Raw genomic sequence first — 144,179 nt, 5'->3', positions numbered from 1 at the left:
TCCAGTTTTTCTTAACTAGAGCTGGGGTTAACAGAGGTGGGTAGCCAGGGTTTCTTTCTATTCGGAATGCTTTTCATGCACAGTAGTCCAATATTTTGACATAAAACAAGCTGTGGTTTTTTTATAAAGCAGGATCCCATTTTAAGGAGGACTAATTGATTCACCTTTTAATCAGGCTACCTCTGAGCTTTAAAAGAAAATGACCATTTCTGTTCAGCTCCCATAAGATCTTGAAACAGTTTTATATCTCAGAATATTTAATACAATTTTTGGAAGATTGTTTATCAATTCACTACTGAGAACAGTTTTGGCACCTTAATACGTAATATAACTACGTAATAAATCTGCTGAGTAGCTGGGATATGGGGTGGAAAACATTTGTAATTTATCTCACTATGATATTAGCTAGTAGGCATTAGCTAGTCTGTGGGAGAAGAGACTAAAGCTTTGGCCTCACTTTAGCATTAACATACCAATTGCTTTGTTCATTTTAAATGACATACTGATGACCCGTTGTTATACTAGTTCCATTCCAGTGATCAAAATCTATGCAAACTTTCTCAGCTTTTCTGTTAATAAAGTGGTTACAGGAGTTAATTCAGTTACGTTACACTTGGCAGTAATATCCTTGGCTCTTTAAACATAAAAATGAATGCGTAGTCATAACCTCACAAAAATCAAATCTGAATCTGATCCTCTACCCCCACTCTTTACATAGGCATGTCTCTTCGAAATATTCTTTTATTCTTCCATCAACATGCTATTTATTGTATTGCTTTGTAGACATGGTTATTATAGATTTCATACATTTTCCCTCACACACAGGGGTTTGAGCTGTCAGCTAGGAAGTTTGAATAGAAAGTCGGAAATGATGTGGTTAATAACATTAATGCTATGCTGGCATCATAAAAATTGTATTAAATATCCTGAGATATAAAATTTTATCAATATCTTGTGAGCTGAAAAGAAACAGTCATTTTCTTTCAAAGCTATTGTTTTTGTAACTAGAATACCTTTTTATTTAGTGGGTTAATCTCTACTCACTAATTAGTCCTTTTTAAAGGGTGTCTGGTGTTTTCTGGTGTTTAACCCAATGGGGCTTTAATGCTTTCTCCTAAAATTACCAAATGATGTTTAAGACCTAAAGGCAAAATTTTCAACCCCCTGTGCCCAAATTTAGGCACCCAAATAAAAGCTTTTTCAAAGATGTTGAGTACCTCTCGCTGCCACTGAATTCACTGTGATTTGTGGGTGGTCAACACCTCTGAAAAGTCAGACCATTTCTATCTGGTAAGGCAGGATCAGCATGAAAAATACTGTGTTAAGGCAGAAAATGTATCTCAGCTTAATTAGAAAAGGAGACATATTATATCAAAGAAAATATAGTGCTGATCATTATCAGTTCGATATAACAAAACAACAATTTCTGCTTAGCAGAATAACATTAGTTCATCCCCATATTTAATCCATAGTGCATTAATTATATGGATAAGCTTATATATATATGGATGTAGTTGTAGGCACCCAGATTTGAATATTTAGGCGCCCAGGTTTGAAAATTTTGGGCTCAGTGAGAAACCCGAACATCAAGAATGTAGTGGTGGTGTTTTCTGGTGTATGAAAGATGGTGTTATGTTCAGTAATAGCAGAAAGATTTTGCATAGCTTATGCTGTTCTGCTACCCGTGAACACAATACAGACCTAGCCTACATGAGGAATACAATTTCATTCTTAAATGAACTGCTTAGATACCTAACTGACACTAATTTCCTCAGAAATAATGAGGATCATTAATGATTTGAGAGTGGTTAGGTATCCATCTGTCAAGGACTGTCAGAAGGGGACCTCACCCCATCTTTTAGTAAATAAACTATTCTATGCACTCTTCCCCTCCCCCCGCCCCCTCTTTTTTTAAAGACGCTTCAGAAATTGGCGGGCTTTCCTCAGTTACTATATATACGTAAGGAGGAAATTAATACACTATGGATTAAGTATGGGGATGAACTGCTACACAATATTGTTGTTTTGTTATATTGAATTGATGATAATCAGCACCATATTTTCTTTGATATGTTTCTCCTTTTTTCATCAAACTGAGATACATTTTCTGCTATAACATAGCATTTTTCATGCTGATCCTCCCTTAACATAGTGTTTTTCGTGCTGATTCTGCCTTCATTGTAACTTTATTACTATAGAACATACAAACTAAAATAAAAAGTGAAAATTCCATTTTAAAACTATTTGACAGTCAAATAATACTTGTATGTTCTCCTGAAGCATTTATCATGCTGACTGCTCAGTAAACTAATTTGTAGGAAAGATGAACATACTGCTTTACTAACCCTTATTCCCCAAAGGACCTGACAAAAATGTACTAGCAAATAAACATATGATATCGCTTGAAAAAATTACAGTCTTCCCACCTGCTGTGCTTAATTTCAGGATACTGAGATACTGTTTTCAAAATGACTCTTTTGTCCATCCACCATTCTGTGCACACTTTAATCAAAACATTTAGGGGGCATTTGCCCTCATGTGTAAAGAATCTTTGATCTCTGACTTGCTGTTAAATGTATTTTGATGAGCAAGTTTTAAGCATTTTAAAGCTTATTTCCAGTATTCTGGCTACAGACAGCAAATGGAGAAGGAAGAGCAAAGGAGTTTATTGTATACATGCTCAATCAGAATCTGAAACTACATGCAAATATGGTTTCAATAGAGACTCCCCTGCTGTTAAGTCTGTGTCCCGGCTGTATTACTTTAGCCCTGATTGCTGTCAGTATTCAGCATGGCACCAGCATATCCAAACAGACCTCAATGTGGAGGGTCTGCATGTCACCTCTGAACTGTGAGTCACATAGTCTCCGAGTTACACCAGGTGATCTTTGGTGGTTATTGCTTCCTGTCAACAGTGTAATCTCTGAGAGCTGGATGGTCATGGTACTAATTGGTTGGGATATCTGAGTTAATCTGTTAACATATTTTAGCCTGTGAGTATCCTAGTCTCTAAGCATTTTGTGATGGATGTTTTCAGTACCTACTGCAGAGATATGTTTCAGTGGTGTTGAGAGTATGTGGTCTCCTACTGGAGCCTGATGCTTATGCACTTGTCCTATGTTTGTGCCTGACAGCATCTGCTCAGCAATAACAATACTGTGGTTGTTCGCTGCATGCTGCTCAGTTTCCCAGATCCTGCAGAACTCATGTCTGTAAATGATAGGATGATGGAGAAGGAGTTGTCTGAGGAGATTGGTACTGTATACTGAAGCCAGTTTATTCCCCTTTCTTGACTGTATGGGCCAGTGATGGCTTTTATGGATGTATAATAGGACACATGCTTCATGAAGCTGCCCATCTGGACTCATTAGCATGGTATCACGGCCATATTTGCCCATATCAAAAGGATGTGGCTATGAAGAGGAGCAAATCTTGAATGTGAATTCACTGATACGCTGGAAAGTGTGCCGCTTGTGTTCTCCAAGTCAGTCAACGGCAAACAGTACAATTGTTACTCCCAACGAGCACACTGGCACCCATGTCCTGTCCCTGCTGATGTGGTCCCATCTACCATAGGTGCCCTTCTGTTGTCGGTGTGTATTCAGTGTCTGGCCTGAAGTATATTGGTGGCTTTCATTTGGTGCTGAGGTGGACCACACATTCCTCTGAAGTGTTTCCATGGAGTGAATTTGTCTTAACTTAGAGCTGTGCTCACTCAAACATTTGGACGATGTTTTGAGTTTGATAGGGTGCGGTTCCAAGGGTTCCTCGATAATTTCTTTTCCTCTCCTCCTGTTGTGATCATTCCTAGATTGCTATCGTGGATTTCCTATCTGTGTGAAGCTACATGGCTTTCTTGCCAATGGTATGATGCCACATACTGATTGGGCCAGCTGCTACATATTTCTCTTCCCTTTTAAGCATAGTTGGCTACCTTTCCCCTTCATTCCTTTCCATCAATCTCAAGCCAACATTTGGCTTCTGGTTAGCTAGTTGTTCAGGAGCCATCATGAAAAGTACAGCCTAGCAATGCCGCAGGAGTAAAACAGTGACTACTCTGGGAATGTGTCATCTCTGAATGCCACCGGATTTTAAAGCTGTCAGAGCCTTGGTGGATTATGTGCCTCTTTCCTTTGGAGCACCTGCTCTGAGAATGGCTGAAATACAAATTTGAATGTGGATATTAGTGATGTGCAGGTAGCAAAACCATCACTGGTTCCAGTTCTTCCCACAGTGTTATGTTTTGTCTCATGGTATGACACTGTGTTACAGAGCATTGTATTACACCTGGTGCCTTTTTTAATAGGGTTTTTGTGGATAAGCCAGAAACTAAACCCCAGGTAGCTTTCAAATTGAAAAATACATCAAGAACTTGCACACTAGCTGTGTGAAGGTGAGGTGTCTTTTTTTTTTTCAATACAGCATTTGGTTTCCCATCGCACTTAACTTGTCTTAATTAGAAGATTAGCTAATAGTCAGTCATTGCTTGTCCACAGGAGTGAACTAACAGATCTTCACTGTATGCCACTGAAGAGCCTATGGAGTTGGCACAAACATGCTAAGCATTCTTAATTGAGAGCAAGTTTCATATTGCAGTAGTCTTTTGTTATTTTCTTTGCTTATATGAAATGTTTAAAGAGCATAAATATTGTCTGTCTTGGAGGTCAGAACCCATTCATCTTAATCTCTTAAATCTGTTCCTTTCAAATCTCTTCTGATAGCTCAGGGTTCTCAGACATTAGGACACTATCAAAGCAGTAAATTAGTGTTCACAGTTCCATCAGGCTTTTGATCTTTCTTTCCTTCTGGTTCTCATGTGGGTTTCTCTATTACTGTACTGGTGGCATAAATTGCATTGATCACAGCAGACGGCGGATTTACTTGACCACATGGCTTGCAGAAGATGATAGCTCTGGGTTAGCAGGTTTAGCTGACCATGACTAGGCATCAATTTGGATTGTAAGAAAAGGGTTAAGAATGGAAAATGGAACGGTAGGCTGTAATACGGGAGGAATGCTTTCGGAACTATTTTGGGTCAGATTCTCTGCTGCATGCAGCTTCTGCTAGGGTTAGGGCTGTCAGGGTGCCAGTGACAAAGCCTTTGTACCAGGTTGCAGCAGTTGCTCTACACTGTGCTCATCTGGCTGTAGTCCCATAGGGACCATACGCCAGCTCAGGATATCTGAGCCCATTTTGCTCTGGCAACTCTTTTTCCTGCCTCCAACACGCTCTCTGTACCCAGGGCTACAGGGAAGGAGGTCTAGGAGCCAGTAATTCTGGCTTGGTCTTCCAGAAACGCCCTGCCCCCACGACAGGGAGTGGAAAAAGCCCTCATGTGCTAACTGTGCTTCACAGAGAGAGCAAAGCAAGGCCAAGAATCTGACTTTGTATATTTCCCATTGGGTGCAAATCAAAGAGTACTTTAAATTCTGTATCCAAAGCTACTGAGTTTCCTCTGGTGGTCCAACAGGGGTCCAAACTCTGTGGTCCCTCATCCTGCAAAGTTTCCATTGACTTCAATTAAGGACTGCAGAGTTTGGCTCAACAGAACTGTTGGTCTTAAGGACGTAATTCTCAAAACTGCACTTCTTAATCATGAAATAATATGGCAACTGGCCCCACTGAAGCAGTCTCCAAGGAAACACTATTCACCCCTCTGACTCCCACCAGCGTGGCAGCATGTTAGAAATGGCAATGTCACTGAAGACGTAGTTGCTTCAATATATTAATGTTCCCGCCAGGTCTCGACTGAATGTGTGGCTGTGGTAAACGGGTTCGCTGGTATCCAAATGACAGCATCAATGACCATATTTGCCTTGAAAGAAAGGGTGGAGTAGCATAGTGCAATGTAATGGGAAGCTGCATGATTATAACATTCGTGGATACCATCAGGAGTCCAGGAAGAGTTTAAACACTTCTGTGAAAGGAGCAGTTTACCAGGGAGGGTAGAGGGGCATTCATAAGTAATTAAATGTGTGCAGTATACAGGAAATTAAATGTTTTGGTATACAGTGCACATTTGATTTCAAAGTGCCAGTAAAAAGCAGGAGGAAGCAGGGTTTTTACAATTGTAGTAATTGGCAGGAACGTGTTATTATTTACAGTAGACAAACAGCATTTCCAAAATAAACTATATAAACGCCATACATCAAAATAGATATCTGTGCTTTATAACTGAAGGTGTAACTGACATCAGCCTGTCTGCCACAAGCCAGCATAGAGAAAAAGCTGCTGTTGTCAAAAGGATCATGGCTTTCTGGGTTCTCCCAGCTCTGTTTTACAGGTTTTGTTTCTCACCCATTGTTTAACTGTAGATTTGGAAGGGCACCAGCCCACTGACCTCTTCATGAATGCAGAGTAGCACTTTGCCAGGCTTTCTGGAGTGCTCTGCCAGTAGTAAAGAATGGGGGCACATTGAGAGAGACTCCCATTATTTGTTTTTAATCAATATGTATATGTAAAACGGTGTTTGCAGATGAAAATGCTTCAGTCATTCAGTAAAATCTATATCCTGAGTACACTGTCTTCCTTCAGTGTACTGCCACATCCTACAGCAATGGGGAATTTATCTGTGGTCTTCAATGTGTCTTTAAGCTGTTGTCTCAGTCCTAATTATGTCTTCCCTTGATGCTGATTACAAAATGTTAAAAAAGACAATTCGGACTTTGGCTTCCTCCTCGGTGTAAACCACCTCTGAATTCATGATGTATCATTTTAAAGGGGGTTTGTATTCCACAGAAACCCTGTCAACCAAAAGCTGAGGCTTGAGAGTTTTAGGGCAGGTCTACACTTCAAATGCTGCAGCTGCGCCACTGTAGCGCTTCCATGAAGATGCTACTATGCTGCGGGGAGAGCTTCTCCCCCAGGGTAGTTAATCCACCTCTGCATGAGGCGGTAGCTACGTCGATGGGAAAAACCCTTCTGTCGACATAGTGCTGTCTACACTGGCAGGTGGGGTAGGTCGGTATAACTGCATTCCGCAGGGGGGTGGATTTTTCACACCCCGAGCGAGGTTGTTATATCGATGTACGTTTGTAGCGTACACCTGGCCTTGTTCCCATCTACTCTGTGAGGACACTTCACCTGTGTCATGTCAATGTTGGACTCCACCGAAGCAGGGCCTTTGCAGTGCTGTAGCCCCATGGGCCACTTCCTTTAGAAATTCTGAGCCAGAGCCTGAACTCTTTCCCTAGGCAGGGGAATGCTTGGATGGTGTAGAGCCACTGTAGCTCTGGTAAACAGCCCAGTCTCCAGCTGCCCCCATGATCGGGGATCATAAATGTGGATTCAATACATCTTTGCCTGCCCCTTAACACCAAGTCTCCTGCCATGTGCTGGACCAGAAAATCGGGGGCCTGATGTTAGACTCACTGCTAGAGTTGTGTAAACATTTCCAAGTTAATTTTCAAATGCACTGGAAAGTTTAGTTTGCCGTCAGAACCAGGATCGATGGGTTTAGGCCAGGGAATTTGAAAACGTGTGGGTTAGAACGAATGTGCTCATAATTCATTGTGAAACCCATAGGCTTATGCATAGAATTAATTCTACCATTCTAGGTCACTGTCTGCAAGATACCCAGAAGAGAGGCCGCTAAAGTATTTTCTGTAGGGGATGGCTGCGTACATTAGGACTTGAAGAATTTTTGCCTCCAAAAGTACAGGGCGTGAGCTGCAATTACAGCTTTGGTAGCTGCACTTTGTGATAGCCTAGGGAGGAAGGAGATGCACGAGGATACTGTCACTGATCACTGTCATTGCAGATGTGATTTGTGTATGGCCTAGCCCTTCAACTAGTGATTCTAGTGCTAAGGGCTTCTTTCAAGGGGGCTTGTTCCTGTCTACCCAGGTAGCTGTGCTGGAGGGGAGGCTTCAGGACTGTTCTGTAGACCCAGCCCCAGGACTCTAGCATGGCATCTCTTTACAGGTGGTGGCAGTGAGTTCAATCGCCCCTTTAGAGAAGCTGTTCCATTTTTACTGTTTTGCCAAACTTTAAGGGCATCTGTGATCAGGAAATGACACCTTCTTACTCAACACATCTGCTCTGTGGAGTCAGATTTGAACCCAGTGAGAAAAGCAAATACGTGTAACTTTTGCCCTGCAGGGTCAATACAGGTATGGGCAAGTGGGCTGGATTTCATAGTATCTCGTCTGTCATCAAAAGAATCGTTAACTAGGGCTAAAATGTTTAAACTAAGCAGCCTGGCTGTTGTTGTTGTTGTTGTTATTAGTAGTATTTTATTTTATTTAGAAACCCTGAGCACGCACTGGTTTAAAATATAGTAGAAGCTGGTGGTGCTCAGTGCCTGTGGAAAATTAGGCTACTTTTACACAGATGCCAAACTGCGAGCGTAGGCACTTAGCTTTGGGTACCCACTTTGAAAACGTTTGTCTTTTCACTTTTTACTTCTACACATAATGCCAGAGCCAAAAGGAAGGAACCCAGCTTAACTCTCAGATCCACAGCTAAGATTTTTGGTACTCTTTACTAGGAAAATAAGCAAATTTGACATCGCGCTCATGAGAGACAATAACCAAGGAAGCCCATCCTACCACTTAAAAATGGTGTTGCTTTTCAGGTGACTAGAACGACACTTTAACAGAAATTCTTTTTAAAATAGTATTAAGGAGTTATTTGTTTTTTTCAAATTCAGTCTCTCCCATTTCTTGAAATTTCCCAGTAATACAAGCAAAACAAAACCCGATACTAACTAACTTTAGAGCCTTTTGAAACCATAGCCATGGTCTAGGGAACCAGCTTTCTATCCTCTTGGAATGTCTGAAGTGGAAAGACTTCTGGTCTGATGTCAGAATATTGATGCAAGATTGCTTTAGAGATAACCAGCATGAAATGGTGTTATGCAAATGTCAGCCTTTATTGAAATTAAAGCAAAATAATAACTTCCCCGTCTTCCAGTCACTCTACATACAAAGATCAGAATCTGATAAATTATCAAAAGGGCTATTTTAAAAAATGAATCTGAGAGCTTGATCAACCATCCAATAGGATGGCCCCTTGGAAAATCAATCCTCTTCCTTTTTCCTCTGGCCTGGCCCCACTTGCATTTTTCAGACTGAGGTTAAGGAATTTGCTACACCTGTGCCAATGACTGCTGCGGTAGTTGTTGGCTGCCAGGTTTCCAGTGAGGGTCTCAGTCCCGTGTGCCTCACAGATAATATCCCTGTTCCCATGCACATGTTGTCATCCTGTATTTTTGCTACGAAAGCCATGGCTGCAGCCTTTTGTTTCATGCTTCATACTATTCACTTTATATTAAAGACCAAGCTAAGTGTAGTGTAAGGTTGGAAAACCTGATTAATGATCAACTCCTCTGGTAGGGGTGGGTAGCTTATTTATTGGAAACAAAAACCAAGTTGGGCCAGGGCATCTAAGTGTGTCATGAACAGGATTGACTCTTTTCCAGTACTCCAGGGAAAATAGCTTTTGATGGCCAAAGATAACCACTGCCTTTTACACTGTCCTGCATGTTACAGTGCTCACTTTAAGAGGTTAGTTGTACTTGCAATGAACATAAAGCAAGGCAAATACGTACACATGAGATCTGCTGATAAATCAGCTACCTCTGCTGCAGAGTAAATATAGCATCTCTTATGGTTGGAAACAAATATTTACTTTGTACATCAAGCCACATATTAAATGAACATTAACTAGATGTGCAATACATGATAACCCCATATAATGTCCTCTGAGTTTTTAAAGATTCTTGGCTTTCTTGAACAGAAAAAAGCTCCAGAACGTGTGTTTTTTTAAAATCACGCCTCTGTTTAACCTCCATATTTATTTCTTATCTATGTTGGGGAGGGCACCGTGTGGCTGTCTGGCATTGGGCAGGACTGCAGAGGTAAGGAGAAACACAGCTGAAGTGTGATATTCTTCATATAAGACAGGGAGTTGAGTCTGTGTAGAGGGTCTTTATGCAGACCTTACAAAGTGTATCTGCTCTAGGAAAAGATGACAATAAAGGCAGAGTTACTACTTGTCTGACGAGTAAATCTATCTGAGCTTACTGTGAAGCTCTGCTCAACTGAGGCTGATCTCCTCCAGTGTTAAAAGAAAAAAGGTCTAGTGTTTACAAGTTATTTTTCTGCAGGTTATCTTAAAATTCTTCTCTTTCCAACATACTTGTGTAACCTGAGTTTGGACTAACCTTGTCTTCCTCTTCCATTTATGGTGATTTATTTTCCTCCAAAGTATGCAAAGTCTGTAATCCCCACTTGACAAAGCTCTGACAATCAGCACAGCAGTCAAGGAAATTAATCTCACACAACTCATCCCTTCATAGCCCTTTATGGTTACAATCGCTCTGGAGCAGTGTTTGTGAAGGTTTTTTTTATTACATTCACCGAGGGATCAAATCAATAACACTTATAGAAAAATCATGTGTGTGCAACAAAAGACTTCCCCTCCGGAGGTTGCTTTCAATTTTTTGTTTTTATTCCACAATTTTCTGTAATCCTTGCAGAAACAAACTATTTTAGAAAATATTTGTACATCCTGGAAGCCCATCAAAGAAATTCATACAGAGGTTTATTTGAGTCATAACGTCACAGAATTTAAGGCCAGAAGGGGCCACTAGATCATCTAGGCTGACCCCCTGTATACCACAGGCCTCCCAACCCCACCCAGCACCTGCACACTAAACCTACCAACTGAAATTAGAACCAAACATTACAGCCCACAGGAGACCAGACTATTATGTGCCACAGGAAGAGGCATGACCAAGGTGCCCCAGTGCTTGAGGCCCCTGCAATGGCAGGGCAATGATTAAATGAGATCTACCCTGATAATCTTGGCAAGTAACTCGCACCCACACGCTGAAGAGGCCGGCAAACCCCTCCTCCCCCACTATCACTGACTTGGGGGAAAATTCAATCTGAAAAAGCCAATCTGACTTGGGGGAAAATTCCTTCCTGACCCCACAGATGGTGATCAGTTTGACCAGGGGTGGGCAAACTATGGCCCGTGGGCCACATCCAGCCCGCAAGCTGTTTTAAGCTGGCCCGCAAGCTCCCACTGGGGAACTGGGTCGGGGGCCTGCACCACACGGCTTGGCTCCGCTCTGGCGCTCCAGCCGGGTCACCGGGTCGGGAGCCGCACCACGCTGCTCCCGGAAGCCGCGGCATGGCCCCACTCTGACAGTCTTAGGCTGCTCTACGCCTAAGAGCCGCAGAAGGGACATGCCACTGCTTCCAGGAGCCGCTTGAGATAAGCACCACTCGGAGCCTGCACCCGTGAGCTTCTCCCCATGCCCCAACCCCCTGCCCCAGCCCTGATCCCCCTCCTGTTCTCCAAACCCCTCGGTCCCAGCCCATAGCACCCTCCTACACCCCAAACTCCTTATCCCCAGCCCCACCCCAGAGCCCACACCCCCAACCAGAGCCATCACCCGCCTTCTGCATCTCAACCCCAATTTTGAGAGCATTCATGGCCCACCATACAATTTCTATTCCCTGATGTGGCCCTCAGGCCAAAATGTTTGCCTAACCCTGAGTTAGACCTTGAACATGTGAGCAAGAGCCAGCCAATCAAGAACCAAAGAGAGACCGCTCAGTGCCACCTTACAGCCCTGGCCCAGTCTGCCCCGGTGTCCCATGTTTGGCCGTGGCTATCCCTGATGCTTCAGAGGAAGGAGATGTGGGGAGGTATCCTTCCTGCCAGTGACCAGATGAAACCTAGAAGCATGAGCTTTAGGAACATAAGACAAACTGGAAGTGAGCCTCAGAGCTGTTGATCCCCGTCCCCATCCCCACCGCCACCCCTCACAAACAACCCTGTCACACAACTGCACTCAAATTTGTCTATTTCTCTCTTAAACTAATTAAGTTGTTTGCTCCCACAACTACTCCTGGAAGGCTGTTCCAGAATCTCACCCCTCTGATGATTAGAAACCCCCTTCTAATTTTCAGCCTGAATTTGTTCATGGCCAATGAATATCCATTTGTTCTTGTGTCAACATTGTCCATTAGCTTAAATAGCTCTTCACCCTCCCTGGTATTTACCCCCCTTATGTATTTATAGACAGCAATCATATTCCCTCCCAGTCTTCTTTCTGCAAGACTAAACAAGCCAAGCTCTTCCAGTCTCCTCTAATAAGATGGACCCTCCATTCCCCTGATCATCCTAGTAGCTCTTCAGCTGCATCTGTTCCAGTTTAAATTCATCTTTCTTGAACATGGGTTATCAGAATGGGTGATCAGAATTCCCATTTTACTCCTACATGGTATTCCAAAGGAGGGCTTACCAATGTCTTGTACAATGGCATTAATATTTCTCTATTATTATTGGAAATACCTTGCTTAATATATTCTAGGATCACATTTGCCTGTTTCACAGATGCATCACATTGGTGGTGTCACTGCCACAGGGGTTCACCTGGGGAAGGCAGATCAGCACTGCATGTTGCTAATGCTGTTGCAAGCATCGCAAAGCATTTTGGGGAGTGTCAAAGGTATGAGTGGGGAGTGGAATATTCTTTTGCAGGCTGCAAGAGGCCAAAAGGGGAAGGAGAAAGAGAACAGAGAAAGGGTTAACTCAACAGTGCAGCTAGCAAGCTCAGTCCAATGATAAGATGCTGGCCCCAGTCCAAGGTCAAGGTGATAGACGAGAAGTTTTTCTCTCACCCAGCCACAGCCAGCCATGAGAAAACCAGGACTGCAGAGATGGAAAACACAGGCGAGATGATGAGGGGGGGAGCAGAGCTTCGTGTCCCTGGAGTCATTGTGTTTTGGGAAAGCGAAGAAGACCACAGAAAGCCGGTTTGGACTGGCACAAAGAGCACCAGGAACAGAGGTCGTGGAATGGAACACCCCCAAAGGAACCAGGACTTAAAACCCTCCTGAGAGCTGGACTAATTCAGAGATCACAGTGGACCCCGGACAACCTGGGCCCAGGACAGAACTCCCGTCCACCCTTCCCCCTCTTCTGCTTATGATATACCCAGGCTTGGCCAGCCTTGGGTAGAGCATGTGTGAGTATGAAAATGGGTTAGGGCTTGAGGCACTAACGCTTTCTTCCTTCCTCTGAGTGATGTGGGGAGCACCAATCACTCTCCACAGTTATTTTATTATTTTATAAATAAAGCTTTAAAATTCAGACACTTGGTGTGTTTTGTCATCTCCTCCCCAAACGATCCTGCGGCTTCAGCTTGATCACCTGATGCCTCAGGCAGATTGGTAACAGAAATCTGTCACAGTGGCTCATAGTCACCCTGTGATTGACCCACACATCTAGGTCTCTCTCCTCTGTCACTTCCAACTGATGAGCAAAAATGTTTATTATTAGACCCTAATAAACCCTTCCCCTTTGTACTATTGATTTTCATCCCTTTTCTGTCACTCTGATCTTCAAGGTCTTCCAGATCTTCCTGTATAATATTCCGATCCTCCTCTGTACTGATGGTGTCTCCGAACTTTGTATTATTGGCACGTTTCATTAGTCCTCTCCTGCTTTTTGTGCCAAGATCACTAATAAAAATATTGAACAAGATTTGTCCCAAGAGGAACTCTGTTAGTAACCTCCCTCCAGTCTGATAATTCATCTTTTAATTCAACCCATTGCTTTTTCCCCTTTAGCCAGTCCCTTATCCACCTGTAAAATGCTTGTACAGATCCCCATCTTCTCCAATATAACTAACAGTTTCCCATGTGGTACCATGTCAAATGCTTTACTGCAGTCCAGATATATTAGCTCTACTGCACTTCCCTTATCTAAAAAATCAGTTATTTTCTCAAAGAAGGAAGTCCGGTTAGTCTGACATGATCTATCTTTGGTAAACCTGTGTTGCTTTACATCCCCTTTACATTTATCTCTGTGAATTCTTTCACTGTTTACTCTAAAACCATACATACTACTTAGGTCAGACTAACAGGTCTGTAATTTACCAGACTATATTTTTTCCCTTTCTTAAGTATAGGGACATTAGCTATTCTCCAGTCATATGGTACTACCCCTGAAAAGAGATTTATTACAAATCCTTGCTACTTGACATGCATTCTCATGTACCTGTTCTTTCAATATTCTGGAATGTAAATTATCTGATTCCCCTGATTTGAGCGCATTAAGCTCTTTAAATTTTTCTTCCGCCACAGATGTGGTAATTTCCATTTCTAGACATTCATTTACATCAGCTGTACTTTCTTCATGCACATGTTCCATATTAGCATTGTTATTGAAAAATGGAGACAAAGTATTCATTTAGTTTTGGGGCCATACCTAGATTATCTTAATCTCCTTCCCATCCACACTGCATAGTGGGCCAATCTCACCCGTCATTAGTTTCTTTTTATTTGTATAACTAAAACCCCCTTATTTATTTTAATTTCCTTGGAAAGAGCTAATTCAGCTTCACTTTTAGTAATTCTCCCTTTAGTCCTACATTTTCTAACCTCCATGATGTAGTTTTCTTTGCTAATCAACTCCTTTTTCCATTCCCTATAGGCTTTCTGCTTACTCCTAATTACCTTTCATGGAATCATAGAACTGGAAGGGATATCAAGAGATCATCTAGTCCAGTCCCCTGCACTCACGGCAGGACTAAGTATTACCTAGACCAGGGGTCGGCAACCTATGGCACACGTGCCAAGGACGGCACGCGAGCCAATTTTTAATGGCACGCTGCTGTCTGCCGGGGACCCAATAGCAGCATGCCATTAAAAATCCTGCCCAGCCCGGCCTGCTCTTCTCTGCCCCCGCCCACTGATCTCTCCTTGCAGGGCAGGCAAGCTTCCCCCTCCCCCTGTCCCTTCCTCCAGCGTGCTGGGTTCCTGCCCCTCCTTCTCTCCTTCCCTGCAGCCGATCAGCTGACGGCCCTTGCTACAGAGCGGGAGAGGTAAAAGCGGAGCCACAGCGCGCTCTCTGCTCCGAGGACCTTGGGGAAGGGGGTGGAATCAGGGCATATCCCCTCCAGCCCCCTGCCGTGAGCCGCTCAGGGCAGGGGGCTGGGAGCACCTCCATGTCCCCAGCCCACACCCCTAGCCCTCTGCCCTGACCCCTGCACCCCCCTCACACACACCCAGCCCTCTGCCCTCACCCCTGCAACCCCCTCACACACCCAGCCCTCTGCCCTCACCCCTGCACCCCCCAACACCCCAGCCCCATGCCCTGACCCCTGCACCCCCCCACAACCCCATCCCTGACTCCAGCACCCCCCACACATACCCAGCCCCCTGCCCTGATTCCTGCACCCTCCTCACACCCCCCAGCCCTCTGCTGTGACTCCTGCACCCCCACACATACCCAGCCCCCCCTCACACCCTTTGCCCTGACTCTTGCACCCCCCACATCCCCACTCCCACCCTGAGCACCAAACGGGAGCTCCTGCACACACACACCCGCACATTCCCACCTGCACACCTTGCACCAAATGGGAGCTGCCCAGGTAAGTGCTCCATACCCAAACCTCCTGCCCCCACCTTGAGCACCCTCCCTCATTCTAGCTCCTGGCCAGACCCTGCACCCCAACCGCCAGCCTGCTCCTTCACCCCCCAGCCCTGTTCTCAGCACACTCCCACCCTCATCTCAGTGCAGAGAAAGGAAGAGAATGGCTAGAACCAGGGAGAAAGTAGGTACCTACTCTACGTGGACAGGGCCGGTCTGGGGTTCTGGCTGCCGGCCCCTTGCCAGCTGGGGTCCTGGCCGCAGGCCCCACTCAGCCCGCTGCCGGCCTAGGTGAACGGAACCCCAGGCCGGCAGCAGGCTGAGCGGGCCGATGGTGTAAGATCAGCATTTTAATTTAATTTTAAATGAAGCTTCTTAAACATTTGGAAAACCTTGTTTACTTACGACAATAGTTTAGTTATAAGAAAAGGAGTACTAGTGGCACCTTAGAAACTAACCTATTTATTTGAGCATAAGCTTTCATGAGCTACAGCTCACTTCATTGGATGCATTCAGTGGAAAATACAGTGAGGAGATTTATATACACACAGAACATGAAAAAATGGGTGTTACCATACACACTGTAAGGAGAGTGATCACTTAAGATGAGCTATTACCAGCAGGAGAGCGGGGGTGGGGAGTGGGGAGGGGGAGAAAACCTTTTGTAGTGATAATCAAGTATAGACTTACAGAGAGAGACCATCTAAAAACGTTACAATGTATTATTGGCACTCAAAACCTTAAATTAAAGTGAATAAATGAAGACTCGGCACATCACTTCTAAAAGTTGCCAACCCCTGACGTATACCATCCCTGACAGGTGTTTGTCCAACCTGCTCTTAAAAATCCCCAATAATGGAGATTCCACCACTGGAGGGATAGCTCAGTGGTTTGAGCATTGGCCTGCTAAACCCTGGGTTGTGAGTTCAGTCCCTGAGGGAACCATTTAGGGATCTGGGGCAACAATTGGGGATTGGTTCTGCTTTGAGCAGGGGGTTGGACTAGATGACCTCCTGAGGTCCCTTCTAACCCTGATATTCTATGATCCAAATTTATTCCAGTGCTTAACCACCCTGACAGTTAGGAAGTTTTTCCTAATGTCCAACCTAAACCGCCCTTGCTGCAATTTAAGTCCATTGCTTCTTGTCCTGTCCTCAGAGGTTGAGGGGAACAATTTTTATCCCTCTTCCTTGTAAGAATATTTCTGTATTTGAAAATGGTTATCATACCCCCCTCAGTCTTCTCTTCTCCAGACTAAACAAACCAATTTTTTTTTGTCTTCCCTCATAGTTCAAGCTTTCTAGACCTTTAATCACTTTTGTTGATCTTCTCTGGACTTTCTCTAATTTGCCCACATCTTTCCTGAAATGTGGCACCCGGAACTGGACACAATACTCCCGCTGAGGCGTGGCGTAGAGTGAAAGAATCAGCGTGGCGTAGAGTGGAAGAATTACTTCTCGTGTCTTGCTTACAACACTCCTGCTAATATATTCCAGAATGATATTTGCTTTTTTTGGAACAGTGGTACACTATTCATTCGTATTCAGCTTGTGGTCCACTATGACCCCTGGATCCCTTTCCGCAGTACTCCTTCCTAGGCAGTCATTTCCCATTTTGTATGTGTGCAATTGATTGTTCCTTCCTAAGTGGAGTACTTTGAATTTGTCCTTATTGAATTTCATCCTATTTACTTCAGACCATTTCCCCAGTTTGTCATTATCATTTTGAAATTTAATCCTATCCTTCAAAGCACTTGTAACCCCTCCCAGCTTCGTATCATCTGCAAACTTTATAAGTGTATTCTCTATGCCATTATCTAAATAATTCAAGAAGATATAAAATAGAATTGGACCCAGAACTGATCCCTGCTTGACCCTTCTTGATATACCTTTCCAGCTTGACTGTGAACCACTGATTACTCTCTGGGAACAGTTTTCCAACCAGTTATGCACCTACCTTATACTAGCTCCATCTAGGTTGTATTTTTGAGGTGGTTATTCATTCAGGTGAGTCTGGAGCCTTTCTTCAAGATTTTTCCCTTTTTGTGGGATGCAAATTTCAAATAGATTTTGTATAGTTGATTTGAAGACATTCCAAGCCTCCTCTGCTTTTAAATCCATGAGCTTTTCAATCCAGTTGACTTATTTAGCTAATTCTTTTAATTTCCCAAAGTCTGCCCTTTGGAAATAAATAATCATAGCTGATGACCTGGGTTTGATTATCCTTCCATTTAATTTAAACTGACTCAATCCAAGGTTATTTCCTACAACCAGCTCTCCTAGGATGTCCTCACTACTTACTGAAATGAAGTCTAAAATTGCGTCACCTTTTGTTTTTTCAGTGATGATTTAAGGAAGAAAACTGTCATCTATCATGTCCAGGGATAAGTTGGTGCCTACCAGTATTAGTAGCATGTATTCTCCAATCTACATCAGGGAAGTTAAGTCTCCCATGATGACACAATTCCCCCAAAATATTTCTCTCTCTAATAATATTTAAGGGATCACTGTCCATATCTGAGCCTGGCCCTGGGTGGTCTATAGCAGACCCCGAATACTATCCCAACATACGCAAACAGTTTCTGTTGTCCATATTATCATTTCCTATTTCTTTACCGTGTACTGCTTTGTTGATGTACAATGCTACCCCACCACCTTTAACTTTATTCCTCTCTCTCCTAAACACAACATGCCCTTCAATACCTGTCATCAGTGCTATTTCATCATGTTTCTGTAATCCCTATAGTATCTGGTTGGACCTTCTGAACCAGTAGTTCCAGTTCCCCCATTTTAATGCCTAGGCTCCTTGCATTCGTGTATGAGCATTTCAGTTTTTTTCCTCAGACCTCACCCAGTTTTCTTGCTTGTGACATTCCATTATCCCTTACTATACCTTCATTTAGCTGATTTTCCTGTTCCTGTGTATTGAAGTCAGGCATGGAGATTTCATGCGTCGCTTCCAACTTTCTCCTCGTTTAAAGCCCTTCTTATCAGTCATGCCAGCCTTGATCCGAGAAGATTAATACCCCAGGTAATCAAATGGAGTCCATCTACCAGGGTGGGATTTGATGCATTACCTTGAGCTAAGCAAACTCTTTGCTTGAGATTCCAACACTGTTAAACAAACCTTTTAAAGCTTTCCCTACAATGTCTGGCTCTGCATTTCTATTTTCTGATAGGCGTGCGATGGCTCAGCTCCGTTTAGAAGAGGCCATCTGCCTGCATTGTGAAGGACATTTTAGATCAGCTGCACTTCTAGATCTGCTGCAGGAGTGCAGAAAAATAACTGGGTAGCTTTGAGCACTGCTAGGTTTAACAAACTTGCCTGGAATGTATGAAACCACCGTGGGAGAGGGATGGTTTCTCAAAAGCATTAGAATGGCAGTAGAAAGAGGAGGAGGGCATAGTGTGGAGGTTGGATATTGATGAACAAATAGCGTTATGGGCTGTGAATGCTTGAAACAACCTGCCTGGTAAGCAGGGTCTCTTTACAGCTCCCCAGCTGATATCCAAGGAAGGCTTAATTACTGTTACTTTAAAATATATCTGCTCAGGCTTCAACTCTGCCTTGAAGCCCTGTTCAGGAACAGACATTTTTAAAGTGACAGAGCTAAAAAATACTACCCTGCTTTTTGTTCCCCTCCCAGTGGCAGCCTCTTCTCAAACAAGCCACTTTTAACCCACAGTATGCCATTTTCAGCCAGACTGCCCTTGGCTGATGCAAATAGGCGTAGAAGTCAATGGAGCTATGCTATTTACCCCAGCTGAGGCACTGGCTCATTATATGTAACAGAAAAGATCAGATGTCTGCCCTCTTTCCCTCTCCTACTGGAAGAATTGGGTCATAATCACAAACATTTTAACCTAGTTTAAAATTAAAAATCAATACTTAGTTTGGATTCTCCTCTCCAAAAGCTGCAGACTTCTCCTTGGAGACAAGACTAAAAGTATTGTAAATATCGTCTTCCTCTGTCCTGTCTTTCTCTGCTACCAAGTCCTCCTCCATCCCCACTCCGTTGGCCATGTAACAGGAAAATTATATAGGAAATTCCAGGTACTCCTAATGCCTGCCTTTGCAGCAATTATAAGTCATTGCTCCAGGGCAGGACCAGTGCAGAGTGATCTGGGAGGATGCCAGCAGTCTCTGGCCTGGTCCTCACTTAAAAGTTAGGTCAAATCCATGCCCCTAACTGACGTAGGTGTGTCAATCTAACCCCCAGTATAGATGCAGCTATGTTGATGGCAGAATACTTTCATTGACCTAGCTGCCATCATTCGGGGACATGGTGTTCCTACACGGATGGGAAAACCCCTTCAATCATGGTAGGCTATGTCTACACTACAGGGTTATGCTGGCATAGCTGCAGTGACACAGCTATGTCAATATGGTCTCTGTAGTGTAGGCATACCTTTTGTCACCTACCTGGCTGATGCTTTCACAATGAAGCAGCTACACAAGAAGACTATAAGGGTATTGGTTGAACATAAAGGTGCACTCATCTTCCATATGAGCTTACAGGGCATTCTTAACCAGAGCCCAGTTGTTCTGTGAACCAAATTGTTGAAGCTCAAATTGCAGCCAATTTAAAATTGAGCATAGCACTGAAAATCTGCAGGCCTGATCCTCCACTGCCTTGTATCACTTACACTGTGGGCCAGATCCTGAGACCCACAGTATCTCCTTTGTGCTCCCAGCCATGAAGCCAGTTTGATTGGCGTTGGCCTGGGGATTCTCTCAGATATGGTGATTCCCCAGCACAGAGCTGCTCTATACCTCTTCTCCATGCCAAATGTCCACATTCTACATGTGGGCATTCTGGTGTTCGAGCTATTAGAGGGGGAAAATTTGCAAGGATAGTTTTAATAAGGAAAATACTGTTTTATTTTTGTTTTCACTCCCTCCCCCCCGAAATGGCTGAATTATTTTGGCATGAACTTTATCACTTTTAGGCAGACTGGAGGGTGTGAATCACTACCACTTTACTCCATTCCATTGCTGGTGCAATTCCACTGAAATCAGTGGAGTTACAGTCATGAAAAGTTGGCTAACACATTAGCACCTAAATTTTGCACCTTAAAAGTGAAAGTTATGAATGCCTGAAAAATCTAGATTATGAATGGAAATGCTCCTACAAATGTAACTCTAATGACCACTAGTACTTACCATGTGTTCTCTAATGTCTGAAGGCCACTGGAGCTCAATTGTTACCTTTGTGTGAGAACAGAATAGATTACCAATGTGGCCCAGTGGATAGGGTACTCGACTGGGATTCAGACCCAAGTTCTATTTCTGGCTCTGTCACTGACTTGCTCTGTGATCTTGGGGAAGTCACTTCACCTCTGTGCTTTAGTTTCTCTAGCTGTGAAATGGGGATAATGGTACTTGCCTCCTTTGTCAAAGTGCTTTGAAATTTATGGCTGAAAAGGGCTCTATATGTGAGCTAGGTATTGAAAACTCTTAACTTTTTCTCCTCATCATGGGGCTCATATATTTGTCGTTTTAAAAGCCAAGAGATAACTTTCTTTTCTTTCTTTTTGGCTATTTCAGAATATGGATAAACAGAGGGATGAAACCCCCACGCGATCAAACCCTTCCAAGGAGCTGTCAATATACTTGCTTCCTTTCTGGCCTCAATGGAGTTTAAGGGGATGGTAAAACCAAAGGGCCAATTGTAACACACAGTGGTCACACTTTAAAAAGCAAACAAAAAACACTCAACTTTTAGGGCTATAACCAATTCCAGCTCCATCCTTGTGTCAGTAATGGGGAATATCACTCCTTATGGAACAAGCTTTCAAATGGAACAGTCCTTTGAGTATAATCATTGTAGCTGCAACAGTGATCCCTGGAGTTAGTGATACTGACCCCACCATGTGACACCTGACCCCATTGAAGCAATGGGAGTCTTGCCATTGACTTCAGTGGGGCCAGGATTTCCACACAGAGGATTTTGTAACCTTGACCCCTGTCATGGAACTGGGGCCACGAAATAAAGACTGGTCTCTTACCAACATTCCTTGTGTTACAGCTTTATTATAGTAGCTAGGCTTTAACAAATATACCAGAAAGAACGTAAAGGCCCAACGTTACAAAAAGCGATACACTGAAAATGGGAGTCAATCTACACAAAAGGCTGAGAATGTAATGGTCTGTCATCTTATCTAGTCTGCAAGAGTTTAATTGTTGCCTTTAATGCAGTTCACTGCTTTGCTTCTAAACTATAATCTCAGTTTTATGACTTGATTATTAGCAGCATTCCACAACAAGTCATTCTTCAAAGAGCTGTAAGTCTATAGCATGCAAACCGTAGGTCTATCGCACAGGTGTTCCAGAATCAGCTAGCATTAGGTAATCCAGCAAGTAGTCTTAGGGGTTCCAGGTTTTTTGCATTCTATCTTGGTTTATTCCACCGTTCAAGCCATCTGTTTCTCACTGTACCTGCAACACTTTCATGCTTTAATGTGGTCATCTCTTCCGTGATACTGAAAGACAAGTGTTGATAAAAGGTTACAAGAAATTGTAAAGGTTTATTGATTATTAGAATATTTGGTTCCTTTTAATGAATTTTTTTTTATCTTTGTGTCAAAATGATAAATTACATTTAGGAGGAAAATTCTTCTTCTTTTTTTTCATTTCACTCTCCAAGCCAGTTTGAAACCAGATGGTGACATTTTCCTTCATTATACTCCTAATCTTTCCTGGGAATTGAATACTCAAGAAAAAAGTCACACCAATTATGGTGGGTTTTGGGCACAGGTTTTTATCATAAAGGAACATAACCTGCAATTTTTTGATGGCTCTTTTATTATAGAAGAAATATGCATATGAATGAAGAGGTGCTTAGATTTTTAATTGTGTCAACTTAATATTGTTATGACAATGGAACTTCATGTAAAAGAAAGTCTCTTGTTTTTTTAAAAAAGGAAAAAGTTCTAGCTGCATTGCAGCTGTATTGTTTACTAACATAGTTGGCAATATATTAACATGGAGTGCAATTACTAGAGCTGGTTTGCCAGTGCTGCAAATTTATGAAGTCCATCCAAGATTTTAATGTTTGTATGTGCTTTTCATAGTTAGTCTATTGCCCACTAGGTTCATCATAAAGATGGAGGATTGTGATATGGTGTTCACTGCACACTGGAAAGGACCCAGGGATTAAAAGTAGCCTAGGGAAGCTGCACAGGGGGCAGCCAATCAGAGAGAGGTTGAACAGAGCAACCAATCAGAACCTGGTGGGCTCACATAAAAGGGAGCTGCAGGGCAGAGCAGTGTCAGTGACTGTAGGGAGCCCAAGCAGAGAGGGCTATGTTCCTAGTGGGCTGCAGGAAGGTAGCACCTTGGAGAGAGCAGCTGCTGGCAGGGACAGGGGGAATAAGAGGGAGCTCCTGGGTGGCTGCTGGGTTGTGTTGGCTGGAGGCCCTGAGCAGAGGGCAAGGAATGTGCTGAGGCCATAGGGAAGTGGCCCAGGGAATTGAAGCAGCACTTGCGGAGAAGTTAAGGAGAGGCAGCACAAGGCTGCTACCTGCAGGGTCCCTGGGCCAGGACCCGGAGTAGTGGGCTGGCCCAGGTTCCCCCCACCCCCACCACCACGCCCCAGTCACCACTGGGAAAGTGGCTGGATTATTTGGACTGAGTTACTCCCCTCCTCCTGGAAGGGGGAAATGTGGATGTTGTCACAGCCAGAAGGCTGAGTCATGAAGAGGATGCTGTGCTACTTGGACTGAGACAGGTCTGCAGGAGGAGAATGCAGTGGAGAGAGCTAATCCCTGAGACGGTCAGCAGGAGGTGCCGCTCTGTGAGTGAACTCTGTCACAAGATAGAAATGGTCAAAAATTGCACTAGTGAGTTGGCAAGAAAATTTAAATTTTTTTCACCTCCCCGCCCCCTCAAGGATGTGAGTCAACATAACTGCTCAAAGGAATAACAAAGTGTTCCAGTCCACATCACTGCATCATGATTGCAATCAGTAGACAACTTTACTTCCTCATGTGTGAGGTTAGTCCCAGCTGGTCCAACGTTCAGCTATTGGAGGTGAATATGGATTCTAAACTAGGGAAAAAACCAAACTGATACATTTGGATTTGATTCTCAGACATGAACACAATTCAGTTTGTGTCCATGGTTTTGGTTCAGGTTTGTCTCTAAAAGCATCTAACGTACTGAGAGGCTGAGAAGAAGTGGAAGGACTCTACGCACTTTAAAATGATCCCATCTTCCATAAGCGTGTAACAGAAAGAGAGGAAAAGAGGAAGAGGAGCCACCCCCGCCCCCAAACAGCTAATAATACATCACTCTCCTAGCATTTCTCAGCTGTAAATCTTAATGCACTTAACAAACATGGCTAAGAGTTTTTACCGCCATTTTACCTGTGGCGAAAATGAGACATAGAGGTGTAGAGTCTCGCTCAAGGTCACAGAATGAGTCCGTGACAGACCTGGCAGTGGAACGTAGGTCTTTGGGCTCCCACTTCAGTATCTTTTCCACTGGCTGGTAAAGTACAGACATAGTGTCTGAACATCTAGTTTACCTCTTGTTCTTTATTCAGTTATTTTTGTTGTAATGTTCCTTTCCTACACAAACGAAATGTCAGATTTCTTGCATCTGCAGCTCTTTCACTGGAAATACCATCTCATTAACATCCATTGTCACTTCTGTAATGTACAGTTCATTAACTTATGACCAGTTACCACCTATGCATGTCCTCAATGAGGTATTTTCATTTTTGTTTTGTTTCCTTGCACTTCTATCCATGTAATTAGTACACATAGTTGTCACCATGAAAATCTTTATAATTTTACCTTTTGTTTGATTAATGATACCAAGGCTTTTGCAGTATTCCTTATGCTCAGCAAGTTAAGTAGTGGGTGCTCTTTGAGTCATGAAGCCCTAACTTACTTAGAGCAAATGGACTGTAAATTTGAAAAGGTTCTGCATTTCCCTCCTTTGTTGGCTTATGCGGCATCCACTGCAGTAGCATGTTTTCAACCCATTCTAAGCAGACAGACTCTGTGACTAAAATGCCACAGTCTGACTAGGACGCAGAGTGGAGCTGCACTGCTCCCAGAAGAAAGCCAAAGAGATTGTACAAATCCCCGAGGCACAAATCTCTCCCTGTGCTGCTCCCCGCATGTAGGGAGTGCGCATTTTGCACCAGCCATTAGGCTGGTGCTGAATGTTCCCTCTGGCGCACTGGCCCCACGCCATGGGCTGGTGTGAAATGAGGCTGGATGATGGGGCAACAGCTCAGAGTTCTGTCTGCTCCCCCTATCCGTTTCCTGGGCCCAGGGATGCCTGGGGGAAAGAGCAGGAGTGAGCATTAAGGGCCTAATCCAAAATCCATGCCATGTAATGAGTGTCTCTCCACTGACTTCAGCAGTGAGCGTTAGATCAGGCCTGCGTTCTCTCCCCAAGTACAGGGACTGCTACTGCAAGTGGCAGCTGTGCAGCTGTTCTGGGGCTTAATTTCTACCTCCTTTACCGGAGCTGTTTAGTTAGTTTTCAGCTATGTATTTTAACTTCCTTCTATGTCTTTTTGGCCCTGATTCTCCCCAGTGCTACCCCAGTTTTACACCACTGATTCCACTGACACAAATGTGGTGTGGTGAATTGGGCCCATTGTGTGTCAGAACAGTGCAAAATTAAATGCCACATCCATTATGTGTCTTCACTGTACTGTGATTCAGGCAAGTTCAGCCTTCATGGACTTGAAGGCACATTAATAAACTATGTTCATTCAAGGCAGACTTCTTAATCAGAAATTGGATTGCAGACCCTGTTCCAAGGGGCCGCTTTAGTTTTATGTTCAGTCTGGGCATCTGTTAAAGGTTCCAAACTGTATCATAACTACAAGTGCTGAAAAGATATTGGGACAAGGCATTTATGAGAGAAATGTGTGGTACAGCTTGTATGTTCATGCTAGTAGCCACGGCACAAGCCATGTAGCTTGAACATGCTGTGATGTAATACATAAGTGGAATTTTGAGGTAACAATATCTTGGTTTTGCCACTGCTAGAACTGATGGATTTGTATACCACGCTCTTTGTCAGTGCTGAAAATCTGGCCGTGCACCTGGAAATGATTTCATCAACCGTTACTGAAAACACTGATTCAATACCATTGGAAGGTCATTTCTGGCTTCGTCGCTTTCTGGTGGGGATGTTCACAAGGAAGATATCCGATGAAGTGAGCTGTAGCTCACGAAAGCTTATGCTCAAATAAATTGGTTTGTCGCTAAGGTGCCACAAGTCCTCCTTTTCTTTTTAAGGAAGATGTTGCAGTGCTGCAACTCAGCAAGCTTTCTTGTGTATCCAGGAATAGCAGTGGATACAGGCTAATAAAATATTTGCCCATCTTTAATTGTGAAACAATGGAATTATGGTATGTGAGCACTGTAAGTCTAGCAGCATTAGAAAATGCTGTAGAAATGAGGCATGTTTTGAAGAACGGAGGTGCCATCTAGTGGAAATAATACAAGGCTACCACATTTAACTGTAAAAGGAGAAATTGTACTTTCTTTGCATCACACAAGGATGCATCCGATGAATGCATCCAATGAAGTGGGCTGTAGCTCACGAAAGCTTATGCTCAAATAAATTGGTTAGTCTCTAAGGTGCCACAAGTACTCCTTTTCTTTTTACAAGGAGCAAGGTGACCAAAAAGCATCTTTCCACAAATGGTTTCATAGCCAGTGCAGAACAGGCATCGTGCCTTGGGGCTCGGAACATGGGAATGAGAATCGGAATCTTCTGAGCTCTAATACTGGCTCTGATCTGTGTAGTCCTGGCTTTTATATGGACTTGCTGCGTGACCTTGGACAAGTCATGATTAGTTTGAGCCCCAGATGCTCCAGAGGAAGCGTAGAGGTAGCTTCATTCCAGCTTCCCTTCTCTGTGGTTTCTGGGGTGGGGGGGCAGCTTCAGAATGCTCCCAATGCAGGTTGTCAATGTCAGGGTCACTTCAACTTTTGCAGGCAGATAGCAGCTTCCTAGAAGCTGTTCCACTGGGCAAAATTTCAAGAATGCATTGTGCGCTGGCCCTAACTCCTACATTGCTGGGGGTTGGAAGATGTGTCACATGTGGCTTCTATGACAGGGCAATCTTAAGCTGCTGCCTTAACAGAAATTTAAATCCCCTTTAGTTTACCAGGTGCTGAGGATATGCTTCTTAATGTCTGTGGGCCAGATCCTAGCCCTTGCTAAGGCTGCTCTGTGCTGCACTGATGGTTCAAAGCAGCTTTAACGCTGGCTCTACACCATTTCCCCTGCTCTGGGCACAAAATGGTAAGATCAGAATGCTGCTGCACTCCAGCAATCCCCAGCCATAAAGGTCTCTGGGAGCTGTTGTTACTAGTGCAGTTTAGAATAACCCTGGGGCTGCTCTAAGTTGTTCCTTGGAACCAACTCAGTGTCTAGTAGCCTTAAGATCTCAGCACATCTGTGCCAGACATAGCTGGCCCTGAGGCTATGGCCCTCTGTGTATATTTCTCCATCAGTAAAATAGGTTTAATGCTATCTTCCTATCTCATAAGGGTGTTGAGAGGGTTACTGAGTTAGTGTTTATGTGGTGCTGTACTGTGTATGTGGTTAGCATTTACTTTTAGGGATTGTAAATCCATAAATGGATCCTGATGAAATCAAGAGCTACAAAAATGAAGTTCAAGTCGCAGACCCTTGAGGTGGGAATACAGACCTATGTTGGAAAAAAAATGTATATAACACATGAAACCAGTCTCATTTCCCTGTTCCTTCCCTTCCCCTTTGTTGCTCTCCCATTTGTCTTTACATAGTCACTTGAGTCACTTATCCCATAACAGGGATAGAGCCTCTCTTATGAACAGTCTGATAATTGTCTGCCCATGACGTAAATCCACTGACTGCAGGGGAACTAGCATGGTTCTGCTGAGCAGGAAATGGGGGGGGACAAAGTGGCTTCTGCGGCATCTGTGTGCTGTGAGTTGGGGCTCCTTACTGGCCTCTCCAGGAAGCCTACAGAGGGGGGATTAGCTGTCTACATTGATCTACTGACCTAATGCCACCAGTGGGGTTTGCTAGTGAGCTGTTGAAAGCACCACAGTCCTGAGGACACAGTAGTAATAATGGAGGCTGTATCTCATGCTGACCCTGAGCTGAAGATTTACTTGTGAAGGCCTATGATGGGGTGTTCACCCCACACTAGCCTAGAAGGGGGTTAATGAGTCTGAGAAGGGGCCAATTAACATGATAGGCCACAGCTGAGGGGAATTAGATGGCCTAAGTAATCCCCTGAATGATGATGGAACCCAGTTGAGAAGGAACAGGTGGGGATAGTATAAAGTCAGGAAGGGAGCTGCAGTGAAGGAGCCTGTTGCCACTGGGGAAGTGGCACTATCTGGGCAGTGAATGGGAAGGCTGCCTGCAGGGCCGTCCCTAGGTGGGTGCAGGGCCCGGGACAAATCAGCCCCTGCCCTAGGCACTGGAACTAGGGTGCGGGGGGGTGCTGCATCACCCCTGGGCTCCTCTGGCTGCCAGCCCCGCGCTCCCGAGGCTCCTCTGGCTGCCGGTCCCACGCGCCTGGGCTCTTAGGTGCAAGCCAATCTCACTGGCACCAATTCACCATATCCAAGGGACGGCTGTAGCTGCCTGGGATGGTTACTTGATACCCTGGAAGGGGAAGGCTATGGTGACCTGGCCAGGCCAAGCCATGAAGGGATAAGCACCCAGAGTTGCAGGAAAAGAAAGAGAGAGAGAGGTGGCACAATGCACAATAAGCAGCAGAAGGGGGCATTGGAACTGAAAAGAGGTAATCTCCAGAGCGACCAGGAGGAGGTGCCATAGGAGTGAGAGGACCATCTAGCCTCTTGAAGTGTTTTCACCTTCTTAACCTTAATATACACTGCTAAGTGCCCTAGCTGCCCAACACCTCAGAGCCTTGTCTACAGTAAGGATTTTTTCCAAAACATGTCCACTGTTGCTAGCACCAGTTCAGCTCCATTGGTGGTACCAGTGCTGAGATCCTTGTGGCAGACATGCTACCACCTCCCAGTTTCAAACACTGTTTCAAAGTTTAGACCTGTGCTAAGCAGGGTTAGGCGAGGCAGTGCTTCAAATGCTGGTGGCAACCAAGAGCCTGTTTACACGATGGTCTCCTAGCACCCTCAGAGCCAAACTAGTGTTAGCAAAGGTATAGACAAGACTCAAGAGTCCATCTGCATGAGGAAAATTACCTGCTGCTGCCAGAGGTTGTCAGCAATGGGTCGGGTCTCCGCTTGTTCCCCCTCAACTGGCGTTGAAGAGATTTATAAAGGCTAGTGTAAGAAGGGCTGGACACTCATTCTATCAGGCAGCCTTTCAATAACGGTGTTGAAAATGATATTTGTCCCACAGACACTAGCAACTAAATCATTTTTATCACCAGTTGAGAGGAAAATGGTTCGTAAGGGAAAGGGGGAATTCTGTTGCTGACAATGGTTGTCAGCAACAGGTCATTTTCCTAGCATAGACAAACCTTTAAAATGTTTCCAGATCTCATGGAATAACTTTGGTTTGTGCTAAGCCTTCTGGTGTTTGTTTTGCAGCAAACTCTTTCTGTGTAAGAGATGTTATTTATATTTCACTCTTCGGCCGTGCAAGAAGGATTTATTTTGTTGGCCTGCTTTGTTCTTTTTTGCAACAGTGCAGCTCTTCTTTATTCTTTTTGTGGCCATGGTTTATTGTCTGTCTTCCTTCTCCATCGCTGAAAGTGGATGAATCAATGCTTTGCCTGGCCACAGTCCCAACAGTTGCTTTTCAGGTCATGTAGTCAGGAACTGACTGTTACCATTGGGGAGGGGGGGCCAGAGGGAAATTGCATCAAGATGAAATGACTAATTTTGCTTTTTCTTTTCTGGAAGCTTTGGGTGTAAGTATGGAAAAATGGTCTCTGTCACCAATATGATTATTATTTCCAAAATGGCAAATTTAAGCCCAAATTCATGATAAAGATCACAATTTGCTGAACAAGTGCATAACGGAAACATGCTGCAGCCAAAGCCATGTATTGTGATTCCATGAGGTACGAAATACTTACGCAAGGTCAAGATGGATCAGTAACTGAGTGAGAGCCACAATGACTCCATCACTTTGAGATTTTAGGACAAAAGGCATAAAAGCAAATAAAAATTAGACTAAACTTAGAACCATAAAACTGGATCACTCTGGAATGTTCACAAAGCAAAAGCCATTGAGTTCACCAAATAACTCTCAATACCCAGTCCCAGTTTGTGACTGCTGATGAGTTGGCATGTCTAGCTCCCTATAGCCAGTTGTGTAGCAATATCAGGTAGTTGTGCGGCACTCATCTTTAAAGTTCAGAAGTTAGCAAAGTTCTTTTTTCTAGTCAAATAATTTGCTCCAGTAATTTATCATTGAAGCTTTCTCCTACCAAGGAACAATATGCTCTAAGCACTCTGGTTTAATTACTGTTACCGTATTGCTCTTGCTTTGCTGTAAATAACTTTTGTCTATGACAGGAAATATGCTAACCAATTCACTGAAATTCAGATACTGTCAACCCTGGTATTACAAGTAGAATAGCAGCTAGATGGCATACATTGTATTTTCATCCCCAGTCTGCAGAATGCCCATAAATAACTTGGGGAGAAAGCATGATGCTATATAATTTGTTGTCAGATAGAAAAGCAATTTGTAACATAGGGAGGGTGGGGGGAAATGTGAGACTCTTCCTTGAAAACCATTGTGGGATTTGTTTTGCTTGCTGCAGTTTTGTAACTTGTGCTGTCAGAAAATTGGTCTTTGAATGTCTTTGGCTGCTGATTCATTCTAAGCCTTGGTCTTACTTTCCAAACCAAAGAAGTAAAAGTCACTCTTTAAATCAGACATCACCACCTGCAAATGGAAATGTGGGTGTTGGTATGTGCTGATTCCTTAAGCTAAGTTCTGCCCCGAGTTACACCTATGAAGTTTCTGTGGACCCTAGTTTGACTGCCAGGGCCGGCTCCAGCGTTTTTGCCGCCCCAAGTGGCAAAAAAAACAAAGCAAAAAAAACCCTTGCTGCCGAACACGGAGGCGGAGTGATGGAGCAGCCACTGAATTCCTGCCGCTGCCGAGGACGGATCGGTGCCCCAGAGCCCGACCTCCTGCCACCCCTTTACATGTGCCGCTCCAGGCACCTGCTTGGTTTGCCTGGAGCCAGCCCTGGTGACTGCACAGATGTGCCGGAGAGCAGAATTTGGCCTGTAGGAAGACAGAGTAGTGGTTCTTCTTTTGTGCTACTGTAATTTCTCAAGTCTGGTTTTTTCCCCTGTATTAAATGTTCTTAGCCTATGGCTACGCTAGAGAGCTTACAGCAGCACAGCTGTACCGATGCAGCTGTGCCACTGTAAGATCTCTTGTGTAGCTGCTCTATGCTGAAGGGAGAGAACTCTCTTGTTGACATAATTAAACCATCCCCAACAAGCGGTAGTAGCTATGTCAGTGGGAGAAGCTCTCCTGCTGACATAGTACTGTGCACACTGGTGCTTCTTTTGGTGAAAGTTACGTTGCTCAGGTGTGTGTTTTTTCACACCCCTGAGTGACATAAGTTTTGCTGACATAAGTGGTAGTGTAGCCAGAGCCTTAGATTTAACTCTTAAGGGTAGGAAACAAGAGAACATGCTCAGGTCCAGAGATTGCCTGTGAATTAGTGGATGCAGAGACAAAGTTGATGAAGAGGATGCAGTGAAAGAGGATGTTATTTCTGGGTTTTCCGTTCTTTTTTTCTCTCCCCAGAACCTTGTGTTCAGCTATTAATGTCAGATCAGTAGATGCATAACTTTCCACAGATCAAACCATTTACTAAATTGTCTCTTGCCAAAGGCTTCCATTACTTTTGTGATGCTGTATTAAAAAGGAAGGTGGCCGTCTACACCAATGTTGTCACCAATGTTACAGCATTCTGATAAATCATGTACGAAGTATGCCTTGTAAGGTAACATTGGAAAAGTTAAAATCTGCTAAGTATTATTATCCTGTTGAAAAGTGTGTATCGCTATTGTGTATGAAGTTACGAAATTTTGCTGTATGCTTCTTACAAAATATGTTGTGTTCCTGGGTAACACCCCCAAGACAGATTTACATCACGACTAGCCAGCCATGTGTTGATGGACCATTCATTAAGGAGAATCAGCTCTTCCAGTCCGGCCCCACCCTCCGCCAAGGATGCCTCAGACAATGGATGCCCATGACTCAGCAGGGCAGATAGAACATGTGATCCATAACTCCATGTTTGAGCCAGTATTTTTCCATGCAGATGGACTGGGGGTGTAAATTGGAGAGTGTGACATCACCTCAAGGCCGCTTTCCTGCTCCACATTTCTGGACTGTGATTTCTAACAACAGGGAAGCTTTGAGCAATGGACTGAGGACTCCAATATTTTGGATGTACCAGAGAGACTTATTACAGTCTGGCAGATTTAACATAACTGTTATTACCCTGATCTACAGACTCTGCAATCAACTGTAATGTATATGATTCATTTTAACCTTTTAATAACTCTCTTCTCTTTTTTTATATTAATAAACCTTTAGCTTTAGTTTACAAAAGGTTTGGTTTTGGGGTAAGGTCTGGCATATACTTTGACCTGGGATGAGTGGCTGACTCTCTGGAAGAACCTAATGTGATTTCTGTGATAAACTATTATTAAAACCAGAAGTCTGGTTTGTCTGGGTGACACATGAGGGGCTATAGGGCCTGAAGGGAACAGTGTGTGGCTTCATAATAACTAGTGTAGTAGTTTGGAAGCACACATTAGTTACTGTCTTGGTGACATCTCATGATAGAGCATACCACCAGTTGTTTTCTGGCAGTCTGACCTGAGATTGGCACTTTTAGCTATGTCCCATACCAGGCACTGTGACAACTTTCTCTCCTGGTCATAGGGACTGATCCAAAGCTCACTGAAGTCAATGGCAAGACTTCTATTAATGTCAGTGGGCTTTAGAGCAGGCCCATAGTGAAGGGAGAACCATCTCTTTGGGCAGTGCCAGCAGTAAAAGCTGGTAGGTGCTAGATGATATCCACCACAGGGCAAACATCCATAAGGCCCTTAGAGTCTCCAAGTTTCAACTCAAAAATGTTCTTATAAGTAATTCTGGCCTGGAGAGGCACAGTATTCACTCTATGCAATTAAAGGGGACCTTTTCCTCCAACGCTTTTGCCATTTTTCTGCCTTCTGCAGGATTTTATTGATGTCTAGTTTTGTTGTAGAAAGGTGGATGAAAACTGGATTTATGGCTCCCCTGGGTAAAAAGATCCTAACTAGCACTCTGAGGCTAGCAAGGAGGAGATTAGAAACCATATGTGCAGCTTTCACTCGCCTGTCCTTACCTAGCTTTGTGTCATTCCTGGAACCGCTGAACCATGTAATAAGTGGTGGGTTAGCCATTTAAGAATCTGTCGCCAATATGGACATTTTCATGAACTGCAGCCCTACTGCTGCTCAGTCTGAACTTCTCTAAATCTCTCAGAATGGCTGAAATTACTAATAGTCATATAAATTATGTGGATTTTTATGCTGTATTGTATGTCTTTCAGCATGAAAATATGCCACCCGGTTTTCTGTAACAGCCTAAAAGTCTGCCTCTGATAAGAGGAGTAGTAGACTCCCTGGGTTTGTTGTTATAGGGTCTGTTCCAAAGCCCAGTGGAGTCAATGAAAATTTTCCATTGGCTTCAATGGGATTTAGAGCAGAACCATGCTTCTGGTAGCATGGCACGTCCATGGAACTGATTATGCTGTGTATAGTTAGTGGGTTTGTTAGACATTTAAAACAAAATATTCCTATTACAGCGTGAACTGTCAACTAGTCACTTCAGCACATTTAAGAAGAAAAATACATTGGAACCTGCTAATGGTGAGTTAACTGTAGTAAAGCTCTCTTTACAGTGGCTTGGAAGCCTAATTGTTTCAGTTCATTGCAGTGTGTAAATGACAGCTCTGGCTAGAAACATCTTTTTGTGAAAAATAAATTGCTGAAAGAAGATTCCACTGAATATGTAAACTTAACAAAAAAATCCCAAATAATCCAACTGAAATCCAGCTCCGACAGCACAGCCCTTGGGATCTCATCTGTAACATCACATGTAGGGGGTTGTTTTAATTAGATCAGTTTGTGAACCGATACTGGTCACTCAATCTTTTCTTTTTTAAAGTTAACTCATTATGCCTTAAGCCCCCAAATTTGCCATTGCGGCACAGGTTTGTGCCCACATTCCTTCAATTTGTTCAGTCTCCCTGCTCTGACTAGAGCTATGTATCTCTCAATAATTAATAATAAAAACCGCACACTATTGGAATAAACACCTAAACAAAAGGCGATCCCCTCGCTAATCAGAGCGGCATGAGGATGAAAAGATAGTCAGTGGACCAGACTCTCTGCTGTGCAATCATTTACACTAGTGCAATCTGAGTACAAAGTGGGTGTAACATCTACTAAATCAGAATAGTGGCCATTTACACTTCCTTTGCACAGATATCAAGGAGCCCAGTGGGTTTCTCGTAATCAGCATCCCAGGCTTTCCCCGCTACCCCTTCACAAAACACCTTCATGTGGTTGGGGGTTTGGCAGAGAGATTTCAATATTATTTCAGTCACTTCCATCAACCAAACACAAATGGAGTCCTGTCTTAGTCTAAGACCTGGTCTACATCTAAAATGTAGGTTGATCTAGCTACACTGGTCAGGGGCTGTGAAAAATTTTACACCCTTAATGCTGTAGTTAGGTTGACCTAACCTCCGGTGTAGACACGAGTAGGTTCATGGAAGGATTCTTTTGTCAACCTAGCTAATGACTCTCAGGGCTTGTCTTCACTTACTGGGAGATTGACGCGCGGCAATCGATTCACCGGGGGTCGCTTTAGCGGATCTTTAGATCGACCGCTGATTGCTCGTCCATCGACTCTGATACTGCACCATCGACCGCTGATTGCTCGTCCATCGACTCTGATACTTACCAAAACGAGAAGCGTAAGGTAAATCGATGGGAGAGTTTCTCCCGTCTACCCAGCACGGTGTAGACACCACAATAAGTTGACCTAAGGTATGTCGACTCCATCTATGTTATTCATGTAGCTGGAGTTTCATAACATAGGTCAATTTAGCCCCATAGTGTAGACCTGCCCTCAGAGAGGCGGATTATCTACATCAGTGGAAATCCCCCTTCCATCGTTGTAGGAAGCATCTATGCTATGGTGTTACAGCACCATAGCTATGTTGCTGTAGCAGCTGTAATGTAGATGTAGCCTCAATCACTGCTTTTCAGTGCCCCTCTCACATGGACTCTTGTTTTTCTCTGTGCTGGGAGCCAGAAGGAGAATTCATACTAATCTGGGCTGAGCCACCAATTTTAGGGCCCAGTTCAGCAAAGTGCTGAGTGCTTTCATTGACTTCAGTAACTCACAGAAGGTGCTTAGCATCATTCAGGATCGAGCCCCTAACATGGGACCTTGGGTAAGACCCTTGAGTCTCTTGTGCTTCAGGCAGCCAGCTGGTTTGGAACAGACTAATACCTGCAATGCAATGATTAAAAACCTGCTGCTCTCCTTTATAAATACACTTGAACTAGTTGCAGAACTGTTTAACGTAGACTGGATATAAGAAGGGTATCAAGGGGATTATAGCACTTATTTGCAAACCTAGACCAAATCTGTCAGAGCCAACATCCCAAAATCTCCGAGATTAACATCAATTACTTGAGAAATAATGAAAGAACAGCAAAAAAATCTGTCCCATTATCTAGACAGAAGTAATTGGTTAACAATACAAAGTGGATTTAGGAGCAGCATCATAGGTATGTTGGACCAGATCATTAGATTAGAAATGGCTCTTTAGAAAACAATGTAGAAGAGTGAATATTGAATGGTATTGTTTGTGGTTTTTCTTTTTTGGGAAGTTTATGACGTGCTTTGGAGAGAGATATTATCATTACAATTAGAAAAGAGTGGTGGGAAACTGGGTCATGGTTTTCTGAAGGTAGAACAGTTCAGGTGAAACTGGGGACAGAAACATTTAAAATCTGGAATAATCAAAGTAGAATTCCATCAGGATGTGTAATCTGGTTATTGCTATTAAACACAATGATTGATTGGCTGTTATTTCTGTCCCCCGTCTCTTCTACTTGCCACAAAGGAGGCTGGGAATTTTACTTCTCCTGCTCCTTCTGTCTAACACTGTTGCTCTCTCCAAGCCATTCTGCAACTTTAATAACCTTTTTTCACTTTAGAGTCTGATCAGCACTGAAATGTGCTCCTTTTTCCTTTTCCTACCTTACTGCATCTTTCTATTCTTCCCACATTTTAACTAGTCTCTAGGTATACCTCTTTGCATAAGTGTAAGAGGCAGAATGCTGTAGTGGTTATAGGAGACTAGAAATCAGGATTGCTAGATTTGCTACTGCTTCTGCTGGCTCACTGTCTCAACACAGTCAATCCAAAAGACCCACGTTTTCAAAATAGTCGACTAATTCCTGGTGCATCAGTTTTTGGATGCCCAACCTGAGCAGCATGAAATGAGCACGATTTTTAAGAGGTGCTGAGTAGCTGTGGCCCTCATTTTCTCCAGCTGACAATGTTAGGCTCAGCACATTTGAAAATTGGGCATAAAATATTTTTATTTCTGTTTATCTATTTTGGAGGATTTATTCTATTTTTCATTTTATATTATCATATTATATTGGCCTTAGTTTTAGCCATCTGTAAAATATTTTATTTCCGAGGGGAATTTAATGTTTGGGGAGCAGCTTGAGATTCTCGAATGAAAAGTGATGTCAAAAGGGTGTAGTTTCTGTTATTATCGTTACCCTTGTAACTTTCAGCTTTCTATTATTTAGCTTCCTCTCTTTCTGTTATTTTCCCTTTCTTGCCAGAACACAAGTTGCTGTAGCCAACTTTGCAAAGCATTCTCATTGGCATATGTCTTTTCCTTTATTTGTAGGTGGTGTCCTTCATGCAAAAGACATTGCATTAATTATAATAAAATTAGCTGATTTAGGAAGAGATGTGATCTAGCAGGGTTAAAGCAGTGGACTGGGGAATCAGGACTCCTAAAATTTTTACCATGGACTCACAGGACCTTAGGCAAGTTAGTTAGGCAAGTTACAGGACTTTCTGTCCCAGGGGGGCTCCAGCCCTTGCAGAAGGGTTGGAAAGACTAAGGGCCCCATAAGAGAGATGGGTAACCTCTGGTGAGCTTTTAGAATGCATATAGGAATGTCTATTATTTTTATGTTTTCTGTGCAATGCTGTTTACCTGAAGAATAAATATGCTTGCTTCTGTGGTATCTTGAAACTGCTGGCAATACTCTAGTTCACTGACACTCAGACTGAGGCTCGTGAGCCACAAGTGGCTCTTTAATGTGTCTCCTGCAGCTCTTTGCAGCATGTGGTAGTAAAACACTGTGAGATTTAATTATTAACTAATCTAAGTTACTATCCAGTCAGGATGCTTTTGCTATGCTATTAACCTGTTTTAATTGATAAAATAATAATACTTCATTTGTCATTTTGCTGTGAGAATAATGTATATACGTAGAAAAATAGTAAATGAAACAACAAATTCCTACTACTGTGGCTCTTCTGGGTCATGTTGATCACTCTTTTGGCTCCTGAACCACTGAGGTCTGAGTATTACTGCTCTAGTCATAGCCCTCAGAGAGAAAGCAAACCAGGCTGGCTTGCTGGGAAGATTACAGTATAGCTCAGGGAGCTGTGCAGCCTTAAAAGCCCAGGTCAGAAGGGAGTCAGACACTGGTCTCTGCCCAGGAGAGGTGATGACTGGGAGCCAGAAACCTTTAAGTGGGTGCTCTCGAGGGAGGGGGAAATATAAGTTACTCTGAAACTATGGGTGTTTAGATTTGGGCTTTGGCTCAATATAATATAGAGATAAAGACCAGCTGTATAATGTGTATACAGATTCAAATTTGTATTTCCACCCCTCTCAAATTTCATAGCCAAGATTTTGGTTAAGGCATATATCAATGATTTATGTTTATTTCCATATGATTGTGAGGCAGAATAAGGCAATCTTTGAATTCTGGGACCGAAACTTGACAATATTACAAAACTGGAGTGTACGCCCCTAGGGAACAATCACTCTAGAGAGCAAGAGCCAATTTAATGATTCACTGTGGTACAGGTACAGATTGGATAGGAGTATTTTGGTCCTTTTGAGGCCGAGCTCTTGCTGGCTCTGTCATTGATTATGTTAAGAACATTATTTAGCAAGCAGAAGCCTAACAGGTTGATTTGAGATCAAGCAATAGCTGTCATGTTCTTGGATAGTGTTGTTCCTTCACCACCTTTTGTAGGACACATGGGTGAACCCGAAAACACACCCAACAGTTCAGGTTCTCATGGTGCTCATACATACAATCCGAACCTCTGGAGTCTCCAAAAATTGGATGGAAAGCTAGTATCTCAAAGCACTGGGTTTCAGATACTCTCTGCTTCCAGTCAGGCCAGAAATAGTGTAAGAATAAATCTTCTCATGGTATTTCAACACTTCCATTCTTGGCCATAATCTGGAACTGCAGACACACATGAAAATGAGAAATAAGGGATAGAGATGATTGATTTTCTTTTTCATACCAAAAAAGGGGGGGGGAATCAAATACTAAGGTTCCCAGCTGTGAATATGATTGATATTCCCATAAATAACCCAAATATCACTGATCTTCACATGTATTCTGATAATTTAGTACTCTCTGGGCCTGCTGCTGTCAGCAGAGAGGAGAATAAAGATCTCCTCCCCAGCTGGCTCAGCTCCTCACCTCTGGAGGGAAGAAAAGTGGCTATTTCTCCCTGGCTGGTTCAGTTTCTGCCCCCAAGGCCTGAGAGTGAAAGTGAAGACCCTGCTCAGTTCCTTACTGTGGCTCATATTACCAAGGGATGGCAGGGGAGAGGACATGATCTTCTTCTGGGAGCAGCAGAACTTCCAGCAGGAGCTACAAAAAGAGACGAGTGTTCAAATATTGGCAGAATATTCCAGATGGGAGAGGACCACTGTTCTACTGAATGTTAGGCCCCTTACATGTTCTCTCTCTCTCTCAATCTGTGTGTGTGTGTGTGTGCGCGTGTGTCACCTTGTCTACACTACAAAATTTTGTTGGCAAAAGCTGCCTTTTGCCAACAACACAGGAGAGGTCTACACACTACAAAGCTACTTAAAGCTACTTTTGTCAGCAAAATTCAGCTGTTTTGCCGACAAAACAAAACCACCTCAACAAGAGGCATAACGCCTTTTGTGGAAAAGTTAAAGCGACAAAGTGTCAGTGTAGACACTGCTGTTTGTTTTGTCGACATCACTGACTTCCACCAGTATCCCACAATGCCTGCCGTGACCGCTCTGCTCAGTGTAGGCATGCGCCTCTTCTCTTTCAAAGCTCTGGGAAGTATCTGACAGCTCAGTGTGCTGCTCTGTTTGGGAAACAAAGAGCAAATCATTAGCGTGGAATGCTCCTGTTCTGCCCTGCACTGGGAACACAGGGGCAGGCAGGCTGCTGCTGCGGGGAGCCGGGGGACGATGGATGATTGCTGTGCTGCTTTGACATTCCTCAGCATGGAGAGCTCACACAGCTGCTCAGGATGCTGCTCCTGGCAGCTCAGGAGACTGTGGGAGAACTCGGAGGGAATCATAGAACCATAGGCTGGCAGAGTGGGCTGCTTCAGGGGAGACTGCTGTGCTGACTGCCAAGCAGAGTCGGGAGCTGATGTGGGGTGTGGGTCCCCTTCCCCCCTCAGGATAGGTGGTCAGCCTGCTGTCTCGCCTGCCCCAGGCACACCACTCTCCTCTCTCTCCCTCCCACCACATGCTTCAGTTGAAAAAGCAGCTGACAATCTACTAGGATGCTCCTGAAATGATGGGATTGAGAAACCTGCCTTATGTGATGCTGTACCTGCCCCTTGAGGTATTGCAAACCCTTCCCAAAGCATCCTGCGGCCAGTTGCACAGTGGGATAGCTACCACCGTGCACTGTGTGGATGCACTCTGCCGAGACAAGGAGCTAGTTGGACATGCAATAGCGGTTTTTAATAAAGCACTTTAATTAAAGTGGCATAACTTTTTCCAACAAAACTTTGCAGTGTAGACAAGGCCTTTGTGTGTGTGTGAAAAGTTGAATTTGGGGTAGAAGTTCAGGTCAGTTTCTATTTTATCCAAAATACTATGCATATTCTCACTTGTTGGCCCTAAAATACCTACAGAAAAAAAGCTGATAATTAATTATTGTCATAACATAATGGGAAAGAACTGCAGAAAGAGTCATTTTCTTCTAACAAGGAACAGGTTTTCAGATTAAAGCAAGCAGTGTGACACTTAAAGCTATTCCGTCTTTCTTTTGCTTCACTGAAGTGATTCTGGCTCATACCTTTCTTAGTTCCCTGTCTTGCTTCCTACTGCTGATCTAAAGTAATGACATCCACACAGTTATTAAGTGTGAAATGCTGTGTATTCACCAGTGATATTAAAATTCTAGTTTTGAAGAGGAAAACTGAGAATTTTTTAAATTAAGTGCCAAAATTTGAGTAAGAGAAATCCAAGGTTCACATGCATTTACATGTATGTGATAGTGTGTCTGTTGCTGTGACTATGCATACAGCCATTCAGACATCCTAATACAGTGTTTCCCAAACTTGGGACGCCACTTGTGCAGGGAAAGCCCCTGGCGGGCCGAGCTGGTTTGTTTACCTGCCGTGTCCGCAGGTTCGGCTGACTGCAGCTCCCACTCACCGCAGTTCGCTGTGCCCGGCCAATGGGGGCTGTGGAAAGCGGCGCGGGCCGAGGGACCTACCGGCTGCCACTTCCCGCAGCCTCCATTGGCCTGGAGCAGCAAACCGTGGCCACTGGGAGCCGTGATTGGCCAAACCTGTGGATGCGGCAGGTAAACAAACCAGCCCGGCCCGCCAGGGGCTTTCCCTGAACAAGCGGTGTCCCTAGTTTGGGAAACACTGTCCTAATAGTATGTGCAATTTGCATGTGCAAATTCCAATTTGCACCCACCATGACCGGGATTATGTGTGTCATGTAAATATGATTATGTGTGTGTTGAGAAAGTGGACTGGAGGTATCTCTCTGAAAAAAATTATCTGTAAATTAGCTAAATGACTAATTTAACTTGAAATAGATAAAGTTGACATTTTCTTTTTAAAATAATTTAGTATAAATAACATGCATATAACTTCTCCATTGAAGCCTCAGCTTCCACAAATAATTTGTTTTACAATCAGGCCAGTAAAAATATAGAACTGTTCAGAGTAGAAATGGTGGCTGTTCAATACATGCAAAACAATTGCAGGAATTGTCTTTCCAGACATTGTCAATAAATGGATATGTGTATTAATGTAAGGTAATGCAACAATGGTATAGTAGATTTAGAACTCTTTGCTCTTAGTGTGTGTCCTAGATTGAGGTGTTAAATTTATCCAGATTATTACTTTTCTCTCACAACTGAACCAAAAATAATTGTACAAAAATTGAACATAAGTAGCAGCAGGACATGAAATTAACATCAGTGATTTACCTTAATGTCTTTCTGGCAATTGAGAGTTTGATTTTATTTTAATGTTTATTTTTCAAATAAAAAATGCCACTTTTCACAAAAGATTTGCCTATTGGAGTAATTGTAACTTTCATTGTTTATTTCTAAACCCCAGTTACTAGTGGGTTAAACTGAAATCCAGAAAGTATTGTACAAAAGCACCATTTTACACTTCAATCCCTAATGGCCTGTCAATATTTTTTAAAGTGAAACATCCAATTATTTCTTTCAGTTTTCCAATGAATTATTTACATTCCTTTAAGCAATGTAGTGGAGTTGAGAAGAAAACCTGAATGATAAGCAGAGTTCTCTGGCTATGTCTACAGTTAAAATTATTACTCAAATCTTTCAGTATCCAGGCCCTGATTCAAGCCAGGTATTTAAGCATGTGCCTAACTTTAACTACATGGGTAGTCATAGAATTGTAGAACTGTAAGGGACCTTGAAAGGTCTTTTAGTCCAGTCTCCTGCGCTCATTGCAGAACTAAGTGTTATCTAGACCATCCCTGACAGGTGTTTGTCCAACCTGCTCTTAAAAATCCCCAATGATGGAGATTCCACAATCTCCCTAGGCAATTTATTCCAGTGCTTAACAACCTTGACACTTGGGAACTTTTTCCTAATGTCCAACCTAAACCTCCCTTGCTGCAGTTTAAGCCCATTGCTTCTTATCCTATCCGCAGAGTTAAGAGGAACAATTTTTCTCCCTCCTCCTTGTAACAACCTTTTATATACTTGAAAACTGTTATCATGTCCCCTCTCAGTCTTCTCTTCTCCAGACTAAACAAACCCACTTTTTTCACTCTTTCCTCATAGTTCATGTTTTCTAGACCTTTAATAATTTTTGTTGCTCCTCTCTGGATTTTCTCCAATTTGCCCACATCTTTCCTGAAATGTGGTGCCCAGAACTGGACACAATACTCCAGTTGAGGCCTAATCAGCGTGGAATAGAGCAGAAAAATTACTTCTTGTGTCTTGCTTACAATACTCCTGCTAATACATCCCAGAATGATGTTCACTTTTTTTGCAACAGCGTTACACTGTTGACTCATATTTTGCTTGTGATCCACTATGATCCCCAGATCTCTTTCCACAGTACTCCTTCCTAGGCAGTCAGTTCCCATTTTGTATGTGTGCAACTGATTGTTCCTTCCTAAGTGGAGTACTTTGCATTTGTCCATAGAATCATAGAATCATAGAATATCAGGGTTGGAAGGGACCTCAGGAGGCCATCTAGTCCAACCCCCTGCTCAAAGCAGGACCTATCCCCAATTTCAGCTCACTTATCTTCAGTGCAACTGCCTGGAGACCACTGATCAATAATCTGCATTAGAAAACACATTTGGGAAATGGAATTTGTGGCCTAGGGGACTGGCAACAGTATATGGAGCCTCTCTTTTGTAGATCACCATTCTGAATTTGGCCTCGCACAACAGTGACCAAAAGTAGTTACCATTGGACTGCTGTTCTATGGCCTATACAAAGAGTTGATGGTGTCAGCTCACTTCCCAATGAACAGTGTGCACATCACAAAACAAATAAAAACAAACTCACTCACACGTTGTTGGCAGTCTCAGATTGACCAGAGGCTGAATGGCCAATATCACTCCTCTGATTCCCCAAAGGTGATCCTAGAAAATGGCTTCTTGCTGTAATGATTATTAGCAACACGTCCCACCCCAACGATTTTCAACTACTAGTCTGAGAGTTGAGGGGCTCTGAAAATATGCACTGTTGCTCCTATGCTCAATCTATTCTGAGGACAAGTAGAGGACTTCAGGCTTCAGAGCTGTCCACTGTCCATCTTTCAACAAGCACTAAGCAATTTTTATAAATTCCAACAATGGGATGTCTTCCACTGCAGAAGGCTCATAGGAAGGATTGACTCAACTAGAGGCCTCCTCCAACAGGAATTTTACTTGCAATAAATAGTAATCTGATTTAGGATATAAGAAAAGGAAGTGTATAGACACTGTGCTGCCTCTCATCCTTCTACCCAACCTCTTTTATTGCTGCACACCACAGTAGCATCTGAGCACTTCCATACTGAGTGTCTTTAACCCCACAAGATCTTGTGCAGATGAAAATTAGCTTTGATGAAACCATTCCATAACTGAATTACATGGCATGAGCTATCTGTAAGTCTCTGTTAGAATGTTGTAATATGTTTTACTGAGCTCTACTAAAACCAACACATTCTGAGAAACACCATATTGAATTTTATTCTATTTACTTTAGACCATTTCTCCAATTTGTCCAGATCATTTTGAATTTTAATCCTATCCTCCAAAGCACTTGGAACCCCTCCCAGCTTGGTATCATCCACAAACTTTATAACTGTACTCTCTATGTCATTATCTAAATCATTGATGAAAATATGGAACAGAACTGGATCCCAGACCGATTCTTGTGGGACCCCACTTGGTATGCCTTTCCAGCTTGACTGTGAACCATTGATGATTACTCTCTGGGAATGGTTTTACAAACAGTTATATACCCACTTTATAGTAGCTCCAACTAGGTTGTATTTCCCTAATTTCTTTATGACAAGGTCATGAGACACAGTATCAAAAGTCTTACTAAAGTCAAGATATACCACATCTACTATTTCCCCCTACCCACAGGAGCTTGATACACTGTGAAAGAGAGCTATTAGGTTTGTTTGACGTGATTTAGTTCTTGATAAATCCATCGTGACTGTTACTTATCACCTTATTATCTTCTAGGCGTTCGCAAATTGATTGCTTAATTATTTGCGCCATGATCTTTCCAGATACTGAAGTTAAGGTGACTGGTCTGTAATTCCCTGGGTTGTCCTTATTCCCCTTTTTATAGATTGGCACAATATTTGCCCTATTTCCAGCCCTCTGGAATCTCTCTCGTCTTCCATGACCTTTCGAAGATAGTTGCTAATGGCTCCAATATCTCCGCAGTCAGCTCCTTGAGTATTCTAGGATGTATTTCATCAGGCCCTGGTGACTTGAAGACATTTTACTTGTCTAAGTAAATTTTAACTTGTTCTTTCCCTATTTTAGCCTCAGATCCTACCTCATTTTCATTGTTGTTCACTATGTTAGACATCCAATCGCTACTAAACTTTTTGGTGAAAACTGAAACAAAAACGTTGGTTAGCACTTCTGCTGTTTCCATATTTTCTGTTATTGTTCCCCCCCCTCGCCCCTCCCATTGGGTAATGGGCCTACCATGTCTTTGGTCATCTTCTTGCTTCTCATGTATTTGTAGAATTTTTTCTTGTTACCCTTTATGTCTCTAGCTAGTTTAATCTCATTTTGTGCCTTGGCCTTTCTAATTTTATCCCTACTTGCTTGTGTTGTTTGTGTATATTCATCATTTGTAATTTTACCTAGTTTCTACTTTTTGTAGGAGTCTTTCTTGAGTTTCAGATAATTGAAGATCTCCTGGTTAAGTCAGAGTGGTCTCTTTTCTACAAATAGTTTGCTCTTGTGCCCTTAATAATATCTCCTTGAAAAACTGTCAATGCTCTTGAACTGTGTTTCCCTGTAGACTTGCTTCCCATGGGATCTTACCTACCAACTCCCTGAATTTGTTAAAGTCTTCCCTCTTGAAATCCGTTATATTTATTGTGCTGTTTTCCCTCCTACCATTCCTTAGAATTATGAACTCCATCATTTCATGATCAATTTCACCCAAGTTGCCGTCCACTTTCAAATTTTCAACCAGTTCTTCCTGATTTGTCAAAATCAAATCAAGAACATCCTCACCCCTAGTAGCTTTCTCCTCAGATGTAATTGTCTCAAATACATTCCAAGAACTTGTTGGCTAATCTGTGCCCTGCTGTGTTATTTTCCCAACAAATGTCTGGGTAGTTGAAGTCCCCCATCACCACCAAGTCCTGTGCTTTGGATGATTTTGTTAATTGTTTAAAAAAAAGCCTCACCCACTTCTTCTTCCTAGTTAGATGGTCTGTAGTAGACCCCTACCATGACATCACCCTTGTTTATTACCCCTTTTATCCTTACCCAGAGACTTTCAACAAGTCTGTCTCCTATTTCCATCTCAACCTCAGTCCAAGTGTATACATCTTTGATACATAATGCAACCCCGCCTCCCTTTTTTCCCTGCCTGTCCTTTCTGAGCAAGCTGTATCCTTCTATACCAATATTCTAGTCATGTGTATTAACCCACCAAGTCTATGATGACAACTATGTCATAACTATGTTTATTAACTAGAATTTGTAGTTCTTCCTGCTTATTCCCCAGACTTCTTGAATTAATATACAGACATCTAAGATACTGATTTGATTTCCCCTCTGTGTTCTCTCGTCTCTCTCCCTTATCCTTGCTATAATGGCTCATGATCCTCCCAACTTTTGTCCCTTCTCCCAGGTCTCCATGTTTTTGACTTATCTGTGTGCTTTTGTCTTCCTGCCCCCATCAAACCTAGTTTAAAGCCCTCCTCACTAGGTTAGCCAGCCTCTATCCAAAGCTGCTCTTCCTATTCCTTAATAGGTGGACCCCATCTCCGCTCAGCAGGCCTTCTTCCCGGAACAGCAACCCGTGTTCCAGGAAGCCAAAGCCCTCCTGACAACAGCATCTGCACAGACATGCATTCACCTCCAGGATGCATCTGTCTCTGCCTGGGCCCCTACCCTTGACCAGAAGGATCGAAGAGACCACCACCTGCCCCCCAACTCCTTCATCCTTACTCCCAAAGCCCTGTAGTCACTTCTGATCTGCTCAGAGTCATACCTTGCAGTATCACTAGTGCTCACATGGATGAGCAGCTTGGGATAGTATCAGAGGACTGGGTGATCCTTGACGGTCCCTCTGTAACATCTCAAATACCAGTCCCTGGCAGGCAGCATACCTCCCGGGATGCCATGTCAGGGCGAAAGATGGGTGCCTCTGTCCCCCTCAGAAAAGAGTCACCAGCCACCTCCCTATGTTTCCTCCCAGCCTTGGGGATACAGCGCTTCTCCTCCTCCACCTTTGGAGGCAGTTTCTCATCACTTGTTGCCAGGGAAGCATAACGGTTCTTCACCACAATGGTTGGTAGGTTGAGAATAGGGGTGGAGTGCTGCCTGCTACCAGAAGTATCCAATATCCAGTTTCCTCCCTGTAACAGAGCCAGATCCTCCTCAGCCTTGGATGTCTCCCTGTGAATACTCTCTATGAATTCCTTGTGGTCATGATGCTCCTCAGCCTGGCCACCTCCTCCTGTAGCTCTCTCAGCTGCTTCCTGAGAGATTCCCCCAGGTACCTTTCATACAGCGGACGTCCCCCAGCCTGGCTTTTTGTGAGTGGGAAATGCAAGCCACAGTCTCTGCAAATCCACACCAGGATCTGGGTAGATGCATCCATGGTTAGGTTCTCTGCCTGGATACAGGCACAGATGGAGGAGACAGGAGCAGCGTTGGTACTGGTGATGGGGCCGTTCCAAACCATAGCAATTATATTATGACTCCCTCTTACAAACTCTATCTTAAACTCTGCTGTTTGCTGTCCTCCAATTACTAGCTTCCCTTAGTTGCTTAGCTTCTGGCTTTTAAGGCCTTCTCTCCTAGGTCAGCACTCGTTAATCACACAGGGGAAGGGTCATCACAAGGCTGATTGAGGCTGATCAAAGATGATCAAGGAAACAAAAGTCCAAACAGTCCCCAAACACACAATCCCAACTGACCCTGTAACTGTAAATAATCCGAAAGCATAGGCTCCAACTTTTACTTTTCCCCGGGGGTGTTCCACCCTAAGACCCAGCTCCCATGGCCCCACTCTCACCCCACTCTCTCCCCAAGGCGCCGCCCCTGCTCTGCCTCTCCCCCAAGGCCCCGCTCTCACCCCACCCCTTCCCCCAAGGCCTGCTCTCACTCCGCCTCTTCCCACCCCCACGCTGCCCCCTCCCCGAGGCCCCCGCCTGCACACCACTCATTGGTGTCCGCCATCTCCCACGTTCCTCCCTGAGCCACCAAACAGGTATTTGGTGGCATCGTCTATCAGCTGTTTGGCAGCATCCCCAATCAGCTGTTTGGCAGTTCCCCCGACTAGCTGATCAGGGAAGCCGTCAAACAGCTGTAGCTGGTGCGTGCTGAGCACCCACTGTTTTTTTTCCCTGGGTGCTCCAGCCCTGGACTACCCACGGAGTCGGCACCTATGCCCGAAAGAGAGAGAAAACCACAAACAGTCAAAACCCAAACAGCCAAACAAGCTCACTCACCCCAAGATTAGTACTCACACCTTGTTCGTTCAGCAGGGAGATCTTCTTCTCTCCCTCTCAAACTCCCCTGTTTGCTGTTCCCCACTTTGCTAGCTCCCTACTGACTTGCTAGCTCCTCACTTGAAGTCCTACTGAATATGGGCCTCAGACAGGAGTTACGTTTGTAGAATTCTACACAGCAAAGAATTTAAGGCTATTAGAAATCAATATTTTTCTTTTAATACAAGTTCATCTGTGATTGGATGATAACAAAAATGTTGGCAGGAGAGTAATGAAAATAGTAAGAAAAGAAGCTGATTAGAACATTCCTTTATCCCCAAAGGAAATAATAAATGTAGCATCCTTCAGATATAATTGTTTCTAAAATAGCAGATAGAAGGCTTGCTACTGCTCTCATTGAAGTCAATGGCATCAGACCCATAATGGATACAAAAATAAAAGGAGTAAGTATTGAAAAGGCAGCCCATAGCATATACTACTAACTCATGCACTTTACAGCAAAAAAGAGACAATCTTTCAAACTAGAATTCAGGTGTGCCAAACTAGCATTCAACCTACTAGATGAATTAATCTAGCCCTACTGCCAAAGCAGGATTTTGGATTAGATTCAGTAACTGTTTCTTTAGAATAGGAGCAGCCTACTGATGAGCAATGCATAACATTGTCGGAAAATGGCAATTTCTTTTTATAGTGTAAAGATATTTAACAAAGAAAAAATGATTGAGAAAAAACAGAAATAGTTCCGAATTTCATAATGCTTCAAGGGGAAAAATGATTGCAAGCAATTGTAAAATTCATTAAAGAGATCTATGCATTTCCCAAAGGATATAACAGCCATATGTACTGTGGAATAAATACCATTCACTAAGCAACCAGAAGATGGCATAAATGAAGCGAGCCTGATGTGAGGAAGAGTTCAGATGCCACTATACGTTACAAGGATCAGACAGTGAGATTGCATCTAGAATACTGTGTTCATTTCTGACAACCTCACCAACCGACATAGACCCATTCAGAGAAGAGCAACAAAAATGGTTAGAGAGAGATGAATGTGTGATGAAAGATTTAAAAAAGCAAAATCTCTATGGCCAGGTTAAGCAATGATGAAGAGAGAATATAGCTATCGACAGATATTTGAAGGATATAAACAGCAAGAAAGGAGACAGATAATTTGAAAGGGATAGAAGTAATGGAGTTTAGGTTGCATATCAAGAAAAGCATTCTGTCAATGAGATCTATTTATTTTATTTTCTTTAGTGTGTGCATAGTCATCTAGCCAAGTGATGGCATCTCCAGTGGCATGATGCAGTTCTTCTAGGTCACCGCTGAACCTAGTCAGCAGGCATTCATCAACAACGTGCATCATCGTCTGTGTTGCGCCAAGCTGCACAAAGGGCTGTCATGAAGACACGGGTTGGCTGCACAGAGACCTTGCCCAATCCGGAACCTGTTCAACAGGGACCATTGGCGATAGGGCAGGTCAAAACCAGGCAGGCAAATTGTGTGGTCAGTGACGAGGGACTGGTGGGGGATTATAACAGATATCCGTTCCTCTCACCAGAGGTGTGGCGGATGAGACCATAATAGGTGATGTGACGGCAAATGTGCAGCTGGTGGTTTAAAAAGGTCATTGTGCAGCAGCAGGCTTGAGTTGGCATGTACTTTCTCCAGTAATTTGCCAGGGGGCAACTTCTTGTCTGATACAAGGAGGAGCAATATTGCTCAGAACTGGGAGCCATGGGAGGGGAGTCGGTGCAGGGTGCCAGAGATGATACGCATGGCGGCATGTAATTGCGTATCCACCAGTTTGGTGTGTGACAATCGACTCCATACTGGTGTGCAGTACTCCACTACGGAATACAAGGTTGCAAGAGCTGACGTCTGCAGAGTTGGAGCACGAGCACCCCATGATGAACCTGCCAGTTTGCTAAGAAGATTCTTGTGTGTTTTAACTTTAGCTGCTGTCTTCTTCAGGTGGGCATGGTAACTCAGTGTGCGGTCTAAGGTCACACCTAGATAGACCCGTTCTACTTCATGCTTCACCTTCTGATCATTCAGATAAACATTCAGTTCTTGGGTTGTGCTGGCATGATGAAGATGGAACAAATTGGAGACTGTTTTTATGATGCTTGGCTGGAGGTGCCAAATCTTCCAGTAGTCAGCTAACTTTACCCTGTCCCAGTTTAAGGTTGCATCAAGCTCGTGAAACATCTGGATCTGGGTACCGCAACAGATGTCATCTGCATAAATGAACTTTCGTGACAAAGGACAAAACAGTAGAAAATTCAATCCTGCATTGTCAGTGGAAGCGGGAATAATTGACCAGCCAGGTCTTTTGTATCTCTAATCTCTATGATTCTATGAAGAGAGGAAAGAACTGGTACCTGTGGTGGTCAAGAGCTTGTATTCAACAATTTTATGTATTATTTGTATTGTGGTATCTCCAGTCATGGATCAAGACCACATTGTACTAGGTGGTGTACAAACACAGAACAAAAAAAGAGCTTGCCCCCAAAATCTATTATTAGAATATTATGTAGTACAATGGTAGGAACCTGCTCTAGCCTGCTACAGTCTGTTCTGCTTCCCACCCCCAACCTACTTTGATGAAGGAGGATGACCTCTGCAGCTACACACCTTATCCATATACAGTATTAGTGACAAGTTTTGAAGAGTAAATGAAACTAGTGAATTTTGATGTTTCCTGAAAACTGTAAAAGAATATCACTTTCTGCCAATGCAAGGGACTTTTCCCCACCAAAAGGAAATTCAACTTTATCTCAGTGGGAAGTGTGGGGCAGGAGGGAGTTGGAACCTGTAGTTCAATGGGAAAACTGGTGTTTGCTGTAGGGAATTTCATCAGGTGATTCTTTCCTCATGACAAGCAGCACTTACACTTGCAAAGAAAATATTTGGACAGCAAAAGAGTTTGTGCAGGCATGTCAGGAGACAAGCTCTTTGAAAACTTCACTAAAACATTAATTAGTAATGTTACTATAAACCCATGTTCTTGCAAGTTCCCATCCTGTTATTACGTTCTGTTCCTAGAATTTGTGTCTGCATTACCATAGAATTGTTGCTAGCAAAGCTTATCTCACATCATCCCTTATGAAGTGGTCAGGATTACACTCCTGCTTCTTTAGTCCTGGAGCCCCACAACAAATAGCTGAGAATTCTGGGAAGAAAAGGAAGCTGGGGATTCTACCACTAGAAAATGTAGAGTAGAATTATATCTCATAGTATCTTTATGTGTACTTACAGCCACTATCACACTATACATATTATAGCCTGGTCTCTTGGTTTGTATACCAAATTAGAAGATTAATGAGCAGAACTTGTGGTTAAGGTATGGACTAGGGATCAGGAAATCTGGGTTCTGTCCCTGGCTCAAACACCTACCTTTTGTAAGAACACAGACAAATCACTTAATCTTATGCCCCATCTGTAAAATAGGGATAATAATGTGCTCTCGCACGCTTTGTCTTGCCTCTTTAGATTGTAAGCGCTACAGAGCATAGGTTTTCTTTTACCACGTCTGTTGGAGCTGAGCAAAAAAATCCATCCTGTGGGAAATTCCAATATGTTGACATTTTTCATCACAAATTGGGCTGAAAGTCAAAATATTTAAATTTTCCAAGGAATGAAAAGTTCTAAGAAAAATTCCATTCAGAAATGTCAAAACCAAACATGTCACCCTGTGGAACAGAGTGGTAACATTTAGTTATGAGGGAGGTCAACACTAAACTGTATTTCCCTATAGTGCTGCACTGCCTCATAAGAATTATAGTTCTGGGCTCCTCTTGCCCTCTTATCTCCTCTGGGCTGGGCTTTCCGGTTAAACTAAATCTGCCGTGATGCACTGTAGCCATATGACTCCCATGGGTCAGTCAGAGAGGAGAACATGTTGCATGCTATAGGAGCTGTAGTCTAGCCAGGGAATCCATCCCATAGGGGAGAATAGTGGCATGAAGCACCTGGGACTACAACTCCCATTGAAACAATGCAGCACTACAGAGAAATACAGTTCAACAAACCAAAATACTTCAATTCAGGTCAAATGGACCTGAAATGAAATATTTTGCTTGGATTTCCATCAGGAAACTGAAAAATTTCAGCAAGATCAAAATTCTGTAAAAATGCTGATTTGGCAGAAACTACACTTTCTGTCAAAAAAATCATTATAACGGAAAATTCCCAATCAGCTCTAATCTTTACATACAATGCTAAGTACAATGGGACCCCCAATCTTGGTTGAGGTCTTTAGTGCTACTGTGTTAATAAAATAATTCATTTTACCAAAAAACGAAGCATTGTTAGTAATTAGCTTTCAGAATCATAGTCCCGGCAGTCATCTGCTACTGGCTTCGTACTGCAGTTTTTAAGGCTATGTAGCAACAGCATTTGCTAGTTACATTAACCATTGATATTGTAAGGGTGACAACTGTGAATGAAGAATAAAGATTTAATGAATGTTAATGTTGGAAGAGACTCTTCCCATATACAAGAGCTGCAAATACAATGTTTATTTCACAAAGAAAGAAGTAGCTCCCATTTCTTTGTTTAAATTGCATAGGAATGGCAATCCTGTAGATAATCGGGCAGAACTGATAGTAAAGTGTCTCTAAATCTGAGATTACTTTGTGCCTCTTGCGTTTCAGTTGTTTTGGCCAGAAATATTTATGAAGAACTCTTCATCTCCATCTTGATGACATGCCTTATATGTAAATATCAATTACATAGTTTAACATTTAAAAATATAAAAATCAAATTAATCCCGTGGTTTCATCCTAGTTAAAATGTACACAAATGAAACAGCTTATTGAGACCATACAAATTGATAAGTGCATTGCAAAACTTATGAGTGACACATACATCTACAGAAACAGTTGAATATGTTTTCTGTACTCCTAAAAGAAAATAATGTACTTCACTTGTGATAGTCAAAGAAAATTAATTCCCAGTCAGACACCTAGGGCAATTTGAAGTAATTTGATTAAGAATCACGGTTTGAAAGTAAGTGACATTCTCAGTAAAGGAGTACTTGTGGCACCTTAGAGACTAACCAGTTTATTTGAGCATGAGCTTTCGTGAGCTACAGCTCACTTCATCGGATGCATAGCATATCGTGGAAACTGCAGAAGACATTATATACACAGAGACCATGAAACAAAACTTCCTCCCACCCCACTCTCCTGCTGGTAACAGCTTATCTAAAGTGATCATCAAGGAGGGCCATTTCCAGCACAAATCCAGGTTTTCTCACCCTTCCCCCCCCCCCCCGACACACATACAAACTCACTCTCCTGCTGGTAATAGCCCATCCCTCTTTGAAACCTCTCTTTATAATGCGCATGATAATCAAGGTATCATGCGGGATAGTGGGGTGGGAGGAAGTTTTGTTTCATGGTCTCTGTGTATATAATGTCTTCTGCAGTTTCCACGATATGCTATGCATCCGATGAAGTGAGCTGTAGCTCACGAAAGCTTATGCTCAAATAAACTGGTTAGTCTCTAAGGTGCCACAAGTACTCCTTTTCTTTTTTCTTTTTACAAATACAGACTAACACGGCTGTTACTCTGAAACCTGACATTCTCAGTGTAGCTGTACATGCTTGGTGAATAAAGTAATCAGAAGAATAAGCTGAGTCATAAGAAAAAGCAGTCATAAAAGAAAATTAAAAGCTAACTTTTCCCCAGAGCCTCTGAAAGAAGTTATCAAAATCATTTCTAGATGTCAACAAACTCATTTCAGCACTGTAGTTATCATTGTCACCACTAAGCTGTAAAACTGAAAGCTGTAAGTTCTTTTAAAAGATTGGAATACCCAGAATCTACATACCACACAGACTATGCTGACAGCTTGTGCCACACGCTCTCAAAGAAACTGCGGAACCACCTGATCAACATCCTCTACAGCAAACAGGGAAAGATTAAGAATGAGCTCTCAAAAATGGATACTCTCATAAAAAACCAACCTTCCACACAAACTTCCTCGTGGCTGGACTTTACTAAAACTAGACAAGCCATTTACAACACACATTTTGCTTCTCCACAAAAGAAAAAGGACACTAAACTTTCTAAACTACTACATGCCACAAGGGGCCACAGCAATGGTTCCCTCAACCCACCCAGCAATATTGTTAACCTCTCCTACTATACTCTCAGCCCAGCAGAAGCAGCTGTCCTATCTCGGGGCCTCTCCTTCTGCCCCTCCACCCCCACGAACATGATACAGTTCTGTGATGACCTAGAATCCTATTTTCGACCTCTCTGACTCAAGGAATATTTCCAACACACCTCTGAACAACATACTAATCCACAGAGACCTCCCTACCAACACTATAAAAAGAAGGATTCTAGGTGGACTCCTCCTCAAGGTCGAGACAGCAGACTGGACTTCTACATAGAGTGCTTCCACCGACGTGCACGGGCTGAAATTGTGGAAAAGCAGGAATTGTGGAAAAGCAGCATCACTTGTGGAAAAGCAGGAGAGTGGGGTGGGGGGAGAGAAAACCTTTTGTAGTGGTAAACACCCATTTTTTCATGCTTTGTGTGTATAAAAAGATCTTCTACACTTTCCACAGTATGCATCCGATGAAGTGAGCTGTAGCTCACGAAAGCTGATGCTCAAATAAATTGGTTAGTCTCTGAGGTGCCACAAGTACTCCTTTTCTTTTTGCGAATACAGACTAACACGGCTGTTACTCTGAAACAGAAATGAAAGTTCATTAGATTCAAAATAATAGTTGTCTGCTTGATCCAAATTCTGTAAAAGGTATCCCAACCAGCCATCTTATTCTCCTTAAAGAGAGAGGGAGACTTGTCCGGTGGTCTTAGCACAGGACCAAGAGCAAGGAATGCCTCAATTTTAATCCAAACTCTGTCTCAGACTTGCTGTGTTATAAGGAAGGTCACATGAAGTCAGGGGAGTTATATCAGGAGTGAATTTGGCCCACTCTCTTTCAGTATGTTTCTGTTGCCCATCTGTTAAATGTGGATAATATGTACTTAAATACCGAAGGTAGGTATTGGGAGGATGAATTACTTGAAGTTTATAAAGTCCATTATATAGTAAATGATTATTATTATCTAACACATTTATGAATGTGAATATAACTATAGTATCAGAGAAAAGTTTTGTAACCTTTTTCCACTGGTCTTATTCCTGAATACACCAGCAGCTATCCTAAAGCAACAGTATTCTGCTTTCTCTTACGAACATTAACAGAGTACTTAGTTTTGGTTTGCCACTCTCCTGTAGAATGTTCCTATAATTCAAACTTGTGCAGCACTCTTCTTCTACAGTCACTTGTTCCCTGGCATCCCTTCTTTTGGTCATCTTTCCTATTTCCCAACCCTCATAACATTTGGCACCATTATTGAATCTGACCTGAAAGGTGAGCTCTGGTTTATCCTCAGACTTGTTCTCTGAACTATAACCTCATCTGGACCTGAACACAGCCTCCTTGGTGAACCTCTAATTTAAAACATTGACTAGATTTTTCTATGTTACTTTAGAGTTGTACTGTTCCCAGTGGCTTAATCCTGGGTCAGCTGACTGTATTTTAGACTTGGGCAAAATGCAAGAATTTACAGTTTACTACTCAGACATTAAAATAACATTATAGATAATTTATAGGGTACTGCTTGCCAACGTGGTGAACATACTGTCCCTTATAGTTTGCAAGTTCACTGCTGTTCACCCATTAGACTCGTTTATTGTTATAGCTTGGTCAGCTGCCAGTTATTCTCATAATGAAGACTGAACCTAAATAGTAACCAACATTCAGCAGTTTCAAGCACAGGAGTCAGATCAGCAAGGGAACTACACTGGGAGCTTGTTCTCAGGGTATGTGTGTAGCCAAGGCAAGCAGACGGAAACCTCAATAGCTAAGGGGCAATAAAACATACTGTTCTCTTACAGCAGTGGTTGTGGTGGCAAAGGACCTGTCAGAGGGGCTATTCAGAGCAGTGATGTGAATTGATTCAAAAGTCCACTAGCAGAAAGTCCACTAGTAGGTCATATTGATTGATGGTGAGGTAGAGGGAAGAAGGGGGCAGTCAGGCCACAGAGGGAATGTGTGCGGGAGAGAGAGGAGTAGTTTTTACTGAACTTTCCCAAAGGTTTAAAAAAATTAAAAGAAATCGGATTTGATTCAGTTTCAGGGTTGCTCAAAGAATCAGGTTGGTATTTATTCTTAACTAAACCAACTTTTCTATCCATAGTATGCACTCTATGCCCTCCTGATGCAATTCTGAACTTAGGCCCTGTGATGGGGTGTTCACCCCACACAGGACTAGTTTAAGGTGGCCAGGGAGACCTATTAACTCCACAGGTTGCACCTGGAGAGAGAACCAGGGTGCAGGGAATTGATTGCAAGCAGATTCAGCTGTGCAGGAATAGGTGGGGTCTATAAAGCAGGAAGCTGGCAATGACAGGGACTGCTGCTGAGATACAGTAGTCACTCCCTGGGAAGTGGGAGGAGGGTTTGGAGCTAGGACACCCAGAGAAGGAGGGGAATCAGATAAGAAGTAATCCAGGGAAAGAGAAGTGAGGGCTGGGAGAGTAAAACCCAGAACTGCTGGGTTGAGGGTCCCTGGACTGGAACCTGGAGTAGAGGGTGGGCCCAGGTTCCCCTACTAGCCACTGAAGGAGTGGCACCTGAGGTGGTGAATGGGAAGACTGCCTAGGACAGCTGAAGGAAAGACTTTGGTATACCCCAGAAGGGGGGAACACTGAATGACCTGGTTGAAGGGACCAATTCCCATCACAGGCCCCAGTTCAGGAAAACCCATAAGCACATGCTTAACATTAAACATGTATTTGCTATGTTGCTTTGACTTCAATGGGACTTGAGCATGCGCTTAAAGTTCAGATGTTTAAGTTCACATCCTTATGTTTTCCTGAATTAGGACTTCTCTAGAAACAAAGAGCTCAGTCCTGCCAGATTGACTTCAGTGGGTCCTGACTGGACTCAGCAGTGCCCATCAAAAGCTCTCAGTATCTTGCAGGATCAAAGCCAGAAAGAGAAAAATTCCACAGTTGTGGGTGTGCAGCGATGGGGTGGAGGAAGTGTGAGTTAGTCCAAAGGGGAAGCCTTTTATTTCTTAAACAGCCCTGGGAATAGACAGGTTAGGAACATTCTGTGATGCTGACCCCTCTAGTTTTCTTATACTTTGAATAAGTAATTCTGGAGCTTTTTTAGAGCAGCATGTTAAAAGCACAATAGGATCTACTTCACAGTCTCTCTTTTGAAGCAATACATTATTCAGCCTTAGATTACAAAGAGTTGCACTCTCAGAACAGTCAGTGGCCTGGAGGTTTTTGGAACAGGCACCACAGGCAAGGTCACTGCTTTCACATCTTTACAACAAAGTTAGTTCTCAAATATCAGCCACCTTCTGTTGAAATCTTTTATTTTCCTTAACTAGAACTAGGAGACGTGTATCATGGATGCTCATAGAGTTCTCCTAAACTATCACACATTCCTCTGTAAAGTTTGATTCTTTTTTTTCAGACTGTGTTTGTATCCATCTCTGTTCACCAAAGCATTGGAGTATATGGTTAAATGATATTGACCTTAATGAGAGTTAAGCATGCGCTTAAGATTTTGCTGAACAGGGAAGGACTTAAGCGCATGTTGACAATCAAGATCATGCTCAAGTATTTTGCTGAAGCAAGATCTTAGTCAATTGAACAAGACATATAACTCAGTTGTGCAGCCTTTTCTCATTTTACAGAGCACTTACTCACCTCATAAGTCCCCAAGTGAAGAAAGCTTGCACAATTGGGCTTATTGTGATCAGACAATATAAATATTCATCATATTTCTCTCTGTTGCCATATGGCAACTCAGAAGTCAGGAGGCCAGATTTTGCTCTGTTAAGCAAGTAAAAATCCAGAGTAACTCCGTTTAAAATCAGGCGAGTTATAACCTGAATTTACATTAGGGTAAATTGTTACTGAATCTGGTCCAAGCTCAGTGTTTTTGGGTAAGGAAACAACAAATGAAAAGCAAAGGAGAGAGGACTGTGAACATAAGCTGTAGACCACAAAGACAGGAAGAGAACTCATGGGGGATTTTAACCATCGAGAGAGCCACTGGGTAGGAAATACAGGTAAACAGGCATAATCAGAGAGTTCTAAATTGCATAGAGTAGAGACAACTTCTTTTCCAGAAATTAGAGACTTCAGCCAGAGGAGAAGCCATCCTAGATCCACTTCCTCCTGTCAGGGAGGCATTGATAGAGGCTAAGAGGTGATCTTGGAATCAATGACCTCAAACTACTTGAATTCAACATAGTAAGGAATGGGAATCATAGAATGGAGAAGCACAAGGACATTCAGTTTCAGAAAAGTAAATTTGGGGGAATTAAGTCAGCTACGGATTAAGATGCAATGGGAGTAAAAATTAAAATCTACTAGTGTGGAGGAAGGATTGAGAATTTTGAAAGGCATATGGCACAATATTTCAATAGTGCCACAAGTATATGTAGCATTGGACAGGTATAGGTCAATGCCAAACAGACAGGTGCCTGCCCTGAAAGGCATTGTTTCAACTGGATAATATTTTTCACTTCTTGGATTAACCTGTTGTGTAGTGTTGCACTATAAGGTTAAAAAGTCAGTGTGTTTCATCCTGCACATGGTGTTATTTTAGTGGGTGGTGAAACACTTTGGAATCCTTCTGGAGGAAAAATGCAGTCTAAATCTGTAATAAGTTATTATGAAAGTCTGTCAGCTGCTATGCTCGGAAAAATGAGTTTTGACATGGCATAAGTAGAGAATTAGGAAAGAGATGCTGTACACACATGCACGCTTGCTGAGAGTACATATCACTAACTTTGAGGAGAAGAAAAAAAAGTTAGGAATGTTGCAATTATCAAAGAGCATTAGAAACCCATTAAACCAGAATCAAAGTTCAAAGGATCCCAAACCTGTGAGAGTATGAAAATGCCCTTTTAAGGCATCCAGACAACCTTAACTTTACCCCAGTAGTGGTGCCCTGAGCAAAGAAACCAAAATCCGAGACAACCTTATCCACCCGTTACAAAGACGTTCATCCCACCAGTGACATCAGACTCTGTATAATGACCTTTGTAAAGCATTCCAGAATGTGTGGTCATATTCTTCGAAGGCTTTCTGACACCTGCTCTCAACCTTAACTCCTGCATTATCTAAGGTGGGGGCGGCGGGGTAGTTTGTTTTGTTTTTTGTCTGGAAACTTCCTTGTTTTTGTTTTGTTTTTTAATATCATGTTACCAGGGCCCTGGCAGGGAGAGTGAGAAGGGCAGAGACCTGCTGCATGGGTGCCAGAGAGCATCAGGATATAGCAGGATAGGTGGTGTAGAAGTGCTTTGTTGTCCAACATTTCCTGCCTGAGGCAGGGGAGTATCATGATGAGGAGAGGGGAAATGGTTCTTCACTCCTCAGAGCCCCTCCTCCTTCTTTCAACACAAGGGGCCTTTCCTGGCAGTTCAGCCACTCAGCAAGCCTAACTGGCATCTCAGCCACAACAAACATAGGTTCTCCTTTCTAGCCCACCCTTTACATTCCACACCCCATGCTTCCCGCTCTGGTCTCCACCTTCTCTCACACCCCTCCAGGTTCCTCTCTCTCCATTTTCCACTTTCTCCCCACCAACCTCTTGGGATTCCATCTCTTTTTCTCCAGAATTGTAGACAATTCTAGCAAACAGGTGAGACACTTCCTGGGACAGTGAAACTAGTTTGTATACCATGATGCCTTCCTGTTCGATGTGGCTTCTGTCCATAAGGATCAAGAGTCAAAAATACTCCTTTCCTTGGAAAAAATGCCCCACGATTTAAAACTGCCCTAAATAGTCATATTAGACTATAACATTTGAGGTTCTGAAAACCTACCATTGACGAGCATATCCTCGAGGCCCCACCAAAAGCATAACACTAGAGAAGAATTTAAAACACAGGCAGTTTGTGATGAAACAGCAAAAAAAAACCCAACAAAAACCCCACCTTTAATCAAGTTCATTCCAAATGTTCGGGGGGATAAAAAAAACGCGTTGTGCTTTATTTTTAAGTGTCCCCATGTGGAAACAAATCAACTTTTGCCTAAAGTAATGAAGGGGGGGGCTTGAAAATATAGGGCTTATAATGGGTGTCTAGACTCAACTTTAACTAAGGAATTACTCCCAACACCTGTGTATTGCTTGCTGCCCATGTCCAGAAACAAGATGGCCATACCCAGCTCCATTCAGCAGCACATTCCACCACGTTTTCTGTTATTTGTTTTACTGCACCCAAAAGTGTGTGAGGCATATTACAGACATATAATTAGACAGTTCTCTGCCCTTGTATGTGTTTTATTGTGAGGTGTCTCAAAAGAGCTAGGACTGAGGCATGGCTTTTATAGAAGAAAACACTGACCACAAAGAGTAAATTAAAGTAATAGTTTTAAAAATGAACTGCTAATTCAACCACATCTTCAATGGAAAATTCATATTACAGCAAAAACACAGCATATTTCTCTCTCTTTTGTGAGTTTAACTTGGAACACCACACAGCTTTTATTTTGGACTGAAAGCAGAGAGTTCTGGAGTGAGGCTTTCTAGCATCTGCTTTGCTGTGGCAGCTGTACAGTGAAAAAATGGCATTTTTGTTAAAAGTTCATCAGTTAGCTCAGATGTTTGGCTTGAATTTTCTGATCCTTGATCTTCATGTTGCAGCTGAAAAAATCTGAAAAAATCTGATCAAAACTGACAGTTTTTTTTTCTTGGAGCAATAATTACATTTACACTTTGTTTACTGTAATACTTGAAAGGTGTTTCCAGGGCTCTATTATTTTTAGGTCTTTCCTCTTGCAAAAGATTACAAGATGTACTGTTTGAAATGTGATGAATTAAATAAAAAAGCACATCACAATTTAATACAGCAACCACTTTCTTTTTTCCTACCTCCCAAGCATAATCCTCACACACTGCAAACTAAGGGCCTGATCCAGCAACCATTGCAGTCAATGGGAGCCTTACCAGTGGCCTCCATGGCCACTGCATCAGCCACCATAAGAATGGGCAGATTTCTAGTTGCTTGTCTCATGTGAGTACTCCCATTGGCTTTAATGGGACTGTTCTGGTGAGCGGGATTTGTCCCTATGACTATATTACACATTGGCTAGACCCTCAGTTATTCTCTAGACTTTTAACCACTTGACTGAGGGGTTAGTACAACTAACTGAGCTAAAAGTTCACACTGATCATTTAACAACTTGCCTTGACATGCATTGTCAGAATTATGCACATCAAGAGCAGTTAAAAAACAGCTAGGACATTGTTAATAAGTAAAAGTAGCCATAATGACAGGTTAAATATTAAAGAGGATGAAGGTGAATATTAAAGTTAAAATATTAAATATTAAGTTAAATATTAAATATTCTTCAGTGAAGGTGCTAATATCTGTTGTTTCCTTTCTGTAGTTCCAGGTAGAGGATTGTTCTCTGAACTCAAGTGTGTTTGAAGAACAAGGGTGAAATCCTGGATCCACTGATGTCAATGGGAGATTAGCCATCAACTGGAATAGAACCAAGATACATTATAGCTACATTTACTTTTCACCCTTATTTTTTATTGTTGGCACAACCCCTCCCAAATAACATTTAATACAGTATTTTTGTTACATACAGAATTAACACATCTTTATCAATAAAAGTACTGGAGAACTTCAGTAGATTACTTAAAACTTCTGATTTGTGACTTTCAGAGCTAACTGTGTCATGCTGGGGGTTAAGTTACAATAGCCAGTACAATTACTTTGTTAACTTGCATTCATTCTATAGCAGCAGTCTTATTAATTTCAGTTTTAGCTGAAGCCAGTTTTTCAGCCACTACAAGGAGGATGCTAGTAAATAAAGGCCTCAGTGGACAAATAAGTGGAATAGGTCATCAAGTTCACAGCTTAACATATCCATGTGAAAAATGGAGCATGTTGTAATGAAAATAGAGAGTGATGTGCTGCTTCACTCTTGTGATTTGCATTGTGAGCCCCTTTGGGTAGGGAGCTGGTCTGCATACTTTGTCAGAAGTGCCCAGCAAGAAGGGAGCTAGCTCCTTGTTAAGACCTCACACAGATGGTCAGGAGGAAGTGATGAGATAGGGATGAGGCAGTAAGTTCCATTTGGATTCTTAGGTTTTCTTAACAGCTATAAAAGCCCTGTGTGGCACAGAGTCTCAGCTGATCAAGGCCTGGGCAGTGGGATTAAAAAGAGTGGTGTAGATGTTCAGGCTCAGGCTGGAGCCTGGGTTCTGAGACCCTCCCCCGTCATGTGGTCTCAGGTTCCACCCCGAGCCCAAATGTCTACACTTCAGTTTTATAAACCCCCCCCCAGCCCCGTGAGCCCAAGTCAGCTGACCTGGGCCAGTCACAGCTATGCCACAGGTCTTTCATCACAGTGTGAGACATATCCTTGGGCATGGGATACAGGGAACTTTATAAGAACAGCTACTTGTGAGACATAATAGAAAGATGTGCTGGAAACTGTGGGAACTCTGCACACTTGTATTGAACATCTGGCATGGTAACCTTGGCTGGGGATGTTTCTCTCTCTTATTTCTAGTTATATATGATTGTTTTATTCCCCTCTCTTCTTATAACAAATACACTCTTAAACCCTCAAGAATAAAACCTTGACGGAGAAAATTCCCCCGAATCACTTTATAAAAATGTCTAAGACACCTAATCCACACCAACAGCATAGAGATGTTGGCACGCTTTTGCTGCTATATACAATTATAACGCTCAGTGCTGAGGAGGAAACATTTGAAATTAATCAACAAACTTTCATGCGCCACACACAGGGCAGAGCCACTGGAAAGCTGGTTTTAGGTCTAATATCCATGATCAATAACAACTACTCTAACAAAACGTGTTTTTGAAATGGACACAGTACAGATAATTCACTGGGGTTCAGCAACAATCTCCAGTGTGCTGGAGTCTTCCAGTGGCTCCACAACCAGTTCCTACTTAGCATCAGTTGGTGTCTAGGGCTCTGGCAATCTCAACACCCAATCTTAGTCCTGGTTAGTAGGAAACCAAGTCTGGAACAGATTCCTGTGCATTGCTACAGCCTCTCTTACACTTCATGAATATGAGATTGTGACTTTAGTGACCAGGTATAAATCCCATCAAGAAGTTATACTTATGTTCTCAGTGGTAGCTGATGACAGAACAAGGAGTAATGGTCTCAAGTTGCAGTGGGGGAGGTCTAGGTTGGATATTAGGAAAAACTTTTTCACTACGAGGGTTGTGAAACACTGGCATGCATTACCTAGGGAGGTGGTGGAATCTCCTTCCTTAGATATTTTTAAGGTCAGGCTTGACAAAGCCCTGGCTGGGATGATTTCGTTGGGGATTGGTCCTGCTTTGAGCAGGGGGTTGGACTAGATGACCTCCTGAGGTCCCTTCCAACCCTGAGATTCTATGATTCTATGACGATGACCTGTCCATTTGTAGACATGTTCAAGTTTTGTATATGTCCCTGAGGGCTCGTGATCTGTTCACGGTGGGAACAAGTAGCTACAGAAATCACAAATCCAGCCAAAGGTTAAGGCTTTATATTCTCTTCTGTTGCTTTATACCCTGTGATATATCACAGAGTGTGCAGGAGAGTGATGTAAGGACCTCATCCAAACCCACTGAAGTCAATAGCAAGTGTTGCATCAGCATTTTGGCTGTAAATAGAAAAACAGATGACTAAAAATGGTCAAGTAAGGAAGAGTGCTTCAAACATGAAGATCCCCTTTTGAAATCATCTGTAAAGGAAAATTATATGGGGTAAGTTCTGCCTTGTCTTGCACTAGGAAGAAGAGAGTTTGGGAGACTCTTCTCTGCTTACCTGTTGCCCAACAGTTAATTTTGCATTGCACAGGAAGCAGGTAGAATGGTGACTTAGTGTTCTGAGAACTATGCTGGTGATCTAACTAATATGCCAGGGATGGTCATTTTCCCTAAGTGTTTGTTGACTGGCGTCTTGAGGTGTGGCCAAGACCCTAGCACTCTGAGACTCTGCTGGCACCATAAAGCAAGTGCTTGGAGTAGTGGACTCCTCTCTTTTCTGGACTGGCTGTAGAAAGGACTATTTGAAACCAAGTTAATTGATTGCATGTTTCCAAGGGAGAAATCACAAGTCTCAAGGGAGATAGAGAATGATGGGAGTGTATATGACTATGGTCTGAGTACATAATGGTATCTTTTGTGCTTATTTTAACCTTTAGTTCTCCTTGTGTTCCTCTGCAACCTCTCCATTTTCCTTACTCACTCTTGAAGGTGACTGTATATTCAAAATATCATTGCTATCTTTTTAATTTTCATTGTGTATCATAGATAAACTTCATCACACCTTGGCGTACGTACTGTATATGCATTCATAAACACATTCTACTAAATTCTACTTAAGGGAAAAAACCTAAAGCTTTACTAAATTCCAAATCTGTCTGCTTCTGAAATACTCTACTACTCATCAATCCTAAATGAAATTGTGAATTAACAGGAATAGAAGAAATTACATTCAACAGAATACTTTTGTCTCCATTTAATTCAACTTCTGAAATGCACCAATATTTTTCATGTGAGATTTCAAGGTTATAGTGCTCAGTACATTCTTTTATTTCCTTAGAACTGTAAACACTGATTAAATGTTTCCACCCCCCAAAAAATCAGTGTTATCTAATATATTGTAAGATCAGCTCGGGACATTGCATTAAAACAAAGGAAAGCAAGCAAGCATATCTAAGTGATAAAGTGTTTTTCTTTGTTCTACTGCTAAGATAGAATATACACCAAGATATTTATTGTAGAGCCAATGCAATCTGAGAAGTAGGTGCTGGAGTCAACTTGTTCCAGCACACTAGGTGGAACAGCTCTCTTTCTCTCTCTCTCATATATATATATATATATAATACAAGCTATAAAGTCGATTGAAGAAATGTAAATTGAAGAAAAATCTGGAATGTTCTGTATGTTCCACTCTAATAAACTGAATGCTGATTTCTCCCTAATTTTTAATGATAAATTAACAGTAACTAACTACTGTGTTCATAACAAATACCAGTGGGACATTTCCCATAATCTAAAATGTTATGCCATACTTGGGATTTAAATATCAGTATATTAAGGGTGAAAACACTACAACATTACCAGAGAATCAAAATGGTACATAACAATCCTTTATTTGTGTAGCTGATTTATCTAGTTAGTGCAGAGGTAGCATGTGTTTTGAGTGAATTGCTGCTTTTTTCCCCCTCATGCAGCAACTGGGATAAATGAAGTCAAAGTCAAAGTCTGAACGAAGGTTCCTAGGGCAACAATTAAACTAAAAGAGGGCATGGAGAGGAGGCATAGTGACAGTGGCTGCAGGCATTTTACCTGAAGCGGTCAGGAGCAGATATACTAGCTCAATCTACTATGTACATCAAGCTCTACTAGTCCTTGTTGCACATTTGGAAAAAATATAGCCTGCTTCTTCCACGCCAGCTGGTTTCTTTGTCCTCTTCCCTCTCTTGTTGCGGCTCAGCAGATTAGGGAAGAAGAGTGCAGGGCATTTTAACAAGAGGAACCTGTAGGCCCACAGCACATCACTGGCATTGACAATTAAGAATTATGGGTTATCATGTTGGATAGGAGGAATAGACCTGTCAAACACTTGAGTTTGGCTGGAGCTTTCTGGCCTCAGGTCCAGTTCCTAGGCCTCTCCCCTGGGTTCTGCTGTTTTTTGGCTGTCTTACAGGGTAGGCATGACCAACAGTAGAGATTCCATCCCTTCTTCCCCTGCCAGCCATCCAGCTCACTGTGCTCAGCACCTCCACCTTGTCCAGTGAGAGAGAGAGAGAGAGAGAGAGAGAGAGGAAGTTGGGGGAATGGCTGAGCAGAGGAGGAGGAGTGGGAGAAATTGGCAGGAGAACTGAGGGAGGGAGGATGGGAGTCTCAGTCATTAACCCAGCAGAATCAAGAGCAAGCTGCTCAGCCTGAATATCTGCAGAGGTGCTGCTGAAAAGAAGAGCCCTGGATATTGAGGATGGCAAGAAGAATGTGTGGGGGTTGGAATTGATAGATTTTAGGGGAATAGTGTCGTAAGGTCTTGACCACTTAACCTGTGGTAATTAAAGGTGCCACAATATTTCTTCATCAGAATAAGGATGCATTAACCTTGACGTCCTGGCTGCACAGCAGCTTACTTAACCACCCTGTGCAAACATAAATTCTTCTTCTCCATCCCTCCCCTGCAGCCTCAGTTAGAGTAAGCTCCCTTTGTGCTGCCAGAGAGATGCGAAGAGACCTTAGTGTACATGAGAATAAGGCTCTGAGCATTCTTCGGTTTGTGTTTTGGAACTGCAGTGCAGTGTTGCTGAGCACTTCCTGTGGTTTTTCGCCTCAGTGGGCTACACTTTAGAAATGGCAAATTAACTGGAAGCATGTGGGACAGGGTGGCCAACTTTCTAATGTCTGAAAACTGGACTCCCTTGCCCCTGTCCCGTCTCTTCTCCCAGACCCCCGTCCCTGCCCCAACCTCACCTCTTCCCTCAAGGCCCTGCCCCCACACTCACTCCTCTTCTCCACCCCCCTCACCTCGCTGTCGCTCTCTGCTCTGCCCCCTCGACTCCAGCGTGAGCAGCTCCAGGGGACTTGAAAACCCCAGCTCCAGCAGGTCACCTAGCAGTGCACGTCAGAGGAGTGCTGTGGCCGTACGGGAGCAGTCAGGCAGCCCTGCTGGTGCACTAAGATGTGGCCTTCCTGCTTGGCAGCTCCCCCCCCCCCCGCCGCCTCCCTCTTCACTGCTTGCCCAGCAGCCCCCTTCCCACGCACTCAAGCCCTCCCCACCCTGGAGCTGCATGAGAGCATGGCCAGGGGAAGCGCTGGCTGGTGGGGCAGCTCGCGTTCCTTCCCTCCTGGGGAACGTTCCATGCCCACTGGGACCACTTACCTCACTCATCATGGGCCCCCACGCTCTGTCCTCCGCTGCAGGCCTGCAAACCATGCTCCTCAAAGGAGCTGCCCACAGCCCAAGCCGGTGCATGCGTCCTGCCGTGGGAGCCGCTGCTTCAGGGCTGGGCACCAGGCTACCACTCCCTCCTTGGCCCCCTATCTGTGGTAAGTGGACTTTTAGTGTCCAGTGAGTAGATCTGACTGGACACTGCCAGTTCCCTTTTTGACCGTACTTTCCAGTCGAAAACCGAACTCCTGGCAACCCTAAAGTGGGATGGCACAAGTGGGCTCAGGCTCTGCCCCTCCCCCCACTTACTAGCACTCTGTACCACACATGGTGTGAGCTGGTCCCTAAAGGGTACAATCTAGTCCATAGTTAGTAGCTCAGTGTGCAAAGTGCTTTAGGGTCCTTTGAGATGAGAAGCACTATATCAATGTAAAGTGATACTACTATTATTATGCACCGCCTTGTATTTAGGCATTGCAGGGGTCTTAGGCAAGTGAGAGACAATATATGCAGTATTATTTTGGCACAACAAGGCCTCTTAATGATGAATTGGCAGTTAATTCAAAAGAGCTTCAGATTTAATTTAGCTTTCTCCCCCTCTCTTTGAAGGAAATGAGAGGTGACACAACAGGATTAGATACACATTTTAGGTTTTTTAAAAACCAGGATATTTATCTAAAAGATTGTAATGGGTCCAAGCTGATAAATACCCCATATTGTGCTTGGCTTGGACATCAATTTAGAAAATAAATATTATTTACCAGCTATTTTGTAGATGCTCCTCTGGAATCTTCACAAGCTGCTATGGTTTTTGTAGCACTGTGTGAAAAAGCAAATTGTACTGATGCTTCTTAAAGGGTTTGTTGTATGTCTATATCTATACCTATATAGGGGCTGTCAAACAATTTTTTAAAATTGCAATTAATCACAAGATTAAAAAATAGTCACAATTAATTGCAATTTTAATTGCACTATTAAACAATAATAGAATACCAATTTTAATTTATTATAAATATTTTTGGATGTTTTTCTACGTTTTCAAATATACTAATTTCAATTACAATACAGAATCCAAAGTGTACAGTACTCACTTTGTACTATGCCAGTGCCATGCAAACTCCTGTTCTCACTTTCAGGAAACATTGTAAATAAGAAGCGGGCAGCATTATCTCCTGTAAATGTAAACAAATTTGTTTGTCTGAGCGATTGGCTGAACAAGAAGTAGGACTGAGTGGATGTGAAGGCGCTAAAGTTTTACATTGGTTTGTGTTTGAGTGCAGTTAGGTAAAAAAAAAAGTCTACATTTGCAAGTTGCACTTTCACAACAGAGAGTGCACTACAGTACTTGCCTGAGGTGAACTGAAAAATACTTCTTTTGTTTATCTTTTTACAGTGCAAATATTTCTAATACAAATAATAATATAAAGTGAGCACTGTGCACTTCGTATTCTGAGGTTGTAATTGAAACAAACATATTTGAAACTGTAGAGAAACATCCAAAAATATTTATAACAAATGTAAATTGGTATTCTAACATTGTTTAACAGGGCAATTAAACTTGTGCTTAGGAAATAGCGAGCCTGTAGGTGTGTCCAGGCACCCTCTGAAGGCTTAATGATTCACTCTTAGTCTGCATATATATAGTATCATACTTGATTATCTTGATTACTTTATTACTTTGTTTTTTGGCTTCAGAAACTGCTGGTAGAGAGTGCAATAGCCCTGCAGTCCTTACCAGCTTCCTAACACTCAGCTGGTCTCTGCTTGGCTAGAGCTGTGTGAAATGTTTTGTTCACAGGGCAAATGAAAGGCCATGCAAACTGCCTTAGAGAGTGAACCCAAAACCAGAGACAGCAAGGTACCTTGTGAATCGTTTTTGAGACTGCAAACTTCTTGCCAGAATTAGAAGTGCAATGCCTTGCTCTGCCTGGAGTAATGTGGATTTCTAGCTGTTAAGTTTAAGGGGTTCATTTCAGGTTGATTGCAGAAGATCCCCGGGTGTAAATTATGTAGCAGGTTCTCTGGAACTCTGGCGGAACGACCTGAACTTCATATATTCGAAGGGGCCACCGTATTGCCGGCTGTGGTTGTATGTTCATAAAGGGTAAAATTCATCCTTGTGCAGAGGGCTGGCACCATGGCACATAACTAGACTGTAAGTGGGATTTGACTGGTGCTTGCCTTCTGCAAATAGGCAAATTACACCCAAAGAGAAATTGGTTCACTGAGCTTTGCATACCTTTTCCCAGGAGTAAAGCAACTGCATATATTGCAGCTTTTAAAATAACCTCTCACACATACAATCACTGTCTTGGTATCATCAATTAGCCAGGGAGGAATGGACACAATATAATTTTTTGCATTTGTAATAATGTATTTTTTATCGTGTAGCTCTGATTTTCTGTTCAGGGACCAGACTCGTGTAAACTTAGACCTAAGCTACTTTCCTTTCTTTGTCCAGCCAATAGTTCTAGCTGAAAGGATATGTGTGCACTGCAGTCAGGAGGTGTGATTGCTGCATGTGTAGACATACATGCACTAGCTTTGATCCAGGTAGCACAAGCTAGCCTTGTGTAAGGGAACTGTTGCCCCCTTACTAACATTCAGTGGGGGTGTTTTGGTTGGCCAGCTCCCAGTACTAAAAGGGGGAAGGGTCGATGGGGAATCAGGACCCTGAGACTGACAGCCCCCAGGAACAATGGGGAGAGGCCAATGCTCCTGGTCAGCCTGAATGACAGGGCGAGCAGGCTAACCAGGGAGTCAGGAGGCCAGGGAGGTCCCGTCCTCCGTATGAGCTGGATTTGCCTGGGTCAGACAGAGTGGGGTCGAGCTAAGGAGAAAGCAGGGGCCCAAGTTAAGCTGGGGAGCAGAGCTGGGCCAGATCCAGAAGAACCAGAAAAGCAGCCCAGAGAGCGCAGACCCTGTCCTGGGAGCAGAGCTGCAGCCCCAAAGCCAGAGGCACAGCCCAGAGAGAGCAGACTTGCCCTGGGAGCAGAGCTGCAGCAACCAGAGCCAGAGGGGCCAGAAAAGCAGCCCCGGAAGCAGGTCAGTGCTGGGAGCAGAGTCACAGAAGCAGCCTGCAGAGCAGACCTGTCCTGGGAGCAGAGCTGTAGCAGCCAGAGCCAGAGGGGCCAGAAAAGCAGCCCAGGGGGCTGGAGGCAGAGCAACAGCAGTGCAGAGACAGAGCGATGGAGCTGGGGCTGGAGCAGTCCAGAGCTGGGTGTGGTGAGCAGCTGGGGAGAGCGAGGGGGACCCTGGGCAGCAGGCCCAGCACAGGGAGACGCCTCAGCCAAGAGGCTCTGCAGGCCAGGCTTGGATCGTAACCCTGACAGGGCGGGGGCGACACTGGGAAGAAGGGTCCTACCACCTAGAGTCTGAGAGCATGTGGCCACCACCAGAGCAAGTGTCCGACCCACAGCATCCCTGCAGCACAGCCAGGGCCTGAGATGAAGGCCTGGGACTTACAAGGAACAGACTGTGACCAGCCCTGACATTCCAGAGACGCTGTTTGTGATGTTCCCTGCCACAGAGCGGGGTGATGTGTTTCCTTTAACCTTTCCCATTTTTCCTTATTCTTTTTAAAATTAATTGTTGATTAAATAACGTGCCTTTGCTTTAACTTGTATGTAATGGTCAGTGGGTCAGAGAAGTGCCCAGTGCAGAGAGAGTACCCCGGAGTGGGGACACCCTAGCCCCTGTCCTAGGTGACCACAGCAGGGTTGGGGGTCGAGCCCCTTAGGAATCCTGGGCCCAGCCTTGTTGGGGTTACGAGGACTCTGCCAGACAGGAGAGTGGAAGGGGAGTCCTCAAGGGCAGGGAGGCCACTGGGTAAAGGAAGTGGGAGTGAGGACTCAGATCCTTTCGCTAGCCCACTTCACCGGGGTAGTGCAGAAGCCAGGAAAGTTCCGCACAAGAGCGGGACTATTCCCCTGCTTACACTTGCTCACCCAGGACCCTCGAGACATACATGAGCAGCCAACCCATGCTGCCTCAGCTTTGCTGAGATTATTACTCAAGCTGTCTTTGATCTTGCTCAGATATCATGAGCTGCAGTTTCACCTTCTGACTGCAGTGTAGACATATCCTAAGTGTCTTATAAGTATATTTTGCAGGCCCACATTCCCTGTTTGTTAGACCAAGATAAATATTTGTTTCATACCAACTGCAAAGAGAAAATGAAGATGGTCAGCAGTAGCAGTGCCAGAGCAGAAAAAGCCAGTGAAGCAACAGGCAGGAATCATAGAATCATAGAATATCAGGGTTGGAAGGGACCTCAGGAGGTCATCTAGTCCAACCCCCTGCTCAAAGCAGGACCAATCCCCAACTAAATTATCCCAGCCAGGGCTTTGTCAAGCCTGACCTTAAAAACCTCAAAGGAAGGAGATTCCACCACCTCCCTAGGTAACCCATTCCAGTGCTTCACCACCCTCCTCGTGAAAAAGTTTTTCCTAATATCCAACCTAGACCTCCCCCACAGCAACTTGAGACCATTACTCCTTGAGGCAGCTTTTTCAAGGGGCTGTAGTTGGGCTTTGGGTGATGGCAGTGCTGGGGCCAGGGTGGCATAACTTGATCGTGATCAAAGTAGATCATTTAGTTTTACCTCAGAATGTCAGGTGCATTAAAATCTAAGAGGAAGTAGAAATCCCTGCAGGTACTCTGCCGTTGGAGCAGAGCTGGGTGAGAAATCGTTTTCCAGTCCTGGGAGTTTCTGCAAGAATTCCAAATTTTTTCCTTTCTCAAATCAAGAGGCAAATTTGAAATCTCAAAAATATTTGTAAACTGACAAACCAAAACCTTGTTTGTTTTGAGTTAATGGAAACATTTTATTTTTCTTTTGATCTTTTTTTCATTTTTTCACTCTAATTAGCTGATGTTTTGAAACAATGTCATTTTGAAACTGAAAACCAGAATTTTTTGTTTTGACATTGCCAAAATGAAACATTTTAATAATTTTACATTTTTTTCATGGCCTTTTTTTGAGTAAGGAAATTTGTTGAACATGCCCCTGTTTTGTGATAAGTTTTGGTTGAGACAAAAATGGCATTTTTTGACAAAAATGAGATTGGTCAAAAGTTCCCAACCAACTTTACATTGGAGATGCGGCATTAGCCAAATGGTAATGAACTAATGCCAACTTTCATCTGCTGCAACTTGGCATTGAATAACATGCAATATGCGTGAGATGAATCATCACAAATTAGTCCTAACGAAACAAATGTATTTGCAAACCGAGAAATCTTTGGACAGCTCTAGTTTTTGCTGTTGCCTCTAGGGAGATTTGTTTTTCCTGTCTGTACAGTGTCTTTCCAACATGTCTTATGTTGATGACACGTTCAGGAGCGTGGGCACATGAGGCTGCAGAGTCCCTGGAGCGTTGTAGTTTAATGCTGTATCTTACTTTTGCTTTGGGTGTTGCTGCTCTTCTGGTTCCTTACTCATTCTTTAATCCATGATTGCTACAGCACTGGATTATGAACATTGATACATATTCTATAAGGCCAACATTTGCAAACTTGGGTATCTGAAGTTAGGCACTGAAATTTTTATTTAGAGTCCTAAATAAGTGGCCTGATTTCTCTGAGGTGCAAAGCACCCGCAGTTCCCATTGACATCAGTATAGGCTGTGAGCACAGCATGTCTGAAAATCAGGTCACTTACTTAGGCATCTACTGGATGCAGGTGCCTAACTAAGGGTGAAATCCTGGCCCCACTGAAGTCAATGACAAAACTCCCATTGACTTGAACAGGGTAAGAATTTCACACAATGACTTTGTCTCCTCCTGTGTAAAAGACTACCTGTAGCTCCCCTGTCCCAGGAGCTTTGAGACTCACAGTTCCTTCACCAGTTCCCTCTTGCTCCAGAGAGGAACTAATCTGCTACTGGCTTATAACAGTAGCAGATTGCTTCCTACTCTGTGCCAACTTAGGTGTTGCTGGGGTGGGAGCCAAAACTTCATCCATTCTCTGCTCACGTCTGTCCAGTCCCTTCTTGTCTGTGTGTAAGTGTCAGGGGGATAGAGGAATGACCCCGTGGAGCCTGTTCTCCCCAGCAATGCACAAAGACCATACAGAGGAGAAAGGCACTGCCTTACTCCTTGCTAAGCTGCATAGAGAAAGTTTGTGACATATTTTTCCTTTTTAGGCATCAAGTTTGAAAAACTGATCCTTGTTTTCTGTAGACACCCACTAACCTGGCTGATTCCCCCTGGTTGCCATCACCTTAAACAGAGAAAATCCTTTCCCCCTGCTTTACTCATACCTTTCAGCATGTTTCAAATATCAGCGATCAGCACCATCAGACCAAGAGTTTGAGAGGAATATACTCTGCTAATATGAATTCTCTATATAGTCTGCATTAAAGGAGACGCATATTGGGTGGGGGAGGGGAAAAAGGGACAATCATCCTTAAAATAACTTTTCCAGTTAATTATTCCCCCTTTCTACCCCTAAGCACCTGAAAACTTAAAAAATTCCTTGCAGACCTTAAAATTCTGAAGTCCCTGATTATTTTTCATGCCTGTAATTTTCAGCTGCAGATGGTTTATGGCAGGTTTGACTTTACCTCAGAGAAACAAAACACTGTACAAAGAACAGGAGTACTTGTGGCACTTAGAGACTAATTTCAGAGTAGCAGCCATGTTAGTCTGTATCCACAAAAAGAACAGGAATACTTGTGGCACCTTAGAGACTAACAGATTTATTTGAGCATAAGCTTTCGTGGGCTACAGCTCACTTCATAGGATACATGCAGTGGAAAATACAGTAGGACGATTTTATATACACAGAGAACATGAAACAATGGGTGTTAACATACACACTGTAACGAGCGTGATCAGTTAAGGTGAGCTATTACCAGCAGGAGAGAAAAAAAAACTTTTTGTAGTGGTAATCAAGATGGGCCATTTCCAGAGGTTGTCAAGAACATGTGAGGAACAGTAGGAGGGAAAATAAACATGGGGAAATAGTTTTACTTTGTGTAATAACACATCCACTCCCAGTCTTTATTCAAGTCTAATTTAATGGTGTCCAGTTTGCAAATTAATTCCAATTCAGCAGTATCTCGTTGGAGTCTGTTTTTGAAGTTTTTTGGTTGTAATATTGTGACTTTTAGGTCTGTAATCGAGTGACCAAAGAGATTGAAGTGTTCACCAACTGGTTTTTGAATGTTGTAATTCTTGATATCTGATTTGTGTCCATTTATTCTTTTACATAGAGACTGTCCGGTTTGACCAATGTACATGGCAGAGGGGCATTGCTGGCACATGATGGCATATATCACATTGGTAGATGTGCAGGTGAACGAGCCTCTGATAGTGTGGGCGGTATGATTAGGCCCTATGATGGTGTCCCCTGAATAGATATGTGGACACAGTTGGCAATGGGCTTTGTTGCAAAGATAGGTTCCTGGGTTAGTGTTTTTGTTGTGTGGTGTGTGGTTGCTGGTGAGTATTTGCTTCAGGTTGGGGGGCTGTTTGTAAGCAAAGACTGGCCTATCTCCCAAGATCTGTGAGAGTGATGGGTCGTCCTTCAGGATAGGTTGTAGATCCTTGATGATGCGTTGGAGAGGTTTTAGTTGGGGGCTGAAGGTGACGGCTAGTGGCGTTCTGTTACTTTCTTTGTTGGGCCTGTCCTGTAGTAGGTGACTTTTGGGTACTCTTCTGGCTCTATCAATCTGTTTCTTCACTTCAGCAGGTGGGTATTGTAGTTGTAAGAATGCTTGATAGAGATCTTGTAGGTGTTTGTCTCTGTCTGAGGGGTTGGAGCAAATGCGGTTGTATCGCAGAGCTTGGCTGTAGACAATGGATCGTGTGGTGTGGTCTGGATGAAAGCTGGAGGCATGTAGGTAGGAATAGCTGTCAGTAGGTTTCCGGTATAGGGTGGTGTTTATGTGACCATTGCTAATTAGCACTGTAGTGTCCAGGAAGTGGATAATCAAGATGGCCCATTTAGACAGTTGACAAGAACCTCTCTGGCCACTCAGTAAAAGATTTAAGGGTGGCAATTTTGCAACAGAAAAGCTTCAAAAACAGACTCCAGCGAGAAACTGCTGAGCTTGAATTAATATGCAAACTAGATACCATTAACTTGGGTTTGAATAGAGACTGGGAGTGGCTGGGTCATTACACATATTGAATCTATTTCCCTAAGTTAAGTATCCTCACATCTTCTTGTCAACTGTCTAAATGGGCCATCTTGATTATCACTACAAAAGTTTTTTTCTCCTGCTGATAATAGCTCATCTTAACTAATTAGCCTCATGAAAGCTTATGCTCAAATAAATTTGTTAGTCTCTAAGGTGCCACAAGTACTCCTTTTCTTTTTGCGGATACAGACTAACACGACTGCTACTCTGAAACAGTTTGTATGGCAACTTCCAACTTATCTGTATGTGTGTGTGTATATATATATCTTCTTACTATATGTTCCATTCTATGCATCCGATGAAGTGGGCTGTAGCCCACGAAAGCTTATGCTCTAATACATTTGTTAGTCTCTAAGGTGCCACAAATACTCCTGTTCTTTTTGCGGATACAGACTAACATGGCTGCTACTCTGAAACTTACTGTACAATCTTCCTCAGGCAAATTGTCCCAGCGACTGCCTGAAAACAATAGCCTCTGTCTCTGAAAGGATTTTGTTCAAACTTTCTAAAAGAATTCACCTTCAGGATAGAGAGCAACTATGGAAAAATGAAGCCCCAAAGGTCAACGTTTTGCAATGTTTGAGCATGTGAAAACAGAGGGTTATAATGGAAACTATTTTGCAACTATAGTGATAATAGGTGTGGCCAGGAACTACTATCACATCTTCTTGTGAAGAAAAGCACTGTCTCTCAGTGTTTGCAGTGTTTTTTTAGCCCTGTGGGTCCCAGGATATTAGAGAGACAAGGTGGGCAAGGTACTGTCTTTTATTGGACCAACTTAATTAGAAGGAAGAATTTTTTTAGCCCTTCTCAACCCTGAATTTAGCAGGATAAAGGAGAATAGTTCTCTTTTCTATAGATTATTTCTTAAGCTTGAGTAATTTTAGCTACATCTGTAAATAAATGTATTCTGTGACCTTCCAAGGGCATTTCTTAACTTTTTCCATGGTAGAAATAAAAAGATCTCTCTGAGATAGATAATCATTGTACCGGATTTGAGGTGCAGGATATGTGTAGTCTTCTCTTTATTACCATCACTTCTTGGACTTTTAATAAAATTTCATAGGCACTATCAACCTCAGTAGTTTTCTCAAGGCTCAGTTCTGAAGCCTTTCTTAGTAACATATTTGCAAAAACACAGATTTCATTTCCTTTGATTACAGTCAGATGATGAAGAATTCTCAAATGTTTATTCAAGATGCTGTTTTCCAGGAATACACATTTGGAATGCAATGAGGCACTGGTTTGGTTTGGGTTTTTTTAGTTCTATTTACAGAGAATCAATCTAATCTCTGGGCATTTGAAACTGATTGTACTAATTCCATGGTTTGATGCTCAAATCCCCATGGGCCTGACACAACTCTATTGAATTCAATGGGAGAATTTCCACTGGTTTCAGTGGATGTTGGGTCAGGTCCCATATTGCTGGTCCATGGAAACCATTTTCTAATTAAATTAATCCATTGTTTGCACTAATTTTCCAAAGCAGGGCTCCTTTGAACATCCTTGGATTGCAAAAGTGATAAAGGTATTTCTCAGTGTTTAGGATCATCAATCTGAAGCGATTTCCTTGATTGAGAGGTAGATATCATGACCTCGTGGGGAAGAAACCTCAATAGAGGTTTTTCATTTTCAGCCCCATTGCGCAAAGCATTTGTGTAGTATAGACACAGCCTGAGAGACCTGGATGAATCATTTGGATCCTTCTGTTCCTGATCTAAGAGGAAGGAAAGAAGGGGTGTACATGAAGCATCTGTGTAGGTTAGTATGTTACAAGCAGGTGGGCAATCTGTTCCCCTGAAGCAATATTGCGTGTGTAATCAGCGAAAGCTCACTTTGTCCTCCCACCTCAAAATACAGCAGATGGACCAGTCAGCCACTAACTAGAAGAGTCTTGAGATGGGAAAAGGACATGTTTGAGTTTCAGGCAAGTGAGGTGAATTTTGGCTGCTTTGAAGTTGCATGAACATATCAGGCCGAAAAAAAATACTTTCTTGAATCTGAGCCTTTTAAAATTTCCAATTTGGGGCTTGAAGGCTGTTTGTATTTGAATTCCTGCATGTAAATCTAGCCCTTCAGTCTTGGTTCTGGGTCACAATCAAAACTAGAAGGGTTTAATTTAACTTATTTAATTAAACTGAAGCCACAAATTCATAGGAACTGCTGTCATCATGAGATTACAGCCATCCTGCGAAATCTTTTGAGATTCCTGACATCATGAGCTGAAATATATGAATATTTCTGTCATTTGGGACCAAAACTTCAGGATGTAGAAACCTAACTTTCAATGTCCATTTTGAAAAGCTTGTCCTAAATCCAGTTTTTAAACTGGGTTTACAATGGAAGTTTTCACGTAACTAACAAGATATCACTTCTGTTGCTGCTCTGATAACATGACCAATCAGGTGGAAAAACAAACAAATTCCTTACCATGCACTGATAAGAACCATCTCAGCAATACTCACTTGGTAAAATAAAATTACTTGATAAAAAGGAAGGAATTTTCAAAGGCATTGGTTGGTAACTCTCCTCCTACTAAGGTCAATGGAAAATTTACAATCTACTTCAATAGGAGCAGTTAAGCCAGTGGTGGATGCTTTTGAAAATCCCACCGAAATCTTTCAGTGTGTGAAGCTCTTCAAGTGGAAAAGAAGCCCATTCTAATTATGTACTCTTATAGGCATGTCATTGTCAACTGTCAACTGTCAACCAACACCTGAGTCTCCCATCCCCATTCACCCTAAGAGACAGGCGAAGGAGGGCTTGTCTACATACACAAAGTGTAACTATACCATGGTACAATCCCCCTGGTGTGGACTTCTGTGACATCTTCAAAGAGATGACAAAAGCAAGATGAAGACACAGAAGTGGAGAGCAGTGACGACCATGATGATACCTAAATGGGAGGGAGTGACACTGAAGAGGATGTTGTCTTGTTCAATACCTGATCCTGTACTATTGAATTCCATGGCAGCTTTACCACTGATTTCAATGGAGCAGAAGTGGGGCCTCATTTCCTTTCATGGTCACATTGCTCACAACTGCCCTAGAAACAGTGTATTCAGTTGAAACATATATCCCCGCTACCTCTTCATCTAACTTTATCAACAGTTCAGTCATTAAGAAACAGATTTGCCAGTTTGATTCAAAATTAGATATAGTTACAAATAGAATCTCTAATCTCAGGAAAAGTATGCAAACAATACAAGGTTATTTAAAAATAATGAAAGAAAATATACTAAGGAGAGAGTACACAGTTGTCAATGGGGTTTTTTAAAAAGGGTAACTGACTTTTGTAGTGGAAAAAGCAGTTCTGACAAATTTCTACTGATCTTTTGTAATCAAGCTTTATAGTTTGGAAAGCAATACATGAGTATTTGCAGAATAGAATGTCAGTAGGGATCTGGGTTTGTAGACTTTTCTAATTAGCCCAGGAATCTAAAAAGAAGTTTCAAGTTAGCATCTTTGTTTTTGTTTTTTTAATTAAAATATCATTTATAGAGTGCAGTGTGTATTTTCTTACCATTTTTTAAATGGGAATGGAAATTGGCTTTTTATGTAGATTTTACATATTAAATAATCAGATCTCATTTAATTAGAGTGATTGATAAAAATGCATTTTGAGCTTAGTTCTTTGTGTGTGTGAAAAGTTGTTATGCTGAAAGGAATAGTTTTGGTTGTATTGGCTATACATAGCTAGGATTTTTCCTCTAAGGTGCTCAGTAGTATCCCAAGAACTGTCCTCTTCAGCACAAGCAACTTTCAGGAGAGTGAACCATACTGTGAGGTTAGCCTGACCAACCGGTCTCTGCCTACTTAGGTGGGTGTCTTAGGCGATATGTACGGGCTAAGTCAATGGTTTCAGTGTACCAGCTCACCAAAAATAGCTCCAGCATTTCCAAAAGAACATCTTGTCCCTTGGAAACAATGCCTTCCGCTGCTCCAAGCTTTTGAGATGCACCATACATTTGTTTTTTCTTCTCCCCAAATTCTTCAATAATAATTAGATGTGGACCTCACTCAAACTTGTTGATTCAAATACCTCTGCAGGACATTTTGATCAGGATCCGAGCAGTGCATAGTTGCTCCTATTTCTGTAATGAGCTGGGCCAAAATCTTAGATCTAAATTCCCCCAAACTTTGGGAGAGTTTTGAATCCAGATTCAAATATAATTTCAGGTCTGAACTTCATGGCTCAAGCACATCTATCCTCTTTAGGTGGAAGTAGCCTCTTTCTTCCATTGCTTAACCCACCCAGTGACCCTGAAACTTCTAATTAATGCACGTAATTAAAGATTTAAGAATTTTTTTTATTTGTTAGGAAATAGAACTTAGAGATGCATTTTGGTCAAGATGTGTTTCTGCACTTGTTTATGCTCATAAATTGTAACACAACTTTTGCTAATTCCTATATATATTTACCTAGAAGAAATTGTGCAATGAAATGTGTATCTTTATTTTTATTTCAGAGAGACAGTAAAACATTTTTCTGACATATCTGTGATAGGGAAAAGCTAAAATTCAAATGTTCATTATGACTTTTATTCCCCCTTTGGGATGCATGCAGACACATGTTGAACTGAACCTTGACTAAAACTTTTTTGCAAGTCTGAATCATTTTCTGCCTGAAATTTTTGTTTTCTTCTGTCTCTTCCCTACTTGACTCTCTCCAAAAACAGTGTAAGAGTTGGAAATACCACAAGAAAGTAAATTATTATCATTAGATTTCCTGCCCAAATTTATAGATCCAAAAACTACAGATAAACCACTGAACTTCTGGGATGTTATACTCTTCCCTATCATTGTTCTAAATGTGAGCCATAGCACTGGGGTACAGTAAAAGACATTACATGCAGTGTAAGTGCTTTAAGACAGGGATCTTGTATTGACAATTCTCTGTAAAGGGTCTTGCATGCCGTGGGCACTGTGTATAATAAATTACGCAGAAAAAGCTACATTAAGGGAAAGGCATTTGAGTTGCAAAGTCAAGCATGCAAAAGTTGGGAAATGTCAGATTTATATTTACCTGTGGACCCTTAATTCTACCACTTTGTGCACTGAATGAGGCAGTCATCCTGTGGGAAAAATAGTAGTAGCTCATGTAATTAAAGACTGTATCATAGCACATATGTACAAAGGGTCTGAATAAATATTCACAGGCAACTGTACAACAGGCATTTCCTAATTTTCAAGTGCTTAACTTTGCAACCTTAACATAACTTTTTGCAAGTAATTTTCTAGGTTTTTATAAGAAGGGAAAAGATAGATATCTATCATCATGCATCATTAACAGGGTGTGAACTCTGAACCTTCAGCACTGCAGTACAGACTACTGCACTTGAGATACGAGGCTAACTGCATCAGTTAACAGCAGGAGAAGGCTCTTACCTCAGAGGAAATCTGTTGCTGGTGCATGTTCTGGGTCCAAGGTGTGATTGGTGGGGAAGCTCAGCCACCTCTTTCTCTCTCCTCACCGTCTGGGAGTTGGAGGAACTGCTGCCCCATTTGATATCCACAGAGGGAGGCTAGGATGCTGAAACCATGTGCAAGGGCTGATGAGGGCCCAGTCTGCCTCTCTTTCCACCCCCACTCCACCCCACCCACCATTATACTGGCTTTGGCAGCTACCAGGCTTTCCCAGTGCAGCGTGTGCGGCGTTGGTGGCAGTGTGGGCCTGACACTTTAGAATATTCACATTGTTATTATGTTGGCAAGCTGCCACCATTTTCCTGAGGAACACAAGTCAGAGCCGGGAAATAGCAATTTTAATCATTCATAGCTCAGCTAACCCTGAATGGAATTTCTCTAGCTCAAGGGCTTTATCCCTGCCCAGTTCCAAAGGCCTGCTGCAAACAAAGGTAAAGTTACAGCATCTCAAAAAAAAGGTCACTGGACTCTTTTTACAATGCAAGGCACTAGACAACCTAAATACAGGGGTAGCTACCAGCTCCGTCTCTCATAATAATTAATAAAGGGACACTCAGTGCCACAGGTCTAAGAATTGGGAGAGGAGTGTATGTGTGAGTGGCGTGAAGTTTGTTTGTCTTTGACAAAGAGATAAAATCACATCTTACTTATGTCCTTCTAAATTTAAAACAGCTGCTGCCTGCTGGAACTGCCTAAATGCCTACATACTTAACCACATGAAGGCAGAATTCCAGGCCTCTAGTTTCCTATGGTTGCATATCGATGACAAAATTGTTTGTTTACCAACGCCACTGTGGAAAAAAGAGCTTTCACTTCTGTTAGTGTGTTTTCTTTGAAGTGAGATGGTTGTGATTTTGTTAGTAAAAACCCATACTTAAAACACCTCTCGCACCTCAACACTAAAGGGGGCAAGATCAATCTAGCATCAAGTGCTCCCTCAGAAGTCTCTATGGTTGCTTGTCTCTATGATCTGTTGCATTGGACTGGCTTGCTGTGACATAATTCTGTGAAGCCATGCATCTGGGAGGATGTATGTCAGAGAACAATATCCCAGAGCCAGCAGATCAGTATTTCCAGTGCTGTAATGTCTTCCCTTGCATTTCTGCTTTTGGGATTTACTTCTGGGAATCCCATCAAACAAGAAAGTAGCACCTAAGGCACTTCAGAAGGGTTATGTATGGCAAAACACCTACACCACTCACTCTTCACATTCAGAGGCACCCAATTTTCCCCAAATCAAATCTGTATCACCTTGCTTTATTTTCTGCATCTGGTAAATAACAGAAGAAATGGCACACAGGAAAGCTCAGAATAAGTCATCAAAAAGAAATATTGTCGTGGCTAACCAGCTTGGAAACATTAGTGTTCAGGGATTTCAGCTATGACCATGATTGTTATGGTTCAGTGTGCTAAAATAGTCCTGGTATAAATTCATTTCAGATGGGTTTCAGTCTCCTTTTTGCCAGAAGGAAGGGGATCATCAATAATGTTGACTTTTTTTTTTTGAGTCTCTCTTTTTTTTTTTTTTTTCACATGTGCAAAGCTTATTTGTTTCGGCAAGAAGGCCTTTGAGGGACTTTGCTCAGTGTGGCTAAAGTTTCTTCAAAGATTAACTGACATTCTTTAAAAGTACATCAGTTTCCTTTTAAGCAGGTATTTGCTTACCACGTAACTGGGTTGTTGAGTGCTATTGTAGTTATAAAGTTTGCTGGGCTCAACTCTAGATTTCCTTAAGACATACTGCTGACATCACCGAATCTCCTCTCAGATTCCTTTCCCTCTCTCTCCGGTTTCCTCCTTCAGGTAATTCCAACTCAGACTCTTACCAACTTGTTTTTGACTGACAGTGAATTAAGGAAGACTTTTTAGGGGAATAGAGGAGGAGTATTTAAAACATACATATGTGCTGTACCTAAAGGAGACTCATTCTTTTATAAAGAGTTGTTTGACCTGTCATGACAATAACATCTAGTAAGGAATCTGAACATTGATCTTTCACAGGTAAGAAGTCGTCATCGGTTTAAAAAAAAAATGCATATGTGCTTAAGAGAGGTTTGAAAACGTTGTGTTTCAAGTAAAGCTTAATGAGTCCATTCTTGTCCTATTTTAACTATTTTAATAATGTATTGTTCCAGAAACTATCTGCAAGAGAAAATCTGCTTATTAGATCATGTCTGCATGTGAAAAATAGAACTACAAAGCAGTTTAGTGATGGTGCAGCAAAAGCTGTTATGTTTTATTCTTCCTATTGATGCAATATTCCAAACATTATGTTTACAGTGGGGGGGTGGGGGGGAGGGCAGTATTTTGGTCTGTTAGGGGATAATATAAGAGTTATCTTTGGAAGACTTTTCCTGTTATGGTGTTTTGCTGAAGACATTTTTAATGATTTTTGTTCTGTTAAAAATCTGCTTTTGTTAATTTTCAGTCAGTTATTTCTCCTTTTCCAGTGTGGAAATCAGTTTTTGTTTCCACAGTGGGAAACTAGACCAAAACATTTAAAAACCTTTGGTGCATATCTGAATAAGGGTTTGTAAGTGTTCTGTGGTAGGTATAAGGAATGTAAACAATTCTGACTTGGAGAGCACGATGCACTTTCCCCCAGCTCCTGGATGGTGTCTTTATAGTTCTTCCTTAAGTGTGTAACGAGTATGACTTACTGTCAACAATCAGAATCTCCCATCTGAGTTGCAAATTCCCCATTACTTCTGTTTAGCTTACTTGTACCTTCCCACTATTATTTTTCCTGTAGAATTTCTGCTTTGAACATATTTGTAGTTAAATTACTTTTCCCATGTTATGTAGGGTGTGAAAATGCAACAAAACTAGCTTTTCTACATGAACAATGGAGAGTTATATGATCTTTATAACTAACATTGTTTCTCCACTTCACTTTGCTTATATGTATAGGCATTTCTAGAGGCCTCTTCATCTTAGTGTCCGAGTGCCCACCTTAAACCTCAACTTTTTTTGTTTTTTAATTCTGATTTCATATCATCACTCACAATTTCTTCTTTCAAAGCAGGGAGGCAGCAGGGGCATTTTCAAAACAGAGAGCTGCTACAGAAATGGCTTTATTTTTCTCTGTTGTAAAATGTTGCTCTGGGCTCTCTGCACTCTCTGGTAACCAGCTTATGTGGGGAAGAAAGGCTCAAAATATAACTTAGTGCAGTTGGTCGTACATTACAAACTGGCATCACTTTTGCAAACTGGAGCACTGAGGAGACCAAAACTTCCAAAAGAATTCCATGTGGGTAAATTAGGCATGGACTAGAGACAAAAAATGCAGCAGATGACTTGGGCTTCACTCTTTTAACATTTCAGTCCCGTTACTTTTGATAGCCTTTCAAGTAAAAACAAATAGTGCTTTTTACCCCTGTTGCTCATGCAAAGGAAAAAACAACCACGTCATCCGCTCGCAATACTGATTGGAGCTGAAATTCGGGTTTGCACAGATTTTACAAAAAGTGCTCTGACCCCTATTTTCTTTCCTGACACACACAAGTAGCAGAGACCAGCTGTATTCTTTGGGTACAGGTAGAGACCAAAAAACCAAACTTAATCGTTTTGCACACTGAACCTCAGGACATTTTGAAATAAACTTGGATTCTTTTAGCTTGTAGAAAAACTGGAGTGAATTGTGGGTTGATGGGTTTGTATTTATTTTGTCGGGAGGTCGCGGTCAGGCAATCTTTATCTTATTGCCTGTAAAAATATACATGTAATTAGGGACTGGACCCTCAAACAGTTAAATTCAAAATCTCTAATCTGAGTTGAATCCATTAAATGTCAAGTATTTGAAAGCTGCCTTCCTGCTGTGATGTCCCTAACTCACTGGCGTGAAAGAGCATTCATGAGTTACTTGAATGAGTTACTACAGACTCCAGGATCACCTCAGCACTCTGTAGATCTGTGCTACTAATATGTTAAAAGGCTGGGAACTAAGACAAGAGTGTGCCCTATCGGAGTAAATGGCACAGTTGAAAAAGACAGCACTCTTATAACTGTTGCATATGAGTTTAAAGTGAAAGGCCAAATCATTCTCTCGGTATCTAGACATGCATGGGATTCAATGCAACACATACCAGCCCAAACCAGCTGATAAATTCTTCATATGGGAGGGGGAAGGAATATCAGCAGCATTGTTCCTTGCCCAGGAACATGTGAAAGTCCATTGCATGGACAGCACATATTTTGAGGCTCACTAAGTTGGAAGACATAACCAGGTGGAAAGGGAGCAAAACTAGAAAGGGTGGCTCTGTGTATCATAATTCCCCTAGTGGCCAATGGAAACTCTTGTGCAATTGCAGGGTCAGAGTTAGTTTCTGAAAAACTCAGCTCCGCTCATATTTGCCCACCTCAGGGAGTGTAGTTATGGTCCAGGGTGAAATCCTGACTCCAGGAAATCAATGGCAAAACTCCCACTGATTTCAGTGGGACCATGATTACACCTCAGGTATAGAGTGGAGCAATGCTGGGGCCAGGGAGTACCATGAAGGGGCAGGTGCTCCGTTCGGATTTACTGAGTTCTGCAAGATGATCACCTGAGATGTTCCAGGGTCTACTAGGCTGAGTGATGAGGTAAAGCCCATCCTCCCGCCTGCGTGAAACTATGGAAATTCTGTGATTGTAAAGTCACCAAGCTCTGGTCTACACTACGGGGTTAGGTCAAATTTAGCCATGTTAGGTCGATTTTAAAATGAATGCGTCTACACAACCAACCCCGTTCCATCAACCTAAAGGGCTCTTAAAATCGACTTCTATACTCCTCCCCAGCGAGGGGAGGAGCACTAAAATAGACCTTGCTGGGTCTAATTTGGGGTAATGCAGACCCAGTTCGATGGTATTGGTCTCCGGGAGCTATCGCACAGTGTTCCAGTGTGACCGCTCTGGACAACACTTTCAGCTCCGATGCACTAGCCAGGTACACAGGAAAAGCCCCAGGAAATTTTGAATTTCATTTCCTGTTTGGTCAGCGTGATGAGCTCAGCAGCACAGGTGACCATGCAGTCCCCCCAGAATCGCAAACGAGCTCCAGAATGGACCAAAAGGGAGACACTGGATCTGATTGCTGTATGGGGAGAAGAATATGTGCAGGCCAAACTCCAATCAAAAAGAAGAAATGCTAATATACAGGCCAAAATCGCACAGGGCATGGTGGAGAGAGGCTACAACAGGGACACACAGCAGTGTCGCATGAAAGTTAAGGAGCTCAGGCAAGCCTTCCAAAAGACAAAGGAGGCAAGTGGTCGCTCCAGGTCAGAGCCCCATACATGCCGCTTCTATGATCAGCTGCATGGCATTCTAGGGGGGACCCTACCACTACCCCACCACTGTCTGTGGACACCTGAAAGGGGGGAATCTCACGCAACACGCAGGAGGATTTTGTGGATGAGGACAAGGAGGAAGAGGAGGAGAACGTGCAGCAGGCAAGTGGTGAATCCGTTCTCCCCGACAGCCAGGACCTTTTCATCACCCCGGAGCCAATACCCTCCCAAGGCGGGATCCCCGACCTTGAAGCTGGAGAAGGCAGCTCTGGTGAGTGCACATTTGTAACTACAGTACAGGGTTTAAAAGCAATAGTATTTAATGTTAAATTTGCTCTGAAGAATTGGGACGCATTCGCTGCCAGTACAGCTACTGGGAAAGTCCGTTAACGTGTCTGGGGATGGAGTAGGAATCCTCCAGGGACGTCTCCATGAAGCTCTCCTGGAGGTACTCTGAAAGCCTTTGCAGAAGGTTTCTGGAGAGGGCTGCCTTATTTCGTCCTCCATGGTAGGACACTTTACCACGCCAAGCCAGTAGCAAGTAGTCTGGAATCACTGCAGCACAAAGCATGGCAGCGAATGGTTCTGAGTTTTGGCTGCATTCAAGCAACATTTGGTCTTTATCTTTCTGTGTCAGGCTCAGGAGAGTGATATCATTCATGGTCACCTGGTTGAAATAGGGGAATTTTTGTAAGGGAACAGTAAAAGGACCCGGTTCATGCTGGGCTGTTTGCGCTTGGCTAAAAGGGATCATCCCGGAGAATAGCCACATGGTGGGGGGAAGGATGCACTGCACATCCACTCCAAAACTGCAGCCCCTCCTTTTAAACGGCAAATCCAGCCAGTATTGCTTGCTATGGGAAAGGAGGGCGCTGCAGTTTGAAACCATTCCCACATGTTATGAAGGTGTAAGAAGCCAACCCTGTGTACCCTTTGGCTTACCATGGCTGCCTGGAAACCGAATTCTGTTGCCCAGCCGTTTGTGATGCATCACCATACTGGCAGGTGCTAAATATAAAAGGGAAAATGTGACCTTGTACCTAAAGCACATGTGCTGTCTGCTGCAAATTGCTTAATTCGCTATGAAAGAGTCTCCCTTTTGTTCTCAGAAATGTATCATCTTACATTTTACTCTCCCTTTTTATCTCCACCCAGGTGCAAATGTTTCTATGCTCCCCCATCATCTCTGTCCCTGAGGTTATCACCGATTAGAAAGTGAAAAAAACGCACTCGCAATGACATATTTTCCGAACTCATGCAGTCCGCCCGCACTGATAGGGCGCAGCTGAATGCATGGAGGCATTCAGTGGCAGAGGCCGTAAAAGCATTAAGTCAGTGCGAAGAGCAGAGGCAGGAGGCGATGGTGAGGCCAATGGGGGAGCAAACGGGATATGATGAAGCATCTGTTGGAGCTGCAGGAAAGCCAACAAGAGCACAGACCCCCACTGCATCCATTGTATAACCACCTGCCCTCCTCCCCAAGTTCCATATACTCCTCACCCAGATGCCCAAGAACGCAGGGGGAGGGAGGCTCCGGGCACCCAGCCACTCCACTCCAGAGGATGCCCAAGCAACAGAAGGCTGTCATTCAAACAGTTTTGATTTGTAGTGTGGCTACAATAAGCAATGTGGCTTTGTTCTTCCCTCCTCCCACACCCCACCCCACCTGGGCTACCTTGTCAGTTATCTCACTTTTTTTTTAATTAATAAAGAAAGAATGCTTGGTTTTAAAACAATAGTTACTTTATTTCCTTTGCCAGCTGTGATTGAAGGGGGAAGGGTGGTTGGCTTACAGGAAATTAAAATCAACGAAGGGGGTGGGTTTGCAGCAAGGAGAAACACACACAACTGTCACACCGTAGCCTGGCCAGTCATGAAACTGGTTTTCAAAGCCTCTCTGATGCGCAGCGTGCCTAGCTATGCTCTTCTAATTGCCCTGGTGTCTGGCTGCTCAAAATGGGCCACCAGGTGATTTGCCTCAACCTCCCACCCTGCCATAAACGTCTCCCCCTTTCTCTCACAGATGTTATGGAGCACACAGCAAGCAGCAATAACAATGGAAATGTTGATAGCGCTGAGGTCTGACCTAGTCAGCAAACAGTGCCAGCAAGCTTTTAAACGTCCAAAGGCACATTCTGCCACCATTCTGCACTTGCTCAGCCTATAGTTGAACTGCTCCTTACTACTGTCCAGGCTGCCTGTGTACGGCTTCATGAGCCATGGGAGCTAGGAGTAGGCTGGGTCCCCAAGGATAACTATTGGCATTTCAACATCGCCAACGGTAATTGTCTGGTCTGGGAAGTAAATCCCTTCTTGCAACTGCTCGAACAGCCTGGAGTTCCTAAAGATGCGAGCATCATACACCTTTCCTGGACATCCCATGTTGATGTCGGTGAAACGTCCCTTGTGATCCGCCAGTGCTTGCAGAACCATTGAGAAGTAGCCCTAGCAGTTTACATACTGGTTGGCAAGGTGGTCTGGTGCCAAGATAGGGATGTGAGTTCCATCTATTGCTCCACCACAGTTAGGGAAACCCATTGCAGCAAAGCCATCCACTATGACCTGCACATTTCCCAGAGTCACTACCCGTCATAACAGAACGCCAGTGATTGCACTGGAGAAACACACATTGGATCACAGCAGTCCCCACAGTAGATTTGCCCACTCCAAATTGATTCCCGACTGACCGGTAGCAGTCAGGCATTGCAAGCTCCCACAGGGCTATCACCACTTGCTTCTCAACTGTCAGGGCAGCTGTCATCTGGGTATTCCTGTCCTTCAGGGTGGAGGAAAGCAACTCACTAAGTTCAAGGAAAGTGGCCTTACACATGCGGAAGTTTCGCAGCCACTGTGAATCATCCCATACCTCCAATATTATGCGGTCCCACCAGTCTGTGCTTGTTTGCAGGGCCCAGAATTGGTGTTCCACTGTATCAACCAGCCCCACTGCCGCCATGATGTCCCAATTGCCACATCCTGTGCTTTCAGGAACATCTGTGTCCATGTCCTCATCACAATTGTCCTCGTGCTGGCGTCTCTTAGCCCGGTTCTGCACATACTCCAGGATAATGAACAAGGTGTTTACAATGCTCACAACAGCAGCGGTGAGCTAAGCAGGCTCCATGCTTGCCGTGGTATGGCGTCTGCACAGGTAATCCAGGGGAAAAGGTGCGAAATGATTGTCTGCCATTGCTTTCATGGAGGGAGGGAGAGGCGACTGACAATATGTACCCAAAATCACCCGCGACAATCTTTTTGCCCCATCAGGCATTGGGAGCTTAACCCAGAATTCCAATGGGCAGCAGAGACTGCAGGAACTATGGGATAGCTACCCACAGTGCACTGCTCCGTAAGTCGATGCTAGCCATGGTATTGAGGATGTACTCCGCCGACTTAATGCGCTTAATGGGGACGTACACAATCGACTATAAAATCAATTTCTAAAAATCAACTTCTATAAAATCGACCTAATTTTGTAGTGTAGACATACCCTAAGTCTTAAGAATATCTTTTTCCTCCCTGTGCATTTCACCATGGGATGCCATATTACACTGGTCCTCTGGGAACTACACTGGCATCCTTTGGATTTCTTTGTGGAACTGAAGATGTTAATTTTGGCCTATGCAGCTGTAAATGGCTTAGGAGATGCCTACTTGAGAGATTCCTCCCGCCTCCTTAGCCTGTCCCACAGATGCTGCAGCTGAAACCTGCAGAGGTGCTCAAGCTGGAGCAAAGGAGTTGCGGGTGTGTTACTTTCCTGGAGGGTCCCTTAGGAATTTGCTCCCCACTTGGTTCAAAAGAGCCCAATTTGTTGACCTTCAGGACATGCTACAAAGTTCTTTTCTCCCTCTGGCTTTTAGGGAGGGATGGGGACACCTGAGGATTAGCAGCTGAGAAGGGTGAGATATTTTCACCTGTTTTTTATTTTGTTTTTTTAAAAGCTTGGCTGGTTTACTTTTGTTATGTAGTGAGGATTGGCAGCTGGACTTGCTGTATGCCTGGTGTTTTTAAATAAGCGTAAAAGGTAGACAGAGCTTTTAAACTTCCTTTATAAATTGAAAGTGATAAGGTGTTGATCAGCAATGGCACACTAGTATGACCTGGTTAGATTCAATTCGTTTCCACAGCTTCAACTCAGGTGCTTCATACCAGATTAAATCACAGCTTGTTCCTCTTCACTAGTTTCATAGATTCCAAGGCCAGAAGGGACCACTGTGATCATCTAGTCTGACCTCCTATATGGCACAGGCCATAGAAATTCCCCGAAATAATTCCTAGAGCAGAGCTTTTACAAAACATCCAGTTTCTCAAGTCTTATTGTCATCTACACTTTTTTTATCTGAACTTAACACTTTTTTTATTAAGGATATTTAATAATAAGGATTATCTGTTGAAACAATGAGTGTAATTTGTAATGGACCAATGTACAACACAGCACATTTAATTCAACGCATGTCGTTAAAAATGCGGTATGTGTTGCTTTTCTGACTTAAAAGTGGATTAGAGTGAGCTGGTGGAAAAAACATGGAAAAACATCATAAATATTTCATCAAACTTGCTCCCCTTTTTCCATCACAAAATTGGACAATCTCATAAAAAATAATTTTTTGAATCTTTCCACCAGCTCTGTTGTTTTTAGATAACTTTGTGGACAATAGGCACAATTCATCACATCAAGAATAATTGCTCCTGGGAGATAAAGGCAAATTTAGTCACGGCAGAGCCATGGAAATTGTACCTACGTTTGGCTGAACATTTTTCATCAAAACTGTTTTCTTGTCCAAACTGGTTGGGTTTTCTGTTTCTTTTAGGGAGGGGGGTCAATAAGGCGACATTTTCTGTGGAAAATTTCAATGAAAACGAATTTTTTTTTGTTTTTGTTGACATTTTCCATGAACCCTCCCCTCAATTGTCTGACAAGCTCTGATTATAATGCACCATGGCTGGTCCCACTCCCAGCATCTTCGCTCTTCCTCTCAGCTGGTGAATCCACTGTCATTCTCTAGCCTCAGCAAACAGTCCTTACTTCCCTGCGGCCTTAGCCACCTGCAGCCATCCACAAAAGCATCTGCCCTAACTTCCTAGATGCTAAATCTATTAACAATACGCCTCCTTCCCCCTAAAAAGACAAGACACAAAACTGCAAAAGCAGCCAGTGTAGGAAAAAAATATGAGAAATAATGGAAGAAAAGCCAATGTGATTTCTGTGATTTTCGTGGAAATGTGAGTCAGATTGTCCCTCATATAAATAAGGCCTTGGCCCTGGTGTATATGTGGTGATGCTTAGATGTTCTAGCACATGTGTAATTGTCATTCATTTTTTTAGGAAGAAATTAACTGAGGCACCATATGCATAACATTTCACTGAGTGAATACAGGGGACTGGGTGATTCAAGAAATAAGTATTTAATCAGGAAACTTTTGATTTCCATCTGGCCACTCTTTAGTGGCCCATCTGAAACATGCCCTTGGCCTCAGCGCCGTTCCTGGTGTACTGATGTTACATCATAAAAACCACTGCCACCACACTGGTCCTCTTTGGCAGTCTCACAAGAGAGTCAAAGACTGAAATGGCACAGCATGTGAAGTGCTGCTTCACCAGTAAAAGTGGAAGAACATAGAGCAGGCAAAAACAAAAGGAGGACTTGTGGCACCTTAGAGACTAACAAATTTATTTGAGCATCAGCTTTCATGAGCTACAGCTCACTTCATCGGATGCATTCAGTGGAAAATACAGTGTGGAGATTTATATACACAGAGAACATGAAACAATGGGTGTTACCATACACACTGTAACCAGAGTGATCACTTAAGGTGAGATATTACCAGCAGGAGAGCCGGGGGCGGGAGGGGGGAACTTTTGTAGTGATAATCAAGGTGGGCCATTTCCAGCAGTTGACAAGAACGTCTGAGGAACAGTGGGGGGTGGGGGGTGGAATAAACATGGGGAAATAGTTTTACTTTGTGTAATGACCCATCCACTCCCAGTCTCTATTCAAGCCTAAGTTAATTGTATCCAGTTTACAAATTAATTCCAATTCAGCAGTCTCTCGTTGGAGTCTGTTTTTGAAGTTTTTTTGTTGAGAAATTGCAACTTTTAGGTCTGTAATCGAGTGACCAAAGAGATTGAAGTGTTCTCCAACTGGTTTTTGAATGTTATAATTCTTGATGTCCGATTTGTGTCCATTTATTCTTTTACGTAGAGACTGTCCGGTTTGACCAATGTACATGGCAGAGGGGCATTGCTGGCACATGATGGCATATATCACATTGGTAGATGTGCAGGTGAACGAGCCTCTGATAGTGTGGGCGGTATGATTAGGCCCTATGATGGTGTCCCCTGAATAGATATGTGGACACAGTTGGCAATGGGCTTTGTTGCAAGGATAGGTTCTTGGGTTAGTGGTTCTGTTGTGTGGTATGTGGTTGCTGGTGAGTATTTGCTTCAGGTTGGGGGGCTGTTTGTAAGCAAGGACTGGCCTGTCTCCCAAGATCTGTGAGAGTGATGGGTCGTCCTTCAGGATAGGTTGTAGATCCTTGATGATGTGTTGGAGAGGTTTTAGTTGGAGGCTGAAGGTGACGGCTAGTGGTGTTCTGTTATTTTCTTTGTTGGGCCTGTCCTGTAGTAGGTGACTTCTGGGTACTCTTCTGGCTCTGTCAATCTGTTTCTTCACTTCAGCAGGTGGGTATTGTAGTTGTAAGAATGCTTGATAGAGATCTTGTAGGTGTTTGTCTCTGTCTGAGGGGTTGGAGCAAATGTGGTTGTATCGTAGAGCTTAGCTGTAGACAATGGATCGTGTGGTGTGGTCTGGATGAAAGCAGGAGGCATGTAGGTAGGAATAGCTGTCAGTAGGTTTCCGGTATAGGGTGGTGTTTATGTGACCATCACTTATTAGCACAATAGTGTCCAGGAAGTGGATCTCTTGTGTGGACTGGTCCAGGCTGAGGTTGATGGTGGGATGGAAATTGTTGAAACCATGGAAATCAAATCAAATCAAATCATGTTGAATTCCTCGAGGGCTTCTTTTCCATGGGTCCAGATGATGAAGATCTCATCAATGTAGCGCAAGTAGAGTAGGGGCATTAGGGGACGAGAGCTGAGGAAGCGTTGTTCTAAGTCAGCCATAAAAATGTTGGTATACTGTGGGGCCATGCGGGTACCCATAGCAGTGCCAGTGATTTGAAGGTATACATTGTCCCCAAATGTGAAGTAGTTATGGGTGTGGACAAAGTCACAAAGTTCAGCCACCAGGTTTGCCGTGACATTATCGGGGATACTGTTCCTGATGGCTTGTAGTCCATCTTTGTGTGGAATGTTGGTGTAGAGGGCTTCTACATCCATAGTGGCCAGGATGGTGTTTTCAGGAAGATCACCGATGGATTGTAGTTTCCTCAGGAAGTCAGTGGTGTCTCGAAGATAGCTGGGAATGCTGGTAGCGTAGGGCCTGACGAGCAAGTCTACATAGCCAGACAATCCTGCTGTCAGGGTGCCAATGCCTGAGATGATGGGGCATCCAGGATTCCAGATTTATGGATCTTGGGTAGCAGATAGAATACCCCAGGTTGGAGTTCCAGGGGTGTGTCTGTGCGGATTTGTTCTTGTGCTTTTTCAGGGAGTTTCTTGAGCAAATGGTGTAGTTTCTTTTGGTGACCCTCAGTGGGATCAAAGGGTAATGGCGTGTAGAAAGTGATGTTGGAGAGCTGCCTAGCAGCCTCTTGTTCATATTCCGACCTATTCATGATGACAGCACCTCCTTTGTCAGCCTTGTTGATTATGATGTCAGAGTTGTTTCTGAGGCTGTGGATGGCATTGTGTTCTGCACAGCTGAGGTTATGGGGCAAGTGATACTGCTTTTCCACAATTTCAGCCCGTGCACATCGGCGGAAGCACTCTATGTAGAAGTCCAGTCTGTTGTTTCGACCTTCAGGAGGAGTCCACCCAGAATCCTTCTTTTTGCAGTCTTGGTAGGAAGGTCTCTGTGGGTTAGTATGTTGTTCAGAGGTGTGTTGGAAATATTCCTTGAGTCGGAGACGTCGAAAATAGGATTCTAGGTCACCACAGAACTGTATCATGTTCGTGGGGGTGGAGGGGCAGAAGGAGAGGCCCCGAGATAGGACAGATTCTTCTGCTGGGCTAAGAGTATTGTTTGATAGATTAACAATATTGCATTGTTATCAGTACACTATGGATAAACAATTTTCTTTAGCCTGTTCTTTTTCATCCCCACTAAGGTCCCTTTACACTGCCAGAGTGGTGTAAAGAGCTCTTGGTGCAAGTGAGAATCAGGCCTTTGCCTCCAGTGAGATCAGTCGGCTAGCATTCATGAGCACTAAACTCAACTTCAAATAAATTAAAAGGCAAACACAATAGTGCAGTTGTGCTTACTATGCTTACTTTCCTCCCAACAGTTTCTTATTTTTCTTCATATCCTTGCTCTTCTTGAACTAACTCTACCAACAGACTTAAAGCTACATACTTCTCTTCCCTTGTGCATCTCCCGTACACAACAGTGTGAGTGTGACTACAGGATTTGAGGGTATGTGGCCCTTTGAATTCATCCCTCTTCAGGAGTGTTGTTGCAATTGAAGAATGTACTGCACAGTAAATTTGGATTTTCTGAAACAGAAAATTTGCCCTTTGGTCTTGATTTATTTCTTTCCAATATAAATAGACAAATTGCAACTTGAGTTTCAAGGCTTCAAAATAATGTTTGCATCAATTTTGCAACATCATATTCAGTGCTCCTGTGTGGTGGAGAACTTGAAAATACTACCCTGATGCCGTTTGTCCTTTAGTGGAGTGCAGAAACCAGTTCAATGGAGCAGTCCCAATGATATATCTTCCTACAGTATCCGGTAAAGGAGTTTTGTTTTTGCTGAGTGTAGTCATGATTTTGTAGACTTACATTTCCAAGAGTGGTTCTCTCTAGATTTTGTAGAACCCGTTTCTCTTGGAAAGCTTCTGAATAATAGCTAGAAAACAAAAACAAAACAAACCATTTACTTCTAGATACTTTAGACAGTCTTATGAAACTAGTTAATCAGTTTAAGCTGTTACAGTAACTTTCACTGTTCAAGGGTGAAAGTGCCACAGAGGGCAATAACCTCTGAAAACATCAGTTAAAGTACATTGCTTAAAAACACAGGCTGTAGGAGCTGAAAGGTTAACATGGGAATCTATAAAAAAGGCCTGAACAACAGACAGACTATTGTTTCTCAGCCTTAGAAAACGATGGACCTGATTTTCAGAATCTGCTGAGCATCCAGACCTCAGGTTGAAATCAGTGGAATTTGTGGGTGATCAGTAACTTTGAAAATGTTAAGACGAAAGACAAAGACAGACAATGCAGAGCAGCATCTGTCAGAGGCTTGTGGTGACAGTGCATGGCTCTAATTTTGTCTCTTTTTCTATTGGTTATTGGCTAATTCTCAGGGAATGCAAGTGTCACTAAGAAACAATGGTAGAATTAAGAAACATATACAATTTTGGAAGATCAAAGTGATGTTACAAAAGATGTAGGGTTGACAGTGGACAGGGAATTGGATGCGTTTACAATGAAATGTGCTACTAAAAACAGCCAGTACCATTTTTGGAGTTGCATACATGTAGAATCATAGAAATGAGAGCTGGAAGGAACCTTGAGAAGTCATTAAGTCCACCTGCTCTGTGCAGAAGGAGGGCAAAGTAAACCTAGGCCATCCCTGACAGGTATTTGTCCAACCTTTCTTTAAAAAACTCCATTGATGGGGATTCCACAATCTACCTTGGAAGCCTCTTCCAGAGCATAACTATCCTCATACTGAGAAAGTTTTTCCTAATACCTAACCTAAATCTCCCTTGTTGAAGATTAAGCCCATTGCTTCATGTCCTATCTTCAGTGGCCACAGAGAAAAAATTGATCACAGTCCTTTTCTAACAGCTCTTAACATATTTAAAGACTATCAGCTCCCACCCTTCTTTTCTCAAGCTAAAATGTGTCCAGTTTTTTTAACCCTTCCTCATAATCAGGTTTTTTAAAAGTTTTATCATTTTAGTTGCTCTTCCCTGGACTCTCTCCAATTTGTCCACATCTTTCCTAAAGTGTGGTGCCTAGAATTGGACACAGTAGTCCAGCTGAGGCCTCACCAGTGCAAGGAGAGCCTGTGTCTTACATACAACCCACCTGTTAATACACCCCAGAATATTAGCCTTTTTTGCAACTGCATCATATTGTTGACTCAGATTCAATTTGTGATCCAGTCTAACTTCCAGATCTTTTACAGCAGTATTACCACCTACCCCATTATTCCCAATTATTGTAGTGGTGCACTTGATTTTTCCCTCCTAAGTGCAATACTTTACACTTGTCTTTATTGAATGTCATTTTGTTGATTTCAGACCAATTCTCCAGTTTATCAAGGTCACTTTGAGTTCTAATTCCATCCTCCAAAGTGCTTGCAACGCCTCCCAGCTTGGTGTCATCTGCAGATATTGTAAGCCTACTCTGCACTCCATTATCCAAGTCATTAATGAAAATATTGAGTAGTATTAGACCCAAGACTCTCTCCTGCTGGACCTCACTAGATACACTTTCCCAGTTTGACAGCAAACCATTGATTACAACTCTTTGAGTATAGTCTTTCAACAGCTGTGCACTCACCTTAAAAGTAAATTCATCTAGGGGCATGGGTACACTTGCAGATGTAGAGCCCTGGGAGTTAAACCAGCCTTCGGAGAGCGCAGCAGGGAAAGCGCTGCTGTGTGTTTACACTGTCAGATTCAAGCGCACTGGCATGGCCACATTAGCAGCTCTTGCAACGCGGCAGAGAGCAGTGCACTGTGGTAGCTATCCCAGCATGCAAGTGGTTGCAGTGTGCTTTTCAAATGGGGGAGAGGGGTAGAGTGTGACAGGGAGTGTGTTGTGTGTATGTGGGGGGAGAGACAGTGTGTTTTGAGGTGCTGAGAGTGTGTCAGCAGACCCCCCTGCCTCTCTTTCTCACAGCAGCAGCATTCCACATTAATGGTTGCTTTGTCCCGGTGCAGATAAGCACGCTGGCTGTCAGAAACAGAGCTTTGAAAGGGGATATCCGCATTCCTACAGCTGATTCCAAAACAATGACAAGAGTGGCCACTTGACTTCAGGGGATTATGGTACGTTTCTGGAGGCCAATCACAGTGCAGTAATGCAACACCTCGTTCACACTGACACCCAGGCGTTTCAGCCAGGATGCAGCAAGCGTTATGCTTCTCGTGGAGGTGGATTACCAGGAGTGCTCCAGCTGCAGAGTCCGGGCGCTCTACGTGCCTTGCCAGTGTGGACGCACCGGGAGTTAGGGCGCCAGGGGCTGCTTTAATGCACTCTTAACTTGCAAGTGTAGCCAAGCCCTAGATCTCATCATGGATTAGGGAGCTGCGAGTCCTATACAGCGTTAGATTGGTGAGACTACACTTTGGTAGGGGATGGAGCTAGATGGTTTAACAGGTCTTTTTTATCCCTTATTTCTATGACTCTTTGGTCCTGAAAGTCCATCTGAATTATTCAGGCAGGTCTTGCTGTCTGTTACTCTGTCTTAATGCCAACACTGGTTTGCTTTTTTTGCATTCTTCCCAGTGATGTAAGTTATGCATCAGTAAGTCAGTACAAGAGAGTCTAAGGTGGTACAGTTTACATGAAGAGGAGATGGAAGAGGGGGTGAACTGGGGCAGGAAAAGCATCAAAAGGATAAGATACATCCCCACACCTTATCTTATAGTTTCAGTTAGTTGTTTTCCTTGCCCCTCTCTTCTGCCTCCTTTGTGTATAACTTACACCTACTTACAGATATATAACTTAAACTCACAGATGTGAAGGTCAGAAGAAACTTTTAGCTCATGTAGGCTGAAGTCCTATAGGAGCCCTATCTCCATCCACCTGATGGGGCTTCTGTGGAATTTGAAGGTAGGTCCTTTGTCTTCACGAGCAATACACATACCTCCAAGCTACTAAGCCACTTGTAATCTACATTAGCTCTAAATGTGGTCCATAATTGGAATGTATTATTTGTACGGTGCTGCTGTCAAAGACCAGAATCCCTGCCCTGAAGAACTGCAGATCTAACAGCACAAGTGGAGCATGATACAGCACAAACAACAGATACGGGTACTCTATAGGCAAACATAGGGTGGCATGTAGCTCCTAGAGCTGGAATACTTCATCAAACCAGATGTGTTTTGAGAAGTTGTTCTGAAAGCAGCCAGAGATGGGACTTTATATATGTTAATTGGGAGGCTGTTCCAGGCACATGAAGTGGTAGGAGAAAAATCTCAAGGTGATATATCAGCAAAGGAGACAAAAGGAGCAGTCAGAAGTGAATCGGAAGAAGTGGAAGGCTAGGTAGGAGTGGATGAAGGCAGAATTATGGTAAACTTTGAAGGTGAGCTATGCTTTTGTGCAGTAATGGAAGGGAAGGCTGTGCAAGTACTGAGGAAAGAGGAAGTCGTGGTCAGACTAATGGGAGAGAAAAATGATCTTTGCAGCAGCACGTTGGATGGCTAGGCCATAAGGTAGAGGAGAAGGGCTAAGAACACGCTGTTGCAGTAGGCAAATTAGAAAACAGCTAGCTAATGAACCAGAGTTGGCAGTGGGTTCACAGAGGAAAGGACGGATTTTGGCTATATTGTAGTGTCTAGCTGCCAACAGAAAGGGAGGAGTTTTACTCATTTAACGAATGAAGCAAGGGATGCTATATCCCACAGAAAATGTTCCTTTTGTAAATTATGGGTTTTCCAGGGGTGCCACTTTGTTAACATGGGGACAAATGAATTGGATTGATGTTATATTTGCGTCAAGATGAAAGAATGTTGTATCATTTGCATAATCCATAATGGAAACACAGTGGTCTGTGCCCTTTTGGAGTGTGAGGACTGGATCTGTCTTTAATCCATCACTGTGGTTACAAACAGATTCCACTGAAATATACTACTGCAAATTAATGCTCATGGGTCTTTTTTTTTTATTATCTATCACCAAGAGTAGGTGACTCATAGTGTGCTATGTAGTAGAAACAAGAAACGATTTCCTTACGTTTATTGATTTGTAATAGTATGTAGTATTTTAGCCTACAGTACCTTTCAACTCAAGCTTCAGAACTCCCTGTTAGATTCACTTCTCTTTAACAACTGATGATAGAATAAGAGCTATCTTTATATAGGATTATCACTCAATGAGACTACATATGGCTGTTTACTAGGGCTGATCAAAAAAAATTGGGATTTCAATTAAACAAAATCTTTCATTAAAAGTGTCTGATTTTGATGGAAATTTTACATTTTTCATCCAAAAACAGACACCTGAAAACCAGAATGTTTTCAGTTGAAATCTGAAACAATTTGATTCAGGAAATGCTGCTGTGTGTCTCATGGTGGGGATGTTGTTTGGTTTTCTCATGACCCCATTCTTCTCTATGGACCAGGACTCCTATGATGCACTACTTCCCCTCCCCAAGAAGGGAGACCAAAGAGCCTAGCCTGTACAAGAGAACAGAAACATGAGACATTCAAACTACAGCTCCTCTTAGTCACTGCAGTAGCATTTCTGACTAGAAATATTTTGGTTTAGTTTTCAATTTTTATCTGAAAAGTTATAATTTGTTTTCACTGAAAATTTCAGCAGAAAAAAACCCCACTTTCCAACCAGCTCTCATGTTTAAATTTAAATGTTTCTCTGTTTTCTTCTGTGATATACATTATGAAGCCATTAAAAGCCTGATAAGTTATTCAACCAAACACCTAGTAGTGACATAATAAGGTAGTTGGGGAAGGGTCATATTTGCTATTCTGGTAAAGCAGATGACTTGGAAAACATCAAAGTGACTTCTGACCTTTTTGGCACCTGGAAAAGTTAAGACAAAAATAATTTAATATAGTTACTCAAGTTGTTGAATTTTGTAGAGTTTTAAGAATAAATTTGGGGAGCTCTGAAAAAAGAACAAACCTATTTCTCAACAGAACATGAAAGTAATATCCAGTTTAATTCTTCAGTGATCAAAGCTAGACTTTCTCAAGTTCCCTAGTGTGTAAGATCACTGAACTTTTGAGCTGAGACAGGATCATAAAGAAACAATAATAAAGATAAGATGGAGTGTAAATAAACAAGCAATACAACCTCCCTTCAGTAAAGTTATATATATGTTGACTTTGAAAAACAGGTTGGTATTTATCTTGTTGGGAATGTACCATTGTTCTCTGAAGTATGTTGCAGGGCAGCATAGCCACAGGTTTTACAAGGGTTTCCTAAGGAGCCATAAAGTGAAGAGAAAATAAATTAGGATGGAATACCACAAAGTTATCCCCCCAAATAAAGACCTTAGGCATGGATTCTGCTCCCTTTACCTAGGATGAGTAGTAACTTGTTCCACAAATAGTTCCATTGGCTCAGAGAGTGCCCTTGAGATGACCCATGCAGAAGGGGTGCTCACAGTCCCTTTCCCTATCTGCACTTACCCACAGTACACTTTCCCTTTCTGGAATCCATGATGATCTCTCTGAGGGTCTGGGGAGGAGGGGCGTCTCTGCTGCGGGATGGGGCAGAGACTGCAGTGGGAAAGTGGGTAAAGGACCAAGGGGACATACACATTCCCTTCCATTCCCCTGGAGTTTACCTGGAAAACAAGAAGCCTGGGGATGTATTATTTTCCACAGAGCACCGCACCATATGGGATCCCAGTGGCCACAGCAGCCCAGTCCAATGAAGCCATACTGCCCAGGAGCTCTGGGTGGATGGCCCTGACCTCCAGCAGATAGCCTGGGAATTATCAGGGCCAGGTTGGAGGGAAGCTGATAAAAACCCCTCCCACCCCCATGAGGAAATGCCCTCAGAGCCTGTCCTGAGGGCCTTACCACCATGGGGATGAGCTGGGGCACTGGCTTCAGTGGAGCCACTTGTGGAGTAAGCTACTATGCAGTGTGAGTAAAGGTAACAGAATCAGGCCTTTCAGAACACTGCAGACATTCCAGTTAGCTTTGGAGATAGTGTGGGGCTCGAAGAAGCATGCAGCCAGTGGACCCCTTCAGCACTAAAAGTGGTTCCCTCTAAAGCAGCAACGGGGGCAGTGTGGGGAAGCCCAAAGTGCTGCAGCCTTTCTCCTCTCTGCACTGTGGATAAGGAGAGGACTGCAATGCTGTCAGTCCAGCACCTTTCACAAAGCCTCTCCAATCCCCTGCCATATTGGAGTAAAGAGAGTCTCTGAGGTTACAGCTGCAAGCTACCATTTCCTTATAAAGCTCCCTAATATTTCTCCCCATGGAGCTTTGATTTTTGTTTGCCCTCCCTCATAAAACAACAATGCATTCAAGAGTGTTATTGGAATACTTTGTATAAACAGACAGGGAGCCGCACAATCTAGTAGTTTATATTATTTTCACTTTATAATTATTTTTCTAAAAAGTCTCTGTAGCACTCTATATTTATGGCTTGAAAACACAATCAAATAGTTTGGGATTCCAACACCAGAAACTTCCTTCCACAGGCAGCACTAGAATGTTCTCATTAACAGTGGCACTCTCATGTTTCTGCTCTGAAACAGCAGGTATAACCAAATTCCTCTGGAGGCCTTTCCTTCCTCTCCCCAGAAATGTGCAGAAATGGGGGGAAAAGGCATTTTTTCCATTCATTGCATGGAGAGTATGAAAACTTGGCACACAAGTGAGTTATGTACTGGAATTTGGGTGGGTCTAGGAAAAAGCACAGACTTCAGTGGAAAACATATATGGGCGTGTATGAGAGAAAGCCTTTTAAACCATAAATTGATCACATGCATGGACTGGTGAGGAAAGAAACAGAAATTTGCCCTGAAATAATACACTCACTGAAAACAAGCACTACTGCCCCAATTTGAAAGTGCCATTGGCACTTTAAATATCATTCCATTAGTTTCATAGTGGCAGGTGAAAGACTCCCCTTTTGCCCAAGCATTTTCATTGCTTACATGAACCATGTAACTATTTTAGTGCTCATTATAAGTTCAGACTGTAGCTTTAAGCCATTATCCACGTGGGTGATGGCGAGGGCTCAGTGGCATATGCACCAGCAGCTGCTGCCGGAGTAAAGCAGTAGGCCTAGATCCTCAAAGGTGTTTAGACGTGGAACTCCTATTGGGAGTTAGGTGCCTCAGGACCTTTGACAGTCTGGGCTTAGGGCCCAATTCTCCGTTCTGCTATAGCGCTTTTGCACGGCTCAGTTAGCAGCCAGTCATAGGTTAGAGGGGCCTCTTTGAGGACATGAACTGCATGTTTGTATGGCCCGTTGGCAAAACTCAGTGGGCATTTTGATGAAGAACTTCAAGATTTAGCTCAAAGAGACTACTCTGAGCCCTGTATTTGTTGGACATTAGTGAGCTGGCTAAGGCATCACAAAGGGTCAGTTCAGAAGTTCCATTTGTGTCACGATCTAAAGACTTTTCCTCATTGAACCTAGCAATTCTGTAGGCAAGAAGTGCAAAGGAATGTGTATTCAAAATCAGATGTTTCCAAACTGAGCCTAGATCCAGCAATACCTCACAAATTAACACTTGGTTAATAGGCAAACCTGCTCATACTTGCAACTGCTCGTTCTCAATCCACTACTCCACAAAGATGCAGCAAATGAGTGTTGCACTGATAGATCATGTTACCAATGACATGTCTACATGGTGGGTAATGCACATTACAGGGATGTACTTTCTAAAGCACACTACCGTGCTGCACATTAATAGGTCGGTGTAGACCCTGCTGCTGCACCAAAAGTTTCTTTTACAAAATATACTACTGGTCATTTAAGAGAGTACTATCCTCTGAAGTGCCATTATACATAGTGAAAGCTAACCTAAGGTGGTCAGAATAAATGAACGAAGTATAGGTACTGATGAATCAGCTGTAAGGTGACTCCATGTCCTGATTTTCCCAGACAGTACCAGTTTTTCATTTCATCAGTTCACAAGTTTGGACTAAGAGCTACAGAGTGTTTGTTCAAGCCTGAGTGGAATTTGCTCTGTGTTTACCAGAAACAAACAGTCCAAGGGAATAAGTGGTTGTGTGCTTTACAACATTTGGCGTTTCAAGCGAAAACTCAAATGAGAGTGGCCATTCTAGAAGCTGTTCTTTGACTCTGAGTGAGTGTTCAACATGCTTATTCAGTAATACATGACGAGCTCATTCAAAACCCGAAGTAGCTGCAAGAAAATCCTCCACTCTGAGTAACATGCATGTGTCACTGCTGTTTCAGAAGCTGGCAGTATGACACCAGCACACATTTTCAATATAAAGGGGGCCAGGATTTCACCCTTTAGGACAGTGGGAGTTTTGCCATTGACTTCAGCGCATTTTTACCCACCGTGTACTTCTATCTTTTGAATGGCTATGTCGCAGCCCTAAAAAGAATGTCTACACAAGTGACCCAGTTTTTCATTTTGAAAATATAAATAGTTTTAGTTTTTCATCCTGGCTGTTTACTGATTAACAAAGGATGGAATTCGCGCTTGTGCAAAGGATCAGCGTGAAGTCTAAGGCACCATTTACTTCCCACTTTTGCCTCTGTAGCTTAAGTGGCACACAGCCCTTGTACTGGCCAGCTGTACAGGAGTGAATTTCACCCAGACTGTAGTAAGCTGTCGTGTGTTTCCTAGCTGCTCGTGCAAATTAGTGAAGTTCTGCTGTAACTGGGTTTTTTAGTTGCTGAGCTTAGAGCAGAATGCTGTCATGTGGTATGTGAGGGCAGGTCTACACCACAAACAGTGGGGTGCTCCACTGTAGCGCTTCTGATGAAGACGCTCTAAGCCAATAGAAGAGAGCTCTCCTGTTGGCCTAGTAATTCCACCTTTGTGAGAGGTGGTAGTTAGGTCAGCAGAAGCAGCTCTGCCACCGATAGAGCACTGTCTACATGGGGAAGGGAGGGAGTTAGGTCGGTATATCTACCTCGCTCAGGCGTGTGATTGTTCCACATTCCTGAGTAAGGTAGTTATACCAAAGCAAGTATGTAGAATAGACCTGGCCTGAGTTAGTGTTTAGCAGCATGAAATTAAAGCTTTGCTTTAAAAACTAATAGACTTAGATGGGGGAAAAAGATGCTTTGTCTTATCATCTGCCCTTCCACAGCATGAACTTGTTCACACAGGCAATGGAATTCTTCTGCGTAGCACAAGCACTTCCTGAGAAAACCAGCATAGAACAAGTTTTTGTAACACTTTGTAATATTGTAAAATCATCAGACCAGATTCACTGGTACGCTCTGGTCATGCAAATCTGATTCAACTAGCAGGTTATGTTAGATCTATTGCTACTTTGCATAGCAGCTGAAGTGTACAGGTGAATCTGGCCCATAGCTCTCACAGATGGAAAACTCTAGCAGTGTGATTGGGTCTCTCCCATTTCTGGGAACGAATATGCTGTATTCCCCCAGCTAGATTAGAGTCTATCTGCATTAGATCTGAGCTGACCAAAAGACCCAACAATATACTGACCTTTTAATACAGGACTTTGTACTCCTTGCCCCTTTTCTTCCCTTATGAAGCTGTAGTGTGGTTTTAAATAGCATGCTGTGCTTCCTGTATACCAGAAGAATTTTATTTTACGAAGATGTTTTCAGGTTGATGCAAAGCTTTTATTTCATCATAAATGTTCTACTAAGCCCTTTTCAGAGTTATGCTTGGTATTTTCGTTACAGTGTGTCAAATAAAATTATTTTGGAGCGCGAGAGAGTGTTCGGGGAGTATGGGGGGGGGAAGGTTCTCTGATTATTACTCCTACCCACCCTTTGTTCATTGTGCTGTAGGCCTTCTAGGTGCTGAATAAAGGAGTGAGTTTGTTACAAAATCTGCCGTAGCAAAATTTTGACACCCTCCAGTGAGCCACACCTTGCTGCCATACCTACCCTCTGCTATGAAAGCAACAGTGTATTGAGACTAATTAAAAAACAAACTCCAACTTGACTGTAATAGGGCGCATGCAGGCAGCAGTGAAATGAATTAGCAAATAGTTTACTGCAACTACCTAAAAGAAAGAGCTCTTCAGCGCATGTATGAATGACGCAATATATGGAAGCATAGCAAACCCTCCTACAGCATGGCAATATGTAACTGCTCTACTGTGTTAGTTCCTAAGGGTAGATTGTGCCTGGTCAAGCCATGCATTACTCCTCCCGCCTCCTTCCCCAAGCACATGGAGAGCAAACTCAGGAGTGAATTAACCCTGTGGGGAGTAAAGCCCAGCCCAGGCTGTGGAATCCTCTTTAAGGAGGGTTTAAAGGGCAGTGCATGGTCCCGACTTCCACTGACGCCCTAAGATCCTTGGTTGTGGGGACCAAGCCCCTCTTTCCTCAATGTTGGGGGGACTCCCTGACCAACTGACAGGAGGATCCGTGAGGGGAACTTTGTGTAGGCCCCAGCGCCCTTGTGGGATTTTCCATGGAGGGTTATGATCTGGGCCGCGTATAGTAACCTCCACTGGAGAGCAAGTAACCTTGAGCGATGTAGCAGCAAGAAGGTCTGGTCTGTTAAAAGAGAGAAAGAAAAACTGAAATCGGTGACAGAGGGGACACGGCAGCCTTCCCTGGGCAAAATCATGCAATGAAAGATCAATTATTCTGGGACCTAAACAAATTATCAGCCAGATGCTCAGCTGTTATAAACTGTCCAAGTTCTAGTGAAGTAAATGGACCTACCCCAATTTACACCAGCTAGGTTCCAGTCTTATATAGTTCCTAGAAAGCCAAACAGATGGTAACACATTGGTCACTACTAGTGCATGTGGGCCAGTATTGAACCTATGACCTAGCAAAGCTTGGTACGAATTCTCTGAGTCATCCAGGTTGTTGTTTATTCCTAATTTATTTACAATGAAGAAACCTTGCCCATTTAAAAGCGATACCTATAGGTGCGACTGTACTCTCCATTTCACTAAGTATCGCTGGTGCCTAAGACAAACTCTGGTCTGCTTCCTCATCTACTTGCTGAACTCCTGACTAGGAAAAGCCCAGAGTAAGTTAATACTGTTGTGAGTTACCGAGTTGTCAATTTTGTCAACAATTATGCTCCCAGCAGAGAGCGGAACACTTTAAAATATATTTTCTCCACTCTGCAACAGTGCTGCATTGGGAAAGCTGGTTTGGGTTGAAATCATTGAGAAGTTAAATGGAAACATGTGAAAAACTAGTGTAATCTAGTTAATTTTAGATGCATTGTTAGCCAGTGACTTGAACACTCATCTGCAAGCCAGAAGACCTGGTTTCTCTTTCTGACTATGCCATGACCTGCTCTGGGACTTTGGGCCAGTCACTTTTTACCTTGCTGTGCCTCTGTTTTTCTTCTCAATCTTTATCTGCCTTGTCTATTTGGCTTCTGAGGAGTTTGGAGCAGGGAGTGTCTCTTACTATGTGGTTGTGCGGAGCGGGAATGGTGCTAAGTAGAAAATGGCTGAAGTAAACATCAAAGAGCCTATTCCTATTAACATTAATAAATCGGTTTGGGGAGAAGAAAGATGGTCCAGTGGTTAGGGTGCTGGCTTGAGAGCCCTGGGTTCTGTCACAGACTCCCTGTCTGACTTTGAACAAGTCATTTAGTCTCTCTCTCTCTGCCTCAGTTTCCCCATCTGTAAAGGGGGGATAATAGCACTGGCCTACCTCACCGAGGTGTTGTTAATAAATACAGTACTCAGATAATATGGTAATGGGGGCAGTGTAGATATGGCAGATGGATAGAGGTGGGGGTACAACCAGAATTTTCCTAAGGAGGGGCCCAGGACTCTCCGTCCCCAGCCCTGCACCTCGCCCCCAAGCTCTCTCCTTCTGCACCTAGACCTGTGCTTGTCCCCCTGCACCCAGCTCCACATGCACTCCCTTCTTGTGACCCCAGGCTCACTCAGCCCCATGCGCTCTGCACCCAGGCCCGCAGTCTCTCTGCCCCCACTCCCAGCTCCATGCTCTTACCCAGTGAGGCAGTCAGGCTGAAGAGTACCATCCTCACTTGGGTCTAGGCAGCTCTGGGAGCCCCAGATCCCTTCTGCATCTCCACTTCCCCAGAAAGCACAGAAAGCCCTCCCACCATGCTGGGAATTCCAGGTACCTCCTGCTCCACTTCTCCCCAGGAGCTGGGAAGCCCCTATGCCCATGGGCACCAGAAGGACTACAAAAGTTGGGGGGGCTAAGCAGGCACATGGGGTTGCAATGCTATTCCAATGTGGCCCTGCTGTCCAGGGAGTGGAGTTGCAACCTGGTGCATGGGGGCGCAATGCCACTCAAATTTCCTGCTCTGGTCAGGGGCCAAAGGGGTAGGAAGGCCATTGATGCATCCCCAGAATACAGGACATCCGGCTTGGTTGCATGAACTTCTGGAATGGTGTGGGCCCACCCCTGCTGTCATGACCCCGCTGCTGCTCAGTCATACCACACAGAGGATGCCATTTTGCAGAGCTTGCTGCCCTGCCCCCAGCAGCGTGACCTCACATGCACAGTCACGCCACAGGGTGATCCTGACTTGCTGTTTGTTAAGTGCTGGTGAACAATTTTGCTAAATGGATGACGATGTTAAATTCTGGAGCTCAGTGACCGTGTCATACATAACATGGTATAAACCAAATGGAAATATCACTGATAAAAGTCTCCATCCAGGGGCGCAATGGTGAGGCCATGCTGGCAGCATGCCCTGTAAAATGACGTTCTCCGTGCATCCACGTCGCAATGATGCTGGACAAAACCATGCCTGGTTTTATATCAGTCCTGGACAGGGAGACAAGCTTTACAAAGACAGGAGTGTCCAGCCAACAACTGGATGAATGATCTGCCTGCAGATGGAGGCCGCTGTCTCACTCCCCTTCGCCCCCAAGGTTGCTGAGCCCCTGGATAGAGGTTTTGACCAGTGATAGTTCTGCTTCCACAGAGGCTGAGATCCAGAATTAACCATCCTGATCAATTTTGCAAAATTGAGCATCAGCATTTAACAAAAATCAAGCCTGACTTACCAGCTGCCCCAGTTTGCCTGGGAGAGTCCTGATTTGCCCCATTTCTGGTTCCTAGGCAACTGAGACTGAGGGCTCGTCTACACTGCCGCTTCAGTCGATATAAGTTACATCTCTCAGGGGTGTGAAAGAACCACCCCCCACGACCAACGTAAATTACATCGACTTAAAGCGCTATCTACCCTGCGCTGCGTTAGTGGGAGATGCTTTCCTGCCAACAGAGCTTCTGCCTCTCATTTAGGTGAAGTAATTAAGTCACCAGGAGAACACTTGATGCAGTGGCACCGAATTAGCGTGGCAGTGAAGACAAGCCCTGCGTGAGGTTTTAGTGCTGCTGCTCCCCAGGTGCCAGCAGCGGGTCCCTTTGTGCAGGAGCTGTCTAAGAAGCAACTGTTGCCTTGCTTTCTGCTTCATCATCTGTCTGGCTATTTGTACTGTATGCCTCCACCTCCCATTGGGACTGTTCCTCTTCTAGTGTTGTCTCTGATTCTGCAGCACACAGCAGGGGAGGCAGGTACCAGTTCTAGTCCTCATCGGTAGCAACAGTGTGAGTGTCTCTTAAGGTATATACATAGGTAATCCTTCTGCCAGGAAGTTAACAGCAGCAATAAGGGCCAGGTTCAATACAAGTAGGGTCCCTCTCGCCAAATAACTAAACTGATGTCTCGAGCCCCCTCCCAGTAACCTGGGAAAGTTAAATGCATCCTAGCCATTCACAGTCAGACTGAACTTCCTTGTGCACAAGCTCTCTGCGACTGCGTATACAGAAGAAAATCTTTAGTAGGGGAAAGAGAACCCAGTGCTAAAGTTGGGAAAACACAGCACTAGAATGTATATGCAAATAAACCCAACCCATTTCAGTAATTTTGGCGGTCGTCTGCCTGCCTAACTTCCATGCCCCCTGGTATGGGCGTCCCCTGACTGTACTGCCTCACCCATCCACCAAGACCCACTCATTGTTGGAATCAGTAGTCCAAGTGTCCCTTTGCAGGTCTTCTCCAGTCCCAAAGGAGCAGCTTGCCTGGTCCTGCCTGGAGGTACCACCACTTAACCCATTTTGATAATTCAGGTTTACTAAGGGGAGTCCATTCAATGAACTGTTGTCCCCTTCACTGTCCCGCACCATAAAGTCCTCTGCATTGTCTGTTGCAGCAAAGTCCTTGGTATGCATCGTTTCTCACAGTGAAGTGAGCTAAGAGTGCTAAGCACCTTGAGTATAGAATCATAGACTTTAAGGTCAGAAGGGACCATTTTGATCGTCTAGTCTGACCTCCTGCACAACACAGGCCATAGAATCTCACCCACTCTTGTAACAAACCCCTAACCCTTCTCTTAGCTATTGAAGTCCTCAAATTGTAGTTTAAAGACTTCAAGGTGCAGAGAATCCTCCAGCAAGTGACCCGTGCCCCACGCTGCGGAGGAAGGCAAAAAAACCCCAGGGCCTCTGCCAATCTGCCTTGGAGGAAAATTCCTTCCCGAACCCAAATATGGCGATCAGCTGAACCCTGAGCATGTGGGCAAGTCTCACCAGCCAGACACCCAGGAAAGAACTGTAGTAACTCAGATCCCACCCCATCTAACATCCCATCACAGGCCACTGGGCACATTTACCACTAATAGTCTAAGATCAATTAATTGCTGCTGGCTGCCTAGAAATTAGCTCTTTGTTAGCGATGGCCTAAACTGAGAATTTCTAGTTCACAAGAAATTTTGACATTTTAAAATTTTTCATTCTGACTTGGATCAAAACCATTTTTTACATTTTTCTGTGAACCTGAAACTCCAGAAATGGTTAGTTTTGAAAATGCTGACTCAGAGTGTTTCTGAAATGAAAAAGGCTCCCCTAGGCTGCATGAAATTAATAGGATTCTTGTCTTGACAGGAATCTTGATAGGATTCAGGAGTGAGCAGCAGTAAATCTGACAAAAATCCTGTCAATTTCATCACAAGCTGCCAGGGAAGGGTTTACAGGATTTGTGGCTAGGCGTGGCCCTGCTGCATGGACTACCTGAGCTGGGGATGGCAGGACTTCCAGACAGAAGGCTCCCAAGGAGCCAGCTGGCCTGGGAGTCTGGAAGCCCTGGGTTCCACATCCCAGGACAGTCTGTAGGATGGGGCTGCCCAGGAGCTGCATTTGGGAAATCCATCCTAGGACTTCCTGGCTCCATGGCAGGGAGCCGGGAAGTCCTGAGAACCCCACAGAGTTTCCAGGTTATGGCTCCGCAGCTTGAGCCTAGAAGCCCTGGGAAAACCTCAAGGTTTCCAGGCTCCTTGCTATGGAGACTGGAGCCAAGCCATAATTAGAGTAGGGGATCCCAGAGTTTCCAGGCTCCTGGCTCCGTGCCAGAGAGGAGGTGCCCTGGAACCATGGACCCTGGAAGCCTTGAGGTCTCTATCCCCAAAGCCAGCCACACAACGGGGCTGCCCCAGAACTGTGGACACTTGACACTACATAAAACAACATACTTTTCCCTAGCCTCATTCTTGGAAACGGTTGAACCATTTTGGCGGAAACTCCCATAAATAATTCACCCTGCAGCAGACACAGAGCATGGAAAATTTGAGCCCAAATGGTTAAAGTTTGGCAGTTATAACTGAAAACAGGGTGTGATAATGGGAAGTGTCGGACCACCTTCACTGTAGGTGGTGCTATCAGTCTTGCCTAACATACGATATTTGTAAAGCAATAAATAAAACTTGTAGGAGACCAAGATACTGTGGTGGTGAATGTGGTAACACACATGTAAATAGGTAGAGTCCCTTTAATTCAAAGAGCTAAGGAGGGCAGGACAGGAAGGGGATACCTCCCAGGACCAGGGAAAACAGGACACCAAGGAATACCTCACAGGGAAAAGACACACCCCAGAGGGAAGGGGGAGAGGACATGGGAATGGAGGACCCCAGAAGGGCACACTAACAAGGTAAGGAGAAAAGAAATGGGGAACCTCATACAGCAATGCCTACTGGACAAGACTATGGGTAGTCTCTAGGATCTCCAGAGTTCTAATCCTGGCTCGGTTACTGTCTTGTTATGCAGCTTTGGATAAGACATTGGCCTCTCTCTCTGCTCCTTTCTGCCTACATAAAGTGGGCTAGGGATGCTTGCCTGCTTCACAGCAGTGTTGTGAGCATTAAATAGTGTTTGTACAGCACTTTGAAGCTGTAAGTGATACAGTGGGGAAGTGCTAAGTATTATTATGATAAGCATGTTCAGCTGAGAATGGCTCTTTGTAACCTGCAGTTTAATTCTAGCACTCCGAGCCTCAGAAATGGAAAGTGTGACTTCATAATGAACTAGTGTCTGTTTAGACTTGCCCTCCTAAAGAGACAGGTAAGGTTTGCACAGAATGAACTGGAGAAGGGTGATGGGAGGGCAGAGCACCACTCAGGAATTGGGAGTCAGAATGCCTGGCTATGCTAATAAAGAGTAAAGATGAAAGCACTTTGAACTTAAGGAATTTGAAAAAATAATACCCCAGCAAGAGCCACATAAAAAAGTACTGAACATTTTGTTACTGAGGAAAAGTCATTCATAAAAAAGTTTGAACATAACAGGTTTCTGGTGATGCTTCACATAAATGTTTGTCTTTGTTCCAGCAGCATTTTATAACTTGTTTCATACAACAGAAAAACAAACTTTAGTAACAGTTCAGTTTGTTTTAAAAAATGGTGCTCATGAAGGATTCCAGATTGATAGCTCTGTGGACAGCAAAACCCTCTGTTTATCTTCTGAACATGGGCAGTGGCAGTGAAAGCTTCTCCATACTGCAGGGACTATGTTCCTCAAACCTGTTTGGGGATCTGATCTAAAGCCCACTGAAAACAACAGAATCTCTCCACTGACTTGGATGGATTTTCTCTTTCTTTCTTGCTTTCTTTTTCTTCTGCCCGTCATTGTGGTACCTGAGCATCTTACACATAAAATCAATAGCAATGGCCCTGATCAGGCCCTTGGAGAGATATGAATCTCCGCTGGACACAGTGGAACACCCAGACTTCTTTGGTTTGACCTCATCCTTGACTGATCAAATGTCAGTCAGGCAGAGAAAAACGTATGAAGACCTATGACTGGATTTGGATGTTTTACTCCCTTTGCTGAGAGATGCATGTCTAAGATCAGTCAGATAGAGCCATTCGTATCATCCACTGGACTCTGTTTTATGTGCCTTAGTATCAACTTGTGGTTGGGGAGAGGCAAATGGATGGGCTAGCTTTAGGAACTGATCTATCAGCCACAGGCAGATATATTTTTAGGCATGAGAGTCCAGCCCTTTTACAAATAAAAGGCAATTTATTTAAAAAACATATTGGCACTGTTGATCAGATGGACTACCAGCCTGTCCTTCCCTTCTCCCAGCTGTAGAGAAGACTGTTACTCCAGCCTGGAGCCTAGCCAGGAGCCTAGAAGTAACAGTCGCTGGAAGAGTCCAGGGTTTCAGGTGACAAGACTCTATTACTGGATGCTGCAGCCTGGGGAAGATGAGGAGCTCATTTTCAGGTACTGCCCACCTTTCTGATTCCATGTGTTGGAACATGGAGGAGGGTCTAGCTGGTTGACTGTCACAGAGCAGAACCTGCCACCGTCCAGCACTTGTATAGCCCAGAGGGATGGTGGACAAAGTTGTGAGAATTTCTGAGACATGTTTACAACCCTCTGAACCTTGTGTGACTAGGGCTACCAACTTTCTAATCACACAAAACCGAGCACCCTTGCCCTGCCCCCACCCTCAATTCTCTGAGGCCTTGCCCATGCCCCACCCCTTCTCCAAGGCCCTGCCTCCGCTCGCTCCATCCCCCCTCCCTCCCTTGCTTGCTCTCCCCCACCCTCATTCACTTTCACCAGGCTGGGACAGGGGGTTGGGGTGCGGAAGGGAGTATGGGCTCTGGGCTGGGAGTGCAGGCTTTTGAGTGGGGCTGGGGATGAGGGGTTTGGGGTGAAGGAAGGGGCTCCAGGATGGGGCCAAGAGGTTTGGAGTTTGGGAGGGGGCATGGGCTCCAGCTGGGGGGTGTAGGCTCTGGGGTGGGGCCGGGGATGAGGGGTTTGGGGTGTGGGAGGGGACTCCGGGCTGGGGCAGAGGGTTGGGGTATGTGTGGGGGGGTGAGGGCTCTGGCTGAGGGTGGGGCCAGGGATGAGGAGTTTGGGTGCAGAAGGGGGCACCAGGGTCTGGGGTGGGGCTGGGGATGAGGGGTTTCGGGTGTGGGCGGGGCTGCGGGGTCCCGGCGTCACTTACCTTGGCTCCGAGGAAGCGGCCGCCAGATCCCTGCGGCCTCTAGGCGCACGGGTGGCCAGACAGGTGTGCACGGTGCCTTTGTGCCTGCAGGTGCTGCCCGCTCCCAGCTCAAATTGGTTGCAGTTCCCAGCCAACTGGAGCTGCGGAGTCAGCAATTGGGGCAGGGGCAGCACATGGAGCCTCCCAGTCACTGTCTGACCCAGTGCCTAGGGGCTGCAGGGACCTGACAGCCACTTCCAGGAGCAATGAGGATCCAGAGCAGATAGGGAGCCTGCCTTAGCCCCAGGCCCCCACTGCGCCGCCGAACAGATTTTTAATGGCTCAGTTGGCAGTGCCAACCAGAGTTGCCAGGGTCCCTTTTCGACCGGGCATTCCAGTCAAAAACCGGATGCCAGGCAACCCTATGTGTGACCTGCCAAAGATCTCAAGATGAAAAAGGTTTGTTTTCTTTTTTTCAGATGCTGGTAGCTTACAATGGCTAAAAGATCAATGTAAGTTTTAGCCATTTATATTCAAGAGGAGGGTGGGGGAGGCTCCATTGGCAAAGCATATCTGATGGATAAGAAGGGAGGCATTTCAGGCCATTTGATCAAATAATGCTTTTGTACTTCTTTAATCGATTTGTGTAGGCCCAAGCAGATCCTAAACAAGCATATCTAGTTGCAAGGTGGGGACATTTTTGTGTGTATGCAGGTGGGTCTCAGCTCTTTGATAATGTGGCCCTTGGCGTCAGTGTTAACATCAAGATACTGATTGTCAGTGGTTTGGTACATAACTCTAAGTCCTGGTCTACACTACGGGGTTAGGTTGAATGTAGCCGCGTTAGGTCAATTTTATAATGAATGCGTCTACACGAGCAACCCCGTTCCATCAACCTAAAGGGCTCTTAAAATCGACTTTGGTATGCCTCCCCGGCGAGAGGAGTAGGTGTCCCGTGGACACCTGCAAGGGGGGAGTCTCACGCAACACGGAGGAGGATTTTGTGGATGAGGAGGAGGAGAAGGAGGAGAATGTGCAGCAGGCAAGCGGTGAATCTGTTCTCCCCAGGAGCCAGGACCTTTTCATCACCCTGGAGCCAAAACCCTCCCAAGGCGGGATCCCCGACCCTGAAGCCAGAGAAGGCAGCTCTGGTGAGTACACATGTGTAACTACAGTACAGGGTATAGAAACAATAGTGTTTAATGTTTGATTTGCCCTGAAGAATTGGGACGCATTCGCAGCCAGTACAGCTACTGGGAAAGTCTGTTAACGTGTCTGGGGATGGAGTGGGAATCCTCCAGGGACGTCTCCATGAAGCTCTCCTTGAGGTACTCTGAAAGCCTTTGCAGAAGGTTTCTGGGGAGGGCTGCCTTATTTCGTCCTCCACGGTAGGACACTTTACCACGCCAAGCCAGTAGCAAGTAGTCTGGAATCACTGCAGCACAAAGCATGGCAGCGAATGGTTCTGGGTTTTGGTTGCATTCAAGCAACATTTGATCTTTATCTTTCTGTGTCAGGCTCAGGAGAGTGATATCATTCATAGTCATCTGGTTGAAATAGTGGAATTTTTGTAAGGGAACAGTAAAAGGACCCCGTTCATGCTGGGTTGTTTGCGCTTGGCTAAGAGGGATCATCCTGGAGAATAGCCATGTGGTGGGGGGAGGGGTGAAGGGATTATCCCAGAGAACAGCCACGTGGTGGGGGGAGGTGTGTGCTGCACATCCACCCGAAAACTGCAGCCCCTCCTTTTAAATGTGAAATCCAGCCAGCATTGCTTGCTATGGGAAAGGAGGGTGCTGCAGTTTGAAACCATTCCCACATGTTATGAAGGCATAAGAAGCCAACCCTGCGTGCCCTTTAGCTTACCATGGCTGCCTGGAAACCGAATTCTGTTGCCCAACCATGTGCGATGTGTCACCATACCGGCAGGTGCTCAATATAAAAGACAAAATGCGACCTTGTACCTAAAGCACATGTGCTGTCTGCTGCAGATTGCTTGATTCGCTGTGAAAGAGTCTCCCTTTTGTTCCCAGAAATGTATCATCTTACATTTTACTCTCCCTTTTTATCTCCACCCAGGTGCAAATGTTTCTATGCTCCCCCATCATCTCCGTCCCTGAGGTTATCACCGATTAGAAGGCGAAAAAAACGCACTCGCAATGACATATTTTCCGAGCTCATGCAGTCCTCCCGCACTGATAGGGTGCAGCTGAATGCATGGAGGCATTCAGTGGCAGAGGCCGTAAAAGCATTAAGTCAGTGCGAAGAGCAGAGGCAGGAGGCGATGGTGAGGCCAATGGGGGAGCAAACGGGATATGATGAAGCATCTGTTGGAGCTGCAGGAAAGCCAACAAGAGCACAGACCCCCACTGCATCCATTGTATAACCACCTGCCCTCCTCCCCAAGTTCCATATACTCCTCACCCAGATGCCCAAGAACGCAGGGGGAGGGAGGCTCCGGGCACCCAGCCACTCCACTCCAGAGGATGCCCAAGCAACAGAAGGCTGTCATTCAAACAGTTTTGATTTGTAGTGTGGCTACAATAAGCAATGTGGCTTTGTTCTTCCCTCCTCGCACCCCACCCCACCTGGGCTACCTTGTCAGTTATCTCACCTTTTTTTAATTAATAAAGAAAGAATGCTTGGTTTCAAAACAATAGTTACTTTATTTCCTTTGCCAGCTGTGATCGAAGGGGGGAGGGTGGTTGGCTTACAGGGAATTAAAATCAACAGCTGTCACACTGAAGCCTGGCCAGTCATGAAACTGGTTTTCAAAGCCTCTCTGATGTGCAGCACACCTAGCTATGCTCTTCTAATCGCCCTGGTGTCTGGCTGCTCAAAATGGGCCACCAGGCGATTTGCCTCAACCTCCCACTCCGCCATAAATGTTTTCCCCTTATTCTCACAGATATTATGGAGCACACAGCAAGCATCAATAACCATGGGAATATTGGTTGCGCTGAGGTCTGACCTAGTCAGCAAACAGCGCCAGTGAGCTTTTAAACGTCCAAAGGCACATTCTACCACCATTCTGCACGTGCTCAGCCTACAGTTGTACTGCTCCTTACTACTGTCCAGGCTGCCTGTGTATGGCTTCATGAGCCATGGGAGCTAGGGGTAAGCTGGGTCCCAAAGGATAACTATTGGCATTTCAACATCGCCAACGGTAATTGTCTGGTCTGGGAAGTAAATCCCTTCTTGCAACTGCTCGAACAGCCTGGAGCTCCTAAAGATGCGAGCATCATACACCTTTCCTGGACATCCCATGTTGATGTTGGTGAAATGTCCCTTGTGATCTACCAGTGCTTGCAGCACCATTGAGAAGCAGCCCTAGCGGTTTATGTACTGGTTGGCAAGGTGGTCTGGTGCCAAGATAGGGATGTGCGTTCCGTCTATTGCCCCACCACAGTTAGGGAAACCCATTGCAGCAAAGCCATCCACTATGACGTGCATATTCCCCAGAGTCACTACCCTTGATAGCAGAAAGTCATTGATTGCATTGGCTACTTGGATCACAGCAGTCCCCACAGGAGACTTGCCCACTCCAAATTGATTCCCAACTGACCGGTAGCAGTCAGGTGTTGCAAGCTTCCACAGGGCTATCGCCACTCGCTTCTCAAGTTTCAGGGCTGCTCTCATCTTCGTATTCCTGCGCTTCAGGGCAGGGAAAAGCAACTCACAAAGTTCAAGGGCAGGGAAAAGCAACTCACAAAGTTCAAGGAAAGAGGACTTACACATGTGAAAGTTTCGCAGCCACTGTGAATCATCCCATACTTGCCGCACTATGTGGTCCCACCAGTCTGTGCTTGTTTGCCGGGCCCAGAATCAGCGTTCCACTGTATCAACCAGCCCCACTGCCGCCATGATGTCCCAATTGCCACATCCCATGCTTTCAGGAACGTCTGTGTCCATGTCCTCCTCACAATTGTCCTCATGCTGGCGTCTCTTAGCCCAGTTCTGCACATACTGCAGGATAATGCGTGAGGTGTTTACAATGCTCACAACAGCAGCGGTGAGCTGAGCGGGCTCCATGCCTGTTGTGCTATGGCGTCTGCACAGGTAACCCAGGAAAAAAGGCGCGAAATGATTGTCTGCTGTTGCTTTCACAGAGGGAGGGGCGACTGACGACATACACCCAAAACCGCCTGCGACAATGTTTTTGCCCCATCAGGCATTGGGAGCTTAACCCAGAATTCCAATGGGCAGCAGAGACTGAGGGAACTGTGGGATAGCTAGCCACGGTATTGAGGACACAGTCCTCCGACTTAATGTGCTTAGTGGGGACACACATAATCGACTGTATAAAATCGATTTCTAAAAATCAACTTCTATAAAATCGACCTAATTTCGTAGTGTAGACATACCCTAAGCTTTCTTGATCTTGTGTGTACTAAAGTCCTTTACCCAGTACACAGTCTGGTGGGGAATCTCTCTTTTGGTGGTTACAAAGTTCTGACCAGAAATCTGGAGGGGCTAACTGTTGGGCATTACAGTACAAAATAAATCTGAGACTACTCCTTCCCTGCCCTTATTATGCTACTGTTTCTTTAAGCTATCAATTAATTCAATGGTTAGAGTTGGGGCGGATTTGGTTTCTTTTTTAACAAGGTATTTTGGCTAAGTAACCTGATAGTTTTCACTTCAGTATAAATCAACTAGTTTGCTCCCTTACAACTAGCAAATGTCATTGTTATTGGGAATGTTTGAAAAATGTAAATTTGTTGTTTTAGGAATGTTTGCTGATTCAGGAAAAAATTAAAAGGAAAAGAAGTAGAATAAAAGCTGGGCAGGGAATGAAGACAGAACTAAAAACTTCCAGATGTAAGGAAGTCCCCCTGTAGAAATATTTTAAGGTGCCTGTATATAAAATGCATACAGAATGAGATGGAGAATATTAAGGAAAATATTATAATGACATTGTATAACTCAATGACTTGCCCTCATATGGGATACTGTACAGGTTACCCCATCTCAGAAAGGCTATTTCCGAATTAGAGGAGGTTCAGAGACCAGTGATGAAAACTATTAAGGGCATGGAAAAGCTCTCATATGAAGAGAGATTGAAAAGATTGGGATTGTTAACCTTAGAGAGGAACTGACTAAGAGGGGATCAGATAAAAGTATATGAAATAATGAATGATTTAGGGAAGGTTGATTGGCATCTTCTGTTCAGTCTTTCTCTCTAATCTCCACAAGAACAAGGGGACATTCAATGACATTGGAAAGTGGCAAATACAAAAAGGAAATGCTTATCCAGACAGCTCACTGTGAGCCTGTGGAACTCATTGCCACAAGATATCATAGAGGCCAAGAGTTTAGCAGGTTCAAAAAGGGATTAGATATTTATGTGAGTAACAAGACTATCCTGTTCAAATAGAAAACATTTTTAAAACCAGGAGCTTTGGAAGGGATAAAACCCCTCAAGCTTCAGGGTATAAGCCAATCTCTAACTATTTGGGTTTGGAGAAAATTTACCTTGGGTGCAGGTTATCCCATAACTAGTTACTAAAGGGTTCATTCCTCTGAAGCATCTGACACTGGATTAGATGGGCTGCTGGTCTTGTACAGTATTGCAATGCCTCTGTCATGCAGCAAGGATGACACCAAGCAAAGTACTTTTACAGTAAGAAAAAACCAACACGAATTTCCCATGAGAGGAATAAATATAATAAAGGAATTCAAACTTGTGCAGGAATAGATGATGTAACAGGGAAAATGCAGGAAGTCAGAAAAAAGTCCAGGATCAGATGGGATCCATTCCAGAATACCAAAGGAAGTGTCTGAAGAGCTGAGAGCCTTGAGATAATATAGAAATAAAAATCAAGAGAGGAGCCTAGCAAAGACCAGAATGAAGCTATTATCATGCGTATATAAGCTAAGGGAGATCCAGCGACCTACAGATCAGTAAGTCCCCACCACAGAAATGGAGAAAAGGCTGGGGATGTCAGGGACAGAGCGTCAGGTCGCTTGAGTGAGGGGGTGAATGGGAGGTTACTTGGAACATTCTGTAGGTCACTTACAGCTAAACTGAAATCTGGTGTCTTCGGAAGAGGCAGCACAAGTTGTAACTGTTCCCTGCTCCGAGCAACCCGGAGAAAGAATCACGCCTTAGAATCACAGTTCCCTGGCTCCTCCCTGCTGTCTTGGAGAAGACTGTTTTGCTATAGCCCTTTAGGGTATGTTTACACTGGGCTCCCGGGGCTTAGGCAAAGGGGCTGTTTAATTGCAGTGTAGATGCCCGAGCTCTGGGACCTTCCCACCTCACAGGCCCATCATTCGCCATCCCGCCACAGCTCAACTCCACTGACTGGTGCACTGAGGGGAGAGGGCAGGTCCTTGGCTCTCTCCACCCACGCCTCACACAGCTGCACAACTGGGAGGAGGTAGCAGCTCTGGGGAGCCTGCTCTGCCCCCTGCACACAAAGCAGCAATGCTGGTAGGCTGCACAGGGGAATGGGGCTGGCCCTTACTCCGCTCCATGGCCTCAAAGTCCAGGTACAATTTGGCCTTTAGAAGATTAAAGCTACTTGTGGCAGAGAACTGATTGTAACCCATCACTTCTCATGAATGGAAGCAGAGACTACGGAGAAGTGAGCTTTAGAGGAGATAGGATTGATATCAGGACAGATTTAGGCACTTTTTATATCAATATCTTATCATGGTTATGCTTGATGAGGGCAATGGAGCTTCTTGACTGTATGGCATGCATTTTTTCCTCATGAGTTTTGCATTGCATGTTGCATATACTTACATAAGCTGTATTTTCTCTGGCAGCACCATTTGAGTTCTGGGCTTGTCTAAATAGCAGTTGCTCATATGCTGCTGTGTTTTGTTTTGCTTTTTCTGCTTCCTCCTGTAGTTCTTTTTAAGATCACTTGGTCTTTTTTTTTCCTTCTTTTTTTCTGTTTATCTGGACATGCTGCCCAGTCTGTGTGGTGGTTTGATTGTCCCATAAAAGGTCTCCTGCTGGGATCATCATCATTTAGAACTGAGCCTAAAATGAGCTTTAACGATTAATACAAAATCTGAATGAATTACAGTGTGACAGTACAAATAAAATTGCAATTACTTTCCCCCTGAAAAACCCGTAATGTGGTTATCAGTGTATTTAGTAAACAAAACTCTCTTTTATTGACATAACAGGAAAGTTACAACACTGAACAATCATGTTGTTGTCCGGCGCAGGCACCCCTCCCCCCCCACAAATAGGTCTTGAGTTTCCTGCAAGTTTCTTTTAAGTAGTTACAAGGGAGAACGTTTTTTTCCTGTGGTTCGTAAAAAAGAAACACTTATTAAAGCTTCTTTTTAAGCAAAACAATGGAAGAAACCGATGTTTGTTGTATGAACTGCCAAAAGCACAAAGGATGCATGGGGGCTTTTTTTAGAGCAGGAAGTTTTGTTATTGGAAACTACTACTGTAACATCCCCTGTCCTTGCACTACGCAACCACTGTCTTGTCCTGGAAGCAGTGTTTCTTTATTTGCCTCATCAAACTGGCACAGGCAACCTTCTCCTGCACTTTGTGGGCTTTGTTCCGTCCTGAATGTACTCCCACTTAATCTCCATCTGCACTGAACTTGGTTCACAGTAAACAAACTTTTTGAGTCTTGTGCTCCATTGAGTCCGGTGTTTACACAGGTCAGGGCCTAATGCTAGAATGCTGAATTTGTGAATTGCCTCCTGTTTTCCACTGACTGTTTGAAATTGGAGTGTTATATGTTACAAAGAGCCTTGAAGAGTTTTCAGGTGCAAATATTTCTTTCCAAAACTCTCCTTTATGTGTTCACAGGACTATGCTGTTTCCCTGTAGCTTAGTTCTATGTTTAAGGAAGAGCTAGAAATGATTGATTAAATCACTCATGGAAGTTAATTAGCCATGAACAAAATTTGTTTTGCTTATTTTGACTGTGTTGTTTTGCGAGACAAAGGTAGTCCGGCATTCTAAATCAAGCATCAAAATGTGTTTAATTTTAATGAAATCCCTCTCCTGAGTGCATGAGTGGGAATAAATGTAGTAGTCAAAACAAGTCTCTCCTGCTTTCTCGACAATATATGAGAAGAATTTTACCTCATGCCTTTTTAAAAAATACAGTCCTAACATAGGATTTTAGCTTGGTCAAATTTCTTTTCCAAGCTACCATAAGATAGTCCATTTCTCCTTATATGGCAGTCACTACAGTCATAGTGTAAAAGTCAACTAGCTTTAATATCAGACACTATATGATGGTAGCTTTTTGTTCCAGGGACATTCCTTTACTATACATCTGTAATGCGGTCATGATTGTGTACCTTCTGTCCTTCTGTGTTTTTCACATGATTTTTAAGGCTCGTGTACTTTGACTTTGTTAAATAACTAAATTCTTTTTTTCTCTTCTTAGAACTGAGGAACTGAAAATGGGCACCACTCAAATCAATACATCGAGTGCCCCACTCATTAACAGTATCATCAGTGCTGACCTCAAGACACACAGACCCCGGGTGATGTCCAAAAGTGGTCACAGCAATGTGAGAATTGACAAAGTAGATGGTATATACCTGCTTTACCTTCAAGATTTGTGGACAACGGTTATAGACATGAAGTGGAGATACAAACTTACCCTGTTTGCTGCTACTTTTGTGATGACCTGGTTCCTCTTTGGAGTTATCTATTATGCCATTGCATTTCTTCATGGAGATTTAGAAAGGGATCCTTTCCCCCCCAAACATATGCCTTGTGTCAAGGAAGTAAACTCACTAACTGGGGCATTTCTCTTTTCTTTGGAGTCACAGACAACTATTGGTTATGGCTTCCGTTTCATCACAGAGGAGTGCCCTCATGCCATATTCCTCCTGGTTGCTCAGCTGGTCATCACAACTTTGATTGAGATCTTTATCACTGGTACCTTCTTGGCCAAAATTGCAAGACCCAAAAAACGGGCTGAGACTATTAAGTTCAGTCATTGTGCTGTAATTACCAAACACAATGGAGAGCTTTGCCTTGTGATCAGAGTGGCAAATATGAGGAAGAGCCTTCTGATTCAGTGTCAGCTGTCTGGGAAGCTTCTTCAAACCTATGAAACCAAAGAAGGGGAGAGGATCCTGCTCAACCAAGCCAGTGTCAAATTCCATGTTGACTCCTCTTCAGAAAGTCCTTTTCTCATTTTACCTTTAACCTTTTATCATATATTGGATGAAAGTAGCCCTTTAAGAGATCTCACACCCCAAAACCTAAAAGAAAAGGATTTTGAACTGGTTGTCCTCTTGAATGCCACAGTAGAATCCACTAGTGCCGTCTGCCAAAGCAGAACGTCTTATATCCCAGAGGAGATCCACTGGGGTTATGAGTTTGTACCTGTGGTTTCTCTCTCTCAAAATGGTAAATATGTTGCTGATTTTAGTCAGTTTGAGCAAATCAGAAGAAGTGTAGACACTACTTTTTATAGCATGGACTCTGAAAAACAGAAACTAGAAGAGAGATACAGACAGGAAGATGAAAGAGAGAGAGGACTGAGAACAATGTTGTTACAGCAAAGCAATGTTTGATTGTATGAGCAAACTTTAACATTAGTAATGCCTTATTTACAAACTGAAACAAAAGCATACATTATATACTGTATGGCTCTTAAGAAAATGCATCAGAGACCTCTTAAGCAAGTGCCTTGGTATAGAGTAAACCTGTCCTTTTGTCAAGTCAAGTTGTTAATCGAGTATTTGTTTTAATTAGGTGGGATTTCTTTGTTTATCATAATGATTTAACAGAGTTGGATTTATTTTGAGAATCTGCCTTGTACCGGCTGTCAGATCAGACATACTACTTTCCATTTGGTAAGTGGCCTTTGATACCATGAGAAGATTTCTTCACATAGATATTTGCCATGGTTTAATTATAACAGTGGGATCTCAAAGTTAGCACACAAGTGCTTCCAGAAGGAAACAGGCTCCTTTAAAATGTTTATTTTCAAACCAGTGCTTTATTTTCTTTAAGTGGTCTTAACTAAGTTAATGTGAGCGAAGTGTGGTTCAATCAATGCAGACATACTATAGCTGGTAAAAAGAAAAGGAGGACTTGTGGCACCTTAGAGACTAACAAATTTATTTGAGCATAAGCTTTCCTGAGCTACAGCTCACTTCATCGGATGTATGCAGTGGAAAGTACAGTGGGGAGATTTTGAACTGGTTGTCCTCTTGAATGCCACAGTAGAATCCACTAGTGCCGTCTGCTAAAGCAGAACTTCTTATATCCCAGAGGAGATCCGATGAAGTGGGCTGTCGCTCACGAAAGCTTATGCTCAAATAAATTGGTTAGTCTCTAAGGTGCCACAAGTCCTCCTGTTGTTTTTGCGGATACAGACTAACACGGCTGCTACTCTGAAACCTATAGCTGGTAAACACATTCTTTTATCCTGAGAGAGAGAAAATGACTTGTACACTAATAGCCCCGCTGGGCTTTGTTAAAAGGGTGTTCTCAGCTCCATTAGGGACCATTAGTTTCTTGAACACTCATTTGTTTTTTTACCATGTTAATGGCAGGCTTGTATATAATATCTAGGGAGAGAGCTGAGGGCAGTTAACACTGAATCAAAACAGTAATTAACTGAGTTAAAGCTGGCTTTGCCAAGACTTTTGTTTTCATAAAGTGTAAATCATTTCTACTAGCAGCCTAACAATACATTTCTGAAGGTTGCTTGTTTTGCCATGGGCCATATTTAATTTTTGTTAAATGAAATCTTGATGACATCTGTAGCCAATATTTACTGTTTCTGCCCACTTTAATGGACAAACATTCCTTTGATCCATTTCAGTTTCGGTCTATTAAACCACTCTATTAATAAAGGAATGTAATTTGAACAATTGCTGATTTCTTTGTGGTGCAGTCAGAGGGTGTGGTAGTTAGGATATGCTTGGCATATTCATTTACATATAGCAAAAGCAAAGCTTACAGATTGACTCACTTTAACTAGACAGGGAATTGGGAGAAACCAGTGGTGAACTGGAAACATACTTCTGCACGAAGAACAGCTGTCCGATACAATTTAGAAATGAGTTTCCTTTCAGCCCCAGGTGTGCTTTTGCCAGTGGCAGTAGTGAGCTCCAGAGGCCCTGATCTGGCAAACCTGGTACATAGAAAAGTGCCTGTTTACCTGAGTGTGAGCTTTGGGTGTGTCACGTATGCAGGCTGGGCCTAGGTCTGGGAAGCACTGGGTCCTGCCATTAAGGTAAATCATTTTCGAGTTCCCTTCCAGCCCTACATTTCTATGATTTTATGCCAAGAAAAATGTTAGCTCACTTGCACTTGACCAGAATTAGAGCTGTGCAAACCCTAAAGGATATGCTCTAGCTGAACTACAAGTCACTAGGCTAGATGCAGATATCACTGGGTGCAATGCTGTGGCCTGTATTACACAGGAGGTCAGACTAGATGATTATAATAGTCCAGTCTGTCCTTAAACTCTGTGAATCTACTTGTACCAAATAATAGTAGAAAGTTAGCCCTCTTTTCTCCTGCTCATTAATTAGCTTTGAGTAGACTTTGATTTTGAAAATGTGTTAAGGATTTGAAACTGTACAACCCATGAACAAATATGAAGAAATTTCAGCTTATGGTTTGTTTATGAACTATTTGCTTCATCAATGTCTTCAGCTCCTCATTACTAGTTTTTCATGATGTTAAGTGACTCAAGTCACATGGGCTACCTTCCGCTACTTCCCTGGGTATCTTAGAGACAGGAAAAAAGAAATTAAAGAGATTTTGAGATGGCCTCGAACACTTATAGTGGGATCCAAAAGGTACTTAAGTGCCTAAACCCCGGACTTAGGCACCTAAGTCTCAGGGTTAGGTGCCAAAATCCCAGTTTTTGCTCCATTCTGATCCACAAAACTCCTGCCAAGCCCTGAAGGTGCTAAACTTGCTTGGCACCAAAGCTTTCAGGGTAGAAGTTCCTTAGGTGCCTATGTTACTGCCTCTGAGCACAAGCACCATTGCCTCACCTTAGGTGTCTGGAATCTGGATGTCTATTCCTCACCTAAGCCCCAGAGTGAATCACAAACTGGGAGAGGATAGGCATTCAGTTGCCTATCTCATGTGCAGGGCCCAATCTGACAGGCAGCCTCAGAGCATGTCTACTGGATTGGGTTCCATTGGTCTCTCTAGCCCAATAACTATTTAATGATTTATCTACAGTGAAAAAGTCCTTGGGCTAGAGAGAAAGAACAACTCCATAGCCTGGTGGTTAGGGCACGCTTCTGGGATGTGGGAGAACGGGGAGTCAGTCCCCCTGCTCTGATCACTCTTTCATTATTTATCTCAGTGGAACAGCTTCAACAGCAGAAGCCCCACGTCAGAATATCCCATATCTCATGCTTAGAGCACCCTCCTAAGAGGTGGGAGATCCCTGTTCAAATTGTTTCCCCCCTCTGGAAGAGAGGGAGGAATTAAACCTAGGTCTCCCACATCCCAGGTGAGTGCTCTGACCACTGGGTTAAAGGTTATAAGGTGGGTGGCACCACCACTACCTCCTCCTCCAGCCATTTTGTGTGGAGGCAGGTACCTAACTCATTCCTGCAAGAAATGCCTTAGCCACCTAAGCTGCCTGACCCCAAAGGGTGGGTTCCTGTTTGTGAATTGCTGAGTAGAGTTAGATGCCTGTCTCTGAGAGAGGAGACGTGCTTAGCACACACTCCTCTGATCGGTGTCTCCCATTGCCCAGCTTAGGCGGCTCCCTGCCTAGCACTGGTGGCTTTTGTGGATTCCATTGTAAAGTGCCTGTCTCTCTCCATTCATTGTATAGGGAGCCTAAGCACCTAACTCAGCTTCGTTGTTCCTGTGATTTTTCTAAGCATCTAAAAGTTAGGCACCATGATGCTCAGTTTTACAAAGCCTAAGTCCCTTCGTGGATCCCACCCTTAGTGTATAGCACTGTGCAAATGCATTTGCACAAGTATTTGTGAGTAGAGTTAAGTGAATAATTGATTTTTTGGTTCAGTCTCTAAACCGAAAAATCTGGAAAAAAAAGTTGATTAGTTTCAAACTGAAAGTGAATGCTCACTGAATCAAAACAAAACAGAAAACATTGTGTTTGGATTGAACAAAATACTTAGACTGTCATTTCATTCTGCAAATGTTGTTTTGAAACAAAATGTCAAAAGGGTTAGTTTAAAAAAAATGAATATTTTTTCAGGGTCCTTTCAGCCAAACCTATTCATCAAATTCAACCAAGTAATTTTGCATTTGTGAATAGTTTCAGTGCCCCTCAACACGCATTTTGGGGCAAATTTACTATTCACTGAAATTCCCCCCCCCCCCCCCGTTCTACTTGGGAGGCCTTTGCTTTCTAAACAAATGCAAAACTTCTTTCAAAAATGGCTCTCATATTTGTGTAGACAAATAAAACGGGTCGTGAGCACTGAAGTGAATTCATGATTTTATATTCGAACAAATCTCCACCGTTACATTTGGTAGTATTTGCCCAGCTCCAGTGAGAACACTTCCTGTGACAGCCTGCTCTCAATTCAAAACAGGTATGATGACTATGCATCGATTGTGCCTGATCCATAATGTAAAGCAGCACAAAAGAAGGCATTGTGTAGACTGTAGCACTTGCATATTTGATATTAAAATTCTGCCTGGCTGGAATATAACTATTTATCTGTCACACTTATGTATGTTATTACATGAATAATGGAACGTTATGCTCTTACTAGGCTAGTCAGCCATCAGCCTATTCTATGAAAATATTAGATTACCAGTTCTGGGTCTTCTTAATGGAGAAGATTCTGCTGAACATCCTGTACCCACCTGGCTTGGAAAAACTTTTGAAACATTTCCAGTGCTTTATATAGTCTGTCAGGGGAAGCTACTCAGAATTGTCCTGTTCTGAGTCACCACATAATAAACAGAAACCAAACAATGTAATCCACAAGTAGTACAGCAACTGTATTTTGTATATATTGTATATATATTTTTAATAATAAACTTTTTGATGATTATTGCACATCTCAACAGATTGCATGAGCTGTATTAAATTAATTCAATTTTACCTTCTTTGATTATCAGCCTGAACAAGATGTGATATGTGTCTGACATCATTAGAATTGATAGGAGCTAAGTGCTGTATATAGACGTAAGTATCTGCTAGAAGTTTGGAGCAGACACACCAACCTCCGATGAATATTTTCATAAACAAAATACTATGGGCCTGATTCTGTATTCCATTAAATCTAGTGTCCTGTAGAGGAGACTTAGACCGGGAGCTTTAAAGGACCGTGTATATTTTCAATATTTGTGCATAGCTTTTCTACTACAAAGTGTTAGCCTCCCGTCGTTCCATTCCAAAGTCTCTCCTCCTGTACTGTACATGTTAAGGATCGAATTGTTTGATTTCAGATAGGGTCACAACTCACTTACTTTCCTCTGCTAAGATGATATACCCTTAAATCACTGAGAAGAGTAAGATTTCACTTAACAGCTGTGGTCAAACAATAATTTTCAAGTTAGGCGATTGTTGCTTATCCTTTAATCCAATAAACTTGTAAAATTGTGTGTGAAAATGTACCCGTTGCAGTGCTCCAGATTAAGAAATGACTCAGAATAAATATAAAAATCCACAAACTGGAATAAAGTATGCAATGCCTGCTAAACTGCTAACCTTGCTATTTATGGCAAGAAAAGGGAGGGCTATTTTCACAGAGATCACTAAAAAGTCTCTGGGAATGTTGCATTAAGTAGGAGAGGTCTTTAAGTATAGGTCTTTATGTTATCCTACACTAGTGCAAATCTTGGAAGGAATAATACATATTATAGCAATGGTTTCACCTAACCTGTGAAGGATGCCTGTTGTGTGCCATGAAGCTATTGTCATTGAGCATGAGTCTGTAGACGACTGCCTTCCTCTTGAGAAAACTAAAATGAACAAGTTTCAGAGGGGTAGCCGTGTTAGTCTGTATCAGCAAAACAACAAGGAGTCCTTGTGGCACCTTAGAGACTAACAAATTTATTTGGGCATAAGCTTTCGTGGGCTAAAATGCACTTCATCAGATGCATGGGGTGAAAAATACAGTAAGCAGAATATATATTACAGCACATGAAAAGATTGGAGTTGCCTTACCAAGTGGGGGGGGGGGTCAGTGCTAACAAGCCAATTCAATTAAGGTGGAAGTAGTACAGACAGCTTACAGACAGCCCCCGAACCTGAAGCAAATACCAGCAACCACACACCACACAACAAAAACACTAACCCAGGAACCAATCTCTGCAACAAAGCCCGTTGCCAACTGTGTCCACATATCTATTTGAGGAACACCATCATAGGATCTAACCACATCAGCCACACCATCAGGGGCTCGTTCACCTGCACATCTACCAATGTGATATATGTCATCATGTGCCAGCAATGCCCCTCTGCCATGTACGTTGGCCAGACCAGACAGTCTCTACGCAAAAGAATAAATGGACACAAATCAGACATCAAGAATTGTAACATTCAAAAAGCAGTAGGAGAACACTTCAATCTCCCTGAAAAAAGAACAGGAGTACTTGTGGCACCTTAGAGACTAACAAATTTATTTGAGCATAAGCTTTCATGAGCTACAGCTCACTTCATTGGATGCATGCAGTGGAAAATACAGAAGGATGATTTTCTATACACAGAGAACATGAAAAAATGGGTGTTACCATACACACTATAACTAGAGTGATCAGTTAAGGTGAGCTATTACCCCAGCAGGAGAGAAAAAAAAATTTTTTGTAGTGGTAATCAAGATGGGCCATTTCCAGCAGTTGACAAGAACATGTGAGGAACAGTAGGGGGGAAAATAAACATGGGGAAATAGTTTTACTTTGTATAATGACACATCCACTCCCAGTCTTTATTCAAGCCTAATTTAACGGTGTCCAGTTTGCAAATTAATTCCAATTCAGCAGTCTCTCATTGGAGTCTTTTTTTGAAGTTTTTTGGTTGTAATATTGCAACCAGTCGGAGAACACTTCAATCTCTCTGGTCACGCAATTACAGACCTAAAAGTCGCAATATTACAATCAAAAAACTTCAAAAACAGACTCCAACGAGAAACTGCTGAACAGGAATTAATTTGCAAACTGGACACCATCAAATTAGGCCTGAATAAAGACTGGGGGTGGATGGGTCACTACAAAAAGTAATTTTCCCTCTGCTGATACTCACACCTTCTTGTCAACTGTCAGAAATGGGCCACCCTGATTGCATCGGCCTCGTTAGCGTTACAAAAGTAATTTTCCCTCCCTTCGTATTCACCCCTTCTTGTCAACTGTTGAGAATAGGCCACTTCCACCTTAATTGAATCGGCTCATTAGCACTGACCCCCCACCCCACTTGGTAAGGCAACTCCCATCTTTTCATGTGCTATGATATAAGTGCAGTGGAGCCCTCGCAGCCAAACCCCAAGAAAGGATTTGCAGTTGAGAATCCCAAGCAGAGGAAGGCACCTCCCTGGAGCCTGGATTTAGGACCCTAATTCCCTGAGAGAGGGTCGGGTTTAGGACACGTCCCCTGCCTCGGCATCTCCCATTGGCTAGTTTATCCAGGGAGCCACTTAATGTGCTGATTTTTGTGATTCCTGTTCTGAGGTGCCTATCTCTTTTCATTCAGTCTCTATGACCTGAGGCACCTATACCAGACTTTGTGAATCCCAGTGACTTTCTAGGCACCTAAATGTTGAGTGTGGTGATGCTCAGCATCACCAGACCTAAATTCCTTTGTAAATCTAGCCCTTCAAGCTCAGGAACCTATTGGCTTGATTTCCCTCTACAAATAAATCATAGAGAGACACTAAGTTGATATTTCCTCCTCTCCACAGCACTTGAGAGACAAAAGCAGAGGCACAAAATTTGGCCGGAGCAATAAAATATTTACGAACAACAGCCCAGCCAAAAAATAACTGAATCTGCTGGCTGGTGATTTTAAAAAAGGCTCTGATCTCCAAAATGGCTCTCTTCTGAAGCGTTGATTTCTCTGTTCACTTACAGTACTGAACCCACTGACCTGGACAAATGAGCTAAATTTGGGGAGGAACCAAACAGAACTTGCTTCCAGTGTGATTTCCCAATTCCCCCAGTTTTTGATAACACTTGAGTTCCCCAGGCTTTTTCAGATTGTTGGTAATGGTTGTAGTTCCATTTATTGAAATGTTCCCTCACAGGAAAGATGCACTATTACTACATGATATTGTGAACAATGGTCCCTTATCCCCTGCCTGTGAGGATCAATTAAATTGACATATGCTCAACATACCAAGTCAAATTTCCTGGGTGTAATGCCACTGAAGTCAATAGGCCAGATTCTTGAGCTCACAATGATCCTTTTGCACTGCTCTGGTGGTGCAAAGGTGTAAAGCTGTCGTAACAGTCCAGCTGAGAATTTCCCTTGCATAGATCAAAATAGCATGAAGACTATTCTGGGTCCACTGAAAAATGGGCCTCATTTTGATTTAAAAAATATATGCCTCAATTAAATCCTATGCAAAAAATGAGTCCACAATTGAGATCATAACTAAATATGAAATACACATCAGATAGTTTTGAATTTAATAACAAATATTTTGCCTAACTCTAATTCTTTCCTGTGATGATAAATTGATCACAGATAAAGGTTTATCTAAATTCTCTCTCTTATGCCTTAAATGTAGATGTTTAGCTGGTATTTGAATTCAGATCTTTTCAGTGCTAATATTTAGCAGATGAGTAAACAAGAGTTGCTGTAGTCTGATAGTAGCCAGAAATGAAATGCAAGTGATATTTTCAAACCTGACCATCTGCTATCAGCATCCAGTTGTCCAAGTACCATTGTGAGCCCAAGAAGCTTGTCCAAGTACCCAGCTGATACCTGAATGCAGTTGCTATTTAATAACAATGCCTATTTCTTACATATCACTTTTCATCAGTAGATCTCAAAGCATTTATTAATGGGGTCAATATCATCATCCCCACTTTTACAGAAGGGGAAACTGAGGCACAGAGAGACGTGACTTGTCCAAGGTCACCTAACAGGCTGGTGGCAGAACTATGATTAGAACCCACGTCCCTAGCTCCCAGTTCAGTGCTCTATCAATTAGGCCATGGTAGGTATGTGACATTGTTGCTACTGTCTGTACTGCACACCACTGGAATCTGCTCTATCAGTAGATCTGGATGTTTCTATTCCAGTCCCTGTAAGCAGGGATATGTCTCTATTAAATACTTATTTTGTTTTGCATCATTTCTAACATCACTGCCAACCAGCATAGCCTCTCTCTTTTGCCATTCTTCTTCCACATGTTCCTGGTCAGCTCCGGTCCCTGAGCTCCCTTCCCCACACACTAAGCTGCACACAGGCAGGCAGGAGAAGAGACACTCTCGCCCTCCTCCTGCAAACACTGCAGGGCTAAGGGAGCCGTTGTGGCTTGCTGTGAAATTCTTCAGCTAACAGACTGACTGGGGAGGTGGCTTGCTGACATTCTCTAGCAGAGCTATTCTGAACCCATATGTGATTCCCATAATGTGATTTTGGGATCCATTCCAAAGCATCTTAACGTACAGTTTTTGTAAAGCTTCACGTTGCACTGGGTCTGGCTGCATTTCTTTATCAGCTACAATTAGAGTAACTGCTTTAGTCACACAAGCTAGTGGCTGTAAACGTCTAACAATATTTTATAACAATGAGATCTACAAATAAAAGGTGTTAACTGGTAGTTAAAAATACATTTTCTCTCTCTCTCTCTCTATTTTCTCTCTCTCAGTTTCTTTTCACACCTAGCTTCTACCTAAGAACTTGTTTTGGGAAATTATTTTCATGGATAGGGTTAAAGAATAGAGAGCTGGTGCAGTGCAAGAATGCATTGGTCCATAATCATATCTTTTCCAATGAAGCGTGATTCAAAATAGCCTTAATTTTTGTGTGGCTGCTGGCGAGCAATGTGTTAGGTGATGGGACAACACTCTGGCAGTAACTATAATGCAAGCAAATGGATGGTCTAATTATTAAATGGAATTACTCTAAATGTGCATTGACCTGACCCTGAGATACAGAAATAGAACCACTAACTACTGGGTACTCCATTCCCACTCCTGCACTGGTCTGGGCTGCAGTACTATGTCTGGTCAACATGATGGTCTAGAGCAGTGGTTCCCAAACTTGTTCCGCCGCTTGTACAGGGGAAAGCCCCTGGCGGGCCCGGCCAGTTTGTTTACCTGCCACGTCTGCAGCTTCGGCCGATCGCGACTCCCACTGGCCGCGGTTCACTGCTCCAGGCCAATGGGGGCTGCGGGAAGTGGAGGCCAGTACGTCCCTCGGCCCTCGCCGCTTCCAGCAGCTCCCATTGGCCTGGAGCAGCGAACCGCGGCCAGTGGGAGCCGCGATCGGCCGAACCTGAGGACACGGCAGGTGAAACAAACCATTCCGGCCCTCCGGGGGCTTTCCCTGCACAAGCGGCAGAACAAGTTTGGGAACCACTGTTCTGTAGGAATGGGAGGCTGCATCATTCATTTCAATAGCTGATGCGGTAATTACATTTTCATGCCCATCAGCACATAGACTACATTCTGTGCCCAATTACACTGTGAAGAAGGTTTTGCTTTTTCCCTCAATTATTTTTAAATGTGTTCTTGTGTTTCAGTGCATTGCTGAAACATTAACCATTTGCAAGTATACTTTTTATTCTTTTCCTTACATTTGTGAATCACGGTAGCCCCCTCTCTGTTAAACACTGGCAAAGAATAGCGTTGATTACATGATTATGATTTTCATGGTTTTCATTTAGTGGACTTTTAATAGAGGAAACATGAAATCATGTGGCTTGTAAAAGTTCTGCTTGGATATAATATGGGACTTTAGTAGACGTAGCAGAAATGTAGAGTTGTCTAAATACTGACCTTTCCAGAACAAGAGTCTTCATTCTGTGCATATATTAGAGGCACTGGTTTAGATTCACAAAAGGACTTACCGAATTGCTACACGAACTATTGGTATGCACAAAACCCCCACGCGGCTGCTGCTGAACCCTGTAGGCACCGAAACTCCCTTGGCACCTACATTTTTGCAGTAAACGATCCCTAGGCACCTGTGTTTCTGCTTCGAGCATGTGCACTGCTGCCTCGCTCGAGGCACCTGAATTTATATCTCCTGGCTGAGCCCCAGTGTGCTCACAAACCTGTGCAAGATAGATAGGAGCTCCTCCACCTATCTTGCCTGGGAGGTGCAATCCAGTAGGCAGGCTCAAAGCATGCCTAACCTCCCCCCCGCCCCCCTGACAAAACCAGTCAGCCTAACTTCCATACCTGGAAAGATACAGGAACAAAATAGTAAACTATCTGTTTGTAGGCATCTAGATCAGTGGTGGGTAACCTGCAGCCTGCAGGCCCCTCGCAGCCCGTCAGGGTAATCCGCTGGCGGGCCGCAAGACAGTTTGTTCACATTGACCGTCTGCAGCTCCCAGTGGCTGTGGTTCGCCGTTCCCGGCCAATGGGAGCTGCGGTGAACTACAGCCACTGGGAGCTGTGGGCAGCCGTGCCTGCAGATGGTTAATGTAAAGAAACTATCTTGCGGCCCGCCAGCGAATTACCCTGATGGGCCGTGTGCGGTCCACGGGCCGCAGGTTGCTCACCACTGATCTAGAGGATGGTGAATTGGTTTGAAATCAACAAGATAATATTCAATAAAGACTAATGCAAAGTTCTCCACTAAGGAAGGAAAAATGCACAACTACAAAATGGGGGGAAACTGTCTAGGTGGTAGTGCTGCCGCTGAAGAGGCTTTGGAGGGTTACAGTGGATCACAAGTTGCATATAAGCCCACGATGTGATGCAGTTGCAAAAAAAAAAAAAGACTAATATCATTCTGGGAGGAATTAACAGGAGTGTCATATGTAAGACACAGAGATAGTTGTTCTGCTCTACTCAGCACTGGTGAAGCCTCAGTAGGAGTATTTTTGGGCATCACACTTTAAGAAAGATGTGAACAAACTGGCAAATGTCCAGAGGAGAGCAACAAAAATGATAAAAGGGTTAGAAAATCAGACAGATGAGGAAAGGTTAAAAGAACTGGGCATGTTAAAGGCTGATGTAAAAGGATGGTGATCAATTGTTCACCATGTGCACTAAAGGTAGGACAAGAAGTAATGAGCTTAATCTGCAGCAAGGGTTACTTAGAAAGGTTTTTCTAATATCTAACCTAACTACTTAATGAGCTTGGCCCCTTTAAAGCCTTACCCTGAGGCAGAGGAAGTGCTGGTTGTTTCAGAGGAGTGGAAAGAGGGAGGGTGATAGGGTGGGTGTGTGTCTGGAGCTCCAGACAAGAGGGCTGCAGCAAGCAGGGCCTTCACAAAGTGAAGAAGCCGAGAACCAGCCTGAAGCCTGGGATGAAGAGGGCCAGGGCCAGGAGGAGCATTGTCCCAGGGAGGAATCACCCAAGAAGACCAAACCAGAGCTGGACCCAGTATCACTGCTGCCCAGAGCTGTATGGGGCCATGAGTACTGGGGCTTGTGACTTTGCACTGGGAATAAAGAGGGAGGCTTGGTGTCTGCCCTTTCATATTGTGGTACCACTGGGTCTGTGGGGCTCATTTTGGATATAACCCTGTTTTACCGCTCCCCTTATCTCCCCCCACCCCCTGTTGTTTTTCTCCATTCAGCCCTCTGTAAATAAATATTTCCTTTTCCTATATTCAGTGTACTAGTCCAGTGTGTGTGTTCTCTCGGGGGGAGGGGATTGGAACTGATGCCCCTGGGGTGGAAGAGAGTTTCCCTGCTGCGTTCCTGCGTGTACACCGTCTCTTGGCCAGAGCTGCCTACAGAGCAGACTCCATCTTGGCCACAAGGGCGCTATAGTTACACTATTGAGATAGTTAAGTACTGGAAGAGGTTGCCAAGGAAGGCTGTGGAGATTTTAAGAACAGGTTATACAAACACCTCTGCAGGGGTGGTCTAGATTTACCTGGTCCTGTGCCAGCACAGGGGGATGAAATAGTAGATCCCTCGAGGTCCCTTCCAACCCTATGAGTCTAATTGTTAATTTTGTAAACCGTGTGTGATATTTACTCATGTGCAGAGAGTTTGCCCAAGACCCATCCAACATTAGACGCTACTTCAGCAAAGCAGTTAAGCACATGCTAACGCTGAACCTGTGAGTGGTTCCAGTGAAGTCAACAAGACTTATGTGCTTAACGTTAAACATTTGTTGAAGATGTTTTCTTGGAGCCAGGCTTTAAATCCCACTTAATCTCTCAAAATAGGGTTTAAGTGAGACTGAAGTCGAGCATTGTCCTGGTGCTGATCCTCTGCACTGGGATGAATTCAGTCCTAGTACATAGTCTGACATTCACAACAATTCACAACATTCAGATCAGTAATGCCAAATGCTTCCTAGTAATGTTCTTCATTTCACAATCCCGTGCTGTCATTAAAAAAAAATCCTGTTTGTTCCTTCATCTGTTCAACCATGCCTCCATTTTTCATTAGCTATACTATTTTGTTGTAAGGGAAAGTCTCAGATCATATTGCCATCCAGACCAGGGTCCGGTCTCTAATTTTTCTGAGAAAAGCCTTGGCCTAGCAAACACTCTTGCCACTATTGCTTGGAATTGTGCTTAGCTGAATAGAGTTCATAATGTGTTTTCTTGCTCTTTTTCTGAATCAACTGTTGGTGCTTAGGAGAGGCTGGTCTAAATCCCAAACTCTAAAATGCATCCTGCTAGCTCAGCAGATGAATATTTTCCATTACTCTTCAGACTTACAAAGCCATGGACTGAAACATTCCTTCTCCATGCTCCCTTGCTGCAAAACATGGGGGCAGATCAGCCCTAAATAACTAGCTAATAGGCTCATCTGCCATTTCCTTTGTCTGCAGTTTTCTTCCCTCCCCTGTTCTCTATCCAGTATTGACTTGGTATGGTGCAATCTTAACATGTAGCTTGGATTGCTAGCAAATTACCTGTAAACTAGCTGATAGAGGAAAAATCACTCCCAGGGAGATATAGCCTAATCCAGCTCCCATTGAAGTCAAAGCAAGGTCTCCCATTGACTTCCATGGGCGTTTGACTAGGCCCCTAGAAAACAGGCAAGGACTTTTTATGCAAATTGTGTTTGCTAAATGAAGTCCCCCACTGACATAGTAGCTGAGCAAAAGTGCACCTGGTGCATACAATTTCCGCAGTACATTTCCTGCAGGTTCCTGCATTTTTGCTAAATGTTGTGGAAGCATGAGGTAGGTTTTAGGTAGCTCACATTTCATTGGGTGAAATACATCTCTGACCAACAAACCACCTGCAAGAGGCCCATCCACCTTTTAAGCCCTGAAAATAGAGTTAAATGGGACTCTTAAACAGTGACAAAGCCTTTGTGCAGTCCCTCTGCACAGAGGTGAATTTCAACCTATTTTGAATATTTTGCACTGTTCTACCAGACACTGTGAGGGCAAATTCTTCCTGTGGGGAGCAACTCAGCATTGGAATCTCAGATGGAAATAGCTGATACTCTCGCTCTTTCCCCAGGTTTAACGTTTCAGGTTTTGAGTAAACATTTTCTGCTCTGACCTGGCAACTGCCTGCAGAGAGCTCCATGTTTGCAGGTATTCTGAACTCTCTGACTCCAGGGTCAGGTAGCTACAGGCAATAAATTAAAGGCCAGATTCTGCCACTCTTACTCACAATGAGTAGGTCCATTGACTTCGGTGGTATTGCTCAGAGAGTAAACTACTACTCAGTGTGAGTAAAGGCATCAAAATCTGGGCCTCAGTAACCAAATACTACTACATGCTTGTTTTACCCACAGGCTGTTCCATGGTGATTTTAATGTACCACGGAGAATTCCAAAATTCAGCTTTAGAATTCTTTGGTGTTATGAATGGGTGAAGAAGCATGCTTGAATCCAGTTGGGGTTTAGGCGGGCATTGTGGTTCAAGGCTGACTGAGGGTAAAGTGCAGATCCATAGTTGAGGGAACAGCAATCGTATATGTTCATCTGATGAGATTCCTTACCAGGAAGCAGTCCTCGTGAGATTTCAGTCCCCGAGGAAGCAGGGTCATGATCCTACAGGGTCCTGAGTACTTCCAGTGTAATGCTGCATACCCTCAACATCCATGAATTTCAATGCTATGACTCCAGCACTTTGCCAAGTCAGCCCCTGGAGCTGCAATACAGGACCCTTGTGTTTCTAAACCAAGTCCAGAACTAGAACCATAGAAGCAGATTTGGATTTGAGAACTGAATGTGAAGTCCCTGGAAATTCAAGAGAGATTCTGGTTTCAGGCCCATGTCTTGTTATGCCCAGCCACGTAAATATGCATTATTACTTATTTAGAGCTTGATTCTGCAAGGTGCTGAACAACACCAGGAGGTGCTGGGATCTCTTAACTCCCATTGACTTCAGTCTCAGTCGAGGATGCTCAGCACATCCTGGGGTTGCTCAGTTGCTTACAGGTTCAGGCCCTTCTTGGGCAACTTTTCCTCAATATCCTGGGATAGTTTAATTCAAAAGTAGATTCTGTCCTTAAAAGTGCCTACCTTGGCCCCCTCTTATCTTATACAGTAAATGTACATTTTGGCAGGAACAACAATTCCTGCATGCAGACAAGCAAGTTCATTTGAAATACATACTAGACCTTCCCACCTGATATGCTTCATATCACAAGCTGATGCTGCCATTAACAATGGCTGATGCTGCCGTTGGTTTGCACTTTTATCTTTGCAGTGCATAGCACCAATTTTCCATTACTTTCACTACCTTTTGCCTTTAAAATGGTTATATTGAGTTTGCATATTCCATGCCCAGGGCACAAATATGGCTGGAGCATCTTACAGTTGTTTAAGATCTTAAGTGAAGTTTTGCTAGGACCCAACATGTACATTCAAAAACCAGGAGTCATGCCACCAAAAATCAGAAGATTGGCTTAAAAGTCATGAGACATTTACAAATACTAAGTGTTTTTGTGCCCTTCCCATGTCAGTATTGGTGCACAGGGCGGAAACCAGTCACTTCCTTTCCTCTCGGTCATTGACTGCTGCTGTTTCCTCTTGCTCTAAACATACACACCCAAGAGTTTACAGTCCGAACGGACAAGACCACCAAAGGGATGACAAAAGGAAGGATTATCAGTCCCAATTTTCAGATGAGGACCTGGCGCACAGAGACTTGCCCAAGGTCACACAGGAAGTCGGTGGCAGAATGGGAACTGAACCCAGATACTGAGGATGTGTTAACACTGCAATCCAAGGTGTGACCGCATCATGTATAGACATACCTGAACTAGCTTTACAATCTCCTTCTATCCATAAGCCAAACAAACCATAGTGATTAACCAACCAACAGCAACCTCAACCTTGTCACAGTATAGCTTCTCTACACATAGGGCCTGGTATAAAAATGGTGTAAATAAAGTAGGCTTGCAAATCTTCGAGGCTGGCCAGCACAGCCCCTGTATGGGGCTGAATTACATTCTATACAAGCCTCAAGTGAGCCTCAGCACAGCATTTGGCTCTATACCCATAGTTACATGCCTGAAGAGAACGGGTATGAAGACCTATGGAGCAATTTCATCTGTGCGTGCAAAATATTGTCCACAGGAGAAGCTGTTGTTGAGATCAATTGGTGAGGGCCTCCCGCAGCCTGGTACAGCCTCCCACAGGTGGTCGAATGAAATACCTGTATCAGTCTCTAGTTCAATCAGAGGCAAGGTGACTCAGCACCTCACAGGAGGCACTTGCAGCATCTTGCAGGCTCAGGCCCAAGTTGGGGACTGCTGTCTGGAGTCGCTTTCCTTGGTTGTAACATTTGAGGAGATGCCGTGTTACACTGAGAGAAAACTTCACATTCTCACAAACATCAGTGTATGCTATACCAAATGGAGACTTTCGGGATTCTGTTTCAATTGACATTCAAGGAAAAGCTAATGAATGAAGTGGTCTAGATGAAAGTGTCTGCACTATAGCCTTCGCAAGTGATCAGAAAGTTGAAAGGGTCTGTGATGGAGGTATTCACCCTACAACATTCCTGAAGGGGTGAAGGTAGGCTAGACAGGCCAATTAACCAGCTAGGCTGAACTTGGAGGGGAACCAGGGATCAATAACGTTTTATTAAGGATGAAGCTCACCTGGGCAGGAACAGGTAGAGCTTCTATAAAGCGAAGAAGCTGAGACCAGAAGGATGCTGCAGGGGGAAATAATCTGCAATCACTCCCTGACAGGAGGGAGGTTTGTTAGAGATTACAGGGTCTGACACGAAGCCAGAGGGGGAAGTAGCCACAGGGAATGGAGGAAGCTTGGGTGGGTGCTAAACCCAGAGGAAAGAAAGAGGGGGTAGGACAGAGCCCAGGGAAGTAACAACCAGGTCTGGGAGTCAGCAGAACCATAGTTGCGGAGTATAGGGTGTGTGGGCTGGAACCTGGGGTAGCGCATGGGCCTGGGTTCCCCTACCAGCCACTGGGTATGTGGCACAGCTTTGGATGTAGAACAGAGGACTGCTTGGAAGGGCAGAGGAATAGCTTGTCCAGAGAAACATTGACAGACCCTCTGGAAGGGGAGAATTAAAGTGTCCTGGCCGGAGGGTCGAGTAACAAAAAAGAAGAATACCCGGACCTGGAGGGTGAGATGGGGACAACAAGCTGAGTGACCGCAGGAAGGGGTGTCTGACCAATAGCGAGTTAATCCCCAGATGAGTCACGAGGTGGCACGCCAGCAGTGACTAGCAACCCCATTACAAGGTCCAAATGATTAGGTCCCCCCGTAACCTGAGCTAGAAGTTGGTAACTACCACTGATGTGCCTAGTTTTGAGTTACAGTGGAAAATAAACAGGAAATAGTTCAGTAACTGGAGCATGACTGGAACAAACTCTACTGTGGTTAAAAGCCTGTGCATTGTGGATACATAACACTACTCTTCAGGGTTGGCAGGCGTTTTGCTTTGATAATGAAAAATGTTTGAAACTCCCCATAGTTTAAAGAATTCATATAATCTATCAGAAATTATAACCAACCTTTGAGCACAAGTATAAAAAAACTATATTATGTTTGGCATACGCAGTAAAACCTTCCCACCTACAGTCCCCTAATGCAACCCTTTACCCTCTTGTATAAAGAACTACTGATGCCTCTGTCACTCTGTGAGAGAAGTGGAGCTGATACATAGACTCATAGATATTACGGTCAGAAGAGACCATTACGATCATCTAGTCCGACCTCCTGCACAACACAGGCCACAGAATCTCACCCACCCACTCCTGCAATAAGCCTCTCACCTATGTCTGAGCTATTGAAGTCCTCAAATCATGGTGCAGACTTCAAGGTGCAGAGAATGTTCCAGCAAGTGACCCGTGCCCCATGCTGCAGGGGAAGGCGAAAACCCCCCGGGACCTCTTCCAATCTGCCCTGGAGGAAAATTCCTTCCCGACCCCAAATATGGCGATCAGCTGAACCCTGAGCATGTGGGCAAGATGCACCACCACTGTTATGAATACTGTTGGACCTGCTAGGTAAGCATTTGAGAATAGTGATATGTAGCCTAGTTATTGAGGGAGGCTGTATAATTTATAATGGGGTAGTAGCATAGTTATTGAATGCAGTAGGGGCTGCACACAGCACATCAGGGTAATCCACTGGCGGGCTGCAAGATAGTTTGTTTACATTGACATGCTGGCCCCCCCCCCAGCGGATTACCCTGACAGGCCACAGGTTACCCACCGTAGCAGGGCAGTTACCTCACTCCAGTAGAAAAAGGGCTAGGCTGATTGGGGAAGCAGCCACAGCTGGGGCCATGCCCCAGTCAGGCCACACCTGGCCCTGTTATAAGGGTTCAGGGAGGAGCTGGGTCTGTCTCTCTCTAGCTGAGGAGAGAGAAGGACCTAGCTGCCTGGGAGCAGGGTACCAGGTGCAGAGCAGTGCTGGGGAAAGGCAATAGGAGCTGGGGAGCTCCAGCTTGGGAACTCCCCAGGCTGAGGCCTTGGGTAAGGCCAAAGAAGGTACTGGGGCTACAGAGGTGCAGCCCAGAGATAGGCAGAGGCAGCTGGTCCAACCCCCTTGCCAATGATGAGTGGCCATTATGAACTGCAGTTTGCCCCAGTGAGAGGGGGCTAGATGATGACTGGCAGTAGCCAGTGAGGCAAGGTGGGTGTAGAGGTTTGGGGTTCCCCTTGGAGGGGAGACTCAGCATGTGGGGTTACTGTGGTGGGCAGAACCCCAGGGTAAGGGGCACTGGGGTCTGGGAGGAACACGGGGGTCCTAAGGCAGGCGAGACACCAGCCTGCAGAGGCTGCTCTGGGCTGGACAAGAGCTAATTCCCAAGATGACCAGCAGGAGGCGCCGCACCAGTGAGTCTTTGCTTTGCTACACCCACCACTGATCTAGGTGCACTCTAGAAAAACAATGGGTCAAGCTGTTAGCTTCAAAGAACCTATGTTGAGTCTCCCAACACCCTGTAAACATTGTTTTGCTGGAACTAGGAGGCTGGAGAGCAAATGGAGACTGAAGAGTTAAAAAGCACTTCCTGAAGGGGAGAAGAGGAGTCACTTATGAGCAGCCATCTAGGCAAACAGGCTGGCACAGACAGGGCTGTATGGAGGAGTCTGAAGGAATTGGGCCTTCTAGATCCAGGGAATGGTAAGTCTTAGAAAAGAACTAGGTATGTGTACAATAGGCTTTATTGTTTTTAAGATATACTTTCTCTGAAATGCTTTTGTTCTAAATAAATGATCCTTTCCTTTAAGGAGGCTGTTTGGTCACTAATGACCACTATTATTGCCCCAGGGGAATGGAATTGCGTAAACCAGACCTGCTGAGGTGATCACAGTTGAGACCCAGGGGACTGCAACCCACCACCGGGTCTGAGAGTGGAGAATCATGTCATCCTATCCCACGAGAGGAGACAACCCAAGGCCTGAGACCTAGAGGGGTGTGCACTGAGAGACCAGGAAGGCTCAGAGGCACAGTTTACCTGGTAACTGTTAAAGCTTTATGAGCAGTTTGGAAAATAAAACTGAAAGCAATCCTGTGGACACACTGCTAGATCTTGTCAGCACTCCTCCACCCTTTGTCCTTTAACAATAAACACTCTCCCATCTCCGGCTTACTGACTAACTCAGGGATGCTCCTTGCAGCCAGCACCCTCTGCTCCCCACATCCACACCATCTGCAGCCTATTGCAGCTTCATGAATTTGCATGGTTCTGGGTTCCCAAAGAAGTGGATTAGGTTTAGCATTTGCTTTCTTAGGGATTTTAACACACTTTGTCACTGTAGATTACAAACAAAGCTGACTCCAAGTCAGTTTCTTTTTGTTTTGTTAACATGCAGATAATTTTTCAGAGTTGAGATAGCCACTGTTGCCTGTTGAGCTACGGACTGTAAATGCAGCTCCCTTAGGTGGAGCGGGGGCCCATCCGTGGAGCAAGGGGCTGGGGTGGGGAAATCGGGACACAGCAGGGTGGTGGGAGGTCCCCAAAGCAAGGGGCTGGAGTGGGGAAATCGGGGCATGGTGGGGGGGGGGGGGGAAGACAGGTTACACCTGCTTGGATGGTACTGGTATCTAATTTGGAGCCTGGTTCAGAAGCCAGCCAGGCTGTGGGGTGGGAAAAGCAGCAGCTGCTAAGCAGAGCCGCTTCTCCAGCAGCGGCAGCTGTTCTTCCCTCCCCGCACCCCCGGTGGCGGAGGCTGATTACTGCAGGTAACCGGACTGCTGACCAGATGTTGTCAGTTTCCCTTTTTGGCCAGATGTTCCGGTCAAAAGCTAGATACCTGGCAACCCTTGAACTAGTATATGCAAATGTCTCCAGGAGGTGGCTTCAAAGGGCTGATGACTGAAAGAATTACATACAGTCTCACAATAACACATAAACAACTGAATTTTTAATACAATGGGCCCCAAAGGCATTAAATTCAATTCAGTAAGGTTTAACTCATTTCAGTAAGGTTTGTCCAGGATATTGTTATATCTGTCACACTACACTCAGTGGACATGGAGAACAATGGATCAACACTCTCTTTATTACAACTTTTTACAAATTTGTAGACTGTCTTAGAAATGCTTTGTAGGGTTGGGCAAAAATGAATAAGTCCCACTAGCAAAAATGGCAGAAAATAATATTTGATGTACTGTGTAATACCTATGTAAAGAAATAAATACAAGGGGTCCCCAGATTTCCCTGCTCGTATGAGGTCCAAAGCTCATTGCAGTCAATGGAAATACTCTCATGATTTCAAAGGGCATTGGATCAGGCTCACAGAGGACTGTGGAAATGAGCATTGTTTCTTCCACAGTGGTTGCAAAGGGCCACATCCATGGGGGAAATAGCGTGGATCTACTGTACAGGGTTGGGTAGATGTAGGACTTGAGGACCCAAGGCAGAGTGTGCATTGCACCTGAGCAACACAGCTCTGGGTACAGCTCTGTGAGGAGCATTGTTGCTCAGTGTTTCGGGGTAGGCCAGGGAGGAACAAGAAAATGAAATTTACAGCAGCTTAAACAGCTCCCCTAGAGCTCTGAACTGCTGGAGGGTTTTTCATTACGATTTTAGAGGGACAAAGACTGATCTCCAATAAATTCTTCTAATTCAACAACATGACTATAATATGGCACATACTATACCTTTTCCATTCTGCAAGCACTCCGTGCTGATAATTTCCAAAGGAGTATTAGTCCAGCAAAATTGTTACAAAATAAACCTCAGTCGGTTTTTTTGTTAACCTACATTCCTTGAGATATCAACATTCTGCTGCAAGAACTGTTCTTTAGAATTAGCTAGGTAGCTATAACGAGGCAGGTCCAGGTTTCTTTTCAAACGCAATCCAATCCCAAAGCCAGTGCAAAATGAAGATTATGGTGGTGGGCAGAGGAAAGCACTCTGAAGTGTTTGTAGCCATGGTGCAGTCTCCTGTGGATGAAGGAACACAGCCACAACTGGTCAATTCAGTCCATGGTTTAGGAGGCTCCTGGATTCCTCACTGACACTGAGATCTCACATGGCAGGACCCACAAATAACTCTCTCCATGATCGCTGGTTGGCTAGGAGATTGCATCCCATCCTGATGGATGATGACTTGGTCTGGGTTATAGAAGCGCCGTTAACACCTGCTGTTTGGACTACAGCAATTCATTATTCCTAGGAATGAAGCCATCAGCTCTTAGAAAACTCCAGCTAGTACAGAACATTGCAGCATATCTCCTCAGCAAGATGGATTATCATGAACAAATCAGACCTGTCCTCCACCCTCTGCATTGGCTTTCCATAGACTATCGAGTCAAGGTCTTGGTCCTTATTTCCAAGATGCTCAATGGCTTGGGCCTGGCATAGCTAATAGATGACCTAAAGCTCTGGGATGCTGACTGTGGTTGACAACTTCACTCCTCAGGCACAATGAACTTTCTTCCATAAAGTTAAAGCCGGTCTGTGCGAGAGACAGAGTTTTCTCAGAGGCCAGTCCAAGACTGTGAAACCAATTCCCACAGGAACTAAGGACCATCACAGACCTCACCACCTTCCATTCCAAGTACAAGATGCACTCCTTTGACCAAAAACAGAGAGCAGGGTGTGTATAAGAAAAAATCCAAGCCTACCACATCAAAACGTTCCACTGCATACACAGTTGTCCCCGGGGAGAGGATCAGAACAAGAACGAACCACGCAATAGATATTAATCATGTTGCTTAATGCACTACTGGAAAGCACTCAGATAGCGTGGGGATGAGGGCAGTATAAGAATCGATAAAGAACAGAATGCTCATTGAAGGCAAGAGTGTCTTTCCATTACCTGCAATGGATGTTGGCTCAGGCCGTTAGAAAAAAAGGTTTTCTGGTGGGTTCCATTCCCAAAGCAGAACCAAACCTGCAGCCAATGGGGGAATGAGCTATATGAGATGAACTTTGGCTAAAAAAAAATAATCAGCTTTTGCTATGGCTCATTCTGGCAGCATCATTCAAAGATCAGATGTGAAGAGAAAAGAAAACTTGTTACTCAAAACATGCATCACAATATGTATGAAATGTTAGGTTTTGCAGTTGCAATGTGTATTAGCAGAATGAAAGATGATAACTTCCTATGTAGTAATGGGAACAGGATGAGAGCATGGTAGGCCTATTATCTGTGTAAATGTAAAACACTCAGACAATGACTCTGAGAAGCAGCTGAG

General features: G+C 43.6%; 1 protein-coding gene across 9 annotated transcripts; it reads left to right on the top strand.

Moving 5' to 3' along the window:
* The first annotated feature begins 81,320 nt into the window (after positions 1-81,320).
* On the top strand, positions 81,321-125,357 carry KCNJ15 (potassium inwardly rectifying channel subfamily J member 15). 9 transcript variants are annotated; one of them, XR_012641750.1, is made up of 4 exons: positions 111,273-111,372; positions 112,564-112,596; positions 113,153-113,235; positions 114,164-114,681. XR_012641750.1 is itself a non-coding variant. In XM_074970002.1 (3 exons), the coding sequence occupies exons 2-3, from the start codon at positions 111,335-111,337 to the stop codon at positions 121,604-121,606; spliced, it is 1,182 nt and encodes a 393-aa protein (XP_074826103.1). In that variant the 5' UTR covers positions 81,321-81,467; positions 111,232-111,334; the 3' UTR covers positions 121,607-125,357. The 9 variants fall into 9 exon arrangements, 5 of the variants coding, with proteins under 5 accessions (XP_074826103.1, XP_074826127.1, XP_074826111.1 ...); XM_074970002.1 differs by lacking the exons at positions 112,564-112,596; positions 113,153-113,235; positions 114,164-114,681 and adding exons at positions 81,321-81,467; positions 120,463-125,357 and having other exon boundaries at positions 111,232-111,372; XR_012641753.1 differs by lacking the exons at positions 111,273-111,372; positions 112,564-112,596; positions 113,153-113,235; positions 114,164-114,681 and adding exons at positions 81,485-81,665; positions 84,973-85,202; positions 86,087-86,870.
* Positions 125,358-144,179: the final 18,822 nt, after the last annotated feature.

Source organism: Natator depressus, chromosome 1, assembly GCF_965152275.1.
Source record: "Natator depressus isolate rNatDep1 chromosome 1, rNatDep2.hap1, whole genome shotgun sequence".
In the NCBI taxonomy this organism is placed as follows: domain Eukaryota; kingdom Metazoa; phylum Chordata; order Testudines; family Cheloniidae; genus Natator; species Natator depressus.
Note: the sequence above shows the minus strand (reverse complement) of the source record. Positions and strands in the feature narration are given on the sequence as shown.

What these genes read in the sequence shown, in the direction of transcription:
- KCNJ15 (XM_074970002.1), top strand. Translation starts at nt 111,335, where the DNA reads ATGCTGCAGCCTGGGGAAGATGAGGAGCTCATTTTCAG. An exon ending in GATGAGGAGCTCATTTTCAG is followed by an intron (nt 111,373 to 120,462) that starts GTACTGCCCACC and finishes TTCTCTTCTTAG; the next exon opens with AACTGAGGAACTGAAAATGG.